At 39.3% G+C, this 106663-nt stretch overlaps 5 protein-coding genes across 8 annotated transcripts; 4 read left to right on the plus strand and 1 right to left on the minus strand.

The window, feature by feature from the left end:
• The first annotated feature begins 6531 nt into the window (after nt 1-6531).
• Nucleotides 6532-8297, plus strand: LOC117963185 (chemerin-like receptor 1). Its single transcript, XM_059032671.1, has one exon. It carries the CDS (start codon nt 6568-6570, stop codon nt 7699-7701), a length of 1134 nt encoding a protein of 377 aa, XP_058888654.1. The 5' UTR covers nt 6532-6567; the 3' UTR covers nt 7702-8297.
• Nucleotides 8298-9619: 1322 nt separating this feature from the next.
• On the plus strand, nt 9620-13453 carry LOC117963103 (chemerin-like receptor 1). The gene is made up of 2 exons (XM_059032988.1): nt 9620-10085; nt 10371-13453. Exon 2 carries the CDS (start codon nt 10403-10405, stop codon nt 11426-11428), a length of 1026 nt encoding a protein of 341 aa, XP_058888971.1. The 5' UTR covers nt 9620-10085; nt 10371-10402; the 3' UTR covers nt 11429-13453.
• Nucleotides 13454-13774: 321 nt separating this feature from the next.
• Nucleotides 13775-20417, plus strand: LOC131739382 (chemerin-like receptor 1). The gene is made up of 2 exons (XM_059032989.1): nt 13775-13867; nt 17746-20417. Exon 2 carries the CDS (start codon nt 17773-17775, stop codon nt 18850-18852), a length of 1080 nt encoding a protein of 359 aa, XP_058888972.1. The 5' UTR covers nt 13775-13867; nt 17746-17772; the 3' UTR covers nt 18853-20417.
• A 2389-nt stretch (nt 20418-22806) lies between these two features.
• Nucleotides 22807-26435, plus strand: LOC131739383 (chemerin-like receptor 1). The gene is made up of 2 exons (XM_059032990.1): nt 22807-22858; nt 23882-26435. Exon 2 carries the CDS (start codon nt 23909-23911, stop codon nt 24983-24985), a length of 1077 nt encoding a protein of 358 aa, XP_058888973.1. The 5' UTR covers nt 22807-22858; nt 23882-23908; the 3' UTR covers nt 24986-26435.
• Nucleotides 26436-36538: 10103 nt separating this feature from the next.
• LOC131696526 (sialate:O-sulfotransferase 2-like) lies at nt 36539-78758 on the minus strand. 4 transcript variants are annotated; one of them, XM_059032994.1, is made up of 10 exons: nt 78406-78758; nt 78115-78205; nt 56191-57191; nt 47763-47877; nt 46585-46769; nt 44742-44863; nt 43758-43932; nt 42773-42937; nt 42216-42416; nt 36539-39635 (listed from the first exon to the last, which is right to left on the minus strand). In XM_059032994.1, the coding sequence occupies exons 3-10, from the start codon at nt 56546-56548 to the stop codon at nt 39283-39285; spliced, it is 1674 nt and encodes a 557-aa protein (XP_058888977.1). In that variant the 5' UTR covers nt 56549-57191; nt 78115-78205; nt 78406-78758; the 3' UTR covers nt 36539-39282. The 4 variants fall into 4 exon arrangements, with proteins under 4 accessions (XP_058888977.1, XP_058888976.1, XP_058888975.1 ...); XM_059032993.1 differs by having other exon boundaries at nt 78115-78758; XM_059032992.1 differs by lacking the exons at nt 78115-78205; nt 78406-78758 and adding an exon at nt 65803-65943.
• Between the last annotated feature and the right edge of the window lie 27905 nt (nt 78759-106663).

The following is a 106663-nucleotide window of genomic DNA, read 5'->3' on the forward strand; positions in this document are numbered from 1 at the left end:
AGTGCATCTCTGTCTCTACTTGTTGGAGTTGACAGTGATGACACAGCCGGTCCTCTTTGGGCAGCCAGGTCTGCCTGTGTCGGCCTGTTTCTATGGCCAGGCTGTGCTCACTGAGCCTGTATTTGGTTAGGATCTGCCTCTGCTTGTTGTCTTTCACCCTGCTCAGGTATTCAGCCAGGGTGTAGTGTCTTTTTAGTGTCTCTCTCTCTCTCTCTCTCTCTCTCTCTCTCTCTCGCTTTCTCTCTCTCTCTCTCTCTCTCAGTCTCTCTCTCTCTCTCATGTCCTTTGTATTGGACATTCATTAGATAAGTTCCACCATCAGTGTGAGTTGGAGAGATGGCGTTTTGGGCTGGCTGGAGGCTAGTAATTGGTTTCTGCTGTGTTGGGTATTATTGCTTCAACGTACTGGGAATATGTGTGTGATTCCTCTGTTCTTGAGAGCGGCAGGGGAGCACTGCTCTGCCTTGCTGTTCTTCAGTTAATGTATTCTCAAGATGTCTGCTGTTTCCAGACTAGTGCTTCTGAGAAAGTACAGAATAACACATTCACTGACATGGGGCATGTCATAGCTCTAGAGAAAACAAGCATGACAAAATATCCCCTTCGTTCACAATTTTTTTTACTTCATTTATAGAAATTTTAAAACAGTTTGTTGCAGAGCAACGCATGGGCTCCCAGCTGTCAGGTTCCAGCAGAACATTTTCATTAACCCAGGCTGAGGTAACAGTATTAATATTATTATTATTATTTTAACTTTGTTCTGTGACATTAATTTTATGGTCTCCTTCGGCCCATTTCCAACTAAAGCTTTATGTGCAGTGATTACACAAGGTGAATTGCTCAGTATCTGTTTAATGAAATAAATCCTGCGTTTGACGATTCCTTTGGGAATTCAGTTACAGCTAACTGCATAATGAGGCATCTGCTCCTGTGCATCCAGAAGAGGGGCCATGCAGGAAGGTTTGGCACAGAGAGCTCCCGTGCATGGCTTAGACAAAACCATCTGTGGTTTGCGGGAACTGATGGCATCCAAATCTCAAGCTACCACAGATGTGACTCATCATGCTTCTTACATCTGGACAGTACCAAGCAGTGTAACACTGTTCTGTGTGTAAATAATAGGGTCTCTTCCTGAAAGTGCAGTGAGTGTGTAATTAACAATGCGCTAATTGGGTAATTGGGGAGTGTAATGACAAGCACATGGCAGGGTAAGGGGGACACACGTTTGGGAACCAGGTAGTGAAGTTGAATGGTATATTTATTTGCTGCAGTCTTTGCTGTTCAGCGATTTTCAATTTAAAATGCAAATGTACAGGCAATAACAAAAGGCATCCCCCAATTATCAAAACAGGTCAAATGAGCCCTGGGTTCAAAAAGGATCTGATTCCTGATTTAGGTTTTCAAAACAGGCTTAAAAACATGTACCACACTGTAGTGCATGTAGGGACGTCGTCTGTCCCTGTTCTTCCAGGTTTTGAGGAAGGTGTCCCAGGAATTCAATATGCCTTCCCAGGATACTACATGCCAGTACTATAAATTGAGCATAAGCTAGATAAATCAAATATTACTACAACAGACGCACAATATTAATTGGTTGTCAGTCCTATAGTAGTAATTTTATCACTTTTTTTACCTTTTGGATGAATGGAGGATTTCTAAAGAGAGTTTAAACATTTAACACCCCTCCCTTTCCATTCGGAGGTGTTGTTTTTTTCTACCTCAGAGGGGGCAACCCTAAACGTAGGGAGTTTGAAAACGACTGTCTCTTGCTGACAGTGCTATTTTTATGTTTTTCTATTCGTTTGTGGCTGCCATAATCAAACAATCATCTTTTAACACTTGTGATGCCGTGCTACGCAAAAAAAATCCCTTTAGAACTGTGAATTACTTAACAAAAAATAAAGTTAAACCTTCTGAGCTACCTGCACAGTGAGAATGGAACAGCTAACCTCAGATCTTTCTCTTTGACGCATTCTGATTGCAGTTTCCCCACGACCTTGATTAATAAAACCTAAGGCTTTCATCTGCTGATAATACTCGAGGTACACAATGAGTTTAGAAACTTCAAAGGCATCTAGAGGCTCACTCATTTTTTTCCTCCTCCCTAAGCTATCCATCAAAGCAAGTGCCCACCTTGACAAATGAGGATTGTTATTATGAATAAAACATTGCACTCTCACTTTCCATGGCTCTGTGAATTCTTAAAGAGGGATTGCTTCTGCACATTTGAATGTTTTAGAGAGATTCTTCTATCTTCCGCTGTGCAAGTCGTAATCTCCAGGTTACATAAGCAGTTAGCCCTCTTTTCATGATCCGTTATGTTTATTAATTGATTTGTGTTGTAGAGAGCCAGCCAATGACTAGGAGTTTGATAACAGAAATCACATGGGTGTTAGGTTGTCCTGATTTACGGTGATAAATGCAGCAGGTATCTCCTTCAGAGAAATAAGAACAGAGATCATTTGTAACACCCATGCTTGGGATCACTGAGGAAAGCTATTTTCTGTTGTGAATTATGACAACGGTCATAATCCTAACCCTAACCCTTTTCTGATACAATTACATATTTTGTGCTTACATATATTGTGCAAAAAGATTGACACATTAAGTACATCGTACCTATGCATAATAATAATAATATTTGTTTATTTAGTCTTTATCCAAGGCGACTTACAGAGACTAGGGTGTGTGAACTATGCATCAGCTGCAGAGTTACTTACAATTACATCTCACCCGAAAGACAGAGCACAAGGAGGTTAAGTGACTTGTTCAGAGTCACACAATGAGTCCGTGGCTGAGGTGGGATTTGAACCGGGGACCTCCTGATTACAAGCTGTATTCTTTAACCACTGGACCACACAGCCTTCTATGATAACATTGCAATTATGTGTAAGTACACATGCATTTACTAAGTAACTACTATGTAAATACACAGTAATTAGAGAGACTTAATGTAAAGTGTTACCGATAATATTACCCTGGGGGACTAAATAGCAATTCTGCACATTGATAGTGACATTAGACTTGTGATTTAAGGTTAGGATGCGGTTCATGTGAAAATTATTCTGGAAGTGGTCCTAAAGAATTGAACTCTTTAAGATACAACGAGCGCAAACAAACACTGAGACGAGTTTGCTTGCATGATAAAAAACCATCAATAATATAAATCCTTAAAAACTAAATAAAATGTGCAGCGCAAGCCCTCGCCCTGTCTGCAGTGTCTGACAGCCACCTTGGGAGTCGACACACAAGCATCCCAGCTCATTTTCATGCACCGATCTGTAAACTAAAGAGAAGGAGACTGTACTGGGGAGCATACCAAGATGCTTATCAACAGCCAGCCTGCATTTCCATATTAATATTCATTAAACAGCATTGAAGATAACACTTTATAGTACCTTCTCTTAACAGTAAAACCTTGGATCCTCTAGAACACTTGGTGACACCTGCCAGAGCTTATATATCTACCCCTTTTAAAATGATTATTGGCCATCTCATTTATTTGCTCCCTCACCATTCATATGCCAAGTATTAATACCGTTTAGAAATTGTTTTAATAATTGATGCCAAATACAAACTCACTGGAAAGTCACTTGTCCAGGTATTGTAGGTAAACACTTTCACAGTGCTATAAACCCATATTAAAGACTGTAATCCACTCCAACGTGTTCAAATTTAAGGTTAAGTAGTACTGTAAGGGAATGTTTGATTCATTAAAGGGTTTTGGCCAAAGAATTCATGTCGTTCCTTCATTATGTCTAAACCATTTTTTTCTGACATTTCACTTTCAAGGTTCATTGATTTTGATGCCAGTTTATTCCATGAGCAGAAAACATCCATCACACAAGGAAAGTGTTAAAGAAGCATTAAGTGTTGTAACATTCCCAAAAATGATTACACAGAAACAGGCATTTTATAAACAAAACTAGACAGGTAGGAAGAGAATGAATGGTGCACTCAGGCTGTGCAACCGAGAATGCAGTCCTGTGTCACACACAGCCTCAAAACTACCACTGATAAACTGGACTACTGTACTCTATAGGTTGGTGCTGCATAACATCGATATACTGGTGTGTTCCTGAAAACATGACAGTATGATTTAGAGCTGTAGCAGTTCTCTCATTTCAGCCCTCTTTATTTTTGAATGGGCTAAAACACAAAGATGATGTACAAGCTGTCATTCCTTGCCAGGATGGAAAATGCACTGAAGGAGGAGCTACAGCCAGGAACCATCTGAAGCCATCCATACTAGCATGGTGCATGTCTTGTAAGCTAGTGACTTAAATGGAAGCCAACGTGTTCAGGTACTGTATCGAATGCGGTTGCTGTTCCATGCATGTGATGTCATCTGTACACTGGATAAGATGCACTGGAATTTTAAGAAAGCTCTTATACTGTCAGTGATGTGTAATTAGTAACACAGCCTCTTAGTAAATATCACATTTTTTATTGTTGATTTAAAGTTTTCTGGATCCCTTTATCAGAAGGTGCCTGTACATGTGAAATGTTTCGGTAAGATATACTACAATTGTCATTTTTTTTGCATGCTTGAAAATGTTTATATATTAAAAAAATATATTTTAAAACAAAAACAATAATACAAAAATACACATGAATTGGGCCACATGAACACCAAACTTAGGACTGGAGAAGTAGAACACATAATGCATTGGCTGTTGTAGTATTTACATAAAGGGAAGTTAGCGTCTCTTAACCAATACCCTGGTTTTAAAAGCCACTCAGTGCAATCAGCTTTCGTTGGTAAGTCTTGTTTTGTTGGCTTGTTTTCCTATTTTGTAGTTGTCAGTGTTTCTTATTCTGATGGATTTTTAAGCATAATAGACTTTTATTGCAGATATACATGGAACATACATTAAATATTCACATTTTAACCTAATACAAACAATGGAACTATGAAAAAGACCTAGGAGTTTATGTTGACTCAGAAATGTCTTCATCTAGACAATGTGGGGAAGCGATAAAAAAGGCTAACAAGATGCACGGATATATTGTGAGAAGTGTTGAATTTAAATCAAGGGAAGTAATGTTAAAACTCTACAATGCATTAGTAAGACCTCACCTAGAATATTGTGTTCAGTTCTGGTCACCTCGTTACAAAAAGGATATTGCTGCTCTAGAAAGAGTGCAAAGAAGAGCAACCAGAATTATCCCGGGTTTAAAAGGCATGTCGTATGCAGACAGGCTAAAAGAATTGAATCTGTTCAGTCTTGAACAAAGAAGACTACGCGGCGATCTGATTCAAACATTCAAAATCCTAAAAGATATAGACAATGTCAACCCAGGGGACTTCTTTGACCTGAAAAAAGAAACAAGGACCAGGGGTCACAAATGGAGATTAGATAAAGGGGCATTCAGAACAGAAAATAGGAGGCACTTTTTTACACAGAGAATTGTGAGGGTCTGGAACCAACTCCCCAGTAATGTTGTTGAAGCTGACACCCTGGGATCCTTCAAGAAGCTGCTTGATGAGATTCTGGGATCAATAAGCTACTAACAACCAAACGAGCAAGATGGGCTGAATGGCCTCCTCTCGTTTGTAAACTTTCTTATGTTCTTATGTTCTTAATGCCTAGTAAAAATAAAACAGTCACATTTTCTTTGCCAAGCTATTTGTGGTAGTACATTGTCCGCAGATAATATTACAATCGGTATAGGTAGGGTATGTTTAATTGGGTCTATCAGCATAGTAATACTGATATTGTTCAGCTTTCTGAAACTGGGTTTACAAGAAGATTTCATATTGTGTTTAAGGACTGTAAACAGCAGCCCGCCTCATTTCATCCATCGAAAAAATGAGAGATAAACTTAATGTGGATAAAACGGTATCACTTTACATGAAGTGTCTCTAATTACTGTGTATTACATAGTAGTTACTTATTAAATACATGTGCACTTACACATGATTACAATGTTATTATGCACAGGTACAATGTACTTAATGTGTACATATTTTTTGCATGATATATGTAAGTACACAATTGTATCAGAAAAGGGTTAGGGATAGGGTTATATCATGCAAAAATATTTACACATTAAGTACATTGTAACTATGTATAATAGCATTGTAATTATGTGTAAGTGCACTTGTATTTACTAAGTAACTACTATGTTAATGCACAGTGATTAGAGACACCATGTAAGTACATGTAGTTATATTAGTTATTCTGATACCACTTAAAAGAAGTCCTAAGTTCTGTATTTAAAACCAACTTAGCTAAAAATATATAATCTTTCGAATCTCTGGGTCTATTTGTCAGACATGGAGAAGTGATATCCAGCACTTCCTTGCAACAGTTTTAATGTGCGTGTCAATATTTAGATCTGTTTTAGAATGTGAGAATTCTTCTATATTATCATACAGTATGTAAATTCTACTGCTGTAGGCTGCATGCTCCACTGGCAGAATACACATATACATACACAGTACTATATAATCAATCTTACGCCAGCTTATGGAGCTCCCTTCAGTCTATCCAAATCATAAATCAATACATTCAGTAAATCAGTAGTTATAATAATAAGATCTGCATGAACATTTAATAAAGCATGAGCATATTTCTTTTTCAGCAGATAAATAGAGCACAGCATATTGGGCTTACCATGGATGGAGATTCTGGAAATCACAATGGCAGCAATTATGATGATTATAGTGAATATGAACCTGATCCTGCACCAGAGTTCTTCAACATCACTGATCACGCTACCAGCACACCATCAAATGAACACCTCATGAAAATAATAGCCATTTTGCTATATACCACAACGTTTGTGCTGGGTGTGTGTGGGAACGGGCTGGTCATCTGGATGACGGGCTTCAAGATGAAGAGGACAGTCAACACCACCTGGTTCCTCAGCCTGGCCATCGCTGACTTCATATTCTGTGTCTTTCTTCCCTTCAGTATCGTGCATGCAGCCTACGACTTCCACTGGCACTTTGGACTGGTCATGTGCAAGATGAACTCATTTATAATGTGCCTCAACATGTTTGCCAGTGTCTTCATCCTAACTATCATCAGCATTGACCGCTGTCTTTCAGTTGTGTTGCCAGTTTGGTCGCAGAATAACCGCACAGCAAGGAGGGCTGGTGGACTTGTTGTGACTGCATGGCTTGCATCTGCCCTGTTAAGCACCCCCTCACTAGTGTTGCGGGACATCCATGTGGAAAATGAGAAAATCATTTGCTTCAACAATTACAATTTGACTGCAGACACATCGCAGGCTGTAAACAAGTACCACAAAGCTGTCGTCTTCACCAGATTCTTTTTCGGTTTCCTCCTTCCTGTCATTGTCATAGTCATCTGTTACAGCATCATCGTCAGGAACCTGAAAAAGAACCGCCTGGCCAAATCATCCAAGCCATTTAAAATCATTGCCAGCATCATCATCACATTCTTCATCTGCTGGGTGCCCTATCATGTGTTCAATATCCTGGAGCTAAACCATCGAGAAATACCGCACTCGGCGCTCCATCATGGGATTCCGATCGCTACTGGCCTTCTCACTGCAAACAGCTTCCTAAACCCTGTCCTCTATGTGTTCATGGGAAAGGACTTCAAGAAAACATTCAAGCTGTCGGTCCTCTCCAGGCTGGAAAATGCATTATGTGAGGACACACGCACCACAAGCAAACACAATTCAGGAATGAGATCTGAACTGGAGAGATCTTCAACAGCCATTTGAAAAGGTACATGACAGATCACCCGTTAATACGGCTAAATCAGTAATAGCCGTGTGTGCCTTTTCTCTTTCTACACAGTGTATTAACAGATACACAATCCATATTAATAGCAGAGTATGAAGGATCTGCATTCCTTCCCCTGTTAAAACGGCACAGACATTGTTTATATTTCTGACATTGTAAATAATAACAAAAGTGTCATTTCTTACCTGTGTTTTGAATCGGGGATCTGGGTAGCTGAGTTCTTCCTGTAAAAAGGAAAATGCATCAGGTTAGTTTAAAAAACAAAGCGTGGCTGTTGGATGTTGAGCAGGGTATCCTCAGGGAGAGGTGCACGTTTCCCTGATGATATTATGCAGATAATGTCAACCCGTAAAGAAAATATTGCACCAGTAGTTTTAAAATATAATGAACTAATTAACTACCTGGATGAATCTATCCCTATCAAAAATAAACAGTAATTGCAGATTATAGTGTTATATATTATGGTTGTGCTATATTAATATTATTTTTTGTCAACTAAAAGTTAGAAAACTTCCAGTGTGTGTGTGTGTGTGTGTGCCTGCATCCGGTGTGGCCCGCGTGTTCCTAGGTGCTAGCATTAGCCAAGAACGGGGGGGACGGGGGGGGGGGGGGACGGGACACAAATTCTCAATTAGGTTGTAAGCAGCCTAATATAAAGTAAATAAAACTATCCTCTTAGATATGTGTGTATATATGGTACATATACACCATTATATATGTAAGTGTGTATATATGTGGTTTATTGGTTGTATTAAAAGCCCTGCTGGGTTTTAGAATTACCTGCCTCTTACAATGGTTTAGGCAATAAAAGGCTGCAGGTATTCAGTGGGGGTTTGTGTGGGCTGAAGGGATAGCTGCTATCTCCCCCGGTAAAAGCCTAACTAATACTAGTAAAAGAGAAATAGAATCTCTTCTATACCTGCTAAGGTTGTTTGTTGTTTTCTTTCTGTTTTTTTTTTTTTTATATATATATACAAAGTTTACACTGTGTTTAGTTCCATAGTTCTGGTGTTTATTTTTGATTATTTATTTCAAAAAGAAGAAATCAATAAAAAATAACACTGGTTGCAACTGGACCTACCTGCTCCTGTCTGCTTCTTGCATCTAACTCCCTACAGCCACTCGGCACCCGCTACACAGGGACTGTCTTTGCTCTGTGCCCGGTGTTGCGTGATGTAAGGGATTCAGAACCCTGCTGGTGAAAAGCTCTAATACTGTTCGTGCAAATTAGACCGGATGTTTCTGAGCCAGGGTTAACAGTGGAATAATAATGTAGACTGGCACTCGGGCACAGCAAAGTCTACTGGACTGTGCTACACAGTACTTAATAAAGTGACCAATCGCTGTACAAAAACATTATTTATTTATTTATTTATTTATTTATTTATTTATTTATTTATTTATTTGGCAGACGCCTTTATCCAAGGCGACTTACAGGTATTACAGCGCAGTAAAGGGTTACAATGCAAGCTTAATATTCATATACAATGTAGTTTACAGTAAGTGCAAATAATACTACTACAATACAATATGAACTAGGATTCAACAAGATTACAGCAAGTTATATCTAAAATGACATCGTATTGTTTGAATTGACACAGGATATTAGATGTGGTTTCCATATATAGATGTATTGTTTTCAGAGGAGGGTGACAGAAATAAACACAAAGATAAAGAGACTCTGGGCAGCATGGGCAGAAAAATGTATTTATTATTAGCCCTATCAATTCTCATTTTATTATTAAGCAAGATGTAAAGGAATAGGCTGTCAAGATCATGACATCGCTGGGGCTAATATACTTTTCACACTATGCACAACACAGTTTCTTCATTTGCCTAAAAGACCTGTGGTCTGAAATAGATCTGAAACATCCCTGTTGAAACATGCCAGAATGCTAAGTGGTGGGACTGCTTGTTGAACAGAGACAGCCTGAACTTTTTTACTTTCAGTTTAAAGAATAAGAAACATTCTGTGCAGTAGATAGGCTTTCCGGGAATTCATGTGAATGACAGCAGGAATTGCTCCAGAATATTCCAAACTTAATTTACTCCGTTCTTTTCTGCACGTTATTGAGAGCTGAGAGACGTGTGTGTGCTTTTTTTCCCCAGCAGTTTTACAAGCTGAAGTTCTCAAATTCAAGCACATAATATTAGATTTTCTGAGTGGAAAAACGTGCAGTTTGTGAACTTTTGCCTAGTAAAGCATTGCAGAGGCTGGCTTCTGTCGGGGTGAATGTGTTCCTGTTGCCTTGGACTTTTAAAGAGTGAAAACTGAATTTGAGACGTGAAGAGAGTTTGGGACTTTCTGAACTGAAGCTACATTTGGAGGAGAGGGCATTTCGGTTTGAAAAGGATTTCAAAGGTAACTTTTAAAAGGCTGGAAATGTTTATGTTTTAGAAATGTCTTGCACGCTTAGAAATGATTTTCATGCTTTCTCATGTGAAAGCCCAGATAACATCTATTTCAAGTTAGGCACATGAAATATTTTTTAAAAAATGTGTTGCGTGACACTTTAATAAAATGAATACTGGCTGCTGTTATACTGTAGTCTCAATCTATACATCTATCTATACATCTGCTTAATCAGATATGTTTTTTTTCCAGGGAAATCAAATTTACTCAAAACCTCTGCTTTTGTTTTTCCAGGGAAAGGAAGAGCATAGCATCAGAGGTTTCCAATGTCAAACCCCAACCATACCAGTACTACTCAGAATACATATGTCTATGATGATCCTGACTATATCTATGAGGATACATCTTCTACCTATGATCATGGCAAAGCTGTCAACAATAGTGACCAAATTCCAGTACTGGAAAACCGATTCAAATATCTGTTTATTGGGTCATACTCTGTCATTTTCCTTCTTGGCGTCACACTGAACGGGTTGGTCATCTTCATGGTGAGTTGCAAGATGAAGAAGACACCCAGTTCTATTTGGTTCCTCTGCTTGGCTGTCACTGACTTCCTATTCTGTCTTTTTCTGCCCTTCACTATCGTCTATGCATTTTATGACTTTGACTGGTTATTCGGACTGTTTCTGTGCAAGATGAATTCCTTCATAATGTTCTTCAACATGTTCTCCAGTGCCTTCTTGTTGGCTATCATCAGAATTGACCACTGTATTTACACCTGCTTCACCTGTGCTCAGAATTGCTGCACCGCAAACGTAGCTGTAAATGTGGCCTTGGTTACCTGGTTTGGCTCTGCAATCTTAAGCATTCCATCACTCGTGATCCGCAATACCTCTGTGGAGGACGGGAAAACAATTTGCTTTGACAGCTACGACATCTTCAACAATACAGCTGGGAGAACGAATCACCAGGTCGTGCTCGCAAGCAGGATTCTCTGCGGTATAGCGATTCCCTATTTAGTTATATGCATCGTTTCATGTTTTAAAAGGAGCCGCTCCAAGGCGTATAAAATCACCCGCGTCATCATTTTTGCTTATTTTATCTGCTGGGTGCCCTACCATGTGCTCATGACCCTAGCGTTATACCCCGAGCAGTTCAATAAAGAAGTATTTCTTATTGGGATGCCCATAGTCAACGTGCTTGCTGCTGCAAATAGTTGCATGAATCCTGTGATCTACATTTTCATGAGCCAGGACTACAAGATGTCATGGATGGAGAATGCATTTAGCAGAAAGACGAGTAACACAAGTACCCAGCTAAGAAGCATAAATCCTGAACAAGAGGTAGTCTAAACCATTACCTTGGAGATTTCTATTGTATCATAAAATAGTTAGGCTTAGGGTTAGAGTTAAATTTAGGTTAGTGGGATTAGGGTTAGGTTTAGAGTTAGGGTTATGGTTAGGGTTAGGGTTAGTTATCTTGATAATCTAACTTTTGTTTTCAAGCAGTAGTACTACAGATGTCTACTGTACAGCAGGTAACAGGTTTGTTTTATAGTTTGAATCCAAATACTTTGAAAGCCTTTGCAAAATATTTTCGGATGGCTTTTAATTTCTTTTCATAATGCTGTTTTGTGTTATGATATCTTTAAACTGTGCATGTTATGGTTTATCTGTATTAATACTTTTAAAAGATGTTGTGTAGCACTGTGTGTTTTTTCCTCTGCATTAGCAATTTACTGTTCTAAGGGTCTATTTTTGTATCACAAATTAATTTTGCTGTGACCCAGATTCTCATAACACAGCCAATCACTGAGGCTGAAGGGAGAGGAGTGTAGCTGGCAGTTTTGAGAGATGCAGTGCTGAGTTGAGGTTAAAAGCTCTATAACCACACATGCAGATGAGCCTGACACATTTACATAGTGGTAAAGAGGGGGAGGCAACACTGCCGGCTTTACATGCACTAGTCAGCAGTGTGGAGTAGTGGTTAAGACTCTTGACTGGAGGGTCGTGGGTTCAATCCCAGGCAGGGGACACTGCTGCTGTACCCTTGAGCAAGGTACTTTACCTAGATTGCTCCAGTAATAAACCAACTGTATAAATGGGTAATTGTATGTAAAAATAATGTGATATCACGACCTATTTGCTATACTTTTCAGGAAATGGGGTGCCATGTGTCTTTTTTTCCAGATTTAACTTAAATCTTGTATTTTTTCCCCAGATTTATAAATGTTGTGAAAATAAATAAATATTTTTTTTAAATGTGTACATTCAGATATAATTTAACTAAATATTAAATCTCTTAACATGATTTTAACATTTAGCTAAATATTTAACAAAATCTTAAATCTCTTAACAAGATTTAACATTTAGTTAAATATTTAACAGGCTAGCTAAATCTGGAGTTTGTATGCAAATGAGCTCCACCTGCTTTGTGCTTTCACGTGATTTGATTGGCTCTTGTAATGCTGATATGCTTGTTATCATAAAGGTTAAATGCTGTATTGTCCTGGGTTCATATCAGTGACTGATAGCATGGATAGCATTTTCTTTTATATATATATATATATATAAATGTTTTTGTCTATATATAAAATATAATGATTAACATACAAATGTGTTTGTGTCTTATGTTACTTGCATTTAATTGCACTGCCACTAATCATATTGAATCTTCTATTCAACAATATACTGAACTGGTGACTTGTTTTTTTTGCAATATGTTCTTGCACTGCACATTAACCCAGCGGTGGCTGAGGTTAACATATTCAAAGAATCCCATCCTTCCTGTTGACCGTTAAGAGAAACAAGTACTTGTGTACTGAGGATATATACATGTCAACATCTCTGAAATCGTTCTATCATATTTGTCTCCAGTGCTGGGTGCTTATCCTGTATTCTCACTGCAGTATATCTTTCCACATTCGCTCATTTACTGAATGGAATCTTACTTTGACTATTTTCTTCCCAGCTGTAAAAAGTCTATGGGTTGCATGTTACTTGCCAGCATCCTAGTATTTTTAAATACGGTTTGCAACCATAAGGGGATTATATATATATATATAGTAATAAAGGGCTGACACTGGGACTTTGTTATGTGCGTCTATGCTTGAGCTGTGTCTGTGGACTTTGCTGAACTGTGCTATTGCAGTGCACTCTGCAAATTGTGTGCAGGACTGATTGCATGACCCTGCAGCTGTGCTGTTTGCATGCTCAGGAATAGTTCTGTCTGCAGCCTTTGTCTGTTTGGGACTATGCATGCAGCTCTGCACCAGCAGTGACCCCTACCATGCACGGGAAGCACGGCCCGGGATTCAGGGGATCGTTGGGCGCACCTGGCAGGAGCTATGGGGGTGGATGTGCGGACAGCCTCCTGATTGGACGGTATGCTTATTACTGTACTACATTGTTGCAATGCTGTAGGGTCTGGGGGGTTATAGAAATAGGAACCTGCATGCATTTATATATATATATATATAGCGTCTTCAGTGCAATGGGAAATTGTTATGATTTCAAGACCTCACAAGTCTCACGCCAGAGAGGTTGCTAACACTTGCAATTACATTTATCAAACACCAGGGGGAGTTTATCAATTATTTGTAAGGTAAACCAAATATTGGTAAAGAGCACACAACATAAACTGTACATTTTACACTGCATTTTCAAAAGAGGCTGTGCTCAAATTAGGGAAGTGAGAAAAACAAGCATATAAAAACACTGCTGTACTTGGGCAAATTCACTTCAGTAAATTCACAGCAATCTTTTGCACTAAGGAATTTATCATCACTGGCGGTAGGTGCTTACAATTTCTATCAACTTCGTTTGCATTTTCATACAGTAAATTCACCTTTCAATATTAACCATAGTGTACAGTATCTGCAGTGATGAACTGCAGTGGAGTGCAGATGAATTAGTAACTGCAAGAACATGTTCAAGTGGAACTTGCACTGAAGGCTTTAATTATAAAACAAGATAAATAAGAATATATATAGGATGCTATAGTGCTATTTATAGCTCAATACAGTCAAGGAGCCTTATATTTTCTCATACTGTTTGTATTTCAAACTGACTTATGAGATAATGCACCATTAGGTATTGCACTGACAGCTGTCATTGATGATAGCTGGATACAGTATAAGAGCCTAATATTCTCCAGTGTTGTTTATTTTTGTATGATGTTTATTAAAATGCATTTAAAACAGGATTATAGGATAATGTATCATTAGGTATTGAATTTTCTATAGATTAGATATTCTATAGATTATTATAGATGGTAACATTAATTACAAGTAATGGGACATTAGACATTGGACCTGTTTTGCTGATGATAAAAGTATTCTTTTTGTAATCTCAGTACACACTGCAATTACACATTTAGTTTCATATTAAGAAAGAGTAAGTACAATATGAAAGTACAAGTAAGATTTTGAAATTTGACATCCTTAAAGACCTTCACTAGTCTGTTTTGTTAAAACAATAAATGATGTATTGAAAGCAAAAAAATATATTAAAAGACAACGTTTGGCAACAGCAAGTAAGTAAATTGCTGCTATCTCAAAACATCAGTCACATGTAAAGACTGCCCTTATAAAAGCTGCCCACGGTATTTCTGCACAGGGTTTCTGCAGTTTTCCCATGCTTTTCCTTATCCTATGCATTTACCATAGCTTATCCTGGCTTGTCATGTTTATTAATATGCTTTACCATCCCTCATTGATCTTTGCAATGCTTTCCTATGCTATACCATGCTCTCGCTGTGCTTTAATACACTTTGCTATGCTTTTACTATGGGAAACTTTTAAAATGGTGGGTATGGCAGACAACACATTTTAATGTGTGTTAGCTTTTTTTATTATATATATATTTTTTGTGTGAATATTTTAGTATTTGAGTTTTACGGATTTAAAATTCTTCCTTATACTGCAAATAGGATGGGGGGGGGGGGGGGGGGTGGTGGGTGGGGTATGCCGGATATTAGCCTTTTTTAATATTTTTTTGCGTCAATATTGAATGTTAATGTTGATCTGCTATGCAGGTCACTCTAGTACAGTGCAACATGCTAATCAGCAATGTTAGCTTTGAGCTGCTGTGCAGGTCACTCTAGTACAGTGCAACATGCTAATCAGCAATGTTAGCTTTGATCTGCTGTGCAGGTCACTCTAGTACAGTGCAACATGCTAATCAGCAATGTTAGCTTTGATCTGCTGTGCAGGTCACTCTAGAACAGTGCAACATGCTAATCAGCAATGTTAGCTTTGAGCTGCTGTGCAGGTCACTCTAGTACAGTGCAACATGCTAATCAGCAATGTTAGCTTTGATCTGCTGTGCAGGTCACTCTAGCACAGTGCAACATGCTAATCAGCAATGTTAGCTTTGATCTGCTGTGCAGGTCACTCTAGAACAGTGCAACATGCTAATCAGCAATGTTAGCTTTGATCTGCTGTGCAGGTCACTCTAGTACAGTGCAACATGCTAATCAGCAATGTTAGCTTTGATCTGCTGTGCAGGTCACTCTAGTACAGTGCAACATGCTAATCAGCAATGTTAGCTTTGAGCTGCTGTGCAGGTCACTCTAGTACAGTGCAACATGCTAATCAGCAATGTTAGCTTTGATCTGCTGTGCAGGTCACTCTAATACAGTGCAACATGCTAATCAGCAATGTTAATGTTGATCTGCTGTGCAGGTCACTCTAGTACAGTGCAACATGCTAATCAGCAATGTTAATGTTGATCTGCTGTGCAGGTCACTCTAGTACAGTGCAACATGCTAATCAACAATGTTAGCTTTGATCTGCTGTGCAGGTCACTCTAGTACAGTGCAACATGCTAATCAGCAATGTTAGCTTTGAGCTGCTGTGCAGGTCACTCTAATACAGTGCAACATGCTAAATAGCAATGTTAGCTTTGATCTGCTGTGCAGGTCACTCTAGAACAGTGCAACATGCTAATCAGCAATGTTAGCTTTGATCTGCTGTGCAGGTCACTCTAATACAGTGCAACATGCTAATCAGCAATGTTAGCTTTGATCTGCTGTGCAGGTCACTCTAGAACAGTGCAACATGCTAATCAGCAATGTTAGCTTTGATCTGCTGTGCAGGTCACTCTAGTACAGTGCAACATGCTAATCAGCAATGTTAGCTTTGATCTGCTGTGCAGGTCACTCTAGCACAGTGCAACATGCTAATCAGCAATGTTAGCTTTGATCTGCTGTGCAGGTCACTCTAGAACAGTGCAACATGCTAATCAGCAATGTTAGCTTTGATCTGCTGTGCAGGTCACTCTAGTACAGTGCAACATGCTAATCAGCAATGTTAGCTTTGATCTGCTGTGCAGGTCACTCTAGTACAGTGCAACATGCTAATCAGCAATGTTAGCTTTGAGCTGCTGTGCAGGTCACTCTAGTACAGTGCAACATGCTAATCAGCAATGTTAGCTTTGATCTGCTGTGCAGGTCACTCTAGTACAGTGCAACATGCTAATCAGCAATGTTAGCTTTGATCTGCTGTGCAGGTCACTCTAGTACAGTGCAACATGCTAATCAGCAATGTTAGCTTTGATCTGCTGTGCAGGTCACTCTAATACAGTGCAACATGCTAATCAGCAATGTTAATGTTGATCTGCTGTGCAGGTCACTCTAGTACAGTGCAACATGCTAATCAGCAATGTTAATGTTGATCTGCTGTGCAGGTCACTCTAGTACAGTGCAACATGCTAATCAACAATGTTAGCTTTGATCTGCTGTGCAGGTCACTCTAGTACAGTGCAACATGCTAATCAGCAATGTTAGCTTTGAGCTGCTGTGCAGGTCACTCTAATACAGTGCAACATGCTAAATAGCAATGTTAGCTTTGATCTGCTGTGCAGGTCACTCTAGAACAGTGCAACATGCTAATCAGCAATGTTAGCTTTGATCTGCTGTGCAGGTCACTCTAATACAGTGCAACATGCTAATCAGCAATGTTAGCTTTGATCTGCTGTGCAGGTCACTCTAGAACAGTGCAACATGCTAATCAGCAATGTTAGCTTTGATCTGCTGTGCAGGTCACTCTAATACAGTGCAACATGCTAATCAGCAATGTTAGCTTTGATCTGCTGTGCAGGTCACTCTAGTACAGTGCAACATGCTAAATAGCAATTTTTGGAGAAAGGGTAACTAGATTAAGACATTGGTTTAAAGCTTTTTTTCAACTTGCTGCATGTAATATACTGTACATTAATTTAACAGCTTTTCAAAAACATGATAGCAAAATACCATCCACAGTAAGTCCCACATGTGTATATAATTCGATAAGTAACTTAAGCAGATGCAGGTCTAGAGTGTTTCATGATTCAAAAACTGTTTAGCTTGAATGTAGGAGTATATACTATATAGAAATCACAGAGTGAAAATGACAGCCCATAGAATATACTGTTTTAATAAGCTCAGTCAATAATAATAATAATAATAATAATAATAATAATAATAATAATAATAATAATAATAATAATAATATGGTTACAACATTGTTTTAGAGCCTACACCTCTCCTCTCACTTGTAGGGTTGACAATTGGAAATTCTAAAACGTGCACAATAAAGACATTTTCTTTAAATAATAATAATAATAATAATAATAATAATAATAATAATAATAATAATAATAATGCTAATACAAATATTTTATTTCCACAGAAAAAGGAAGAAAGCAGAACAATAACAATGGATTACGAAAATGTAGATGATTATAATTACACTTACAAAGACTCTGACAATCAAGATCAAAATTTCTCTTCCACAGTTAATTACCCTGCATCATCAAACCGCCCCCAATCACACACTGAAGACCCATTTAAAATATTTATCATTGTATTACTGGCAATAATATTTCTTCTGGGTGTGAGTGGGAATGGGCTGGTCATCTGGATGACGGGCTTCAAGATGAAGAGGACAGTCAACACCACCTGGTACCTCAGCCTGGCCGTCACTGACTTCATATTCTGTGTCTTTATTCCCTTCAGTATCATGCATGTAGCCTACGACTTCCACTGGCACTTTGGACTAGTTATGTGTAAACTGACGTCCTTCATAATGTTCCTCAACATGTTTGTCAGTATCTTCCTCCTGACCCTCATCAGCATTGACCGCTGTGTGTCAGTCATCTTCCCTGTCTGGTCTCAGAATTACCGCACTCCAAGAATGGCTTCTGTAGTGGTCCTGGCTGCATGGGTGGCTTCTGCCCTCTTAAGCACACCCTCCCTTGTGTTCCGTGACATCCTTTCCACAGATGAGAAAACCACTTGCCACAATAACTATAGACTGGCTAGTGACCAATCACACCAGTCTGCAGCTGAGAGACACAAAGCTGTTTCTTTAACACGATTTATCTGCAGCTTTGTGATTCCCTTCACAGTTATAGTCATTTGTTACTCCATCATTGTCGCAAAAGTGAGAAACAACCGCATGGCAAAATCCTCCAAGCCATTCAAAATCACAGCAGGCATCATCATTGCATTCTTCATCTGCTGGTTGCCCTATCACGTGTTCATAATAATGGAGATCAGCCACCACCAGCACAATAAACAGGTGTTCCACTATGGGATGCAAATAGCCTACATGCTCGCTTCTGCCAATAGCTTCTTAAACCCTATCCTCTATGTATTCATGGGCAAAGACTTTCAGCAGAAGTTCAGGCTCTCAGTTCTTTCCAGGATGGAAAATGCACTGGGTGAGGATGTACAGACAAGCAGGTGGTTCTCAAGGACCAATTCAACTTCTGACAAAGTCTCAACCCACATATAACCTTGTGAACTTTCTCCTTGACTGTTTATCAGAGCTGTCTTAACTAATGCATTGCTCTTCTGGGTTAGATTAATTTGAGATTCTGTGGCCTCAATAGAATTCTCTGCTATCAAATCACCTGCTATCAAAAGTTCTGTGCTCTATATTATCACACTGTATGCACATGTTTTATTTTGTTCTGTTGCACTTTGTCCATTATTAAGCATGCATTAAAAATGATCTGGCATTTAATAGAATGAATACCTCTGGGGAAATCAATTTGTAATTGCACATGAATTAAAAAACAGTGTTAATTCAGTTATATTTATCCTCTTACTGTACTTACAAGACAAGACAACTTGGAATAACATGTACTTGCACTGATGGCTTTAATTGTTGTCAACCTCTTGACATAACATCATTGAATATTAACTTTTCTATAATGTGCTTGTATATATTTCTGTAACATGTAAATGCATTTTTGCTACAATGGTCCATTAGAGAATACTTACTTGATTATTACATTTGACTACAGCCTCCCAAAGCCTTTGTAAAATATTTCTCAGGGATTAAAGCGATAATGCATTTCATTTCATTTTAAAATGTTACTAAAATCTATTATGATGTTTCTAATGATCTGTTTGCATTTTAATGAAAAGAAGTCCATCATTACACATGAAGTGCCTCTTCTCTTTTAAAGATGCAGTTGCAGTTTTGAAATGATTCTATTGTCATGTGTAAAGCATGAAGATCATGGTTATTCAATGTGTTTGTAATTAGAAAGTTACTGTATATATAATGCACTCCCTGTTCTTAAATAGTCATTAGTTAAGAATAGCAAACAGAAGTACTATCCCTTCAGCCCGTAGCTGATTGGGATTGACACAGTCTCATGATAACAATGCTTCTTTTCACAGGAGGGTTGCACACTGTCGTATTCACATTTGTAGTCTGAATGTTACAATATGCACTTTGCCAACATTTATTTCTCACTGCATCTATTCTGACAAAGAAAGGTCAAGCTCAGTCATTCAGCCAATGAAAAAAGCTAAGATTTTAATAGGAAAAAGCCTGCTTATTGAAATCTTGGTGGAGTGGCATTAGTGTTTTCGAGCACGGTGTAGTGATGGCATCATCAATCAGAGGTTTAGAAAGACAGAGAGAAAAGCTAGTTATAAACTGCAAAGATTACTGAAGTATAAGAAGTGATCACTTACAGTTCTGAAGATGTGGTGTCATACGGATTCTGACCTCGAGCTTGTGTTTTTCTTTGTTGGTTTTGTGGACAATTATATCAGTTTTTGGTTAGAATGAATTAGGTTAAAGAGAAGGGATAAGAATTTATTGCAGCTTTATTGTTTAATTGTTTGAAATTGTTTCGTTCATTCATTTAGTATAAGATTCATATTCAAAATCTGTTCAAATGAGCTGCAGATTATTTCTGAGTAACATTTTAAAAGCATTTTGATGTGTTATTTTGTTTTTTTTTTAAACGTCTATCTGTAAAGAATGGAACTTTAGACACATTCATTAGGTGTGTTGTGTTCTCCGTGTACCAAATAAAGTGTTGCTTTTCTAATTCCCAATCAGCTGTCTGTGGTGATTTCTGGATCATTTACCTTACAGGCCTGTGGCCCCAAAACGATCTCAAACATCCCTGTTGAAACATGGCAGACAGTGATAAGTGGAGGGGCTGCTGGTTGAACAGAGACAGCCTGAACTTTCTTACTTTCAGTTTAAGGAATAACAAACATTCCGTGCATTAGATTGCATAGGGATTTCCAGGAATTCACGGAAACGAGAGGAAGCTGGCTCACTGACACAGGATCACAGGAATTGTTGTGATCATTTCAAAGCATTGCAGAGGCTGGCTTTTGTCAGCGTGAATGTGTTCCTGTTGTCTTGGACTTTTAAAGAGCGAAAACTGAATTTGAGGCGAGAAGACTTTCCAAAAGCTAGGGAATGTTTGAGTTTGATACTACGGGTGATTTGCATGTTTTTTCATGACAAAGCCATCGGGCTTGGAGAAAAGCCAACATAACATCTAATCAAAGTTACGCACAGTAAAATATGTGTTTCTGTGGCTGAAGGGTGCACAGCCACATGGTGTTAATTAAGGTAATTGGTTTGGTGTGGTGTCTTCCTGGGGAGGTTGATTGTCTGATTGATCAGGGAGGCAGTTCCTGTTTGGCTGATCAATCAGTCAATTGGCCACCTGGAGACACCACACCATTTAAAAGGAAGAAATACATGTTTGTTTGGGAGGAGAGTAATGTAGAGAGCAGACTGGGAGCAGCAGGCTGTGCTCCCTGTGTATGCACCCAGATAGCCGTAGCATGAGTGATATGTTTGGATGTGTTTTGAATTTGCTTGTTTGTGTAAACCTTTTGTTGTGTTGGACAATTAATAAAAGTATGCAAGAAGCGCTGGATAGCAGTCTGCTGAGTCTGGGTCTGATATTTCTGCTGCTGGCCAGCCTTGACTGCACGCCGTACACCACAGCACATGCTGCGTGACACTTTAATAAAAATAAATACTGGCTACTGTTATACTGTACTCTCAATCTATAAAGCTGTAATCGGATATGTTTTTTTTTCCAGGGGAATCAAATTTACTCAAACCTTCTGCTTTTGTTTTTCCAGGGAAAGGAAGAGCATAGCATCAGAGGTTTCCAATGTCAAACCCCAACCATACCGATCCCACTCGGAATACAGATTACTATGATAATCCTGACTATATCTATGATCATATATTTCCCAGCTATGACAATGGCAAACCTGTCAACGATAGTGACCAGTAAAAATAATACCACTGGAAAACCGATTCAAATATGTGTTTATTGGGTCATACTCTGTCATTTTACTTCTTGGCATCACACTGTACTAAAGCTCCAATCACTTTCTTTTGTGTATTGTTTTTAACAAAGGTTTGCATCTTGGTTTTTCGCCCATGGACATTCATCTTGTTAATGTATCGTTGAATTGTTCTCGATCATGAATTTCTTGACCATCTTCTCTCAATTCTTGTGTCAAATCTTTTGCAGTAATCCGAGGATTTTGCCGGGCTGCTCAAACGATTCTTCTTGTAGATTTTGCAGAAATCTTTCTTGGTCTTCCACACCTGGTGACGGCTGCAGTAGTTCTGTTCTTCTGTGTTTGTCAATAATGGCCCACGCAGTGCTTTTCCGTAAAGAGAGTCTTTCTGCTATTTTACTGTCTTTTTCTCCTTTTTTTGTTTAGTTGTATCGCTGCCATTTTGAGATCGTTGCTGTACTCTTTAGTTTTAACCATTTTTGTTCATTTATATCTTTCAATAGAAAGCCCGCATTTTTTTTTTCTTGCATGTGAAAATCAGTCTTTATTGTGCAGTTACACAGCGCTTCCTCCAGTTTCACCTGATGGAAATGCAGCAAACAAAGCGAACAAGACCAGCTATTGTAATGTAAAACAATTAATCATTAATTAGAAAAGTCTGATGTATTTTTTTTTTAAATCTGTGATCTTTAGTTGTTTTGTGCATTTTCCTTTGCAAGTGAACTGTGACATTAAGGCCTTATCGAGCACTATATTGTGCAATTTTGAATGCTTTTGACTGGATACTGTTTTAATTCTGAAAAATTTAAAAATATATATATTTTTTTTTTCTTCTTTTTTTTTTACAGCAAATACTTTCCAGCTACATTCAGGGCTCATGTGTAAGGATTCAACTGGAAAGACATTTTAGTGTCTTCAGTGCAACGGGAAATTGTCATGATTTCAAGACCTCACAAGTCACGCGCCAGAGAGGTTGCTAACTTGTCATTACACTTATCAGACACCAGGGGGAGTTTATCAATTATTTGTAAAGTTAACCAAATATTGGGAAAGAGCACACACCATACACACATTTCACACTGCATTTTCAAAGGAGACGCTCAAATTAGGGAAGTGAGAAAAACAAGCATATAAAAACACTGCTGCACTTGGGTAAATTCACTTCAGTAAATTCACAGCAATCTTTTGCACTAAGGAATTTACCATCACTGGCGGTAGGTGCTTACAATTTCTATCAACCTCGTTTGCATTTTCATACAGTAAATGCACATTTCAATATTAACCATAGTGTACAGTATCTGCAGTGATGAACTGCAGTGGAGTGCAGATGAATTAGTAACTGCAAGAACATGTTCATTCTATTGCATTAGCAGAGAAACATTTGTTCTTGTTTTAAAAAAAGTGGAACTTGCACTGAAGGCTTTAATTATAAAACAAGATGAATAAGAATATATATAGGATGCTATAGTGCTATTTATAGCTCAGTACAGTCAAGGAGCCTTATATTTTTTCATACTGTTTGTATTTCAAACTGACTTATGAGATAATGCACCATTAGGTATTGCACTGACAGCTGTAATTGATTATTTCATATTGTTATATATTCTATATTGGCTACTATAATGCTGTTGAAAGCTGGATACTGTATAAGAGCCTTTATTTTCCAATACTGTTTATTTTTGCATGATGTTTATTAAAATGCATTTAAAACAGGCTTGTAGGATAATGTACCATTAGGTATTAAATATTCTATAGATTAGATATTCTATAGATTATTACAGATGGTAACATTAATTACAAGTAATGGGACATTCAACCTGTTTTTTGGGCCTGTTTTGCTGATGATAAAAGTATTCTTTTTGTAATCTCAGTACACACTGCAATTACACATTTAGTTTTATATTAAGAAAGAGTAACTACAATATGTAAGTACAAGTAAGATTTTGAAATTTGACATCCTTAAAGACCTTCACTAGTCTGTTTTTAGATTAGTATAATTAGATAAGTAACTTAAGCAGATGCTTGTCTAGAGCGTTTCATATTTAAAAATAGTTTCATGATTCAAAAACTGTTTAGCTTGAATGTACTATATAGAAATCTCAGAGTGAAAAAATAGAATATACTGTTTTAATAAGCTCAGTCAATAATAATAATAATAATAATAATAATAATAATAATAATAATAATAATAATAATAATAATAATAATTTTATTATTAATTAATTTTATTTCCACAGAAAAAGGAAGAAAGCAGAACAATAACAATGGATTTAGATTACGAAGATGATTATAATTACACTTACAGTGACAGTGACACATATCAAGATTTGCATCCCTCAGTGAATTTCTCTGCATCATTAAACCGCCCCCAATCACACACTGAAGACCCATTTAAAATATTTATCATTGTATTACTGGCTGTAATATTTCTTCTGGGTGTGTGTGGGAACGGGCTGGTCATCTGGATGACGGGCTTCAAGATGAAGAGGACAGTCAACACCACCTGGTTCCTCAGCCTGGCCGTCGCTGACTTCATATTCTGTGTCTTTATTCCCTTCAGTATCGTGCATGTAGCCTACGACTTCCACTGGCACTTTGGACTAGTTATGTGCAAACTGACGTCCTTCATAATGTTCCTCAACATGTTCGTCAGTATCTTCCTCCTGACCCTCATCAGCATTGACCGCTGTGTGTCAGTCATCTTCCCTGTCTGGTCTCAGAATTACCGCACTCCAAGAATGGCTTCTGTAGTGGTCCTGGCTGCATGGGTGGCTTCTGCCCTGTTAAGCAAACCCTCCCTTGTGTTCCGTGACATCCATTCCACAGATGAGAAAACCACTTGCTACAATAACTATAGACTGGCTAGTGACCAATCACACCAGTCTGCAGCTGAGAGACACAAAGCTGTTTCTTTAACAAGATTTATCTGCAGCTTTGTGATTCCCTTCATAGTTATAGTCATTTGTTACTCCATCATTGTCGCAAAAGTGAGAAACAACCGCATGGCAAAATCCTCCAAGCCATTCAGAATCATGGCAGGCATTATCGTTGCATTCTTCATCTGCTGGTTGCCCTATCACGTGTTCATAATAATGGAGATCAGCCACCACCAGCACAATAAACAGGTGCTCCACTATGGGATGCCCATTGTCTACATGCTCGCTTCTGCCAATAGCTTCTTAAACCCTATCCTCTATGTATTCATGGGCAAAGACTTTCAGCAGAAGTTCAGGCTCTCAGTTCTTTCCAGGATAGAAAATGCACTGGGTGAGGATGTACAGACAAGCAGGCGGTTCTCAAGGACCAATTCAACATATGACAAAGTCTCAACCCACATATAACCTTGTGAACTTTCTCCTTGACTGTTTATCAGAGCTGTCTTAACTAATGCATTGCTCTTCTGGGTTAGATTCACTTTGTGTCATTCTGGTGTAGATTCTGTGGCCTCAATAGAATTCTCTGCTATCAAATCACCTGCTATCAAAAGTTCTGTGCTCTATATTATCACACTGTATGCACATGTTTTATTTTGTTCTGTTGCACTTTGTCCATTATTAAGCATGCATTAAAAATGATCTGGCATTTAATAGAATGAATACCTCTGGGGAAATCAATTTGTAATTGCACATGAATTAAAAAACAGTGTTAATTCAGTTATATTTATCTTATACTTACTGTACTTACAAGACAAGACAACTTGGAATAACATGTACTTGCACTGATGGCTTTAATTGTTGTCAACCTCTTGACATAACATCATTGAATATTAACTTTTCTATAATGTGCTTGTATATATTTCTGTAACATGTAAATGCATTTTTGCTACAATGGTCCATTAGAGAATACTTACTTGATTATTACATTTGACTCCAGCCTCCCAAAGCCTTTGTAAAATATTTCTCAGGGATTAAAGCGATAATGCATTTCATTTCATTTTAAAATGTTACTAAAATCTATTATGATGTTTCTAATGATCTGTTTGCATTTTAATGAAAAGAAGTCCATCATTACACATGAAGTGCCTCTTCTCTTTTAAAGATGCAGTTGCAGTTTTGAAATGATTCTATTGTCATGTGTAAAGCATGAAGATCATGGTTATTCAATGTGTTTGTAATTAGAAAGTTACTGTATATATAATGCACTCCCTGTTCTTAAATAGTCATTAGTTAAGAATAGCAAACAGAAGTACTATCCCTTCAGCCCGTAGCTGATTGGGATTGACACAGTCTCATGATAACAATGCTTCTTTTCACAGGAGGGTTGCACACTGTTGTAATCACATTTGTAGTCTGAATGTTACAATATGCACTTTGCCAACATTTATTTCTCACTGCATCTATTCTGACAAAGAAAGGTCAAGCTCAGTCATTCAGCCAATGAAAAAAGCTAAGATTTTAATAGGAAAAAGCCTGCTTATTGAAATCTTGGTGGAGTGGCATTAGTGTTTTCGAGCACGGTGTAGTGATGGCATCATCAATCAGAGGTTTAGAAAGACAGAGAGAAAAGCTAGTTATAAACTGCAAAGATTACTGAAGTATAAGAAATGATCACTTACACTTCTGAAGATGTGGTGTCATACGGATTCTGACCTCGAGCTTGTGTTTTTCTTTGTTGGTTTTGTGGACAATTATATCAGTTTTTGGTTAGAATAAAAAGTGACAAGAATTTAATGTAGCTTTAGTGTTTAATTGTTTGAAATTGTTTTGTTCATTCATTAGGTCATAAGGTATGATCTTCTGTGAGGTTATATTCTCCATGTGCCAAATAAAGTGTTGCTTTTCTAATTCCCAATCGGCTGTCTGTGGTGAAATGAAGAGATTAAAGGTCTCGCCACTAAGGTGAATATAGCCACATCTTCGTCATTATGACACTGTCTTTTGCCAAAAGCCCAAGTCTTACAAATGTCTTTAATGAGCACCAACATCTCAGTTCTAGTTATGATTCACCTTTGAAGGCTTTATCTGTCATTAAACATATATTCAGTGTGTGTTCTGACAGTCACAGCATGCAAGAATCTGCATGAATTCTTTCTTTTTTATCATCATTAGGGAAATCATTAAAGTGGATGAAAGATGCCTTCAGTATGTTACCATTTAAATAAGGTCATCGTAATGGATTTCCCAAGCCCACGAATGAAAAGACACATAACCTATTTCATACCACATACTGCGACTGTGACATTATTGCATGCTTATGCGATGACAAATAATAAGCAAGAAACATCTGACTGAAAGACGAGCAAGCGCACCACACATGGCTTTGCCCTTGTAGTTTTTGAATGGTTTGTACCTTAGGCCTAAAAAGTGTGGAATATAAAATACTGTTTTGGTACCGTATACAGCAGTGGTTCACTAAGGCCAAACCTAGAAACAAAGGTCCTTTAAAACCCAACTTGACAAAGCTCTGTGATCAGTCAGCTACTAAGAACTGGACATGCTTAGATGGGCCTAATGGTCTTATGTTCCTATGTTCATAATTGCGCCTATGTAATCTCCTTCTAAGGCTTAATCAATTCATTATGTAATGATTCTTATTAATCCACATACATGGGCAACAGATCCACATAAATTGTACTGTTACCAGAGTTAAAGCAAATAGTAATGAAACCAAGAGGAAGAGCACTAAAATGTTCAAAGGCCACTCCCTTGGGGACCAAGAGACGTTAGAAGCTGCATTCTTGTCAGGTCCATATCTTTATTACTGGCCACAGAAAATAAAGTAATGAGTTATTTCTCTCAGACAGCTGCCCAGCTGCCCTGTCTCAAAAGCAGTCTGATGAGGTTAAAGCCAGATACCTTGTTGTCAGAAAAGCTCTGCTCGTAATAGCCACAGTCTGAAGTAACTATTAAGAAAAAGTCAGTTCCTTGCAGTAATAACATGTCTGGTCAGCATCTGAGCAGCACTAGTCTTCTCTAATGCCTACTTAATATACAGGCTTTATGTAAATGTATGCATTCTCCTTTATGCTTCACAGGTTTTGCATTTTTAAAAAAGGTTAAACCATACAATGCTAAGCAGCCTATTTGATGCTGATCTTAAAGCAGTAGCTTGTAGAGTCATTCTATGGAACTGTTTGCATTCATTAACATGATACATCCAGTCTTAGTATTACATTAGGAGAAAGGTAACTTGATGTATGATGCCTGCATTCAGGGGTGCTGGCATGGGGGCCAAACGCCGTATGTTTGGTAACAGGTGGAGTGAAGCCCATTGCAAATGTTTCTGTGGAACATTCACAAAATACTCATTGTCTTGCATTTTGTTGTTGGGTGTCAGCATTAATACAGCCAACTCAGCTGTCTTCGTGTGACACCTGCCAACACTTCACAAATGCACAAGGAGAAGAAATTCCTAAACTATCTGATACAGTAAAAGAAGAAAAGAAGACAGTCAACCTCTATCCGCTCTACAGTACGTTCAGTGCATTAACTAGGATAAAAAGAGATGAAGCATCTCATCAGCGCTAGCTGGTCCATGTTTGTGGGTTATATAATAATATGGGGGTGTGGTACTTGACGTGCTGGAGATCCTAATTGTGTTTCTTACTTGGGTCTCCTGTGGGCTCCTGTTATCTCTGCTTGGAGGGTGTGTGAGGATGGGTAGGACACACGGCACACAGGAAATGGGATTACCGTAAGTACGATGGCTATCATTTTATAAATACTAACGTAAACTTGGCAAATTGACAAACTATTTCTGTAAAAGTCTTTCTCGCTGTCTTCAGTGTGGATTATTAAAGACGTTGAGAAAGACTTTTAGTCACAGCGTTTCTCATTGAATTTACCAAGTTTACTTTAGTATTTCTACATGTAGCGCTATTGAATGTTTTATAGTTATGGACGAGGGGTTTCCAATATGTGAGGTTGGAGCCAGCAACCTAAGATTGGCATAGACTGACAAATAGATGTATTCAAATCATAGCTCTTATTGCTTGTCCTCTGGTGGCATCTATAGGTCCACTGAGCTGGATTTTATTCATGTCCTTGTTTCTGTAAATGCATCCCTAAGTTTCCCTTGTCTTTCAATTCCTCTTTCTAACTCGTTTCCCTTATTGTTTCCTGTTTCATGCTTACGGTTCACAGTAAGAAACTTGCTTATTTATTTATTTATTTTCTTTTTGTATTCTCTCTTTTCTGCACAGGGTATTCTGTGCGTGTTGAACCCTCTGAAATCACCTTTGCTCTATAGCTTTTGCTGGAGACTGACGCCTATTGCACAGGTACCCTTATTAGTAATTGGGTTCTTTTCTAAACATGAAGAGCAATAAAGGGTTGGAGAAATCATACAAGAACACTTCTAAAATACAAAATATAACCTTGGCCCTAGTGCTGTCAATGTGCAATACTATGAATTCAAAGTCCCCTATAGTTTTGTTACAAAAGGAATGATGTGGATTATAGATCACCTAGTGTAGAAGTGATTTGTAACACGTATTCAAAAACATTTTACAACATAACCCATGTTTTGCCCGTATTATTATTTTTAAAATCCCATGAACCTGTTGTTAATATTGTTATAGAGTAGATGAGATTTTCACTTCAGAAATGATGTAACACAAACAGTTTCCCTCAATGACAGCATTGTTTCAGCTGTCTGTGGTGACAACACAACATGAGGGTTAAAGCCCACAAATTTCTCAGCAACATGAAAAAGTTCTGAAGCGTGCAACAGCTCCAGCCATTCCAATCTGTCTGGATGGCTGGACATGTGCACTTAGTGTTGGAGTGCAGTCGCCAACTCCCCAAGCACTGCTCCTTTTTCACTGCAGTCAGCAGCTGCTTGCTATATTTAATGAGCTTGTGTTGTGTGTGTTTTTATTATGCTGTACCTATTTTGAAACTTGCAAGCTCAGCTCCAAAGTTGCAGTGAAAATGGAAAACGTCAGGTAATTTAATAGGCCAGGTTTTAGCATCTGAACACAGCAGGGGCAATCTCTTTTGGCTGTGCATGCTGTCTCATTTGGTTGAAGGTATTTTTTTCCCATGCAATTTTGGTAGCAATGTTATTATTATACTTTTTTCTTTTTTTTTTGGATGAGTTTGACTGAAGTCACCAAGTGTGTATTCATGCTTTCTGTGTTTTTAAAATAAACATGTCCATTGTGCATTTTTATATGGTGGTCTCATTGTTCCTCATTTAAGCTTTGACATCTTAACAGCACTTTACAGCCAACTAGACCCCATTTCAGTGTAAATTAGGGAAGTTTGTCTGCCACATACCCTACACCTCTTTTGGTTTTTAGGGTTTGGGTTTCGGCTTCGGGCACTCAATACTTGCATTATTGGTGCCAGAATCCTGTTTGTGTTTGCAGAAAGTCATGGTATCACCTGTCAGTCATGTGGATTATGTAATAATCACAGTGTGTTTGCTAACGCTTTCAGTAAAATAGCTGAATGTTTGTTTTCAGTTCCAGTTATTTATGTTAACTGAAGAGGTGAGACTCATTAATGAAACAGATTATTCTATGTAGTTCTGTATTTGTTGTACTTTTCTATAATGATTCCATTCAGGTAATGCCATTACAAGGGCTTGTTATGTACTTTAAAATGGATTGCTTGATTTTCAGTAAAGGCAGGGATTTAAGAAACCGAGTTGCATTTTTAAAATGTCAGAGAGACTTAGATGAGTAGCAGACCGATCCAAAGTATTATTAAGAGCATTACAGTAGGTGCTTTACTTTTCGCATATAAAACAACTTTGCTTATCCAAATTACAAGGGGAGAAATGTACTATAATGTTTCATTAGCCCAATGTTTTTTATTGCCTCTGACTGGTATTTTTTTTAATAGATCTTCTATTATTCACCATAATTAAATCATAACTTGCTGGAAAAGCATCTCCCCTGGGTATATACATAGGAAAAGAGTGCTGATTTGAATTTGCTGATGGAGTCTCCCGAATCTTCACTGAGAAAAGCAGTGCAAGACTGAACAGCCAACCTCTCTGACAGCAAGCCAGCCAGCAATGGATTACCAGACCAGTGAATATAAGTTAATACCATCATTATTATTTCAAACATGGAACTCTTATCTTTGTGGTCCCATTCTATCAATGACTCAAATCATTTTAGTGCATAGTTGTTGACCATGTGGTAATATGGTACAGCACTGTTGCATTGCCATTGGAGAGGAGGATTTCTAGCAGATGCATTTGCATAAAATAATTGGTCAGGTGTTTTAATTAAATTGCTTTTCTTCACCTCAACACAACACTGCTCATCTGTCCATGAACAGCGTGGTGGACAGCCCAGAGAGATTCAGAGTACACAGCAGGTTATTAAAGCTCATTGGAGGTCAAGCGTGAAGCTACAGTATGCAGCCACTTCTGATCTTCTTACCAGATTGAAAATCGGATACATGTGATACAATGAGATGCTTTGGAGCACAATCTCCAAACGTTAAGCAGTGCAAAAGAAGCTCACAATCAAAGAACTTGGCTGAGGAAACACTATCAGTTTGAATCATCAGCCTGAAAACCACAGTTGATTAGATCAGTTACAAGTTTACTCTGCATCATATACACAAAATATATTTTTATTTAAGGGAAATGGTATGTTAGTGTTGCTTTGGCCCAAGCTAGAATGGCTGCCAAAGTGCATTTATTAAAAAATGCACTACAAACTATTTTTAAAGGGAAATCATTTTCCAATCGTAAAGTGAATTATAAGTGAATACTGTTTTTTTTTTTTTGTTGTTTGTTTTTTTTAACTGGGACTCATTTTCTTGCATTCAATAAAACCAGCCACAGAATGACCAGGTGAATCACACAGTTCCAAATGATACAATGTTACTAAGCAGATGTGGAGCTTGGTCGTCATTTTCCAAATTCAGCTGTTTATTTGAGGTTTAAACATACTTTCGTATCAATCGTTGTACTTGTTGCTGTATGTAAACAGAATCATGCATGATCATGGGAGTGCTGTGTTCTCACATCCTCATTTTTACATTGCAGCGCAGCTAGGAAATAACACATCAGCTGCTTCTTAATTTAAAGTTTTCCTGGAACTTGACTACTGACAATGCCTCAAGCAAAAAGTTGGTGGCACTTTTGCTCAGCAACATAATTTGCCAATGTAACCGGGGCTCAATTACTATTACTCAATTAAGTGCTACTGTATGTACAGTAAGAGTTCACTGACTTTGCATAGTACCCTTTCCCTGCCACACCTTAGGCAGTGTCAGCAGTCAAGTTCCAGGAAAACTGTAAATTCAGAAATGTGTGCTGCAGATTACTAGCTAGCTCTGCCTGTTGCAAAAGCCACTTTGTTATCTGCATCGCAGCCCACTGTACTAGAGCCTGCAACCCCTAGCATACCACCACAACAGCATAACAGCTTATGGGAAGATAAAATGGCTGCAGTCACAGTAGGTTTCCATTTATTTGATCTGTTCAGGTATCTTAGCTACCCATACATATGGCCCAGTATATATATATATATATATATTGAAAGGAGGTATAACTGCAGTGTACAACTTTTTTTTGCATGTACAAAAAAGGTTTAAATGATTAAAAAATAATTTAGTTTTGTGCAGAAGCCCTTCTTCAGCTGCCAAAGACACATAAGCAATTCACAGTTGTAATCCTAATCATACTACAAATGACTGTTCTAATGTAACTGTCATATATATATATATGCAGGTTTGATGGTGTAAGCAGTATACCTTCTGGAGAATATAACCATTTTGTGTATTGTATTTCCTCACGGCTAGCTACCAGAAATTGGCTTGCAATAAACTGAATAATGTATGAAAAACAAACAAAAAACTTGAGCTCTTCTTGCTTGCTTGCACGGTCCAGTTGAGTGCACAGGTGATTATAAGCAGTTCTGGCTAATGGCAGTCCCGAGTGCTTTCAGCCAGTTCACTCAGTAAGGCTTGTTTAATGATTTAAATGAATTCAGCTGAGCCCAAGCTTTTGTTTTCTTTCTTAAGTATCTGCCATCACCTGAAACAGTAAAATATCAACCTCTAGACCCCCCTACAGAGAAGGAAGCTGCCAGGGTGCCTGGCTTTCTCTGCTGAAATCCTAATTAAACTGACAGCATGGGTTACTCCACACACAGCTGTCTGGCCTTTGTCAAAAAATGTCTTCATTTACTAAGTCACAGCAGTGGCAGACTCATTTGTAGTACAAAAGGATGCTGTCCCTTTGTCTACTCAGACAGCCCACCATCAATGCTTTTGCAGTTGACAAAACTCCTAAAATCTAATTGATTGCACAGGGGGGCAGGGTTAGGAAATTGGCAGCTACTTTTTAATAGCAGCTCCTGGGCTGCACAGAATACAAAAGAAAGGACCATTTGCAGGCTTTACACTCTTTACTCTTTGTCTTTGCCTTCGTTTTAAACTGTTTACTCCTTAGTGGATTACAGTACTGTCAGTATATAGGACACTAGTTTAAAATTCTTACTGGGAAGGGGCAAAAGCTGAGTACTGTCAGTATGGTAATAGTGTGATTTTGGCCGTGCAGTGTTAAAATACCACCCTTGAGGGAAGAAACATGCAAGAGTGTGCTGAGGCTAAATTAGATAATTGCTCAGTTAAAGATCATTTCAACCTGGGACTCAAGGAGATCAGATGACTGTACTCTCTAGCTCTCCTGACCCTTCCTAGAGGGCCAGTACTTTGAAAGGGTGCAGGAGGTCCTTTTTATTTTATTGTGTTACATGTTCCCTTGTGTTGCTACAACTGTTTACTTAAGGAGTGTGTATTGTTTTAATTTTTTTTTTTTTTTTTTTTTTTTACATTTTGACCACTTTTTTAAACTTTTAAATTGTATTCCCTGCCTCAAGATGGCTTCACATGTACCTGTATGGACTTCTCAGAACTACATTTCCCATCCTCCTCCTGCTCATTGGTAAATCCATCTCAGTTACATATGTGATCAGGAGGATGATGGGAAATGTAGTTCTGTGTGTTCTGTCCTGTTTTTATGAGTGTGTTGCTATAATATGTTTTTGGCAAATAAGGTGAAAAGTTTGACAGTCTTAAGCAGTGTCTCCAATATTGTTTGTGATGCGTAGGTGATGCTTAAAACAGCAGAAAAGATCTGCTTGCATGACAGTTCCGGGTCCCTGGCAGGTTTTACTAGTCCTAGTAGGTTTTACTGGTCAGAAATGTACTTTATTATCATCTGCATCTGGGGGTGTCCACGTATTTCGCTGTATGTTTTATTAATCAAGTCTGCGAGGAATAGATTGGACATCCAAATGCATGTATGGTTACACGCCAAGATGCACAGGCACCCTATGGATAGATGTATTATCACACACAGGCACGTAACCACAAGAATAAACAGGCATGGATTCCCATGCATCCAAACTGAAATACAAACGTGACACATACTGTGTACAGACAGACTGGAACTCCAAGACATGATGCAAGTGCATAAACAGCTGTAACCAGTCGTGTGGAGGCTGCAGCTTAGGAAGGCGCGTCAGTGGGTTGCTGCCCATAGCGTGACTGTATATTGTTATTAGTTAAAAATCATTTGTTTGGTTTTTGTTAAATAAAAGTCATCATAGCCTTGCTATTTCAATGGGTGCCTGTCTTTCTGCACGACTGCTTTCGCCCAACCCTTACACCCACCAATACAGGGAGTGTTGCAGTGTTAAAACCACAGAAAATACTTTCATTTGCAAATACAGTCAAGTTCAAACACTTTGACAGCTGTTTAATCTATATCTATAGTCATGCCATACTGGCAGATTTCGAAAAACTAAAAGAAACATATGTAGAAGAAACATTTCGACCAGCCTGAACTGACAAGACTACTATTATAGTGACTTCAGCTTTCATGTATCTTGTGTGGCTGTAAAACCAAGGTCTTCCTGTACCAGTCATACATTATCTGATCTTTTAAAGAGGTGTAAAAAATATATATATATATATATTTTTATGGTTAAATCCACAAACACTAATAATTGTCGGCAGTAGACAAGATGGTGTTGTAATGTGCTTTCGAAGTGTTTTAAACTCTGGAAGAATGTGCATGCAGGAGCAGTATCATACAACCCTTTCCTCAGCATCTAACAAAGCTGACAGAAATGATTATTTATCAATATGGAGATTTTACAGTGAAATGTTTCTATTTTATGTTTCTATATATATATATATTGTATCTAATTTGCATTTATGTTCAACATTAGAACTAAATAAAAAAGATTTGATGCCATATTATTGTACATACTGCACCACAAGGAAATAATAAGCCTTGCCAATCACCAGCAGTTTTTTCCCCCTGGTCTGCAGATTTCATGAAGGTAATGAATGGCAGCACTGGGGAGCAGTTTCAATCCTCAGCTTCCAGACCCACTCCAGCCTCAAGGTCAAACAGCAGCCTCTATTACTGTACCTCTGCCTCCTCATCACCTGGCCCCGACACTCTCAATCATGGAGCCGATTCACAGCTCTGACAGATGAGAACAGATTCACACATTTAGAGGAAATCGCTTCAGACACCTGGCACTAATATTTTTCTTTCAGCGGGCTGCAGCACAGGGGCTCAAGAAAATTGAATGTGTCGATGTTTGGGTCTTACTGACAGATGGATTGCTTACTGGTTCAATAGTGCATGGGGAAACAAAGCTGGACCTTCACATTATGCAAATCAGAACCACATTTTTTTTTTATTATTATCCCCCTGACATTTTCCGGTAACACTTTATATGAAGTTTTCTGATACAAATGGTGTACTTACATATATGTGCAAAGAGATTTACACATTAAATACATTGTAACTATGCATACTGGTGATAACATTGTAATTATGTGTAAGTACACATGTATTTACTATGTAACTACTATGTAAATACACAGTAATTAGAGACACCATGTAAATTGTTACCAAATTTTCAACTGAGCACTACTCTACATAAAACTTATTTGCATTTTGTGTATTTTCTTTAATGCTGATTGTGATTTGACATTAAACAAAAATACACCAGTGCTTTTCTAAGGGAAAAGATTTTTTATATTGGAGCTATTTATTTATGGATTTAGTGTTGACGTTTCTTGCTGTAGAAAATGAACATATGCTCAGAGGTTAAAATAGATTCTGCACAAGAAGAGTCATCAAGATTTTTCATGTTTGTTTCCATTAAAACTGCCCAATCCAAACAAATGAGCTACATGGCTGTTGATTCATATCCATATTAGATTTGCCTTAAAAGAAAACATATGATTGCTTCTGCTGTTTTTCGCTAAATCAGACCTCGGTTTATTGTTCTGAATGACGTACTCCAAACGGCATGGATGGATTACTGTTGGATATTTCAGACTGGATTGGGAAACAAAGCATTAAAGTGATGCATGACGCAGTCACTGCAACACAGAGTAAGAAGCTCACTCATTCTGTGCCTGGGTGACTGTGTCATGTGTGCAATTAGAAAGTGCCAATGGGAATTGTGGCTCATTTGTCATGGTGTTGTGGTTTTTATATGTTTATTTCTGTTCACAGCTTTTAACCATTGACCATTAACAGGGCATTTTCAAAAAAAAACATCGGCCCATTTTCACAAGTTGAAGTTTCTTGCTGTAGAAAAAACTGCTTTTAGGGTTCCGCAGCATCGAACTGGTCAACTTAAACTATTTGTTTATGGGAAATTTTGTCGACCCCATCCTTTACATTTAGCACTACGCCCCTGACATGCAATGCAGTTAGGTTTGAATCCACTGATACACCCAAGTGCTTATTTACTTCCTGTGGAACGTTAGCACCTTGCCAAGAGAGAAACTTGATAAAATGTGCCTATTGTTTACAGTATACTAATGCCAATATATATATATATATATATATATATATATATATATATATATATATATATATATATATATATATATATATAGGCTGGGGCATATGTGGAAGGGGCATGTAAAAAAGACACAAAACACTCATTCAGAATATTAGGAAACATTTAATTACAGGTACAACCTGAGGATAATTCAGACAAGTGCAATATTTTAACATTATAAAAAGGGGGATTTGAGATAAATGTTTTTCTCCAGGAAATTTGGTTAAACATGCCAGAAACATCATCCAAGAGATTGCACATCATCATATCCTGTTGACATCTTCCTTTCATTACAGTTCTTCCTTTTTTTAAATGTATTTATTTTTGGGTAAAAATATCATATATCGATTCCATACAAAATACATTCAAAGAAGAGACTCCATACCAAGCCCATAACGTTTAGCTCGTTTAAAAAAAAAATAGTTGAGCTTTTTTTTTTCTTTTCTTGGTATTATAAATTGACTTTCACTGCGAACTATAAAAATATATATGGAAATAGCCTTTTATTGTGGCTTTTGTATTTTGGGAGAGGCAGAATGCACCAAATCTTTAATGTACTTTATTTTTGTTAAGAGCTCAGTGTTACAGTCTGCAATGCTTTGCAACGCGCCAGCTTCAGTAACTAAGAAAAACAACAGGCACGGTGTGACCAGGCTTAATAAGGTTTTTATATCAAGGATTTATGAAGTGCTCTGTCCTCTCACACTCATAGAAATTGAGGGGGTCAGACAGAATGCCACAATAGCTGGGTGGTTTACCTGTCTCAGGTACCTTTCACAGCAGGACTACACTTACCAGAATGCATTGGGACGTGAGTTGAAAAGCCTGAACTGTCACAAACTGTAACCCTGTATGTGTGGCATCATTTGAACATGTAGCATTGGTGCTGAATGAGAACATAGCTGCACTAAACAATGCCCCCACAACCTCCTGTTTCCATACCCTACTAATACTGCCTGCCATGTTTCATTGCTCTGCGGCACCTTAATATACATGTGACTCTCTAGGCACTCTGCTTCAGGCTGACACTCCTTTCTTCACAGCTGTGAGATCTGATTGCTGTTCAAGAGTCTATGGAATAAAGCATCTTAACTGTAGATGAGTGTGGTATTACAGATATGCAGGGATGAGGTGATACCTTTAAAGTGAGCATGTAGAATGAAGTGCACTGAACGTTGCCAATAGGAATTCCTTACTCTAGGATTAGGGGTGATTGGGGATTTGGGGTACTAGACCAACAGGCAATGTGATTTCTAATACTGTATGAATTCTAATACATGCCTGGTGACATTCAAATCCCAAGTGGTTAAAATAGTACAACAATTGTTCTGATCTCATTTCAATTCAATCAGGAGAATCACAGACCCATACCCTTACACCACAAGCTGTTTTATAAGCACAATAACCCGCCTGAAGGCGTGGGTTTTACTGAAACTGATTATAACACCTTTGGTAACATCTCCCACATTTGTTAAAGTCTTAGTTTCACATTGACCTGCAGGGTTCAGGGCTATAACTAGTACAGGATTTTCATCATCGACTGGGAAAAAAGTTGAAAGGTACAGTATGGATCTGCGTAACACACTCGGGGAGGTTGGGAGATGCTGGTCTGTGTAAGCTGGAAGCAATGCTGAGGCACACAGTATTATATACGGCTCTATGGATCATGTTCAAATGCTTGCCCTACTTTTACATTAACCCTATTTTAAAGCTTTTCTGCTGTCGATTCAACAGCGTGCTTGGTCTTGAAGCAAAACAAAACAAGTGCTAGAATATTTTTTGTTTGTTTTTAAATAGATTGGATAATCTCTCCTATTTTGCAAATATTGTTAGACACCTCTATGATAAATAACAAATAAATAAATAATATGAAATCTTCTTGGTCAAGTCTACTGCAGCATCCTGAAACTGTGAACTACATGTAGATCTTGTCTTTCTTTATAACACTGGCTGTACATCCATTTGTAAGCTACTTTTTTTCATTTTTTTTCAGGCACCTATAAAACCTTACCCTACTAAAATATTGAAATGTGCAGCCAATCATAATCCTATTGACCAATTAAAACTAAAGACAAAGCGGTCTAGGAATGTGAATATATAATTGCTGGATAAGTGTACGATCGATTTAACATGCACTGTGCAAGTCAATATGGCTGACGATCAGGGCTCCTAACTGATCCATCAGTTGCTAGGGGAGATTGGTATATAGAACATCAAAATCAATAAATTGAACTTCATTTAAAACAAAACAAAAACTGACTGTTCTACTTAAGGCAAGGCAAAATATATCTCCAGTTCTTCGCATCCACCTGCCTGGCCTATTTCTTTTTAATAATATTTCTATTATTATTGTTATTGGTATGTGCACAAAGCTGAAACCTGAATGTCAAACGATACCGAATCTGGGTCTTTGCAAGATCACAAAAACAGGATGGAATAAAGAGAAAAGTAGACCCTGTTACTAGAAAGGGGGAGTATTTATGCTTTTATTAGAGTTTATTTTGCCTGGCCTTACTGAACTGTGCAAGAGAAAGTAATATTCTCGTGGAGAAAAATATCAGTAGGATGGGTTTCTTAACAAACACTTTCTTAAAAAACACATTTTTAACCCAGGACAGTAGTGCTTTTTACTCCCCTCACAGTATATGTATAGCTTCAGTGTGTGGTGATCCTGTTCAATTTGACATGAGCCAATAGCAGCACAAATGTATTTATATATTTATATCTTTGCTGTTTTCCACCCACTGGATGTGAAAGAAAAACAAGCTGGCTGAAAGAAATCAGCAATAACTACTTTTTTTTTCTTAAAAAAAAAAATGAAACAAAAGAGTTTTGAGAGGAGCGCTATCATCTCGGGATGTAGTCCTCTGGGACACCAGTCTGGTTCTTCATCTTCAAAGCCTCGTCCACCTTCTTGATGAAGCCATCTATCATCCTCCTCATCTCGGGGGTGTAAGGGTCATACTCCAGCTTGCGAAGTCCAGAGCGCTTGAAGTTACCGTCCTTCTGCCCTTCGACACACAGCAGCCTGTCCTCGGACACCTCCAGGCCCAGGTAGGAGACCATCTTTTTCATCTGGCTGAAGAGATGGTGCTTGAGGTCCTCAAAGTGGATGACCTTCACATTCCTCCCATACTTCAGCCAGTCCAGTGTGTGAGACACCCACCACGGCGCATAGTTTTTCACAAATTCGGGCCACTCTGTAACAGAAAAAGACTGAACTAGATTATTTTTTTATTAATGTTAACAAAAAGTAAAATTATTTTATTTCAATTTTTTTTTTGTATTTATTTAAGGACATGGGAAATTTTTTAAGAGTCCCGTCTTTATTATTATTATTATTATTTATTTCTTAGCAGACGCCCTTATCCAGGGCGACTTACAATTGTTACAAGATATCACATTATTTTTACATACAATTCCCCATTTATACAGTTGGGTTTTTACTGGAGCAATCTAGGTAAAGTACCTTGCTCAAGGGTACAGCAGCAGTGTCCCCCACCTGGGATTGAACCCACAACCCTCCGGTCAAGAGTCCAGAGCCCTAACCACTACTCCACACTGCTGCCCGTCTTGTGAACAGAGATGAAATTCTGGTGTTTTTTTTTAACATTTTCTTTCTTTTGTAGCAACATAATATATTTATGTGTGTCACAGGGCTACCTCCTAATGATTTAGGAGTGATATCCAGGGTCCTTTGGCAGAACGTTGCAGATGGACAAGGTGGCACAAGACATTAATTCCTCTTACAACAATAACTTGTAGCCCTGTGACAAAATAAATATACACAATAACAGAACAGATGAATATCACACTTTTTTTGTGAATTGTGAATAGGTTCCAGTGTTTCCTTTTGCCACCTGATTAACAACCAAATGCATTAAAGTGCAGCTACACCCAGCTGCAAATATCAGATGTAAAGAGGAAGGGGAAAGTAGGATTCAAGTAAATTAATATAATATAGCATTTGTCATTTTCGTGTTAAATACACATTTAAAAAGGCCAGATTCCGACCAAGCACCGATCCCACACACCTGTTTCCACGGCACGGCTCTCTCCTCTGATACCCAGGAGCAGATGCCTGATTAGGTGGCTAACTGTAACCGAATCCCCAAAGAATCATCAAACACAGAACTGATTTCATTAAACAGATACTGCGCAATTCACCTTGTCTAATCACTGCACATAAGCTTTACTTTGAAATTACCCCCGAGGGATGATTAAATTAATGACATTGAGTTACATTTTTACAGATACCTCAGCCTTGATTGCTGGGAATTTATTGAACAGGGGGAGGCGGGGGGAGGAGGGTACCCTCATATTAAGAGGCTAAAAGGGCAGCCATGGATCATTGTACGTCAGCTTTTTTAGACAAAGTGCGGAATATGCATTGCCTATTAGGGTGGCTTTTAAAACGAGAATAGAAAGTTGCTTGTCATACTTACTAGACGTCAGTAACATTTTGTTCTGATCAAGAATGGGAAACTGGATTATTTTTTCACTTCCCCATCTTAGGGCAACAGTACTGCCTAATACTGTAAAGTCCCCCATATATCTCACACTCATCATGGTCTCCTCACGTTGAACAACTGGTGCTGTGTGTGTGTCTCTGTTTGTCACTCAGGTTCTCACTATGGAAAATGTTTATAAAATGTTTAACATGTAGATTTATTTTATTGCATATACTGCAGTGTATAACTCATACTTTCATTTATATGACTCTAGGCTTGTGGTGCCACTGGTCTTCAATCTGGTATTAATATTCACTTTCTTCTAATTGAATTACCAGTGTCAGCCCCATGCAGCAGTTAACTAAATCTTTCCATAAATCTTACTTGTCATGCACTTCTATTTGCTACATACAGGTCTCAAGTGACCAGTTTTGAAAGAAACGCACATATTTCCATTTTGAACCATTATAGGTTAAAGAAAGTTCTCAGTTTGCTTGTCTTGCCTTCAGGGCATCTGTTACTGTTCCACTTCCAGGTCATTTCACCTCAACAGTGTCCTTCAGGTGAAATCATGTCACCCGCTCCACTACTATTTTTGTGAGTTGCAACCACTTGAAATAAATATGTTTGTGACATGTGGCATTTTTATGAGAGGATGATGCTGTACAATCTGTATCTCATGTTCATCAGATAGGGGATCCATATACAGATATGATGGGTGGGTCTATGTGTGAGAGTAGATTCTAAACTGTTCATTCTTGATGCAGTTATTTTAAAAACCCATTCAAGGTGTCATAACAGGCCTTTGGAGAGATGCATCTCCTGCAGTTTATTTAACACTAAATAATAACCATGGCTCTGTGGTTTTACCACTACAGTAAACTGCTAATGACAGTGGAAACCAATCCTAAAAAAAACAGCATAAAATCGTTTTCTTTTGGGATTTTAGCCTAGCGTTTTACAACCTCTTTTCACGTCTTATTTTCGTGAACTCTCAAGTCTTGCAGCCCTGAGGCTGGCGCAGGATACCTCATCACAGGGAGCTAAATCCACGCTCCCTAAGCAGCGTTTACGATAAACACAGAACCTGCATGGCTATGAAAACCTGGTAAGAATCCTAATTTCTTATATTGAAATTGGCCATGCGCTTATTCTTTTTTTCTATTCAATTTTCATGTGATTGACCTTGCTTATCGATGCTTTTACAATGCTTTAGCACACAACACCACAGTATATATGCCACAGAAAACCATTGTAAGACCTAAAACCAGCTGTGCTTTACCACCAACTTGCTCCCACCTTAACAAAGAGGAATCCGGCTTTACCTACCCTTCCCCTTCCAGTGAGCTTGAGAAGCAAACCCGATGTGACCCCCGTACTTCCGATTGAACTCTGCCATCAGCGCTTTGTAGGGGTTACGGATCATCAGGATCCCCGAGTCGTAGGATTCAATCTCCTTCCTCCCGCTTTCATGCGTCTTAATGCAGATCGTCCTCCCGCTCCTCCAGTGATCCCTCTCTCCTTTGAAACCTTCAGATAAAGAGGCAAATGCCAGGTGCGTTGAAACTCTGCTGGTATCTCACAGGGAGAAAAGGTATGACGTGTAAACCCTCCCCCCCCCCCCCTTCCCTCCGCGCCCACCCCCACCTACCCCATGAGTTTCCAACAAAGAGACACTGCTTGGTACCCCCTTCGGTCATGGTTTTTACATTTTTTTAGAAATTTCTGAACAGTTCGTGTGGAGTTCGAGAAGTTGCCCTATAAAACATATATGCATTTTAAAACAGATGCATCGATAGGACACTTAACATGGTACAATTATGCATGCAGTGACTGAAGGGGATATACTGCAGGTAAGATCTGACCTTGTGCAAGTTCCTCCTCACCCTTATTGTAGAGGGAGCCGTCAAAGTAGTAGCTCCCTGTGTAATAGCCCGTGGCCAGCTCAATGAGATGCCGAGCCCATGTGTTACCAGCCCCGGGAAAGCTGGCCAGTGCAATGAGCTGCTTCGAGGGAGAGGGCAGGAAACGTCTGTCCATGCAGCGGTTATCTAGAGACGGAGTGCGTTCAGCAATGAGGGACATTTCATGGGGGACAGATATAGGAGACAGAATTAAAATGAGGAAAATAAAATGAAACTGAAACTTCTTTTTTTTTTTTAAATTTAAATCATTGTTAAATGTCCAGATTTAGATGTCACTTATAAATATTGAAATTCTGTTAAGAAAAAAAAAAAAAAAGCTTAAACAAAGTACCACCGAAATAGAACCGTATTTCTGCATCTCAGTGTGACTCGTGTCAGCGAACATATACCTTAAAGTGTCTCACTGCTTTTTCAGGTTCATCATCAAATAAAGAAGTAGAACATGTTGTTTTCTATATTATATTTTAAGGTGTTCCGTGCTAACGAGCGGTGGTGTTTGAGCAGTTTTAAGATGAAGAATGGGAATTAAAACTGGGTCTTTGTGCCATGAAAGGAAAACAGCATGAGGCAATCTGATCTAACAGTGAACCTCAGGAGTGTAAGAAGCAGAAACACAAGATCAACTCAATGAGCCAGGTTCATTTATGGTAGCTTAGCTGTATGGTGGTGCCTTGTGAAAGACTTTAGAACTGCAATTTAACTGCTCACTTCACAAAGAACACCTTCAGGGCCCATAACACTGTAAAACAGACACTAAAACAATACTTGTACTACAATCAGGTTGGTGCATCTCTTGTAGATGCTTACCACAGATTTTTGCACAGTGATTTTGCAGTTTAGCATGCACATTTACTCATTTTACAACGCTTTGCGGTGAGTAACTAAAAGGTAAGTGTGCTGCCGTATTGTAGGCACCCTCAGATTTCCACTGACCTCCCCCCCTTACCTTGCACCTGTGTCTGATACACCACAAAGTAGTCCTCGTTGCCACAGCTCTCAAACTCCTCTCCACTGCAGCGCTGTGAACAGAGCTGCTCGTCCTCGCGCTCATGGAGGGGGAAGCGCAGCGTTGGGAAGCCGCAGTGGCAGGTTTGACCTGCGAGGACTGCCAGGGAGTACTCCTGAAGAGGAGGAGGGAAAACACTTCTTTAGATAACAAAGCCAGCTGCACTGCCATAATAAAAACAATAACTAACCTCAAGGTCCAAGCCAAAAACATTTCAAATATGGAAAAACAAAAACGTTTAGAAACCTCTCTGACAACTCCCATGGATTGCAAGTGGAAGAGAAAACACTGCACTAACAAGAAGCCTGGAGGCAAACAAGAGTCGAGTTGACGATAACAGGAAAATAAATAAAACACCCCCACCCAATAACCAACAAGCCCCACAAGAAAAAGATAAAGTCAGCTACAAAAAAAAAAACTGTTGATGTGCACATGTTGATCAAAAAGCTCCATGCGCTGGCAGTGCATTTCAAATGCATCTTTTATCACAGAGATCAATAGTGTCCAGGGGCAGTGGTGAGAAAAACACATACAGTTTATATGTGCGTGTTAACAGCAACTCGCATTATTAGTTTAGGTTATCATGGATTCAGCATGTCATTACAAACGGCTCCATCAGAAATAAAATGGTACACGACAGAGCTGTGCAAATCCATTCCTTTAGAGATAATACTAGAGATAATATCTACGTGTCGCTGTGAGCCAACAGTCACTTGCATCTTGTGTCTTTCCCCAGTTGGAACCTACATACATAGAGACAGGATCTGGCCTGTGAGTTTCAGCACAATTTGGCACAAGTCCACTTAGCTTTCTGTTCTTACAAGAGGCTCAGGACTTTTGCATAGCTGGGAGAGGAGGCTCCCATAGCACTCAACTATGGGGAGCACAGATCTATTCCGTACTGTAACCTGCAGCATTCCTCACCTTTTCTGTGCAGAAATCCACACACTTGTCCACAGTCATGTTCGGTATTAGGGCACTGACTGGCAGAGCGAAGGAGACGTTGTCTGGTTTTCTAAAACAGCCTTTGAAGATTGCACTCCCATCTGGAATTGAAGCATAAACAACGTTAGTGCGACCCTAGCCTAACCCTAACCCTAACCCTAACACAGCACTTTGCAGACCCATATTGCACTTTTGTACAGTGGTTAAACACTGGGGAGTGAGACATGCTGCACGTCACGCGTGTGCAATATCAAGAGTTCTCTAAACCATTGATTTCTTCTTGCTGCTTAACACTTTGTATCATTTCCTGTTTTTACTCATTTTTAATCAAAGTTCTGGTCTCAACAGAGCAAACCCTGCCTAACCCCCAAGTACATCTGGCACCTCAGAGTGTAACCATCAATCTTTCCACACTGTAACACTGCAGTGGATGCAACAAGAAGAGGTTGGTTAAGAGAACCTATAACAGGTTGCTCTCTAAATCCCCATTACATCAATACCCGAGGCCCCTCGTAATATATTCTATGAATAAATACACAGTGTAAATACAAGAGAACGATGTTAGTAATGAATTGAGTGAATAGACATCTAATAGTGTACTGATCCCAAAAGTAATTAAGACTGCAGCCCTCCTAAGTGCAGCTGTCGTGATTGAAAAATCGACAGAATTACTCATCGTGAGTGGGATTAGCGTGATGTCTCAGAAGCGACAGCAGCAGCTATTTGAAACCCTCTTCATCCCATACGGAATATAAACGTTTGCTCGGAAAAACTGCGTTTGCATTTTCCAGCTCCCCCTCATGCCGCCTACCCTTGTGATTAACAACACAAGCCCTTCATTGTGAGAGCATGCTTTTACTGTGCCTCGCTGGGTGGCTGATAATACAGGGCTGTGTGGCGCTAGTGCCTGCGTGAGAGGAGGGGAGGCATTTTCTGATTTATTCATTCTGTCTCACACACACATAGAAATCTCTTTTTTCATTCCCTTTTCCATTCTTTTCTGTTTTAATCAAAAGAATATATTCGTTTTTCACATTAGAAAACCAATGTTTTTTTTTAATTTTTTTTTATTAAGTGTCCTTTAAAGATCTGACATACAGTAAATGTGTCAGCATGCATGCATAGGATGTATTTAGGTATTATTATTATTATTATTATTATTATTATTATTATTATTATTATTATTATTATTATTATTATTTCTTTCTTAGCAGACGCCATTATCCAGGCAAATCCACGACGGGTAAACACATTTATATTGCTTGTTTGTTTATGTTTTGAATTGTTTAACTGTGTAGGTTGAATTGCATATTTCACTCTGCCAGGGTCCCATTGAAAATTAACTATGCTGTACACTGGGCATCAAAAGAACAAAAAAACATTAGACATGTCGCTGAATCGGAAACCTGTGTTTGAAACATGGGAATTACAATAAACTTGACAGTCTACAGTAAGGAAAACAAAGGTCTAGGGAGAGGGGAGTTTTATTATCCCAAACCATAATGGTTGAGTTTGAACAGTCGTAAAATAAACAAGTCTTTGCTTTGGCAGTATGTCTCATCTAGGGAACCATCCATCTATCAGAACAGATGGGAAAGGTCTAAGATCAGCCCCAAAGGCACAATTAAAAAAGTTAACTTTGGGACTCAGAGACAGTCTTATTGAAACACAGTATGTTGCATATTTACACGTTTCATTTAATAAACGTTTCATTACAACCCTTTCAAATACAGTATGTAACGTACCTGTGAGGCAACACATACTGTTTCACACATGTGCAACATGCATTGGTTTTCTACATGGCTAGCTATAGAGTACTCACATCGCCTGGCTGACTCCTGGCTCAGCTCCAGTCTGAAGATGGTGAGCCGGTTTGTCCCTCCGCACATATTATTCTTTTCCCCCTTGCACTCCATGTTGCAGTCCGACTCGCTGGCGTTGGGGGCTTGGATCCTGTGTCCACAGTAACACTCCGCTCCAAATTCCAGACCTGCATACATATAGCCCCTGTTTCCACAGACAACCGGAAATAGACTGTCTCAGTGCTGGGTGATTTTTACCTGCTGCTAATCACTAAAGACACTTTGGTTTCTATATCTATCTATTATTGTATCTTTAAATGGTTTGGCTAAAACAGTTAAAGAAGATGTACAGGGATTATGCACTTGACAATTCTAACAGAAAACACTGCAAGCACCCACCTGTGGGAATGCAGATTGAAGACTGAAGGAATGGAATGAGGGAGGCTGTTTAAAAAAACTATTACAATGACATTTGAAGCTGCTTTCTCTTCAAGCTGCAACACTCCTCAACACAACAGCTCATAAAATATATTTGTAATCGCCTGCTGGTCGTAGTATTGCGGTAAAATATTTAAACACAAAGAAGGTCCCCCTCCACATAATAAGCCAGGGAAGAACCGCTGGTATGGGAAATACGCAAATGAGCAGAATCAAATTGGAATCACTCATAGTTACAATAAACTCTGCTGGGGTAACCAACTCACATCAGTCAAATCGTTCTGTTGTGTATTCGCCTAGGCAAAGAGCTTTTCAATGGGAAGAAGAAATAAAAACAGTTAAAATGGGTGTCATTCTTCACAGGCTGGGAATGACAGTAAAAAGCTAACGATAAAATATAAATATTTATTTTCTTTCAACAAACCAGCGGTGGGTGTAATGGGGGGCACTCAGGTGGAAAGCTTGAAGTAAACTAAGAAAACGCTTCTGAATAAACACAGGGAGGGTACAGTACACCTCAAAATACTGATACATGAACTTCCCTGTAGCTGAAGTTATGTGCAGTGTTCAATATTCTCTGAACAGGACTGCAGAGACGGTTATTTTCTGGATTAATGGAGCATCTCATTCAGTCCCCCTCATCACATGCATACCATCACGGAAATGACTCTTTTGTTTCAGGTTGTTTACAAATACCTGCAGATTCAGAAAGAAAGAAAAAAAAAGAAGAAAAAAAAATCTTCTTAGTTCCCGAGCCTACCTTTCTGCACAGTTGTCTTGGCAACGGAACACAGTCATCTTTTTGTAGTCGAAAAAGGACGATCCTCTCAGAGCTCTCTGCTGGGTGTTGTCGGTGTAACAGCCAATGTATTTGGCTGGGGAAAGAGAACAAATAAATACAGGGAATTGGTCATTTGGGCAGAAAGACTTTGTTCTTTAAAGCAGATCTTTCAAGCAGGCACTGCATACAGACGTATGCAGTACAACTGTTAATACATGTAAGCAAATCAGTGTATTGTATTATATCCTGCAGTTGAACGCATGATCAAATTAATTATCAAGTTAACTAAATCTATTTTCCTTTTATGTTCCTAGATCTGTAGGTACAGTAGATTAGTCAAGCACCTCCTAAAATAGCCTTTCTGTGTCCACTTTATTCTATAATTAGATCTTACAGTATTTGACTTGAGTAGGGAAACATTAGTTCAAGAGCATGGCAGGAATCAAAGAGCATTTACCTGCCCATGATTCCTCTTTGGTTATGTTGGAAATGAATGGGTCCCCAGTGGAGTTCAGATAAGCCATGCAAGTCACACGTTGCTGGGGATTTTGCTCGGTTAGGGAGGAAAGTCAACGGGGCTACAGTAGTTCACATCATCACACTTCAGCCAGTCCTGGTCAGGCACCCAACGAGTCCAGGGCTCTGTAACCTGGTAACATCTACTGCTGAGGCTCACCCAGTGAAAACTGTCACTCACCCGTTATCTTCCTGATGGGTGAGTGGGTTGCAGCAGTGAGATGTCATTTCAACTGAGTAGAAAACAGATGCCAATTCCACTGCCTGTTATACATGGCTTAGTGCACCCACTAAGAAGCACACAAGGCTGGCGGTTGAGTGCTTCAAACCTGAGGGTTTGTGGGGAAGACGGCTGTTGTTTTAGGAAGTGGTGCATCATCAGCAAAATAACAGAAAAATGCTGTGCGTGCTGAAATACTCCTTTCATGGATGTGCTATTGATCACAAGCTGCCAATTGGCGTGAAGGATTGCTTAACAACACTCGCCACTGAAGTAACTGAAATCTACCCATGTGGCACGATAAGGGCTGGGCACATGATCAAAGACCCTCTGCATCGACTCAGACAACACAAAGATCACAGAGAGAAGACAGCAGCCACAAGGAAGACAAGGCTGTCTTTATGTACGGATTCCACATGTAGATTCTCAATCCCCACTAATTGAGACAGCTTCTCTTGAGCTGCCGTCTAAAAACCATGCTATTGCGACTAATGTATGAAAACAAGTGAAGCTGACAATATGTTGACTTAATGTAGGCTGCTTGCATCTATGCAATTGCAACACGCTTCACAGACACAGACAAAGTATTTTCTTTTTGTAGTGTTAGCCCTCATTCTTGCTGTAGCTGTACCTTTTTAAAACTGTACTGTGGAAGGTATTGCTCAGTTTTCTTACTTATTTTAAAATTGGAAAGCTGAATACTGCTCTCCCTACCAGAATAAATACAGTTCCCCAGACACTGAGAAATATGCATATATATATATATATATATATATATATATATATATATATATATATGTTGTGTTTTTAAAAGGCGAATCCACCCACTAATTGCTTGGTCCTCCTCCTCCTCTGCCTCCACCTTGCAGCATTCAATCAATATACATTACATCATAGTTCGGCCAGCGTATAGAGGCGGCTATCGAGCTCCAGTGGACAAGGCCATGGGCCAAATTATATTACGCTTCATTATGGGCATGGTCATTTGTCAAAATGCAATAAAGAATTGTTCATTTGAAATCCTGTGGATGTCTCCTTTAACTGAATTAATCTGGGTTCATTTCTGTGTGGGTGTGTTTTTTTTGTAATCAATAGTTGGGTTTATTGTCCTGCATTGTGTTTTCTTTGTTTTGTGGATTGGTGCAATTATTTGTCTACTGTCTGTTACGAATAATAAAATAAAAATGAGCCTGGGAGACCGAAGCCTTTTGTCTTGCCTAAAGCTGGTCTTTCTCTTCCATAGAGGAGTTGCAATGCAGTTATACACAGTCGCAGTGAAATCAATCTCCAATTGATTAGACTTGCATGCCCTAGCAAACATATCCCTGCCTGCAAAACACCCTTCTTCCCTTTCTAGAAACCTGGCCATTTGCATTACTGTAATTGTGTCAACACTGTGGGCTGTGAGCTTATCTTATTCACAGATATGCCCTGGAAAGCCTCTTTTGTAGAAATGAAAGAGCCCATTTAAAAAGGGTAACTTCAGTCTGGAAGGAAACAGCCAACATAGTTTCCAACAGACGCCAATGCCTGCTATGTGCTTCCTCTTTTCCTGCGAGTTTCACTAAAGAGAAGCACATACAATGTGACACCCCTGTTAACATAGTGGCAGTAATTATTGCAATGTTGATATTCATGGCTGCTGTATGGTGCAATGTAAGGGTCTTCAGGGGTTAACCTTCACTTGTCCAGCAAATTCAAATAAAAGTCATTCACACATTCTTGAATGAATCAGCTAATTTGCAGGCGGAAACGGTGCAAATTACAAGGAGTTTCAGTGTCAGGGGTATTCTCTCTGATGCCCATCTCCTCCCAACTATGTGGCGCACCCATTGACCTTTGTGGTACTAGGCCTCTTCACAGGGTCTCTTGGGTACAGTGGGGTTCTTTACATCGTGTTATGTGCTGAACACAAAGCAGAGGTCTATAAAAGGCAAATTCCCTAAGGCAAAGCTATTATCTCCAAATCCTATTTGCTGATATTGATTTGTATTGATTATCTTAAAAAAAAAAAAAAAAACACCCACACTACGGGTTTTATATTTAGATATGTTAAAAATAATGTTTTCCAGGATATCAAAAAAAATTGACTTCAAAGGTTGTATAATTGTACTACTTAGCAAGCAAAACAAAGAAGAAACCGAAGTTCTGACGAGAACTTACCACTGACATCTGGCAGCTCTGGCTGACCAGAGCAGCAGCTAAGCCTAGCGCTTTGTGTAAACCTCCAGAGCAATAATCCTGCTCAGTATTGCATATGCCAGCACAGAGCTCTGAACATATGAGAAGAGTTCATTACAGATGCTCCACTCAGGTCGAGGTCTCAGCACAATCAACTGCACATGGCTCAGTCACAGAAAAGCTCTTCTCAATGAATTATTACAAGACTGGCTCTGTTGTATAGATATTCTATGTCCCTTGAGCTCCTGATCAAATACTTAAAAGCTCTTAGTACTACTAGATCGCTCGTCCCAAAACATCTTAGCCCCCTCACACTGCAAATGTCTTTCCTCTTGGCAGACGGGCTCTTGGTGCTAAAATGTATATAGTTGTTGCTCAAGAGCCAACTTCCCAACGTTTTGGTTTGTTTAACAGACCTTCGTCAAGGGAAAGTGTTTGAAAACAAACAGTGGCGGCACTAATAGGCTTTTGATGCCATGGTAACTACGCTCACTTATAATCTATTTAAATCTATTAATGTGTTTGTGATGTCATGTACTACATAGTTAATGATGTAACGATTTACGATTCCTTTCTAATTAAATCTTGAGGCATCAGGGTAATTATCCATTTATTTTCCTTTATTCTTCTATATTGCACATTATCTAATTGTATTTCATCTAATTGTAAAGACTTGGTTAATGTACTTGTATTTCTTATGTTTGATAGGTGATTCTGTCTCTATACACACACACACACACACACACACACACAAACACACACACACATTACTGGTATTTCACTACATACTGAAGCTCATTCTTGAATTTTTTTTGTAATGTTTCCAAAGTTTGAGCACATTGTTTTCATTGGTGGCAGGAAGATAATGTAATCTGATGGTCGTAAGCTTAGTCTCCAGTTTGCCAGCAGCAGCTGAGAATTTGTAAAGCATCCCTTTCCCCTGCGCACTGTAGACTCTCTGCCCCTTTCTGACGGCTCTTAAAATGCCCGTGGTAGACTGCTGTTTGATGAGGAGCCGATTTAACATTCCAGATTTGAAACATTTGATGCCAAGGCAAAAAGGGCAGCTTTGCAAAGAGTGAATTAGTCCAACCGCCTTTGTCAGAGTGCCGCAGTTTCCTCAACGAGAGAGAGAGCGAGCGAGCGAGCGAGAGAGACCCTGCTTGATGAGTTAATTAAACACTAGCGTTTGACACTCCTGCCTGGAGAAATGAAAGTGCTCAGGAATGCATGGGCAGCAGGAGAGTAAGAATATGATTTACCAGCCAGCGCTCCGGAGTTAGTGTTGGAAGATATGAAACGAATAATGTATCACTTCCACTGCAATAATAAAGGTACCGCTAATCTTTAGTGGCGTTAGCAGGTAATGTCCTGTACCAGATTCACCCCCTGGTCTCCAGCTGTACACTGGAACACCCCCATCCAGCAACCTAAATTAAACAAAAGCTTGTACATTTCCTCTACATTGATGCTTCAAATTTGTTTTTGTTTTTTAACCTCACAGAGTAATGCACCTCATCAAAGCCTTCATGACAGCCCCATGGGTCAGTTACAGGCCGTGTACCGTTCACAGGGCAAGAAGCTTCTGCACCAAAAACGTCTGTCTTAACATGCCCTCTGACAGTTAACCAGCCTCTTAGCTTCTTTTCTCTGAGATCCCTCCTCTCTTCACACATTCACACTCCAGTTCTTTAAAGCCATTGGCTGTGTGTGTCCCCCTGCAGTATGCATGCTTATTTCAGACCCTGTGTGTGTGTCCCTGCAGTATGCATGCTTATTTCAGACCCTGTGTGTGTCCCCCTGCAGTATGCATGCTTATTTCAGACCCAGGTTTTTGTCTTCGATTACATCACAAACTCACAAAGCTTTCACTCATTTTGTTATTTAAACACATTTGCTGTTCATAAAACTGTCCAGTGCTGTTGCCATGTCTTTGGAGTCTATGTGGGCAAATCTCTTTTAAAACAAACCTGTATTATTTAGGTTAGGTTTGAGGGTTAAGTCATTGAAAATTAAACAGATAAAAGATGACGGCTTACCAACCTTAGTAGTATTACCCTGCAAGCATTTCATTTTTAATGTTTTGCATATTAGAAATCTGACTGAAGCGATAAAAATCTGAAAATGCCACCCACATCATGTCATTTGAACAGATGGAGACTAACTATGACTCCCTGTAAGTTTAAAATGATTCATGAACACAGCTTCACGACTGGTGGTGACTAGTCTTCAAGGGCTGGCGATGAGCACATAACATGCTTCACTGCAACCATTTCTTGCACTTCAATGTCCAATGCTTGAAAAACCAAATGGAAATAATGTCTTCTTAATGAGATGATCAGTTTGGGGGCAGAATGTGAGCCGCTATGTATAAGCATTGAGGGTTTTAAATGACAGAAACTGCAATGACATTTTGCAAAACAAAATCAACAGGACAGATGTCCTACGTTAAACACCCAAACAATGCACCAAGGGATGTCAATACCCAGTATACGTTCAATAGACAGTACCTGTCTATCGATCAATCATAAATGTGTATTTAATTTACCTGACTGAGCTGTTTCATTGAACTGAATGGTCATAACAATAAACGTGCAGTACTTTCCATGCATGTCCATGCAAACCCATACTACAGTAATCTATGTATAGTACTGACCAAAACACCATGCAGTTGAACCTGAAACTTTCATACTGGATGGAGGCTTACCATATATCTGAAATGTCTCTTTATTTCCAATGACGTAGTGCATGTGTGGTGTTTTCATAGGTCTGCATATTTAATCTGAGCAATAATACTGCAGAAAACATACAAAAAAGACCAGAGAGCCATGCTTACCAGACGCTCTGCGTCTGAGCTTCATGTTATGCACAGTGGTTAGGAGCCCTGCTTCTGGTTTCAAGTGTGTTTGGTTGTCCACTCAGTTCATAACTGTGGTGTTTATAACTCTGAGGTTCTCCCGTAGTTAACTTTAAGGCCATATCGGATGAGACATAAAACCAAGGTCCTGTTGTAAGTAACTCAGTTGTTGTTGATCCCCTGAGTCTTTGTAAGTCACTTTAGATAAAAGCATCTGCTAAATGACTGAATAATATCTACAAAGTTTATTTGGTCTGCAGGGATACCAGAAACATTTATCAGAACTTTTAGATCATTTGCGTTCACTTTTCCTCGTTCTGTTGTAATCTCTTGCTGCAAGTGATTTAGAAAGGGCAGCTCTGACAGCAGCTGGATGTGGTTACAGTACACAAGGAATCCATCCTGTAACGTATCCACTGATAAGTGAATTTCGGGACCTGGGCGATCGTTTTGCAATATTAATGGCTAGATAATCTTACAGTGACGCAATTAATTTCCATCACTCGGAGGATGAGGTCGTTTTGTCAGAGGTTAATTGCTATGGACACATTACATATGGGCTGGAAAGGGAATGCTGTGTGCTTTTACAGTGACTGGAGATTTGTACTAGGAATTCTCAAATTGTCAGCTCAGATTAGCTTAATGAACAGAGAGTGATGCAGTACACTCTTGAAATTAGTTTTTCGTAAGATTATTATTAACTGTTCAGAGTGAAGTCTTTTTGTTTTTAAAATAAACAATAGAGTGGATTACTGACACCAGCGCAGACTATTCCATCATTAATTTTGTTTGCATCCCCTTGCATGCCCTCCTTCATCTCAGCTAGCGTTTGCTTGGAGCTAGGATCATCAGCTAGGATCTGACCCATTCTCCACCTGTCCAGGTTTTCCCCCCTTCTCCTAAGGTGTCACAAGCAAACAATCATCTGAAGCACTTTTAAAAAATCATTATCGAATCTAAAGCTTCAAAACCCTTCAATGAGAACCTATTACACCCTAGTCCCTTGGAGCTGTTGCAATGCAAGGCTGGGCAAATATGGTATGCTGTTGCTTACATCATTCTGTCATTAAATAAATGATAACACTGCAGCTATTTCCCTAAATACCAGCACAATCCATTATGCTGCTGTCCCCGATTCAATGTACTATAGCAGAATGGTACTGTGTGCTGCCTCTTGTCAGTGACCCACTTTATTAATGACAACAAATTGCAACCACATTCATGGTCCCAGGGGGTCAGAACCGGCTGTTGAGAAGAGTCCTACTCTACTGCATTTTAACAGTGCAATCCACTTAATCCATATATCTTTGTCAATTATCAATAGAATCCCTGGTTCTCTTTTCAAGCCAATTGCTCTCTTAACCCATCGCACCTGAGCAAAGGATGCTGCCAAGCTACTGAGGCAGTGGGGGTCGTCCCCACCCATGGGAGCGCAAAGGCCAATGCAGAGCCAAGATGGTCCAGGACTGGAACCTGCAGGAACCTGTAGGACTCACCCTGCATCCAGTGCAGTAGTGCCTTTACCAAATGAGTTACTGTGGGACCCTGTGTGGTCCAGTGGTTAAAGAAAAGGACTTGTAACCAGGAGGTCCCTGGTTCAAATCCCACCTCAGCCATTGACTCATTGTGTGACCCTGAGCAAGTCACTTAACCTCCTTGTGCTCCGTCTTTCAGGTGAGACATAATTGTAAGTGATTCTGCAGCTCATGCATAGTTCACACACCCTAGTCTCTGTAAGTCGCCTTGGAATAAGGCGTCTGCTAAGTAAACAAATAATAATAATAATAAAATCCATATCTTCAAATTGTACAGAGGTATTCTCTTATTATAATCAGAACAAGGGAATAGTGATGTGACTTTAATAGAGATCTGGTCACAATAGACTTCAGATTGTCTTCCAGTTAATACTGATAACATGATTTTAATGGTGAGCTATTTTTGATATGCAGATGGTCAAAAAGAGAGATTTTACAGAAGACCATAAGAAAAGTCATGACAAGAGGGGATCTTCAACATTAAGGAACGGACCGACGTTAATATATATATATATATATATATATATATATATATATATATATATATATATATATATATATATATATATACATCAATAACAGCAATTGGAATGTCTGTAGGCAAGACAACTAACATCAAAACATCAAAAGAATAAAGAACTCACAAAATGTGCAGGTTTTAGCCTCCCTACCCAACTTTGTTCTTTCTTTAAGAGGGTTATAAAACCGAGATGGACTGGCTTCAGAAATGTATTATCTAGGAGTCAATCTTCCTCATGTCCCAGTTTATATAATACAGAAATAGAAGACAAGTCTTACTGAAGGGCAGTTTAGCTGTTTACTGTGGATGCTTAAATTAATCACTGACACTTTTAGTTACTAGACACACGTTACCCAGTAACAATAACGTAATAACACATTTTCACAGCATGACTAACACATCATATGATCCTAATCTAATCCTAATCTAATCCTTACACTAAACCTTAACAATACAGGTATACAATGCATTAAAACTGAAACATAATTACATCCAGCGTATGTTATACTTAGACTGGAAGTACCTCATAAGCTCTGTAAGTGCTCTTTAAAATTAAAACTAACAAGAAGGCAACTCACCCCTGCTTTCTTCCTGGTCCCTGGTGCTCCTCCCTTTGAGGGCACGGCTCCAGCTGCCCGCTCTGCCCCTCTCTGACTGATCCTTGGAGGCGGGTTTCAGCCAGGGCGGCCCGTAGCGCCTCGACGGTTTGGGGGTTTCCTTGAAGACCCTGCCGATCAGGCCCGGGTTCTGAGTGACCAGAGCTCCGTTTATAGTTTCAACAGCTACTGGTTCCTTACTGGTCTCCGTAGATTCCCCAGCGAAGCTGGAATGCAGGAATGCAAGACTCCCAGCCGTCAGGTACAAGATGATGAAGGAAAAGAACCGCACAGGCTTCCTTCGGAAGTAGCGTTGTAGTTTGAGCAATAGCTTAGCCATTCTCTACCTGGCTGCCAGTGCCCTGCTTTACTGAAACTCTGGGCACTGAAGCCGGACATAAAGCCACCGTATTGCTGCAATCTGCTGGGTGCCTGGTTGTCTATATCCAAAGTCTTTCTTAAATGAAAAGTAAAAAAAAAATAAAAAGTAATATTTAACAATGGAATACAGAGCTAGATCCTTACACACACTTTAAAAAAAGAAAAATGTTTTAAAAAAACTAAACACCGACACTGTAAAAAAAAAAAAAAAATCCACTTTCAGTTTTTCCGTCAGTGGGAGACTTGCATGGTATCTATTCCAGTGGGTTAAATGTATCCTGTGTCTCGCTGTTTTAGCGCTCCTCTTATTTAAGTCCCTACAGCATGCCCAGGAGACTCATTTCTTGGAGGGTTCATGTCTTGTAAATCGAACTCTCGCCGGTGATTTGAAAGACGATCAGCTGACGCAGCTCCAGGTCTGTTTTCAAGTCCGGAATGCAGGCTCTTTGGAGCATTTTCTTTTCCTAATGGAATTGGCTCTGTCTCCGATTCCCAGCCAGACCCCTGGCTGCCGATTCTCAGGTACAAAGTGCTGACTGATACCCTTCCTTTTAACAAACCACCGTTTAGGCAATCTCAGGCACAGGGGAGAAATTCAGCACCTGCAAGTAAAATAAACCAACTCGGTTATTTGTTTTCTGGCCCCTTTAGTCTAAGGAAACATCAGTCATTAGCATCGGCCTTTCTTTTTTAATTACTTTGTCATCTCTTTTCTCTTTGCTCATTTCTGCTAGTAACCCATGGAAACAAACATCGGCAACATACAGCACATCATGAACCTGTCAATTAAAATACCCTGTCCCTTTTGTGAAAAAAAAAACATAATACAGTTAGGATAGATTTATCACATTATCAGTGTGTGCACATGAGATAAACTAGTCAAAGCATTTGCTTTCTGATCAACAGCACTTTTTTCATGGTTACACAACTGATTGAGTCACAAGTAGGTACAGATACAATGTTCCTCACATATGGCATTATTATCAAATAACACAGCATTATTCCAAAGGGCATATTGAGTAAGAGGAAACCACAAGTTCCTTAAAAAACACACTGCTGCTGTGGTCTACTTATTTTCTTCAGTGTAAATCCGTCAACGGGGCTTTGAAATCAGAAATGCTTTTCAGAAAACCATTGGAATGCTTGTGTGCATTATCCTTGATTGTTTGACAGTTGGGGTGGCAAGGCGGTGTGGCAGGATAATGCACTAGCCTTTCATCTGGAGTTGAAGCCCGTATTCCCACTGCTTGTGCTGTCTAGCTCAGTGGCTATAAAGAAAAGTTTGTTTTTAATTACGTTTTTTTCTTCTCTGTGAACTAAGATGGTAGACTTTTAAGAACTATAAATCCTGGCCATGGAGATGAAACAATACAATGCTGTGGTAATCCAGGCCTTTAGATTAAACAGGTACATTAAAAATGTAAAGAATTTTCAAATAATGTATGTCAGAATTACTTTATAATTCCTATTAGTTTTTTGCTATTAAAGAATGCAGCTTTATCTAATTGGAAACGTACCTACTTTTAAATGTGTGCTTGGATATTGGCTTCTGTCTATGCATTGTATGAGATGTCATTGGGTGACATTGGTGTTTAATGGTGTAATTGGTTATAAAGTAGCATCTCTAAGTTTCCATTCTGTTTATGCCTTACTGCCCCTTTATCAATTTTGGAAATTGCATCAGTCCTTCCTACAGCTGTCAAGTCATTTAGCGAAATTGTATTCTTTCAACAGGAATGGAATTTTCCAATCGGTTCAGAAACAGTGGCGGCTGTGTGACCAACAAAGCATACTTGTTACTTGATACACAGATCCTCCTTTCTAATTTCCATTATTGCAAAGGGAACTGAGGAGCCAGCCTGTTTTAAAGCTTGGGCAATTTATGGTGCTATGATACTATGCAACCAAGTGTTTCTGTAACTAGTATCGTATGTAGTAACACGTAAAGACCTTGATGAATATCAGCTATTATATCGATACAGGACCTCATTACAAAGAACAGAGAGAAAAAAACAACCATTACTTGTATTTATTTATAGCCAATGTTTGCAAAAATAGCAGCATCTTTGTGTTGCGAATAGAGTTCTTTGTTAATTCACAGAATTCAACCACCGCTTCCTTACTCACTGCCTCCTTGCTCATAACACGCCATGCTCAGCCTAATGCATTTAAATCCATTTTTAAAAAATCCCTGGTCCTAGCATGAATGAAGCGTATTCAACTACAGAATATTAGAACTGCAGCAAAAATTTAAATAAAAAAAAAAACAACAACATTAAGATCTCAAATCCCACGCCTGTTTCACGCAACTGTAATGGCATCGCCTCCACATTAGAGAGAGAGAGAGAGCGACACAAGCAGCTGGCAAACTGCATTTCAGATAACAAAATGTACCTTTGTAGAAAGTTATTAGGTGTAACTAATTTATTTGCCATCCACGTGGTTTCAGTATAATCCGCTGCAGTGGGTTTCATGTCCACAATATTTCATGCTGCAATGGAATCATTGGCGTCAGGTCCCTAACTCAAAGCAAACTACATTGCAGACCCCTATTGGGGTGTGGGAGTCCTTCTTGTCCCATGGTCTCTTACCGCAGACATCAAGAGGTACATTCCATTAAATAATCGGTGCCTATTACAGTGCAGCCATGCCTATACTGATATAGTGGCAGTTTACAGAGGATGAAGTACATTATTGTGAGTCATGAATAATGAACCACGAATGAGAAAGGCACAACTAACACGAAACAGATTCAAAGAGGAAAAGCTATTTCAATATGCGTGAAGCGTGTAGGTTGCTGTTTACAATTCTCTGCCTAGGATCACTCTTGCCAGACACTGGCCTCAGGCCATATCATAAATATCACCCCCATAATAACACCCTCTTCAACAAAGAATACCACTCAAGGTTACAGATAACAGTTTGCATTCAGTGTTGGGTCAGTATTCAAATATTTCTGCTGTAAAATATCTTTAGATTTAGATCACTATATCAGTCACTGTGTGCATAATTGTACCATGTTAAGTTTCCTATCTACGTATCTATTTTATAATGCATACATGCTGTTTTTTTCAAGGCAACTTCTCAAACTCCATAGAGTTCACACAAACTGTTTTAAAATTTCTACACATTTTATAAAAAGTTGTGACCGAAGGGGATGTATTTGCACTCTACGATTATACAATAATAATTTTGAAATATTGCCCCTTGCATTCAGAACAGCTGCCACGTGTGTTATACTGTGTTCATTTACATATGCACAAAGCTAAGTGGATTACAATCACACTTTTACAACAAGCTCAAGGGTAGTTTGAACAGGGTATTACAGATGTGGAGGTCTAATGAATGATAGTGGCTCCCCTTACTGCAGCTGATTGACTTTGCATCCTCCTGTCTAGTACATCGCTCAGGTGCTTAATAATATTTAGTTTAGTTATGCTGTGGTAGATTGGATGTTACCTTGAGGTGCTATATGATGGATAAGAAAGATATCACCCATGAAGATGCCATTTGTATAGCTCTGCGCAGTGCACCTTGAGGTTGAGCCCTCTACATGGTCAGGTGCATAGGGATCCATGAGCAGGGATCCCTCTATTCCCACGAGTAAGGGACAAGGATTTTACAAAACTATTCAAGTGCAGATGGTATAATGGGTGCACTCGTCTTACATTTTATACTAGAAAATAAAAGCTTAGGCTGCATACTGACAGATGGTGATTGCGTTCAGGGCCATGATTTGATACAGATCCCAGGCCAAGATGCTAGAAGCATTAATTAAAAAATGAATAAAAAAGCAGCTAATTAACTACATTTTGATGCGACCAAATCAGTAAAATCAAGTAGACTGAATATGCTGGGTGAAACCACAAACCAGCAGGTTTTGTCGACTTGTAACAAATAACTAAATTGAAGGTTGAATTCAGAAAACACTCAACACGTAAGTTTTGCTGTCAACATAGCAAAAAAAAAAATCTTCTCATATCTTTAAAAAGAAATGTAGCCCTGTCTTTTCTTTGTGTCGGCTTTGGGTCATCTTGTGAGATTTCAACATTGTTTTAAAAAAATGTAAATGATAAAAATGGGGACATTTTTTAACAGCCCAGTCACGGTTAGACCATCAGTCAGCAACCACAGGCACAAACCTCTGATTGGTCATTAATTTAGATTCATATTTAATGAACCAGCAAATATTGAATCAGAGTGGATTCCGGGAGAAAATGTCAGAATTAATCATCGCGTAGCCTACGCTTCAGGAGATGTTACGCCAAACAAAGGAAGCCCATAAATAAACTTGATCTGTCAGGGGGCACTTGTGTGTTGTGAGGGGGAGGATGTCACATTGTAGTTTTATGATAAAATATTAAAAGTAACACAGTAAATCTACTACTTTTGCTACAACAATTGTGTCTTCTTTCACCTTGGTAGAAGAAAGCCTGAGAAGATATACGGAAGTACTTAAATTGCATTGAAAGACATTTGAATGATTATTACCAACATAACATACATAGAGTTATTTCCCTTAATCCTTTTGCTTGGCAAGTGACTAAATAGCCCCTGTAGTGTCTCCTATTGCATGGTTTTGCCCACACCTCACCCACCAAACCCCCACACAGTCCCCATCACATCCCCTGCCATGGATTGTTTTTCTGTTGCTTATCCAGCCCACATAGTTGACAGTCAGTCAATTCAATGACTGGGGAGCCTTTGTCCCAGTTGTCTCTATTAGCAACCCTCTCGTACGGCACACTCAGTTGGATTGTGAATACCATAAGCAACCAGGGTGCTGTGCACAAACACACCTGAATTTGGGGCACTTAACCCAAACAGTCTTGAGATTCTCCTATGATTTCTGACGACTGCGGAAACCAAAAAAAGAGAAAAAGAAAGAGCCAACTCCTTGATCTTATCACAAAGGCCCACGCCCCATCCAAATCTATGTCAATCGAACTGGAACTCAAATACAGCCATCATAGCCAATGAATATGCATTGCAACCAATACCATCCTTCGGTGGTAATTCAGGATTCTGGACAGCACTCCAGTGTTAAGTGAAGCCACGGAAAACAGAGAACAAAAAGACACCCTGCTACAGAAGAAAAAACACACACACACACACATATATATATATATATATATATATATATATATATTATATATATATATATATATATAATATATATATATATATATATATATATATATATATATATATATATATATATATATATATATATATACATACATACATATATACAGTATATATATATATATATATATATATATATGCAGCCTGGAAAAACGCACCAGGTCATTATATCAATTCTCCAACATGAAAAAGAAATATCATAACATTAACGAGTTTGAAGAGTAGAAGGGTAAAAGAGTGGCCCCAGAGAAAATGCTATCAGTTTCCCATCCCTGTACATTGACCCTCTGGATACAATTTCTACTGGAACATCAAACAGGTCTATTAAGATCTCAGGAAGGAGAGATAGAAACGCCTACGGGGAAAGAGCTTTAGAAGGCAAACCATCGCAGGGAACTGAAGGCAGCCGTTTGAATGGGTGCTATTTGTATGCTGCATGGATTATCAAAGATATACTGTAGTGTATAGATTCGGGTTTTACTCCTCTGTACTATATTGATTTTTTTTTTAAAGCACAAACTATTGTGAAGAAAAAGATAAAGGACTGACGACCATTGCCACACTGTTTGTTGGTTTACGTTGGTTTCACTTGAGTCTCTGAACAAGTTACAGGTGAATCTCCATAATTCTAAGCAGACGTGCTTGTTGGATGATGAATATATTATCCATAGGATTTAACTGGGGGCACCTATAGGAATTGGCACAGGATCAGAATGGAGTGACAGGTTTAATGATTTAACTGGAGAGACCTTTCTGGCCTCTTGTAGCATTAAAATTGCAAGTCGGCTGCGACTGCTGTACCCATCAAATCAAATGACTGCATTTGAAATGATTTCTGTAAAGACTGATCTGCATGATACAATGTTTACATTTCCACGCTCCAAAGCTTCAATAATTGTTGCCCCCAAGCCTTTCTCCCTGTTCCCGTGTGATCGCTGCTTTGAATCATATGATAGTCTGGAACATGTTCAGCATATTTATTATCAAGACAACCCAGTCAGCAGCTTGGGGACATGCTTTAGGGACATATGCACTGTATTAATATTAATGGCACACTCGAGATTATTATATGATTGTGTTAGACTGCAGAATGAGCACCCACTACTTGATAAACCATTTTTTTGTAACCCCCCCCCCCCCTCCCACCGTTTTTTTCTGACTATTATCATGTTAAGATTTTTTTAACGTTTTAATTTCTCAGGAAAAAAAGGAGAAAACTTTACACTCACTTTTTTAAAAAGAGCCGATGTAGGTTTTTTTGACTCCGGTGGACACTCATGGACTTTCTGAAACGCTGAGCTGGAGCATCATAGTAGGATTTGGATGTGTGCCAGCCATTTTAATTAGAGAAAAAAAAAACCTCTTTGGGTTTGTGCAGTTATATCCAGTGCCAGGTACTATTAAACGCTGGCACTTAGTCAAATTCTCAGGCCCTATTTTCTGCTCCACTGTGCCAGTTTTGAGGCCCAGTAAAAGTCAGAAAGCCTCCAAGGAAATGCCTTGACTATCAGACACAACTGCAGCGTGCTTCTGACTCCTCGCCTCTCCACAGGGAAGTATGGGGGGTTTTCATTGATGTCAAAATCCTGTCCATTATATTTGCCCCTCAAACTGGTGTTCTCTCCACACACACAACTGTAGAGATGTGCACGCACACCACCAATGAGAATGTGTCATGTCTCCTCCTGGCCTCAGAGGAGCTGCTGCTGCTGTGAGCACAGGTGCAGTTCCCAGTGGGGGGATGGTTCACATTCACTGTGCTGTGCTAAGTTAACACAATCTAATTAATGCTTTGGATTAGCAGGCAGATCTTCAAAGTGTGTTTCTGCTGCACTGCCAAATCTGCACCTGGTAATGCTACTAAAAATAAACCACTAAGAAGGTTAATTTAAGATGTCTGAGGTGTAGCAACAGTTTGCTACTTAGTAAAAAAAAAAATCATGTGTTTGAACTCATTTTTTGATTATATATATAGCAGCGCTGTATTTAACCCATTCTTCTAATCTTGACATAAGAAAATCTGCACATGATGAAGGTACTATAACTGTGTTATAGATGTCATTGGAAATGTATTATCCTACTTTTTGCTGGGTTCAGATTTCTCAGTGTTTATGTGTTTTTTTACTCTAAAACCTGCTAGGAAGATTGCTTTCTAACTGTCACAATTACCATATCAGTGGGAGGCAATTCATCGTAGAAGATCTTAACCTTCCAGATGATACAAATATGATTTAACGTTAAGAGGTAGGTAAATCCTACTAACAAAAACAAATTCAAAAAGGGTCTGGATTAATCTGTTCAGTCTGCTAGAGAGGAAGCAGGCAGGCACTGTAGAGACACTGCATGGGAGACCTGCTGAGTCTGATTCTGCTGAGCAGCAGGGAAAAGCAGAGCAAGAGACAGAGAGAGAGAGAGAGAGAGAGAGAGGAGAGAGAGAGAGAGAGAGAGAGAGAGAGAGGAGAGAGAGAGAGAGAGAAGAGGGGGGAGAGAGAGAAGAGAGAGAGACTTATTAAGATATACTCAGTTGTGTCTTCTAGTGCCGCTTTTATCCTCATTCATCCAAAGTGAGCTCAAGCAATGACAGGAATTAGGAGGCATACACTACATCCAACATATGTCCTTACATTGATAATAATACCTGCCCACACACACACACACACACACACGTGCACGCGCACACACACACGCACATGCACGCACACACGCACACGCACGCACACACACACACATTTTGCATCAATCACTACTCCTTCTCTTTTTCTTCAGATCAAAGAAGGGACAAGAAAGTTACTCTACCAAGTGCACGTACATACTGTAGTAGGATTGCTCCAGGGATTTAGGGCAATATTAATTATAGAGCAAGGTTATTGGATTAACTGAGATTTCATAGTCTGTATCTCTGGTCAGCAAAAGTTTAAGACTACAAATAGGCTTTTGTTTACATTGCACCTGGAGTGCATTTCAAAATCTGAATGAACACTAATACTACTGTATGATCACCTCAGTAAGCTAGTAAATGAAGAAGGTACAGTATAGCAAAGCCGATCTACAACAGGCACATTTAAAATGTCACAGATATAATTTACAAAAACACGTAACAATCACGCTGCTGTGCTCTCACAAACTGATTGAGCTCGCAGATCTATTAATCGCCAGTTGGTTCTGTCTGTGTTTTGTGGAAACGCTTTGCTATAACAATCTGCAATTGTGCATTCATTCCCTGTTTAGCCATTCAGACCCCTAAGTCTGTCTCCTGCCACAGAGCACTCTCCTATGCCTGTGTAATTGACAGACATTTTAAACAATCAGACTGCTTCAACGGTTCCTTCACAGAAGTAATTATCTGCAAAGCCCTCAATGGGAAAGGCTGTCAACATAATATCAAACGATATGACCACCACAAATTGCTGGCAAGAACAAAGCTGGTTACTTGAGTCCAACAGCATAAAATATATATCTCAGAAGAACAATCTCCTGTGTTTACAGCAAGCACTGATTGTTCAAAATCCTGTTGCTCCACAGTTATACCATTTTTTAGCTATTAACCATCTTTGAGACTTTCTTGTGCTCTGAACGTTAGCTCTGTAAATGGTGCTGCATCCAGCCGCAGAAACAAATCACTGCATGTGGTAAAGTTGCGTAGCGGTCAGTGCTGGCCAGCAGCAAAAATAGCACACATTTTCTTTAAATAACGGGACAAACATAAGGTTTAAACAAACAGATAAATCCAGATCACATCAAAAACAGCACCCAAGCACAACTATCCCGGCGCACAGACAGGGAGCACAACCTGCTGCTCCCAGACTCCTACCTAAACTAGTCTCCTTGCCTTTCCCAAATAAACATTTCTTGGTTCTTGGTAGTGTCTTCTTTGGGTGGCTAACTGACTGATCGATCAACCAGCCAGGAACTGCATGCCTAGCATTCTCGGGCTGATTAATCAGACAACAAACCGCCCCAGAAAGACACCAAATTGACACCATGTGGCTGTGCAAAAGGTGGCCATTGTGGCTCCAGGCTATTCCCCTTCTGCCCTGTCACATCCCAATACTGAAGGAGTTTATTCACCTGTCATGCTGTTCCGAACCCCACATTAGCAATCTCCAGCCTCCACCATCCACTGTCACCATCCGCTGAGCTTCTGACAGCTTTGCTTAACTTGCTCCAGCTTTACTTAACTTCCAAATTAATTAACTCGGCTGGCAAATCTTCAGAGCTGCTCCTGAGTGAGTAGACAGACAGCTGCTTAAGCAATGCTGTCACCTGGCTGTACAATTTGTTTGGCCTAAGAACGGATTACTGCAGGGCCTCATTGCAAATTACACTGGGGTGACATAAACAGGTTTGCCAGTTATCTGCACGCTGTGTAACCTACAGTGTATCAGAAAAGACAATAGTATCTGACAGTGTCAATAGCAAGCACTAACTACAGAATATTTTCCAGCACTATGATATATGTAGTGTACTACCATACAGTATATTATATTGTTAAATACGAGAGCGTGACTCATTACAATCCTTCATTTGGTTTCTTATTTATAAGGAACACCGGTACTGCAAATACTGGTTGAGAGAATCACACCAAACCCATGTACTTTAATCAGAATTCTGTGACTTCTCTTCAAGACAATCAGCATGTTTGATTTTGACCAGGGGGGATGGAATTTATGAGTCCCTGAATGTCATTATGCTACATCAGTTACAGAGTGTATTTTATGTTCTCGTTGACCTGTGCTTTTCAAATACATAATTCATAAAGACATATGTTATCTGAATGCCACAGGAAGTGACCCTGTAGCCATGGTGTCAGGAGAGGATTTCTTACTGAAACACTCGGGACAGTACAACAGGATAAAAGCCTCTCCTCTGAATGGGTGGATCAATGCGGCTGCACGAAGCAGTGTGGTTTTCTGCTTAGCAGTGATTTCAGCTCTGTGTTATGCATGTCTGAAGTGGAGGCTTCAGTTTCAACACTGTGATAATGATTTGGGCACTCATGAATCAACAAAGCGGGCGCCTGCATTCAAGAAAATAGAGTAATGTGATCTTTCACGACAGATAAAGAGGGTTCTCAGTGCCCTACATCTGTGTTTAAACACATGCACTTGAGCCAGTCTGCTCCTGCTTAATGATTACAGCTACAGTACCAGCTATGCTGACAGTGACCAGGATCGTGTCAACAGGAATTGTTCTATTTTTTATGTTTTTATTTGTAGTGCTGTGGGTTTTATTTTTGTTTTTTTTGTTTTTTTTTAATTTTAGAGTTACCAATTATTATTTGTATTTATTTTTCCCCCAATTTGGAATATCCAATTACATTTTTTTCTCTTCACCGCAGTGAGTCCCCGCACAGCACAGACGTTCTGAAGGCGTGTGGGAATTCGAAAAAGTGTCACTTGCAACTGCACCAGTGGTAGTGGTGATGGGAAAAAATATTACTATATTTTACTGGCATCAAGTTATTTTCAATATGTTATCTCCCTATACGTGCTACTATTTTGGATAGGGGGCAGTTGGAGAATTGGGAAACACCTGTCAAATTAGAGGTAATACAAATCCGTCTCTCACTGGCGACGTGACGTTAGCAGCAAGAAATCGTTTCCAGGCAAGGCAGCCTGGGGATAAAAACACTAGCCGGGGGACTGATTGAACCTGCCAAATTAAACGCTGTGGAGGGAGGCTAACACTGCGAGCACCTCACACAAACAACGGAGCGCTCTGTCCTTTATCATTCTTCCTAGATGGGATTTCCTCCAAACAGACCTACCTCTATGTAGATTCGCCATAGCAATTTGCACCTAATTAAAAGTGGTCATTTTTCCTCACACGCAGGTCTGGTAGACTTTGGTAACACTTTACATTGTGTCTATAGTACACTATAGTTACACATTACAGCTATGTAGTCACAATGCAACAATGGTAAAATAAAAAAGGTTGACTAGTTAGCACCATTTGTAATTACACTGTATTCACACATGTGGTTGTGTAATAGCAGATGTAATTACACATGTAATTACAATGCAGTTACAGTGTTATTGCAGTGCTGTTAGATGATTTTTGGGAAAGCACTGTGCTGTACCTGGCACACCTCTTTATCACCCATTGTGTTAAACACTCAACTGTTAAAAAGCCATCAAAGTTAGTTTCAGTAGCAACAGGGACACAAGCCCCTTCTACTTGCTTGATTCTCTCGCCAGCGTTTATTAATTCCTACTTTTTAATCTCTTTTTTATAACTCAGGATACAAAACAGAAATAAAAAAATGTTTTTGTTTTTTTTTAACCCTACAATTGTTTGTACACTCAGTAAGCCTAATGTCTGATGTGTCTGAACAGTGCTTCTGTATCAACTGTCCTATTTGCAAAAGGATAAGGAGTCTGGAATTAACGAGTGCTTTGAGGTCCTGTAAGCAAATCCTCTACCCTCATTTTACAAGAAAAGATTATAAAGCTGTCGAGACCTTAAAGCAGGGGTCAAGAAGGTCACACTCCATGTAGCTCTGGCTTGTACCACCTTGTAACCCTCTGCGTGCCAGGGGCTAACTGCTAAAGAGAGCTGTGGGTTGTCAACATTTGAAGAAACTACTTTGGAAACTCAATATTTTTGTTTCCCCTTGTATCCTGGAAACATTAAATGAGAAATGATGTTGTCTAAGCAGGGATTTGGTTGATTTTTTTCCCCCCGGTTGCATAGCAACCAGTGTTGCCGCACAGCAGCAAAACTCTGGTGTCTTTTTCCTACACAACTGTTTCCTCATCACCTATACAGAGGGTTTCTTACACGTGTGGAAGTGTTGTTTTTTTAATGAGGCGCACTGTAGCAGTTCTCTAGACTGCTGTACTTAAAGCGGACAGACCCTGATTCCCCTGTCAACTATGACCATCACAAATCCTCAAGGCCTTTCAGAAAGAACTTATATTGCAAAGCAATCAGTGTTAAATGGTTTTGTTCCTCCCTCCCAGCTATTTCTCTATTCCTTATTCCTTTTGGTTTCCTTCATGTTGATAGTTGTCATTTCTCACTACTGACAACCTGGCTAGGTGCAATGGGGGTGGCTTGTGGGCAAACAGTAACAGCTAAGAGCAATCCGGGGGTCATTTATAGACTGCTTTCAATGGTCAGTTTACTGCAGTTCTGTCAGATTGTACAGCGCCGTCACAATATTAAAAGCCAATGTAATAGACAGGGGCACAGCAGCTAATGCAGACGTGGTTCAGATATTAGAGGAGCTGTGTGTTCTGTAAGCGTGTTGGAAACGCAGCATTGTGACAACATGGTTTAGAAACACTGCTATTTGGTGGTTCCAGTAATTACATCAGATTGTATCACTTCGACATCTTCTGTCCAGGGTCTTGTTTTTTCATATACAGTTATTTAGAGGAGCTTCCCATATCACAACATGAAAGAGAATGGTTGTTGTTAGCAAAAGTATCATTCAAGTTGTGCTGGTCAAGCGTGTTGCTAGCTTGATTTCCTCTGTGCAACACTGGTGCTGCCAACCTTGTCACCTGCCTGCTGTTTTTAAAGAATTGATTTCAACAAATGACATTCTCTTCTATGTATACTAATTCCATGGAAAACAGTGGGCTCAGGGAATCCTTCAAACAACTGATCGTAATGTCTACTACACCAGCTTTCCTTTGCCTAGTTTTTGCATCTACGTTTTTCATACATATATTTCATCAGAATTTAGCAATACCACTTGATTAAAAACCGCAGACTTTGCTGTAAATATTATTCTCGCTTATCATAGAAGTATGATATCAAAGTTTGGTTTCTGCAGCTGCACTTCATTCTGTTGCAATGGTTCAGAATATATGTTGGGGTTCAGGTTATACTGTACTCTTGGTTTCTAAGGTAGGGGATGGACCAGTTAATACATTTGAGTCTGAACGTGGTAGTTCAGACAAAGGGTTAAAGAAACTCACTGAAACAATGAGTCTGTACTTTGTCCAGCACCTCTTTTGTGTTTTTGTACCGCAGGCAGTTTGACAGCAGGTAGCTGTCCCGGTTGCCTTTAAAAAACCGAAACTAATCCTAAAGTACAACCTTATGGGTTTTTTGTTTTATTTTTGTAGCTTTGGGCGGCTGATTTCTAACCACCTTTGACCTCTGTTTTCCTAATAGTGGCCAAGACTACATAAAGGCTTTATAAACAAAAGGGTTAGCGCCATCTAGTGCATGGCAAGTGTGTACTACAAGTAACAGAACAAATGTTGTGAGGAACCAGCTGTGCATCACATTGAGCAAGATCTAACAGACAGACTCTGCATATCTCGACTTTCTTATACATGTAGGCAACTCTTTAATATGTAATGGGATGCCACATAGCAAGACTGTATGAATTGTGCATCCCCCTGAACTGGGAAGGAAGCATCATATGCAGGCTTTGGAAAAGACTAAATACAATAATCATGATTTATGGGATAGTACTGTGTAACAGGGACAATTACTGGTAATTGGGAGCAATAAAACTTATTAGATTAATAATAAGGCCTATATCAGTCAAATCCAAATATGCAATGGGTCTAAGAACAATGGTGAAGTGGACTGGTCATGCAAAAAAAAAAGAAAAATCCTTATTTGCTGCATTTACAGAATGTACAAAGATCATACATATTTCTTGTTGGACAGGTCAGAATTTTCTAACCCTAATATTGGCCAAGGCATTAGAACATAAAAAAGAAGTAAGGGCTGTCTGGAGATTGACAGATGTAGATGATCTCATATCCTAGGTTACTTTTGGTTCCAGAAAGAACCTGGCAATAGACCTGTTTTGGGGAATTATAGTGGACTTAGACAGAACGGTAAATAAATGATATTTCTACTCTTTGCTTGCACAATAAAAGAGAGACAAAGAATGAGAGAGGGAGTCTAATCCTCGGATTCTCCAAAGCTGATAGAAAATACTGCAGATAGGAAAATGCTTCTTAAATCTTTCTTAATTCAAGTGTATCCTATTTCACGCTGAGCTTTTAAAGGTGCTCTCCCCATGCTAGGTCTAAGAGTGACAGAAAGCAGTAATTAGCAGCACTCGCTGCAAAGGGACTGGCGTTCAGATTCAGAATCCGCTGATTAAAAAGCAAGTCGCTGCAAGACAGAGGCTCGCTTTAAGAAGCCTTGATCAGAACTGCATTAAACACAAGCCCGGAATTGCCTTTCCTGAACAGTATTCAGACACTCACTTTTTTGTGTTGTTTTTTTTTATTTTTGGAGAAACAAACACAGGAGAAATAGCGAGGTACCTGGTTTACAGAGGTATTAGAAAAATCCCATTCAAATCACAGCCCCCTAAATCAAAACTGTCTCGAAAACATTTTCATTAAAAAATGAGTTTTCGCCACTGGCAGGTACCAGAAACTAATGAAAAATAAGTCAACCTGCAAATCTAGCCAATGTGATGTGTTCTGACAGCTCAACAAACTGCCCCTTCAAAGACATGTTCTACCAACAGCTCTTTGCTGCAATTAAACTGTCTTTACAAATGGGGTTTCTGTCTTTTTCAGTTGTCTTAACACAGAAGGATGTTTCTGGACCGAAATCAGTCACCAGTTTACCAGATCTAGCTGCACAAAATCTGAAAATGTTCTACCCAACTGTACAGCTTATCTGTCTCACATTTAATATCTAAAATATGGGACTGGTCATTGTGGACAACCTACATTTAGCTGGAACTGAAGGACACCCTTTAACTGCGTGCATTATTAGAGAAGGCAATGATTGTGGGTCAGACAGCAACTGTATTACACGGTCCCCTTGAGAAATACATTGTCAAAAGGATGACTGGCCATGGAACCTGTGCATTGTCATGAAGGGATAGAAGGGCCTCTGAGCCGTGACCCATACAGACTCCTCAATTAGGTGAGGTATAAACAGAGCACAGTGCTAACACTGTGACAGATTCCAAGAATTCCCTGCTTTATCAGCTAAAAATATACACACAGTGTGTCCATATATCAAAACTCTGGACACCAAGAAAAAGCTTACACATTGTCCTCTGCCTAGTATATCCCTAGGCTGATCAACAACAACCTACTATTCTCGGTACGCAATTACTAATCCCAATGCACTGATATCTTAATCTCCATTAATGTTGTTAGCTGTAGGCAGCCTTTAAATGTAGCTAGCTTTCCACTGCACTGTTCAGTGGCAAGTATAGTCACCACTGCCCAAGCTGTCAATTCAGCGGGGTAGTGTGGGTGTCAGTGTCATAATAAATAGTTTCACTAGACTGTTTTAAGAATACAAAAAATGAATCACACACATATCTGAATGTTAAGAGCTGGCTCTCCAATGAGTCTCAACGGAGTAGTGATTCACCAGGAGTGCTAAGAGGGGGGCAAGACGTGTTGGTGAGCCACTGATGCTGCCTAATAGAGAACGCCAGTGGGTAGCTCTTTCATTGGATGTATCCGCATTACCTTTGAAATACGACTAAACCCAGTAGCTGTTATAATTCAGCTGGACTCTGAGAGTGATAAGCGACCACAGTCACTGCTCTGAAGGTTAAACAATAAGGCAACTGGCTAAGAGGCATAGGGTCACTAACATTGCCAAAGCAATTTCATTAACCTGTAAGGCAGCAATGTTGGACACAGTATGCACATACACAAAAGAAATCATCTGAATGACCTTCGTTTCTGTTAACAGCAATGTGTTTTTTGCATCTTGGCGTCCAATGATTCCGGCTTCGGCTTTGTGCACACCCATCATTATAATATGTTCCGCCCCTGTTCCTGGACTTAACCTGGCCAGAGAATCTTTTATTGTCTCCTGTAGTGTCAGCTTTCCTAATGCCTTGATTTATATTAGATTATATTGTATTGTATTATATTACATGATCCCCCGGTTGCCTTTGTGTCTGTCAAGTCTCTCATGGTTTGCATTGTCTCGTTTTATAGATCGAGATGGCCTTGCTAAAGGTATGCAGACTAAATTGTCTTCTATAAGTGTTAACTGATTGATCCATTTTAAGGACTTGTATAAATACTGTATTTTTTTTATACCACGTTTCTGTATCTTTATAGACCTTAATTAAGATCTGCCAATGTACTAGTGGTGGATAATTATTTAGATTTACCTGTGCTGGCTATGGCTAATATAAATAAATACATAAGAAAACCTGCCCCCTCTCCCTAGATGCAAGAGATCAAGACAGCTCATAGCAGCAACTTAAAATAGTGTAGAGTGATTATTAATAATAATAATAATAATAATACTAATACTAATAATAACAGCAGTGTGTTATACATTTAAAAAGTGTCCTCCAACTCAAAGCAGTGTTACTCAGTCATGAATCCCAGTAGTCAAGCAGGTCACACTTGATCCATCATCCCTGCAGTATAAAGTCACAAATGGGTTCGTGCTGCCTGCGATGTTGACAATACGAAGTGACAGTCTGCGTGCCCAGGTGCCACTTTGTAATTCACTACAGCTGTGCTCAGCAAACCCAGGCTGCAGACCTGCCTCGCCGAAGCGGATCCCTTGGCTTGTCTGTGTGCATAAAGAGAACACATCTGCAAACGTACTCAAAGCAACCGCTGCAATGCAAAGGATGGGCGCATTCGCGTTTCCATTGCACACATACACTACAAAAGCAGGTTTGGAATACGCAGCCCCAGTGTTTTATTTTTAAAACAGTTCAGGAATGATGTGGTGATAACACTGTCCAGCAGCAGATTCACCCTTCACTCCCCTATGGTACACACTTTCAAATCTGGAACTGAACACCCAAATCTATATATATATATATATATATATATATATATATATATATATATATATATATATATATATATATATATTATGTACAACTATTCAGCAACAATTATTTGAAAGCTGAAGGATCTCAGTGACTTCACAAGCTGGCAATGCTGTAGGTCAGTGTTTTCCGTCTCTAAGTAGCTGAATGGATTTGCACTGTACTGTGTATGGTACATACTGTACAGTAGCACATTTCCTCCATGCATTTTTAGTTTGCTTTGAGTTTGTAAAAGGATACGATATATAAATAAGGTTAAATGGCAGGTACAGTTGGATAAACAAACATTATAAAACAGCAGCCTGTCATCAGTCCGACTGCGTGATGAGGATGAAGTCAAACTCAGAGCTGAAGCAGCAGTTAACTGACTTTTCTATTAAAAACCAGGCCCTTAAAACAAAGAGACAAGCAAAGACCCGAGCACTGAGCCATATAATAACTAGAGGACTCACTGAGAGTATACTGCAGCCTCCACTAATGATATTACACTGACTTTGTCTCAGAAGAACGCTGCCCCTCGAACACTCCATGTATCCTGCAGTTATCGCTCAAATATAAGAAATCATTACAAACTGTTCGACATTACTGTGCCATTTTAATTACCCGAGGAATCTATCTGTGATTCATTGCTCACATTGATTTTTTTCCTCACCAGTCTCTCATCTATTCATTTATATACCCTTCAACCAACAATGCCATCTGTCTGGCTATCTCTTTATCTATCTATCTCTGTCTGTCAGCAGGTTTTTTCTTGGCTGTCAAAATCACCTATTCATCTGTTTTGCCACTATCAAACAATCCATCTGTCGGTCAATCTGTCATTGTTCAGTGTACCTGTCCTCTGATTGTGAACGTACTATACATCATGCATCCATCGTCACTATTTATTGAATTATTTACATTCACTTTCAGTATAACATTAGTACGGATCACTCAGCTTTGTGGCTGGTTTTACAGACCCTAAATAACACACATCTCAGACTATCTGTGGTTAAGATTAAGTAGTCCACAATTAGGGTAATCAGGGTCTGAGAAAACCAGCTGTTCAGTTCTCTTTAAGTTCCTTACGGGTGTCCACCGGGTGATGCTATGGGCCAAGCTAAAACCTAGATGGAATTAAAGAGCCAAATAAAAAGATTTTAAAGTGAAGTAGAAGACTGTTGGGTAACACTTTACATGAAGTGACTTTAATTACTGTGTATTTACACCGTAGCTACTTAGTAAATACATGTGTACTTACACATAATTACAATATTACTATGCATAGTTGCATGGTATATGTAAGTACACAATTGTATCAGAAAAGCGTTTGGGTTAAGGGGGTTAGGTTTAGGTTTAGAGTTAAGGTTAGGGAATAAGGTCACAGTTAGGGTCAGGGTTATATCGTGCAAAGAAATGTACACAAGTAACTATGAATAATAACATTATAATTATGTGCAAGTACACATGTATTTGCTAACTACCATGTAAATACACAGTATTACTGTAAAGTGTTACTGACTGTTGTAATCAATGTCACTGGCCTTTAATGATCCTAAATTCAGCCTTTACTTTTTGTCACATACTGTATAACATAAGAAGCTCAATGCATTTCTCAGGCTCCGCGAACAAACATTCTCCAGAATGAGGCATCGTCAAACTCCCACTACCTGTCAGCTCACAGCCTGGCTTCCTGCCTGAGTGATGTCTGCTGAGGGCTGTGCTCTGTTTCTACAGCTCCACAGGTGCAGAGCCTTCAGATTGCTAATGTTTAAGTAAGGTCTGAGTTTGTGGAGGCGCTTGTGAATCGCCTGTGAAAACATTAGGAGGCAGTGTGAAAGGTAATTTTGGATCTCTTAGGGTTTTGTAAGGCTTTTAATCGAGTCTGCGAAATACAAAAACGTCTGAACTTAAATCAGCTTAAAAGAATATAAATGCATGCAATTACTGTATGTAGCTGCTTTACGTTTTGACAGACAGAGAAGCCCAATGTGCTTTTCAGACTCTGTGAAACAATATGTAACCTGCTTGTATATTTTCATTTATACCACAAGTGTGGGTACACAGTATCTAGTGTGGGATACATTTTTGTTATTCTGCTTATGTGGAATAAAATGTTTATCAGCACTAGTTTCAAATGTGTCTTTGCTTACATGTTTCTGTACGTTTTTTAATTGGCCTTGAGAGAATGTCCTTACATAAACCACTGGGGCGTCCTCCTGTGGTGAATAAAAACCGTATACCACGAACGATCATTCAGTACCCTCTATTTTCAAGTCCGATGTTGTGCCACTTAAAAATGTCCCAACATCAGCAGTATTTCTTCTTTTTTAATGCTTTCACTGCTGCGGTTGTGTTTGTATTTTAGTAGTTTGTATTTTACTTAATGTTTACTACAGTTCCTCGTGACATGGGGCTTACATAAATATTTGTTCATTCACATGCACTAAACAGCTACATACCCAAGAGCACTACACAGCTGCACAACCAAAAGCACTCACAACACAGATTCCTGTTTGTGCAGAATGGTTGTTCAGTGGTGAATGAGTTGTGATTTATTGTTGGTATGAATACAACCGCATCTCATTTAGTTTCTCATTAAAGATAAGCTTTCTCTTATTGCACATCATGCGAATAAATCCATCAGATCGTCACATGCATTATAACACATATAGTACTGTGTCGCTCATAGCGTGATAAGCATTTGACTTTATTGTATCCTAAAGCATTATCAACAAACTTATAATCTTAGCCCTATAAAAACATCCTGGGCAGTGAAATGGGATCACACAGATCCATAATTATAAAGCATTTGCACACCTGTGGGTGCATTGCGGTGCTTGCAAATGCAGCTTGTGCCATCTAAATGTCAGCTGCTTATGTATTAGTTGTGTTTTTGCTGAACAGCTGATTTTATGGATCCACTTTGCGAACATAAATCATTCAAATGCAATGCCGTTTGCGTGCAGCCTGTGATCCAGGATGTTATGTTATTTCTTACGGTAGCGCGGCATCCTAAGTGTTTTGCAGTTATCATAGTAGTCTAAACTGTTTGTATGCTCCTTGGTCGAAAGGATTATTTTTTGGCAATCAAAACTTTGCCACAGGCAAGTAGGATTTTTCTGACGTGGATCCATTCCAAATGGAAACACACTGTAGCACAGCTGGGATTTACTGGTCAAGTACTGCAGTGTAGAAGCTAAACAAATTTCCACAAGTATGTCGCACCGTTGTGAGATCTGACCAGGATTTCGTTCTCAATTTTTCTCACAATCTCAAATGCAACATTGTATTTCTGTTAAGTCTTAACTTCACCCAAAAGTCAATTTTACAGATTAAGTTGCCTACAAACCCTTTGAACAGGTCTGTACACAACTGACAACCTGTCATTATGGACATATCCACTGAGGGCATGTATTTTATTGCCAGTGTTGAACACACAACATGTTGATTAAACACACACACACACACACACAAAGATAAAAGTCCCACAACTGTGGTTAACTGTAACTGAAATAGATGAAGAACATCAAGCCTATATATATATATATATATATATATATATATATATATATATATATATATACTATTGCAATTTCTCACATTTGTTGTATTGTAATTATTAAAAAAGCCATCCTGATTTGTATTATTCAAAGCCACAGTCACCCCTGATCCAAGCTACTGTAGTGACTGTAGTGAAAATATTATTCTATTATATACAGCACAGATGTATCATACCATTCCAGACACCCATTTTTGGGGAAAAAAATCTAATTAAATGTCTCACCCAGTCCTAGAAAATGCACAAGGTTTTGGATACCGCTGTGTTTGTTCAATGGCTTGCTCTTTAAAAATGTTGCAAAAGCTATCATATATATCGATATTTACTTAGCAAGGGATCCGAGTGCTGTAGAATGCAGAATGAAGAAGAAATCCCTGTCGTTCTGTATTCACACTCTGAACAACTTTACAGAAATACCAAGGAAAATAATTAGTTTCCACAAATATATAGTCTGCTGGTTTATCTTGTAAATCATCTTTTCAAACCCGTTGCAGGCAGTCTGCAGTGAAAGATTAAATACAGCTGTCTCCACTGATGCAGACCGTTTATTTTGCAGTGCACATTTAGATACTACAGTACAGCACACACTTCCAGACATTGAAAATGGTCCAATCTTACTGTATTGTTTTTCCAAATGTCATTGGAGCAGCACTAGATTGACAGCAACTTTCAATGCAACTGCTTTATTGTTACTCTGAAGGCAACACCGTACAATATGTTGTCAAATTGCTCATCAAAGAGAAAGTACAAGGAGACACAAACTAAGCATATCTTGCAGTACACGCAGTAGCATAGATAAACTGAAACCTGCAGTGAAAGTAGTAAGGAGATATATCTACCTATCCAAGGTAAATCGATACTTCAGGAATGAGAGTGCAGGCTCTTTATTTATTAAAAGGTGAGTCACGCATTATCACTGTACTACCACGTAAGTATATGTTATCATTTGTTATCACTTGCTTTGGATATACATAATGAACATTTTGACAATAGGGGCACTGTTGTTTTCACTTTACTCAAAAGCATACACAAATGGGCAGGTGAACACGGTCCACGTCCGGTAATTATTATTGCTTACCTCAAATAGGAAAAACTGCTGTTCCGTTGAGAACACAGAATAAACCCGAAAAGCACACAATCCTGGTCCGCTGCTCCTTATCATGTAAAACCTGGTTGACGACAAACAATTGACTTGAGTAGTACTGCTGTGGAAACTCATAGATATTATTTTTCCCCTTAATCTTTCTTTATTTAAGGAAACATGGTACAACGGTCTGATTAATCCACTCTCCAGGTCGCATTTTCATTTGATTCGTAAACGATTAATCTTAATATATATATATATATATTTTTTAAGTAAATAACAAACCTCACTATTTTTTCAACCGGTTTGCCTCTGTCTCTGCAGTTTACATACAACCTCGTACGATACTGAGCAGCCCCTCTCTGTCCAGTATAGAAACTGGGGTTTCTTGCTGCAGAAGAGCAAAAGCAAAATTGCAATGGGAGAAAAGAAAAATGGTTTGTTGTCCTAACGCTTTGACAAAGGAGCCTTTTCGTGGTACGATCGTGTAGTCCGTGGTTCCGTCTACGAATCAGGTCAGATCTCTACACCTGCGATGTGTCTGATCGGGGGGAAAGATCAGCCTATTGCTCCCTTCCCCAGCGTGGCTGTCAGACAGACCCGCAGCTTTCCACACAGCAGCATCGCAGCGAACTAGGAGAGCAAGCACGTTGCACAAGCCTACAGCACTGCCTACAGTATTTAAAGACATACATCATGGGATTAAACTAGCAAGAAAAAAAAAGGCTAGACTACCAGGCTGGCCCCCACACACCCTTGAAATACCGCTCCCTGACAATTGTGTAGATCTGAAATACTGCTTGCTGGTTTACATCTATTATTTGAATTACATGTGCACACTTTGCAAGGGAGGCCCCATCCCTTGTTATTGAAACGTGATTTAAAAGCTAGAATCAGATACCATTTTATTTTCTGGATTTCCCAAGATATTGGTTAAATATCTCTTATTTCATTGTTTTTCTTTACCAGAAAGCCTTAACAATAGCCAAACATGCTTAACGTTCTTGATAATCCACGTTTTAATTTATTATTTTTATTTTCAGAATAGAATATAACTGTTCTTCTTGTCACTATATTTATTTCTTACACGTCTAACAAATACAGTTCAGGTATTTTCCACCTGCCAAGCTGGCTTCCTACACACAGCCATCTGGTTGCCAAGGGAGCTACAGGTGTCTTTTGTTTAATCCCTATTCACCTGGATCTATCGTTGCCAAGAGGGCTTGTCAGTGAATTAAGTAACAGTTTTCCTCCATCCAGAGTCTTCCCTTGTTCTTATTTAATTAAATTGCAGTGATTTGTTAACACAAAGAGGCAGTGCCATTAAAATAAAACATTAAATATTAAAAAGGAAATGAGCCGCACAATCCCCGTTTGGATTTTTCTTTTTCAAAGAAAATCACCCTTGTCAAAGGACCTTATCACCGTCTGTCTAGGGAAAATATTGGCCTCTTTGATCAACTGTTGTCAAGTATCTAGAAGTGTCTTAACCCTGGGCTTGTAGGGAGGTGGTGACACAAATGTCATTCAGGTCTAACCTCTGTGTCTAACAAGTATGGATCTTGCATTCCATGTTGTTGAGCGGTCACCAGAAAACTGAAGCCCCAAAGTTGAAGCTGATTGGGACGGGGCTGGAGGTGAAGGGAATGGGTCGTGCTCTTCTCTTCGTGAACGTCAATTTCAGAAGCATTGTGTACGGCAGCACTTGCTGTTCTGCTCAAGGACATATACTAAAAGTGTGCAGAATTATTTGTATTGGACTCTCTCTTCAAAAAGATGTGTTGACATTTTCTTCATAGGGGATGTAAAAAAAAGTTTAATTTCGGAAAGGCTTGCTACCAGCCAACCCCCCAGGATTTAGTAACTCATATGAAATCACCCGCTTTGAAGTTTTCTGTGTATACACTGTATGCAGTTCTGTTTATTACTATCTAAACCACATATGCCAATCATATATTGAATGTCTCAGATAAGGAAGCCATGGAGAGAGGAAATCATTGAGAGCTTTGAAAGAGGTCCCCCTCTTAGACCCTCTGAGTGGAGCGCTGGTTTGAATTGCTTGCCGCTGCAGTGCTATGAGCACAGCCCCTGGGAAAGGGAAGGTGACCCCTCACCCACAAGAGACATTCTCTCAAGGGATCTCGCAGGACTTTTTATTGAACCCTCTGTTGTAGTACTTTAATATTTCTTTACTACGTATAGCCTTTTCTCTCAATTTTTTTTTTTTACAATTTTCAGGAGAACTCAAGTTTAACCCCAATTTACAAACTCCAGTTTGGGGGCTTAGAAGTCTGGCTATCGAGTTTAATCCTCAAATCAGAGCCCCTATCAACAGGACATCTCAAACAATTATCTGCATATGATTTTAATATAGAGAGTGATTCATCTACCGTCAGTTGGTGGTCCTTCCACAGTGTATACAGCAGGTAGTCTTCAGGTTTGATTCACTAATAGGGGAGTCGTTTGCCTGACTGCACATGTGATTATGAAGCTATATCGTGCATTCTGCATAAATCATTTTCAAAGCTCAGTGTTTTACAGCACTGTCTTACCGACATCTCAATACTTGACCTTTCACAAACTCATCTGAAGCAATTAGAATACGTTATGTGGTTAGGACAGTTATTAACAGCCAAGGTGCCTTGTGAAAATAGAGCAGGTGGACAATACCAGCCCCATACATAAAACATTAAGCTATTCGGATGAAGTGGCGTGGTGTACTATGTAATATGTAATATGTAATTTGTATACGTGACACTATTTCAAATGACTTGGAAGTTGCACGTCCCTGCTGAAGCTCTGTTTGCATGTTTAAGCTCCCAAGATGAGGTTACAAATATTGTTGTTCCAGATTGGTTTTATCTCTCTGCAGCCCCCGATTGCACATACTCAGGTTTCTCCCTTTAACATGTAAATGCATGATCCTTGGAGAGGGTGCAATTAAACTGTTTGCATGAATCTGCATGGACCAATAAATGATATGATTGTTAATTACAATCTTCAGTCCACTTGCCATGCATTCATAATCCAAACTGTTGCTACACATACTGTGTATGTTTTATCTGTCACATAACATTACAGAACATAAACTTAAAACATAAACAAAAATGCATACTGATAGCTCTTTACTACATAATTAACAGCCTTGACTGAGATTCAGGGCGGGATCAAAGGGGATTGCTTATCCTTCCAATCCCTCCTTTAAATGATTTAATCCTCAAGGAAACTTATCTGGTCTGAACTTTATCCTCCACTACCCAACCTCCACTTTATTAGCAGGCACTCCCCTTGATGCGGGCGAGGAGCATGGCTTTGTCACGGTCCCCTCTGGCTTCCTTTACTCCTTGAGATGTGGGACCAGTGGCCAAATCAATAAGCACCGACATCCCCCATACACCAAAGAAGCAACCACGATGTAGACATTGAATTGATATAAGTATTGCTTGCGGGACTATGTTACCACCTGATCTGACTAGAATCAGTCGATTCAATGGGACGTTATCAAGGAAAAATCATCCCATAGGAATGGGCCAGTAGGCACCTAGTAGCCTCCCAACAGGTAGAGCAGGTCCAGATCAAGCGCTTTAATGGACGTCGGATGTAATAGCCGCTAGAGGGTGCTAAACAAGCGGTGTTGAAATAATAGTAACAGTTTAATAGTAACACAGTTATGTTTAGGGGTAGAGATTAGGTTAGGGGTAGAGATTAGGTTTAGGCGAAGGGGGTCGATTTAGGGGTTAGGAGGCTACTAGGTACCTACTGGCCTTCCTTCAATTCCGTCCCATTGAATCGACTGATTGTAATAAGATTGGGTGGCATTACACAGTAAAACTCTCACCGTGTGCTCATGCAGTGAATGCCTTGCATTTGTTGTGTACTGAATGCATTGGATCTGTTCTGTTAAACCAGCAGGGCTGTTCGTCTCTGCACGGTCTTTGGTCTTTACTAAGCTGTTATTTAGACTGAATGGTGGGTGTCCAAGTTTATGCCCCTATAAATAAACACAAGCGTGATCTAACATGATCTTACACAAGCCATTGTTTCTATTCCTGGAAACCCCACCACTGATTTCAACTTATTGGCACGGAGATGCTGGTTAGTGTGAAGTGTGAAGCCACAAGCTGGGCCAACCTGCTGTATAAATTATAATAGAACCTTGAAACCCCTTGGTCCCTCATGAACCATATGCTCATCTGCAGATTTGATTCATAGGTACGAAGCACATTAAAGGGATTTCTCGCTTGTTATATAGGTGTTTATGACATTAATCAATATTTTGTTTCAAATGTCCTTATATACTGTTAAATTGTTAAACTAAATCTATATGATGTTTGAGTGGTTGAGAACCAGAATGAGATTAGTGATTAACAAACAAATAATAATAATAATAATAATAATAATAATAATAATAATAATAATAATAATAATAATAATAATAATGCTGTTATTCCTTCAAGGTTTAGGGTTGTGGTTAGGGTTAGGTTTTGAGTTAGGGTTAGGGTTAGGGTTAGGGATAGCTTTAAATTGTGCAAAAAGATTTACACATGAAACACATTGTAACTTTGCATAATAACATTGTAATTATGTCTAAGTGCACATGTATTTACTAAGTAACTTTTCATGTAAATACACAGTAATTAGAGACACTTCATGTAAAGTGTTATCACAATTTGATGATCTTTTCTAGTTTCTCAGGTTCCTCGCATTCATATTAAATTTGTACCTTGCTCAGTTTTTCATTGTTTTCTTAATCTGAATACATTTTTTCCTTCCTCCTCCTCCTCAAAATATATCATTTTGATCTTTCATTCAATTGTAAACCTTATTTTCCTACCAGTGCACTGATTATTAAATTGACACAACTGATCAATTAAAATTAGGAAATATATAAAACAGTGGGAAAAAAATGGAAAACATTTTCAATGAAAATTATATTTAATATGTGCTAATACAGCTATTTTCGATATTTCATGCATGAAAGGGTTAATACAATTTGCTAAGCGTATACAGGTAATCATAATGCATTCAGGGAATTTAATTGCAGTTTTAGTTGCTCAGTCTAACTTCTTGCTGATATGTGAGAATCTGGCTTGAATCTTCCTGCTTTGTTTGTGCTTTAGCTGCTTCACCGCATGTTGTCAAGGCTGTTGTGCTTGCTGTCATGTAAGAGCTGTGACCCCCTGCAATTCTGCACCCCAGGGTGAATCTGCAGTAATGTGATCCAGCTTGGCATAGCAGGGGGTTGGTAAACACAAGACTGAAGCAGATAACCTGCGTTTAAAAAGAATAAAATAGACCTGATGCTGGTGAACAAATGTTCCTTTTTTTTTTCAAAACGAAAAAAAATAAATATCCAAAAATAGTCTGAGCTCAAAAGCAGGTGGCGTGAACAGAAAGGTGGTGGATGACAGACACGACCTCCAAGCAAGCTCAAGGCCAGTTCGAGAAAGCTCAGAATGATTGCAAACAGCATATAAAGGTAGCAGGGGGTCAGGGTTAGGAGGGTTACAGCTCTTAACTGAACCTTTACCTGTATAAGTCTGTAGGTTTATTCTTCTGATGGATACAATCAAAACATATGTTTGATGGTGCTATTCAAGCAAATTTCCACAGAGGCTGGCACGTCCTAAATACAAATGCTACTGTTGACAGTCAATAAGCTTTTTAAGCTTTTTGAATGGATTGAATCCGCTTCTTAATAGCCTTAATGATACTGGTCACTCTATACTCGTTAGTCTTTTCATTGTGTGGTCGTTGACTATATATATATAATGTGTGTGTGTATGTACATCAGAGTCAATGCAGCTTTGCCGATGTATATCATTTTAACATATTATTAGTGCTTTCTTTTTGCCGTTACAGTCATCTTGTTCTAAGCAAAAGAACTTGCATCTCAAGCCATATTTCTTCCTGCTGTTCTGTGCATGGTTTAATACTGTTCTTGATGTCCTTTGTTGTTCTGATGAATGGGTCATGACTTCAATCCATTGTTTTTATAGGTTTTTATCTTAAGGGACATTATTGTTACTGCTGCCTGTCTCATTAAAAAACCAAGAGTGATACACGTCAGCACCAGTTTTATTCTTTCGTCCTTTTGGTGGCAAGTCAAGGCTCCTGCAGTACAGGTACAGTCTTGCTCTAAATGAAGGGTTTGTTTTGCTAATGCACAACCCTTAATAATAGTTAATAGTACTAACAATAACAGAGGCCTCTGGTAATGTTGTCAAGCCCCAGACTTTCCTAATGACAGACTGGCCCTGGGCCCTAACCGCATCACACTGCCACCTAGCATTATGGGAAGGAGTGTGTCACAGTGTGGCTAATGACAATGCTATCCAGCACTGACATATTTCATCCTACTGTAAGATGCAAAAATAATCATTTAAAAAACTATTTACACCTTTGTTCTGAAATAAATCTAAAATATCTAGACCCCTTAATGAGGTTGCATTACGTTGTATACTGGGGGAGGGAAGGGTGTGATTCATGGCTTCTATATTTTTGCAATGAGAACTCTTACGAATGAAGAAGGACAGGTATGTAAAGGGTTACTGTATAGCTGGTGCTCCCATTCAACCTTCTTGTGAACTGAACATACATGTAGACAAAGAAGCACTTATGCTTCGGATGCCAGCCACATTCACTGTCTCTTGTCTTCTTATCTCATGTCCTCAATTGCTTACCTCGCACAGTTAACCTTGCATTAAGACAGCATTAGAGCAGCTTTGGAATGTATTCTGATGTCATTGTATAAGAACATTCTAATTGGAATGTCTTTTTCCTTTATGGGATTGACTCTGCACCCTCAGTAAACTCATCGAATTAGGCAGATACTCTGCCACGCAGTATAGAATGCATATCTGGTAGAACATTACTTTAATATCTGTACAGCATAAATCAGAAGCAAGCCCAGGATCTTTTTCCAAGCCAGAATTGTATGATCTCCAGATGGTTGTTAAGAATGCTTACATTTCAATGGTTGTGCTGGTAGGTACTGTAGCAAGTTCTCCTCTGGGCTACAATAAATTGTAGGTTTAAATAGGGAGCATGAGCTTAACTTTACAGGAAAACCAAGTAGATTGGGAATCAGTGGAAATGAACATGCCTGGTGAATTATTTAGACTGTAAAAAATGCAGCCCCAAATAAAATCATCCCATATATTTCACTCCAATATATTTTTCACAATATGTATTTTCTAGTCTAAGTACAAGCTGAAAAGTGGCCAAACAGTTACCCACCTACAAACACGGATATCTGATTCTTAGAATACTAGACATGGAACCACACCACAGACAGTAGGAAAGAATGCCTGTATATACACAGACAACAAAGGATGCACTGCATCACAATGCACAACAAAATGAGTCTGCCACCTCACACCACCTCAATTATTTCCAGTGCAATAAATGATTATAATATATATAGCATCTATTTATGCTAAAATGTCTTTGCAAAGATCGATGCAGATTTACAGTATTCATTTACTAATTAATCATATTGGGGGCACTTGGGTTCAAAGATTAAGAAAAGGGATTAGGCCTCAGTTGATGCCCCTTTGGCAAGGTTGCAGCTCTCTTCCAATGGTTCTGATGCCAAAGATAAATGTGAAATGAATGACTGTAATTATCGTTAGAGGAGTGTCGTTAAGGAGAATGCTGCAGGCACTTGCTAATCCATTTTAGCTTGCACTGAGAGGTCCGCCAACACAGTGCATCAAAGATTTAGTCAGGTCTCATGCTAGGCCGCAGGTCAGGGAGATCATTGTGAATTGATTTGAAAATGCATTTAAATCCTTCAACATTTTGTAAAAAACAAAGCCCCTTGCAGTAAATGTATGAAATAGCAAGAAGCTGAACAGGGGGCCCAGCCAGACGCCCAGTGAGCTCAAAGAGGACACTTGCAGAGCTGGCCTTCGTCCTCCAGGGGTCAGTCACTGCACGATTATGAGGTGAAATTTTCCATGGGTATCTTTGAAACTGGATGTCCATAATGTATGCACTGAAGGAAGGTAGGAAGGTACAAGAGCAGGAGTTTACCTTGCATACACAGTATCTGCAATAATAATACAACAATGCCCCATTTAGCATTCTACCCCATAAAGCATACCAGCATGATCCCTACAGCACAATCAATTTACTAAAGCCTTGCAATATGTAGAACAAATCTGTAATGCGTTAATGTTTTATAGATTCAGCTCATCAAGATTTATACAGACAAGCCTGTCAGACAATTAGAACAAGCTGGTTACATATAGCGTAGAGAAGGAGAGAACCTGAGAGATGAAAGTGTCTGCAGTGAGTAAGTGTTGAATCTGAAGGCAGGCCGCTGCCTCAGTGGATGCTTTCCTGAAAGCTCTAAACATTTGTTTTGTTTCCATGGGAACTGACAAAGGCAGAAAAGAATGATAATGTCCATGCTGTTCATTTGAAAGACAATTCTCTGATCTGTGCCTCCAAAAGAAATTCCCAACAAGGGACTGGAATCGGGCAGATACATTTTTGAAAGAGGGATTTGGTAAATATTTCTGTAAATGACGAGTATTAGTGCTCTTTAAAATAAAATTTATATAACGGCATCCATTATGTCTCTGTGTTCAATGATAATACTCAATCAAATCTTCTGGACACACAGTTGTATCTGTTCTGGTAACACTTTACATGAAGTGTCTCTAATTACTTTATATTTACATAGTCATACATAATTACAGTATACCAATGTTACTTATGCATACTTAAAATGTACTTACCATGTACATCTTTTAGCACAATATATGTAAGTACACAATTGTATCAGAATGGGTTAGGGTTAGGGTTTTAAAATAAATAAATAGATGACACACACGAAAAATACAGAAGACAGATTTGTTAGTCCAGTCTCCTCGGCAGTGCCTCTGTGTTTCTGTGAGATTTTACTGCTGTTTTTCCTGCACAGACTGTACCTGATAATATCGTTCCTGGCTGTCTGTAACAATTTTTTACCAGTGAAAAGGAAAATGGAATTGAAATGATACAATAAAACCCCACCCAGCCTGCAGTCACCAGCCCGCGTACATTGCGCTGATAACTGTACCGTTTCATCAGTGATTCCTCTCAGCACACTTCGGTGCTTCCGGATAAATGTTCTTCAAAACCTGAGATAGATTGCATGGAAAAACTGTAATTACGTTTCATTAAGGCTTATTGTAACTAATACTTCTAATCAGAGAAAGATTACATCATAGCTTGCAAAGGTTTTTTTTTTTAATAATTTCTTAATCTGAACTCTTTTTTGGGAGGGATTCAAACCAAGTTTTTTTTTTAATTTATCTGAATTTCTGAATATATTTTGTTCTGTTTACTATCCCATAAGAAATCTTCTTAATCATCATTTTCACTGTAACTACAACCATTTCTTTAGCAAGGACAGTATAAAAAGTATAAATTGGGGTCTTCATCTGTAACAGGGTGGAGGCTGGGCACGAACCTGCGGCTCTGCGCACTGCAAGCAAGCGCCTTAACCACAATGCAAAAGAGCTGGGCTCGTCTGCACTCATGGTATCATCTCACCGTAATGGCAGGGTATCACACAACACTGCTCATTAAACATCCGGCATTTCTTCCCCTGTGCAAATACAAGGGGGGAGGGGGGGAGGCCAGTAAAGGATTCCTTTAAGCTATGCTACAAAAAATGGTATCTCTGTAACTTTCCAGCTCTCTTTCTCTAGCAAACAATTCGTTGTCTGTGCAAGCTGAAAAAGAAGTGTGATCTCCCACGCTCCGACTCCCAGCCCCATGTGACAAGACCTCATTCTGTCAATCTGAGAAATAACCATATCTACTGTATATAAGCTAGGAAGTGCTTCAGACAAAACCCCTTCAACCAGTAAACCCTCATCAAGCTGGAAAGGCTTCTCTGCTAATCAAGCTAGCAGACTAGCTAGAAATCACAATATAGAGCATATCGCAATTACAGGGAAACAGAGGCATGTGCTCTGTAGCTCATTTTAATTATTGCCTTATTTATATAAAGTATGTGAATGACATCTTCCTTTTTGGACCTCTTAAAGTTTCCAAACAGAGTCATCCATCAAAAATCTGTGCAATATTAAAAACTGTAAATCAGTGAAGAGCCCCCCATACAGTAAAAACACATTTGTGAACTAGTGAATCGTGAAATATGTTGGAAGCAGTGTATTCTGTATTGCCCTATCCAGCGACCCAGGCTACCACTGTGGGGGGGGGGGGGGGGGGGGGATTCTATTGCATCACCATAAATAACATACTCTGTGTTAACATGATGGAAGAAGAATGGGTTTTTTGTCTTCTAACAATGCACAGGAAACATGCGAAAACACACAGGGCAGCTCCTTTACTGCCATGTCACTTGCTTTGCAGCCGCTGTAGGTTTCATTAAAGCACTGCTAATCTGACTCATAGTCTGTGTACTTGTAGTCTTTTGATAGTTCATATATATATATATATATTTATATAGCAGACTCTTATATGATGTGACACAGCTGTCAGAAATGTATTTTTAGATGGCTTGCGTCAGGTTGCTTGTATAAGGTGGATGTTACATTACATTATCTGCTTATCGTTTAGGTTTTGTACGCTGTACGTATTTTCAAACCGTTAACTCCTGTCTTTATTTTAATTCAATCCTATTTTCGGACCAGAGAAAATCACAGTGTATTTGAGGCCTGAGTAAAAGCTCATACCTTCCTATGTTGCCCCTGATAGTTGAGTGCTATTGTAGTGGCACTGCATTGCTATCGAAGATTATTTAGTAAGGGCTTTGCATCACCCTATGAAATGGAGGGAGGGGGTTCTGTTTTAATTCAATATGAGTGGATTCCATTTAATAAAAACAGTCCATCATTTCTCTCGGGGAGATTTCTATCTGCACACTCCTGGCTCAGGAGTATTAGAGTGACAAAGATTATTTATAATGGCTGCACAGCCGGCCCGGGGAAACCGAGAAGCACAATTTTCTAATGGATTCTAAAAGGCAATAGATTTGATGGCATGAGCCCCACTCTCATTTGTCCGAAATCAAATGAAAAACAGGTATTGCAATTTCAAAATCGTCTGAAATCAACACAGAGATCAACTTAATACTAAATGTGAAAAAAAACACCACACCAGTCTGCACTGAAAGCAGAAAATAAATAATATCATTCTGTACAGAAATATCAAAATGTTGTTTTCTATATATATATTTAGGGGATCAAAACTTCTGGCCGTAGCTGTAGGTGGAAAATGCTACTCTACAGAGAGTCTAAGAACAGGTAGTAAGGAACCGTGCTTCAGACTCATCGCAGGGGGCATTTCAATCTATAACCACAATGCCAGTCTCTGTCCCTGCCCAGATTAGTGGTATGTTATTCATTTAATTCAAATGTAACTGGTACCAGTGATGTTATTTATTCATAGCTTGAAACAACACAGGTAGTTTTCCTTCCCTCCCAAAAAAAGGTGCTAATTGTAGTGGAATATACAGCTTTGGTAGGATAATGTGGAAACTTTAATCTGAAAGGCTGTTGATGACAACGGAAAGTCAATGCATGCTTAATGATGAGGTTCCAAGCTGATTCTCCAGTGATTAGCATAGACTGTTCGGATATAGTTTGGAAACTGCTGGAGCTGATTTAATGAGGGGAATGTTAAAACACAAATTAAAAACAAAATAGTGGAAACTGCTCCGTGGAGTAAAAGGTTTTGCTAAAAAGGGGTCTGCGTATTCCCTGTAATGGCTGTTTAAAATGTGTCCCCATGGTACGTTTCACTCCATAACCACAAGAAAAGCATGATGTAGTCCCAGCTACCGGTATATCATTTCACAGGGCGCATCACTTAACCTTGCCCTAATGCAACATGCTTTTTCTAGGTGCTCAGTCATTGGTATGTCAGCTTATGACTGTTATTAATCACACTCGTTGCCACTGCATCTATAACCACCGTGTACAGAACACTACCAGAGGATACAGCAGACGGACCATGCTGGGCATACTGTAGTGTGTTTGGGTCCAATGGGCATGTCCTTTTGGGAAAGCAAAAAAAAAAAAGAAAAAAAAGATGATTTACAAATTGTTCTTGCAGCTTTCAGTTGAAAATCACACGTGGTGTCTATTGATTTACAGCATGTCTGCGGGCTGCTCCTCGGGGGACTCAATTTGTTGCTGTCAGAGAAACCTTGTCGAGGATGACCCCCTCGCTCCTCCGCTGGCCCTCCCTCCACACCATGCAATGTTTACTCCAGCCCCTGCTAATCAATATCCACTCACTGACTCAATCATTCTTGCAAATCACCTCCATTGTGAGGGGAGTACAGTAAGACTGTGGTGGCTGTGTGGCGATAAGAGCCAATACGGCTGGAAGTTCAGGGGCATCATTGGGTCTCGTCAGGACAGCTGTGCCCTGGCCATTCAGACAGGGTGTGTCTGTGTTATTACTTTGGCGCGGTCTGCCATGTGAGAGGTGAATCACAGAACTGGGCTTCATGCGGTGTCACACATTTTAAAACATGGCGAAACTTTCTTCTTGGCCTTCTTTTTTGACTGCACTAAGAGGGCCTCTGTTTCAGCCCCATAATAAGCCTTCTTTCAAAGAAATGCTATTTATAGACTTTTTTTAATACACTTCATTCCTAGGTGCTAAGAAGCTTGGAGCTCTTCAGACGAGAATGTGCTTTTTTTTTCAACTTCTCTCAGCTTTGACCTTTGCATAGCGTAAGATTTCTGTGTGTGTTTAAATATATAATGTTTTATTTTTCTTAAAGCTTTTTACTGCAGCGAAAAGATGGGAAATGCGATGTTCATGTAGTGTCATGGGAGGGAGGGAGATCCTGGCTTACTGAATCTGGCTGTGGAACGCTCCACAGCAGAGCTCCCCAAAGCACCTGGGAAATGGTTCAAGGCTTTTTGCTGCAGTAAATCCTTTGTGTTTCTTTCTAGCTCGGCTCTGATGGGAATTTACGCTGACATGAGCCCATCAACACGGCCCGTGGACTGTAGAATTTTAGCTGTGGGTCTTTGGTCAAATTATGTTTCCATATTAAATTGTAGTTTATGACCTTTTTCCATACATTTTTTTTTTGTGGGCGATTTGTGTTAAAACATTCCGTTCTCCATGCACTGGTTTACCAGGTTAATGACATTTACAGTTTACACTAGGCAATAATTGCCTGCACAAATTGCCACTGAATTGCTTAATGTAATCTTTCCGTGAGATTCAGGGACTGTTGCTATTACCAGTTGCCAAGTGTGGAACAAAAAAATGACCAGAATTAAAACACTCTCCAAAGCTCCCCACCACTATCTACTGTACCCTTTATTGATCAGAAACTTTCAAGGGGCCTTCGTCAACCAAACATCTTATACAGATTCCTAGCCATTACGCAGGTGAGGCTGAAATGGGAGGATTGTTACCTGTTGTAATACTGAGAGATGCCAATGCAACTCCCCAGCTCTAGGTGCCAAGGGTCAGACAATATGAAGACATGATGACAAGCAACCTGGTCAAGGGTGTGAACAGCCCATCAAATCTGTCTGGCATCAGAGAGCCTTTTCTATGTCCTTGTACAGTATGTATGTTTACATGTATGTTTTCTACATATATACAGTATGTAAGCATGTATGTATGTTTTTTTTTTACTTCAAATAGAGACACAATAGCAATAGGTCACCATTTTGTAGAAGTAATTATAGACATACATTATAGAAATACCTCCAGTTTTATTTTTTGTTTGAGACATTAAGCTTAAATCATTAAGCGCAAACCCTTTACACTGTAAATGTTCGAATCCCATTTAATCCTCTAGTTACTAAATGTAAATAAATGAGTTCATGGCTGATTCTTTCAGGATTAGGGACAGCGGTTGCTTCTGATAGTCAGAGAGGTTGGGTAAGTAATTGGAATGCTTTGGAAGTGCTTGACACTGTGTTCTCACCATCTGAACTCAGATCACGGTAATTTGGAGTTCTCAATTGGGAAGCTTAACCAAAAGTCTCTTCTCAAAATGTACAGCGTCTATAATAAAATCATTTCTCTTTCAGCTGTAAATAATATAGCTGGTGCGTACAGTAGTTCTCATAACAGAATATGAATCAAATGACTTGCAGCTTATATTCAGGTACTGTTCCTATTCTTAATAGTTCTCAAATCCAAATGACTTAATCAGGACGAGCACCTTTATCCTGATACTGATATCATATCATCATATTTAGTGTAGAATATCTGTAAAAGTTGTGGCAAGACTTCATATAAGAGCCATTGCCAAATGGGCTGATTTAGCTGGTGGACCACGGGTATAAATGGCCTTAGGTTAGCTAGTCTCCAGGCATTTTTGTTCTTTTCTGGGACCCTTGTGTAACCGAACTCTGTAAGGAGATACTTGCAGCTTATTGCCAGGTCCTGGATGTTCTTCTTACAGTAGGTTCTTATTAGATCGTTCAATGGACTTGGGTCATTGAAGGGCCATGTGGAGCTCATCTCCACTCCTGAGGCAGGCAGTGTTCCACGGCGCTGTGCTCACAGGCTGGTCTGGGAAGCTGTGTAGCTGCTCCACGTGCTGCCAGAGCCTGGCTCAACCTTGCAGGGGGATGTAGTGCTGACAACATGACCTTTCAGCTCTGTCACACTGGGTTATGTCAAGAGAGTTGTTGTGTCAAGTTTCTCTCAGTTTTTGGCTTTTCTTAATGTGAGAATTTGCTTCTTAGTAAAAAAAACAAAAAAAAACAAACAATTCAGGCGGAATGGTACAGATTTGTCTACATGACATATTCAGTAGGAATGTATAAATAAATAATAATAATAGAAATGTAGTGGTATAGCTAAGCAGTAAATATGATTTTATTAATACAGCCTGAGAACACCACTTCAAAACGGGAGTATTACCTCTGTTACAGCTTTAGCCTGGTCAGCGCAGTGAAGTCCAGACAAAAGCAGTTTCTCAGGCATTGCATAACAGACACAGAAAATGTCCAGATCTGTACCAATGGCTTTTATCTTCAGTGTCAGTTCCTGAATTACTGTCTCTCACTCAGCCAGCCCAGTGCACATTTAATAATTCTTCCTAATAGGACTGTGGCAGGGCAGGGCCCTGCCTGTAAATAATATTGTTTGTGGTGTTTTGGTGGTGGTTTGCAGGGATGGGGTTCATTTCCTATCCCATTAATGGTCTGTAGGTAGCCTGTTGTTTTTATAAACCCCTTTTCTACAGATGAGCATAAGCACTTTACCCAAGCCCTGATTATTAGGTTAATGCCAGCCTGTTAGTTCACAAAGCAATGCAGCAACAATCTCCCTGTAGTAGGTGAAGGATATTGATGGGAAATATATATATAAGTGAAAAACATATTAGCCTTGGGGAGGGGCATTCCCTTCACACATGTAAAGAAGATTGCGAGATGCACAGCAATATTTGACATTCGTAATGCACTTTGCATTATACATATAAAATAATTACAAGGCCATTATTGCTATTCAATTATGCTGCAGCATGTCGAAATGTCTCTTTTGAACTTTAAAACAAAGTGCTAATGCATTGCAATTCAAATCTGGGATGTGGTACTGAGACAGTCTATAGAATAGTGTTGTGTGGGTCGTGATCAGGCTCCTGTATGTTTGAGAGTTTAAGGGACAGACAGGCTTTTGGAGAGTTTGGGGCGGTGTTTGTTAAGACAGTTGTCACATCAGTTACATGGCTGATCAGGACACTTAGATTTCTTTTTTCAAAGACGTAAGGATGAGACAAGCTGAAAGCCTCTCGCTACACACTGTGATTATTTCAGTCAAGAGGGAACTGCTGTGTCTGTCTTTGTTTTATCTGTCTGAGAGTTGACTTTTTCAGAGGTGTGAGTATTGAGTGTTAACATGATTTGATGGTGTTAACTTTTATTAGGGGATATCGAGTTCCCACTGTTGCAATTAGCTGCTGGAATCAATTAGCCAACAATGCTACTGTGTTCTATTAGAATGGGCATTTTATTGTGGAGTCTCCCCATACTGCAGATTGTCTTGATGTACCTGGCTGAACCTGACAGAAGATTGTTAGAGTGCCCTATGCCTTTACTGATCATCACACACAAGAGAGCATTCTTTATGTAGGAAGTAGCTCATTTTGAGGCATTCATTAACAGCATTTGAGGTAATTCATTGACAGAAAGGAACTGTCATCTTGGGATCTGTGCTGGGGGCTGGACTGTATATTAGCACAGACACAAGTTCAAGTACAATCAGTCTGCACCTCCTGTCAACCGGCTTTGATGCTGACGTGAATCACACGTCTGTAAGTGGAAGCACATCAACAAAATGCTTTCCACGAAAACAATCAAATACAGCACCAAGGAAGAAACGCAGCAGCCTCACACATAATATAATAATAATCCCACAAGGGCACCATGAAGAAAAAATAGTTCTGCCTTTGGCACAATAATAACTTACAGTTACATTAACAATATAAAACCTGCCAGTATGATAAACACTTAAATGCTTTCTTGGAGAGGAAAAAAGACATTATGATGCGCATGAAGAGGCGATGCAGCTGCGCCATAATTTAAGAATTGCATATATCATCATCCGTAACAAGTCCAGTCTAGGCTGAGAAGATCAGCTGAGATATGTTCTTAACTTCAGCTCCTTTTCTATAAATGCTCCAGCTGTCAGCCGCTTAAAATTCAAAAAGCAGATAAATGACACATCACCTCTTTGCTTTCAGAGAGGGGGAGAGAGTGAATATACACAGTACAGTACATCTACTGAGTGGCCTTTTCCCACTAAGGACATTTATCAGCAGACATATTCGGTCGAGTCCTGGTTTGCAAAACGAGACAAAAAGAGCCAATGTGGGTCAATAAGTGTGGGTTTCAAAAGCCTATCCTGATGTTTGAAATCTTTCACCTGTCTACTGCCAATCACTTAGCCCCTGTTTCTTATCCTTGGTTATCGGATTCATTGGTTTACTGTACTCTAGTGCCATTGTTCTTGGTACAATAGAAAGTCCTGAAGCTGTTTGTGTATTGAATAACATGAACCACTTTATCAAAAACCTTTTGAAATAGATCCATTAAGATAGCTGAAAACATTGTTTATTTCTGAAGTGCATTTGAATCAGTTCCTTCTCTTACAGCAGTGACAGTGTCAAAGCAAGCTTCACCACAGCCTGGTTGTTTCTCAGAGAGAATGTTGTTTTTAATTCAGCTAACAGATGAGATAATTGCTGATCTATGATTAGGGAACAAACCGAAAGAAAAGAAAATGCCTATATCAATTAAAATCGGAGCTGTCACTAGCTTTAAAGCAAAATGTGAAGGACTTCACATTTCCCCCAACCTGAACCCTATCCCGAATGTGCACAGTGTAGAAAGAAAACTAGAAGACAATGACGTCAACAGATCACAACTTTCACAGTGGAAAACAGCCTTGCACTTTTAAATTGATTTCAGTTGAGAGCTGGTTGCTGAGTCAATTATAATGACAGCATTTCCAGACAGTTTTTGAAAGTGCATCTTCAAGGGTTTTTTACTTATTGTGGGGCAGCAAAACCGAAGGCAGACAATTAGACAGCCATAAAGTTCCATCTTTTTTCCCTTCAATGCTGCCATTGCATCTTAACCAGTGTCGCAGAGCACACTGATGCACACTGGCCTTTTCAATATGTGCCAATAACATGCTTTAATACAAAAACTCAGAGAGATTAGCGCTTCACAGGGGCTGTAAGTGGTATTGAGAGATCATGTGTAGGTACTCTAATGTATTATCTCACATTTGCTGATGCAATGGAGCGCAAGGTTATGTCAATATAATCTGACTGTCCATAATCTACTGTGATGACATCATCATATGAGCAAAGAAAATAAATATTGAGACACTTTTAAAGGAGAACAAAAAGAAGAAATGTTGATAAAAAGAAAAACACCCTGGGAAAACCATCAACCTAGTTTTCTTGAATGTAATTACTGACTGAGCCTAATTCTGCATGTCCTTCAATTGTCCTCCTGTCCTGCATGTCCTATCCTGCATGTCCCCCTATGTCCGGTAGTTTGAATGAGTTGCTCCATAGAAAAGGTAACCAACATGTGTCTTTTTTTATTATTATTATTAAATACACCTCAAATGTTACCTCAGAAACCATAGAACTGCTGCTTGAAATGTTTCGCATTTTTGGTATGATACACGGCTAGACCCAGAAAGAGCTAATCCATCAGTATGTTGTCGAAGCAATGAAGCGAAGTCTAAATTAAATAGCAAATGACAAAAACATGCACCAGACCAAAAGTTCCCTAGTTGTGTCTCTTGTGGGCGTTCAAACTGACAGTTCATTGGGTTTTGCTGTACCCTGTGTGATTGGCTAGTGGGTTTTGCTGTACCCTGTGTGATTGGCTAGTGGGTTTTGCTGTACCCAGTGTGATTGGCTAGTGGGTTTTGCTGTATCCTGTGTGATTGGCTAGCAGGCTGTGACAGGTTCTTCCTGTGCCCAAGACTCCTGTGCCAGCCAGTGAATTATTCCGAGCGACGACTCTCAAGGTCAGACAGGCTCCATGTGAGGTGTGAGGGATATTTTGATGTTTGAGACAGCTGGAGATCATATTATATAACATAGGAGCTTGTTTTCTCCACTCACCACCTGTGCTATTACCAGTTGTTATTGGGTTTTAAAAGCTATTTATTCACCACTGAAAAAAAATACATGTCCTTGTAGTTTGCGTGAAAACAACCTCCTATGTCATGACACTTACCAGCATCGGCTTCATTTGTAAACAAACCACTGTGATTGCTTTCAGTTGCTTTAGTTCAACACAGGCACAGACATGAGAGAGCAACTTCGCATGGTTATGAATATTACAATGATCTAATGTATTCTTTATCTGGTTTAACATTAACCTGTTGCCCTGCAAAACTCTGCCCCCAGTGGATGCAAGAAATAATGCAGTTGCTCTCTGTACACTGGTGTAACTTTGCAGAGGAACAGGTTAATACAGTACTGCTTACACTCTGGTGTACCAGCTGAACTTAGAGAGAAGACTTGAAGAATTGAAACCTGTTATAAAGAAACACCAAACCATCTTGCCTGTACTTGAGGTCCCAACAGCCCTCAGCCCTCAGTAAAGATGTACACATGAGTAAAGAATAGGAATGGGGGCCCGGAGCAAGGTGAACAGACAAGCTCAGCTAGTCACTGAACACCACACAGAGATGGATACTGCCTAGCAGCAAGACAGAAATGCTTGCAGGTTTTAGGACAGGAATAAGAACAATAGCCAAATGAGGCAGCCTGGGAAGGTAAATGCGGTTCAATTGTCCTGCAGCCTGGGGAAGCTGGCTGGCATCTGTAATGCAGCAACCTCAAAGCTGTAGTCACCTTGAAAAAACCTTGCAGCTGTGTGGGATTGGGGTTTTGTCTTTTTTTGTAAAAGGGTCGAAGGGGTTGATGAATCCAAGTCTCTTCTTCAATTGCTTAGTGAGATAAATGTTCATTTTTCTGAGGATATTGCAATATGCTCGCTCTGTTAGATGTACAGAGAGAAGAAATGCCAAAATTCATCTCTCGTCAAGGTCAAGCGAATGGCTTTAAATTGGTCCACTTTAAAGTTCCATTAGAAGCCTTATTATCACCACGGTAATAATTGCAAACACTATAAATAGCCTAAGGAGAATGTGAAAAAAGCAACTTGAAGCTACTGAGTTTTTAAAGCAGGGACGGCCCAATAGATCCATTCCAGTTTTGGTTTAAACGACACCCTGCTAAATGTTCTAATTGCACCAATTAAACATCCACTTCATCATATCTATTAAGCCTGCGTTGGAATGGGCCTGAAGGGCTGGAGTTGCACACTCCCGTTAGCTGCAGAAATGAACAAATCATTTGCCCATGTGATGTCAGATCGATGAATTCTTCATGTCAGTCATGTCATTGTGTTTATTTTCTTTTTTTCCATACTGGGTGAGAAGTTTTAGAAATGATCCTAGATTGCAAGTGCTTAAACAATAAACCCTAAACGGATTTCTCACTCTAATGCAATGCAATGCAGACACAAGCAGCACAAAGGGTGAAGTTATTGTACTCCGATTCATGAACTCTGCTCCGAAAAGTATAAAAATCGTCCATGAATTATGAAAGGTACATGCAGATTTAATTAGCAAGGACATTAATAAATAATGACATTATCCTAAGCCCTGTGCTGTTATCAGCATTGGGGTTGTACTGTACAGCGCAGAGGTTAGGCCTGTGGTTAGTTTCTTTTCAGATTTATATTGAAAGAGGCCGATCACAGCCTACATGTGAGATCTGATGTCAAGGGTGGAAATAAAAGATGCAACAGGTCCACTTTTAATGTACTGCTGTAAACCAAGATGAAAGTTTGGCAACGGGCATCTGAAGGAGGATAAAAGCTTCGTAGCCAGCAGTGCGATCGGCAGGGTCCCATATTGCTTTTGCAGTGTTTCTAATGTTCTTTGTTCCCAAGATGAAGGCAAGCGTTTACAGTTAAACCAATGCAGTCAGCAGCACTCCTGCATATGACAAAGGTCTGGTGATAATGTTTCTGATGCTGCCATAAATGAACATGATGAAGACACAGTGCAGTCAATTGTTTGGGGTCCTGAAATAAATGAGTTTTTAGTCATGTAAACCCTTTGTTGTGCACCTCCTTTCAAACTGATAGAGATAGAGATAGAGATAGAGATAGAGATAGAGATAGAGATAGAGATGGAGATGGAGATAGAGATGGAGATACAGATGGAGATGGAGATACAGATATAGATATACAGTACTGGTGAAATAAACAGTTGGCATTTTTTGTAAAATGTGTTTTAATGAAAGTAACCCTTTTTATAATTTCAGTTTGCCACAATACTGCAGAGTCTCTTTGAATGTTTGTAGCAATGATGTTTCAAAAGGAGCCAGAAGCAGGACTGCAAAGAATATCGTTGTAATGGTTTGCAGACTCTTTTTATCACCGTTGTGGGGGCACTTCAGACCTCTCATTAATGAACATTGTTTCTTTTTTAATGTTGTGCTAACGCTGTCATCTAATCACCATCCACATTCAATTGGCCTTTAGAGACTAGCTTGGGACTTGACCTTTTAAAATATAAGCAAATTCATGAACTTGCAGCACTGACTCCCACTGCCAGGGACTGAATATTATTGCTCACATGGACATTCAGCCTTTAATCACTAAGCATAAGCAGCCAAAGACATGTGAGCTATTATTTTGGATAAACAGGCCACAGTACATGACATTTGTATAACAGGCGATGTAAGATCCCGGATCAAAATTGATCAAAATTGCGCCGTCAGTAACCAGCTTTAGACAGATGTACATTTTAATGGGTTCTTTAAGAGTTCCCTTTGGTCCTGTAGTGGTTCCCAGCTTTGACCCTCAGGGTCTGTTCAAATCCAGGACTTGGTTGAAATAAATATGGATCTCAAGGGGGAGTTGGGAACCACAGCCCTAGGGAATCCTAAGTGGTGCATGTTTGCTTAAGAAAGGTTTGAGCCACAATCCTAAAGAACAAAACACTACTAAAACCCCCAGTGGGACTAAACTGAATTTGGCCAAATTATTTTCCTATAGCCATGACTTATTGGAAGCCGATTCAAGCCAATTATAATTTACTTCTGCCCACTGCGTAGACAATCAAAATACTGCACTCCTGAGACTTGTTCTTGTTTGCCTTGATGTAAAAAGTCCCAGGTTCAAGAGGTGACAGCTCACACAACAAAAAGAATGAGGTGGAATGCAGGGAGAGTCATGTGACTGTGGTTCGAATCCTGCTCTCCCCAGGTTGCTGATCTCGGCTGGGGACCCACAGGGAGCGCTGCACTGATCTTTGCTCTCCCGCTGGGTTAATGAGGGAGATCTTGACAGATGGCTGCTGGGAGTACAGACGTGCTGTACCAGGCTGGGCCACACTTTGCCACTGGGTTCAAAAGCTTTGAGGGGGAAAAGAAGTGACTGGCTTGATAATGATAGGTAAGTGTGTTGCACCGATGAGATGGCATTTGAATTGTGCATTTCAGATTGGGAGGAACAAAATCAACAGAAAAAAAGACCAAATCCTCAATGTTTGCAGCTTCCCCTTTGCCTCATGCCTTCAGTCATGTCTATTAATAGACTAAGGGAGGAGGTTAATATAAAGTGGGGATATATTCAACATTAAGATCCAGACTTAGTATATCAACCTTATCTATGATTTATGATTTCCGACATAAAATTCCATATTTTACATCCCACGGGGGCGGAATGCAAGAATATATTAGTTCTGTCAAGTAATTTAATGGATTTTCCCCTTTGCTTTTTCTCAAATTAGAAACTCCCTCAACACTGAGGCTCAGACCCACAATGCATTATTAACCAAGGACTGGAACTTTAAAACAAAAGCTCATGTCCTATCATCTGAAATTATGCAATTATACATTAAGTATGTTTAATAATCCCAGCTGATTAAGGTTTTTATGTAATCCATAAACTCCCAATCCAGCAGTCTGAGGCAATCCCGGTCTTCATTCATAACTTGATCCGACTGAAATCCAGAACCTTCACTTGATCACTTGCTTTCTATTACCTATCAGAACTAAGTACCGTCCAGTGATTTTGGTTTGGCTATATCAAGTGATAAATAATAAAAAAATACTGTTCATTAAAAATGATCTTTAATGATGACAGCAAGGATTAATAAGCACCAGAACATTTTCCTTTACTACACATTACAACCAACTTTCTTTGTAATTAAATACTCACCTTCAGGCTAGTTCAAATATTCGTCAAGCTTCTAAGTAATGCTGGTTTATTACCATGTTTATACAGAGTAGATTTCAGACACACGGCACGATCAGAGCTTATGAATTCCTAGTGACCTAACAGCCTCACTAGACTGACGCATTCTCATATACTGTAATAAATCGAAATTGTTTGGTTGTGCTATCAGGCACATGCCATGTTATCTTCATTATTTATACATAAGAAGTTAGCAATAAATAAAATATCCACTGTACCAGGAAGCTGAAAGGTGGAACTGAGGGAAGCACATTACTGGTGTAAGGAATAAGGTTTTAAAATGTAGCTTCAGCAAGTTTGAGTTAAAGCTCAGCGTTTCTTATACATGGCACGACTTACAGTGCAGTTACAGCGCAGTGGAATTACAACATGTTTTGTAATTTTCCATAATTAATAGGAATTGTATGCTAACCCCTTGTGCAATTACAATGTAATTACTTGTATTGTAACACTTGAAATGTATTTGCTTACGATTGTAAGTCGCCCTGGATAAAGGCGTCTGCTAAGAAATAAATAATAATAATAATAATAAAGTAATGTCGCTTAATAAAAAGAGTAGAGCAGAGCAGAAACCAGAGCCAAGCCTGATACCTGCAGAGAGAAGGAAACAAACAGATGCATTGCTGCTTCCACAGATTTTACATTCATTAGCCGTCTATGTTTAAAAAAAATAGGGACGAGCAAGCTATATAATGAGACCAAAACTTAACTGTGCACAGAATTCAAAGTGATTTATTGTACCATTGTACAAACTGGACTCTATCTTCTGAGGCTTAATATTCTATTTATTTCTTTCTTTTTTTGTGTCTTTCATTTTAAATTTTTCGTAGGTCTATGATTTATTATCAATCCTTCTCAAAATTCTCATTACTTGCGAGTTCATCAATCCTAACTGAATAAATATTCAGCACTGGTGCCGTGAATCTGCAGCCCACAACAAAAATATTGCCCACTCCTACATGGATAAATGGAAATCTTTAATTGAGAAAAACAAATCAATCAAAAAGAGCTGCACCAAAACTGCTCTGGATATTGTGATTCTAGGATGGTTTTCCCACTGTTTTTTTATTACTAGGCTTGTATTTTTAAGTCATTTGTAATGTACTTGTAGTTGCAATTGTATGCTGATTGCTTAAAAATTTGAGGATGTGACTTAAATTATAACCCCCCAGGACATAATAGTGTGTGCAGCCGGCCGGTCAACGTGTGCATCAAGACTGGTGCTCAAGCAGGTCATGATGACTTGATGAGTAAAGTCTGCAGCAAGGGATGACACATAATACATTGAAATCCTTGAATAGAAAAAGTGTGTTTTAAGTCCTAAAGTTCAAAAACAGTGAAGGATTCAGAATCCCTGATTGATCTGGGCAACATATTCAAAGGTGTTATTTCTTAAAAAAAAAAATTGACTGTGTAGCAATTTGAGAAAGCAGAATAACAAAATCCCTGATCACTTAGATAGCTTCTAGAGGGGGGGACCAGGCTGTTGTTTTTAGATTTGAGACATGCTAGCTGTAAATACATTGTAAGTAAGTTTGTTGTACATTTTTGTACTTCTGCGATGTATAAAATAAATCCCTGTCTTGTCTTTGAGATCCACCCATGAAAAGAAATGAGATGACTCCTGGTGAAAAAATACTCAATCATCATTATCACTTATTTCCCATTAACAGCTGAGATAGCCAGGGAGGTAGTTTGACTGCAACCCCCCTCTAGTGATGCAGAAAATGGTCGGGGAGGAGGAGGTAAACTCAATAGCACGGCACAGACTGCAAAGAGAGGTAGGTTTATATTCACCTGGCTTGAATACTGCTGGCAGCTCCCCTTGAATGGAGGATGACATCAGCGTAGGCGTTACCTCCTTGTTCTAGTGTCAGAAGGGATTTTCCTATTCACGAAATCTGATTATTTCCAGGTGTATTTAGAGCTTCTTCCCTGTAACCTTGCATAGCTTACCACTATTCATTCTCTCGGGAATTACCACTTCTTGGGAACTAAGGGGTGACTGCTTCAACTCTTTCTGCTCTGTGGAGAAGTAGCCTTCAGTCCAGTACCCAGCATTCATCAAAAACACTGATTTAGTCCTGATCTCCTTGCCAGCGACTCAAAGCAGGCAGCCAGAAAGACCTTTACCAGTGGAAGAAGTTAAAGTTCCCTGAAGCTTGGTTTCATTATTTGTGCATTCTCAAATCGGTCAGACCCCAGTGCTCCTCATTTGCATGCAGTACCTTGTAAATTGGCGAGCGCTTCTGCTGTTAAGGTGAGCCCGCCGTCCTTGACATCAGTGAACAGTTTGATCCCAACAGTCCTCCAATAGGAAATGAATGCTCATTCATTAAAAAAAAGGCATCTGAATCTCAGCCATCAAAGACACAGATCTACATACCAAAGGAGGCCTGCCCATCCTCATTAGCATTTTAATAGCAGTTTAAACACATTATTATTATTATTATTATTTGTTTATTTAGCAGACGCCTTTATCCAAGGCGACTTACAGAGACTAGGGTGTGTGAACTATGCCTCAGCTGCAGAGTCACTTACAATTACATCTCACCCGAAAGACAGAGCACAAGGAGGTTAAGTGACTTGCTCAGGGTCACACAATGAGTCAGTGGCTGAGGTGGGATTTGAACCTGGGACCTCCAGGTTACAAGCCCTTTTCTTTAACCACCGGACCACACAGCCTCCATGCATCCACGCTCTTCTCAAAAAGTGCAGTAGAGAGACATGTTTATTTCAGATGACAGGTCACTTCAGCTACCCACGGATTAGCTGCAATCGCCTGCAATTTCTATCTCTGATACCGAAGCAGGTGGAATTTTTTTTTTTTTTCACTAAGCTACAATGACTTCTTTTTCAATCTTTGCCCTAGGGATTATTCAAATGCACAATTGTTGTGCTGGTGCACTATAAGCGACTTCACAGGATGATTCAATGAGACGAGGTATTTGACCATCTCTTATTGTGTCTGCCAGCATGTTTTGTTCCTGATAGGATTACATGAATATATTTCATCAAATAGTGTGTGGGTGTTGTATGAGGCAAAGTGGCCAAGAGCTAAGATATGGAAGGTTAGTGATGCTAGTATCAATATCCCAACACAAGTCAGGGAAACCTCATTATGAAAATGTGTTTTAATTTGTATAACCTTTGAAAGTAAGTCCCACTAGAGATATATTATAATATAATTGGCATTTTTAAGAATGCAGAAGAACAAGCGTTGCAGTAGCTGCTCGTGGAGCAGTGTACCTTTAAATGTAATTAAATGGAAAACATAAAAGTGCAAAACTATTCCCTTATCTGTCGAAAATGACTTGCAAACATTTACTCATTAATATAATCAGTCCTACCACATGCATGCTTGGTAAATGTTTGCCCTATTGCTTAGAAAGCAAGAACATGAATTGAAATGGCGCAGTGAAAGTGATGGCTGAAGAGGCAATGGAAACCTAGGATATCAGATCCTTTTTCACAACAGCAAAGTGCAAATGAGCTTGAAGGCTTTATAAACACAAAGCCCTGTATCGTGAGATTCTCATCCTCAAGCTGGAATGTGTTCGAATCCAGATAAACTTCCATTCAGCCCATTGCATATGGGCATAAAATAAAAACCTTGGGAGTGTGGAGAGAAGTTGAACCATGCTTGTGGGAAACAAATACTGTAAATAAATGAATCCGGGTCCATGCATGCATGTATGTCTGATGTCGCTGCCATCACACCCACACACACCCACACACGCACACACACACGCACATCCGCACACGCACACACACACGCACAAGAAAAGACACACATTTTAAGGCATTTAATCACAACTCTGGGTCAATTCACTGAGGCAAAATCTTAAACATCACATGACACAAAACTGCAGATGCCTTATATAGTGATGTGCAAGTAGCCTATTTTATAAATATAAAAAAATAGACATGCTGTGCATTTATTAAGACGCTTGAGTCTATTTTAAATAGTGACAGACAACCTGACCTGTTCATTTTATTGTATCTAGTGATTTTAATAAGAGGTCGATAAATCACCTCTGCAGAAAGAACGATGGAGCGAAAGGGCATTTTAATCAAAGACTGTTAGATCATTAAAAAGACCCCAAGGACATATTTCTGCCCTTTTGTTAGCTTGTAGGAGTCTAACTAGTGTGGTATCCAACCACAGCTCTGTTCTACAGTTCTCTATCAGTTGAGAATGGATTCTAACACATTTTCCTTGTGCATAGACAATGTCAGTGTTATTCTTGCTTGGTGGTACCTGGCAGAAAATGATAGAGCTCTTTCATAATGTAAAGAGCCACTCACTTCAAATCTTCTGTGTATCCTGGTGGTGAACAGTGACATAGGATAGCTGTGTTCAATTCAGCCAGGTCACACGCAGAGGGGTCAGGATACACTATGGTTTGTTTTTATATCAGTCATATAAAATTGGTCAACTGATGGCAAGCTAGCAGGACATCGTAGGCTCATATTTAGTGCAATAATGTGTTTTTGTGTTGAGGTGACTAGAACTTGAATGAGTATTCTGAGTGGCGGTCTGAACAGAGCATTATATAGTGATCGTTATAGAGCAATATATACTGATCGTTTATATAAGCGATCCGTCAGCAAAATAATTGGAAGACAGAGGAGGGCTTGGTTAGTATCAATGAGCCCTTATGAGCACCAAGCTCAGACGTAATACTGCAGCAGTGTTAGTAAAGTGGGTCTCAGATGTAGCCGCCCCACTCCTGCTGGGTTTATTAAAGGCAACACTTCAGAGAGATGCACAGACAGCCAAGTCCCTTATTATTGTTGCCAGAGCAGGGGTATTAATCTACTCAGCCTCTGCTCCCTTATAGCAGGGGGTCCTATACCAGTTTAGATTTTGTTCTTTTCAGATTCCCAACACTAAGCAGGGTGGTTGGGCCTGGTCATCATGTGAATGGGACACTGCAGTCGGTGCTGCCTCCTCCCAGAAAATATTCAGCCAGAACCTGAAAGGTTCATTTATATTTACCATGGGCAGACCTTTCATCGTCCCAGAATTCTGCTTCCCGCTAAATTAATGCACTTTCTATCTCCGTATCCCTTCTGAGTTTTGTTTAAGAATTTGTACAGTCCTGGTTCCCAACCATGCATCAGAGCTTCTTCCTCGAGTCCTACAGGAAATTGACATTGAGCAGCAGTGCTGTCAGGAGATCACTTCTTCTTGAGAAGGTTGCAGAACTAGATTCAACGAGTTGGTTTAAACTCAGCTGCCCATCAGGTAGAAATGACCCATTGGTTTCAAATATAGCTGCAGCGAAAACATAAAAAAAGTGGGACTTGACACTGAATTCATGAGAACTAAATTTGATTTAACAGCTCGGTTTGGTAACGTTTCAAGAGTCCACAGGAGTTCCAGGACTCTAGAGCTTGAACACAGGAACCTCATTAGTGCAGAGGAACAAATATTCAGTAAGAGTTGCATATTCCACATTCTGAGGTCTATTCAATTGATCAAAATACCAACATATATATATATATATATATTGTAACAAACTGGAGGGGTACCCTGCGGGATACTCCTCTCACCGGCTTCCACCGACGAGCACAGACACGTAGAGATTGCAGGCAAGTAACTTTTATTTACAATATTCAAACACAAGAGACACTTTAAATCACTGAATGCCCTGTACGGGACACTAACTGTCTCACTTCTTCGCCCCTCTCTATCTATTATAGAATACCAAGTCCCTACAGGTCGGAGCCTGTAGAAGTCCGCTGCCTCTGCTGGGGTAATCCTGCAACACGGGTAA

Source organism: Acipenser ruthenus, chromosome 11, assembly GCF_902713425.1.
Source record: "Acipenser ruthenus chromosome 11, fAciRut3.2 maternal haplotype, whole genome shotgun sequence".
In the NCBI taxonomy this organism is placed as follows: Eukaryota; Metazoa; Chordata; class Actinopteri; order Acipenseriformes; family Acipenseridae; genus Acipenser; species Acipenser ruthenus.

Bases quoted from the DNA above. Each gene is read 5' to 3' on its own strand.
- LOC117963185 (XM_059032671.1), top strand. From the start codon at position 6,568: ATGAGCATATTTCTTTTTCAGCAGATAAATAGAGCACAGCATATTGGG.
- LOC117963103 (XM_059032988.1), top strand. From the start codon at position 10,403: ATGTCAAACCCCAACCATACCAGTACTACTCAGAATACATATGTCTAT.
- LOC131739382 (XM_059032989.1), top strand. From the start codon at position 17,773: ATGGATTACGAAAATGTAGATGATTATAATTACACTTACAAAGACTCT.
- LOC131739383 (XM_059032990.1), top strand. From the start codon at position 23,909: ATGGATTTAGATTACGAAGATGATTATAATTACACTTACAGTGACAGT.
- LOC131696526 (XM_059032994.1), bottom strand. From the start codon at position 56,548: ATGGCTAAGCTATTGCTCAAACTACAACGCTACTTCCGAAGGAAGCCT. The intron at 46,770-47,762 runs GTAGGCTCGGGA...CTGTGGAAACAG, and splicing joins CAAGACAACTGTGCAGAAAG to GGGCTATATGTATGCAGGTC. The intron at 42,938-43,757 runs GTAAGGGGGGGA...CTCCGTCTCTAG, and splicing joins GTATCAGACACAGGTGCAAG to ATAACCGCTGCATGGACAGA.